Source organism: Carcharhinus amblyrhynchos, chromosome 6, assembly GCF_965287045.1.
Source record: "Carcharhinus amblyrhynchos chromosome 6, sCarAmb.v2.hapA, whole genome shotgun sequence".
Classification (NCBI taxonomy): Eukaryota; Metazoa; Chordata; class Chondrichthyes; order Carcharhiniformes; family Carcharhinidae; genus Carcharhinus; species Carcharhinus amblyrhynchos.
The window spans coordinates 123,351,686-123,468,620 of NC_137329.1; the positions used below are offsets into that span (position 1 = coordinate 123,351,686).

Here is a 116,935-nt window from a genome sequence, read left to right on the forward strand (position 1 = left end):
CCTGCCCCGCCATTCAATAAGATCATGGCTGATCTGAAGTGGATCAGTTCCACTTACCTGCCTGTTCCCCATAACCCTTAATTCCCTTGTCTATCAGAAACCTATCTACCCGTGACTTAAATATATTCAATGTGGTAGCCTCCACCACTTCAATGGGCAGAGAATTCCAGAGATTCACTACCCTCTGAGAGAAGAAGTTCCTCCTCAACTCTGTTCTAAACTGACCTCCCCTTATCTTGAGGCTGTGCCCTGTAGTTCTGGTTTCCTTTCTAAGTGGGAAGAATCTCTCTACCTCTACCCTATCCATCCCCTTCATTATCTTATACATCTCTATAAGATCCCCCCCTCATCCTTCTAAACTCCAACGAGTACAGACCCAGTCTATTTAACCTCTCCTCATAAGCTAGAGTCCAGATGACTCTTTGTTAAACCTACTTGTGATGCCTGAGTTTTTACTGATCACCAGGCGATGCTGTACAGGTCACTTATTCATTTAATTAAAATGATCTAATAAAGGATTTGTCCCAAGATGGTGACGGAGCAGGGCGACTTCCTGCAAGTTGTACCCAGCATCCCCTCCAATTTTATCTTTCATTCTTATTCTATACTTCTGAAACTTTATTCTAACTCTTTTACACTCTAGTTATGATTGTATTACTGCATTCTGCACTCTCTCCTTTCCTTCCCTTTATACGGTTCACTTTGTCTGAACAGCATGCAAGAAACAATACTTTTCACAGTATACTAGTACATGTGTCAGTGGTTAGTGGCACAGTGGTTAGCACTGCTACCTCACAGCGCTAGGGACCCGGGCTCCTGGGCAACACAGTAGCATAGTGGGTAGCACTGCTGCCTCTCAGCACCAGAGACCCAGTTCCATTCCGGCCTTGGGTGACAGTCTGCATGGAGTTTGCACGGTCTCCCTGTGTCTACGTGGGTTTTCTCCAGGTGCTCCATCTTCCTCCCACTGTCCAAGCATGTGCAGGTCAGGTGGATTGGCCATGGTAAATTGCCCTTGGTGTCCAAAGATGTGTAGCTTAAATGGACTGGCCATGCTTAATTTGGTGTCCAAAGAGGTTAGATGAATTAGCTACTCTAAATGCATGGGGTTACGGAGTTAGGGTAGGGGAAGGGTTCTGGGTAAGATATTCTGTCAGAGAGTCGGTACAGACTCAATGAGCCAAGTGGCCTCTTCTGCACTGTAGGGATTCTATGATTGCCCTGTACAGTTCTGGATTACCAGTGCGGTCACACCATCACTACAGGCCAACCCTCCCGAATCAAAACTCTGGCAAAGAGTTAACATACAGCCTGGAATGGGGCTCATATGTAACCCAACCCAAACAGGAGCAGCCTGAAGACAATTATTCAAACAATTGGGTCTTTCTGGCAATCCAGCAATTTTCACAGTTATTTCCCTGGCATTAACCCAGAAATGACCTGATTTATTCAAATTCATAACTTGGAATGGGAGGATTGGAGCTCTTTATTCTCTCAGTTGCCAACTCAGGTTGAACAGGGAGGTGGCACAGTAGCACAGGGGTCAGCATTTCTGCCTCACAGCACAAGGGTCCCGGGTTCGATTCCCGGCTTGGGTCACTGTCTGTGTGGAGATTGCACTTTCTCCCCGTGTCTGTGTGGGTTTCCTCTGGGTGCTCCTGTTTCCTCCCACAGTCCAAAGATGCGTGTGTGTTAAGTGGATTGGCCATGTTAAATTGCCCCTTAGTGTCAGGAGAGGGTCTAACTAGGGTAAATGCATGGGGTTATGGGGATAGGGCGTGGGTGGGGTTGTGATTGGTGCAGACTCGATGGGCCAAATGGCCTCCTTCTGCACTGTAGGATCCCATGAGTTGATGAGAATTGGAGGAAATTGCCATTTCTCTGGGATCACTGCACTGAGAGCTGCGAGGGTTGATCCATAGTCTTGGTGGCCTGTGATCCCAGGTTAATATTGTCTGCTGTGCTTGGCAGAGCGAGGGAGGATTGAGCTGGAGGGTGCTGTCTGGTTGCTCCAGCTGCATAGTGTGAGCAGCAGCAAGGTGTCAGTCAGACACTATCAGCGGACTGGGTGCCTGCCCTGTCCACTTAGTTTCTGTCCTTTGTTCCCATGGCATTTGCAGTGTTTATACAATGGGAGCGCTGATGAGACTGCTCAGAGACTGTCACTGAAGCAGCTGGATGAAGATGAGGAGAGGTGAACTCATTAACCCGGATGCTTCAGTGACTGTGCACTATCAGAGAAATTTCCTGCTGAATGCTCCAGTGACTCCTCCGAGCAAACTCACTAATTAGGATGTCAGTGCCTTGTGACTTAAGTGAAAATCAACAGAAATGGGGCAGGAAAATCTTACTCAGGAGGGAGGTTAACCTAAACTCGCCGTCAAATGTTGATTTATGAATAGGACAATAACGGGGGAAAGATTTTACACTGTCAACAGCGCCTCACTCAGTGACAGCGTCTCACTCAGTGACAGCGTCTCACTCAGCGACAGCGTCTCACTCAGCGACAGCGTCTCACTCAGCGACAGCGTCTCACTAAGTGACAGCGTCTCACTCATTGACAGCGTCTCACTCAGCGACAGCGTCTCACTCAGTGACAGCGTCTCACTCAGTGACAGCGTCTCACTCAGTGACAGCGCCTCACTCAGTGTCAGCATCTCACTCAGTGACAGCGCCTCACTCAGTGTCAGCGTCTCACTCAGCGACAGCTTCTCACTCAGTGACAGCGCCTCACTCAGCGACAGCGCCTCACTCAGTGTCAGCGTCTCACTCAGTGTCAGCATCTCACTCAGTGACAGCGCCTCACTCAGCGACAGCGCCTCACTCAGCGACAGCGTCTCACTCAGCGACAGTGTCTCGCTCAGTGACAGCGCCTCACTCAGTGACAGCGCCTCACTCAGCGAAAGCGTCTCACTCAGCGACAGAGCCTCACTCAGCGAAAGCGCCTCACTCAGTGACAGTGTCTCATTCAGTGACAGCGCCTCACTCAGCGAAAGCGTCTCACTCAGCGACAGCGCCTCACTCAGCGAAAGCTTCTCACTCAGTGACAGCGTCTCACTCAGTGTCAGCGTCTCACTCAGTGACAGTGTCTCACTCAGTGACAGCGCCTCACTCAGTGTCAGCGTCTCACTCAGTGACAGTGTCTCACTCAGTGACAGCGCCTCACTCAGTGACAGCGCCTCACTCAGTGACAGCGCCTCACTCAGCAACAGCGCCTCTCTCAGTGACAGCGTCTCTCTCAGTGACAGCGCCTCACTCAGTGACAGCGTCTCACTCAGTGACAGCGTCTCACTCAGTGACAGTGTCTCACTCAGTGACAGCGCCTCACTCAGTGTCAGCGTCTCACTCAGCGACAGCGCCTCACTCAGTGACAGTGTCTCACTCAGTGACAGCGCCTCTCTCAGTGACAGTGTCTCTCTCAGTGACAGCGCCTCACTCAGTGACAGTGTCTCACTCAGTGACAGTGTCTCACTCAGTGACAGTGTCTCACTCAGTGACAGCGCCTCACTCAGCAACAGCGCCTCACTCAGTGACAGTGTCTCACTCAGTGACAGCGTCTCACTCAGCGACAGCGTCTCACTCAGCGACAGCGCCTCACTCCGTGACAGTGTCTCACTCAGCGACAGCGCCTCACTCAGCGACAGTGTCTCACTCAGTGACAGTGTCTCACTCAGCGACAGTGCCTCACTCAGCGACAGTGTCTCACTCAGCGACAGTGTCTCACTCAGCGACAGCGTCTCACTCAGCGACAGCGCCTCACTCCGTGACAGTGTCTCACTCAGTGACAGCGCCTCACTCAGCGACAGTGTCTCACTCAGTGACAGTGTCTCACTCAGTGACAGCGTCTCACTCAGCGACAGCGCCTCACTCAGCGACAGTGTCTCACTCAGCGACAGTGTCTCACTCAGTGACAGCGCCTCACTCAGCGACAGCGTCTCACTCAGCGACAGTGTCTCACTCAGCGACAGTGTCTCACTCAGTGACAGCGCCTCACTCAGTGACAGTGTCTCACTCAGTGACAGCGCCTCACTCAGTGACAGTGTCTCACTCAGTGACAGCGCCTCACTCAGTGACAGCGCCTCACTCAGTGACAGTGTCTCACTCAGTGACAGCGTCTCACTCAGTGACAGTGCCTCACTCAGTGCCAGCGTCTCACTCAGTGTCAGCGTCTCACTCAGTGACAGTGTCTCACTCAGTGACAGCGCCTCACTCAGTGACAGCGTCTCACTCAGTGACAGTGTCTCACTCAGCGACAGCGCCTCACTCAGCGACAGTGTCTCACTCAGTGACAGCGCCTCACTCAGTGTCAGCGTCTCACTCAGTGACAGTGTCTCACTCAGTGACAGCGCCTCACTCAGTGTCAGCGTCTCACTCAGTGACAGCGCCTCACTCAGCGACAGCGTCTCACTCAGCGACAGTGTTTCACTCAGCGACAGCGTCTCACTCAGCGACAGTGTTTCACTCAGCGACAGCGCCTCACTCCGTGACAGTGTCTCACTCAGTGACAGCGTCTCACTCAGTGACAGTGTCTCACTCAGTGACAGTGTCTCACTCAGTGACAGCACCTCACTCAGCGACAGCGCCTCACTCAGTGACTGTGTCTCACTTACCGACAGCGCCTCTCTCAGTGACAGCGCCTCACTCAGTGACAGCGCCTCACTCAGTGACTGTGTCTCACTTACCGACAGCGCCTCTCTCAGTGACAGCGCCTCACTCCGTGACAGTGTCTCACTCAGTGACAGCGCCTCACTCAGTGACAGCGTCTCACTCAGTGACAGCGTCTCACTCAGTGACAGCACCTCTCTCAGTGACAGCGTCTCACTCAGCGACAGCGCCTCTCTCAGTGACAGCGCCTCACTCAGTGACTGTGTCTCACTTACCGACAGCGCCTCACTCAGTGACAGCGTCTCACTCAGTGACAGCGTCTCACTCAGCGACAGCGCCTCACTCAGCGACAGTGTCTCACTCAGCGACAGTGTCTCACTCAGTGACAGTGTCTCACTCAGTGACAGCGCCTCACTCAGTGACAGTGTCTCACTCAGTGACAGCGCCTCACTCAGTGACAGTGTCTCACTCAGTGACAGCGCCTCACTCAGTGACAGCGCCTCACTCAGTGACAGTGTCTCACTCAGTGACAGCGTCTCACTCAGTGACAGTGCCTCACTCAGTGCCAGCGTCTCACTCAGTGACAGTGTCTCACTCAGTGACAGTGTCTCACTCAGTGACAGCGCCTCACTCAGTGTCAGCGTCTCACTCAGTGACAGCGTCTCACTCAGTGACAGTGTCTCACTCAGTGACAGCGCCTCACTCAGTGTCAGCGTCTCACTCAGTGACAGCGCCTCACTCAGCGACAGCGCCTCACTCAGCGACAGTGTCTCACTCAGTGACAGCGCCTCACTCAGCGACAGCGTCTCACTCAGCGACAGTGTTTCACTCAGCGACAGCGCCTCACTCTGTGACAGTGTCTCACTCAGTGACAGCGCCTCACTCAGTGACAGCGTCTCACTCAGTGACAGCGTCTCACTCAGTGACAGCGTCTCACTCAGTGACAGTGTCTCACTCAGTGACAGCGCCTCACTCCGTGACAGTGTCTCACTCAGTGACAGCGCCTCACTCAGTGACTGTGTCTCACTTACCGACAGCGCCTCTCTCAGTGACAGCGCCTCACTCAGTGACAGCGCCTCACTCCGTGACAGTGTCTCACTCAGTGACAGCGCCTCACTCAGTGACAGCGTCTCACTCAGTGACAGCGTCTCACTCAGTGACAGCACCTCTCTCAGTGACAGCGTCTCACTCAGCGACAGCGCCTCTCTCAGTGACAGCGCCTCATTCAGTGACAGCGCCTCATTCAGTGACAGCGCCTCATTCAGTGACAGCGCCTCATTCAGTGACAGCGCCTCACTCAGTGACAGCGCCTCACTCAGTTGCAGTGCACAGTATAGACCATTCAATGCTGAAGGATATTGACCAGTATTTGTTGGAAATTTAAGCTGATGCTCGGTAATTTTACTATTTCAGTTGCTTAGCAACTTCTGCTGAGGGAGAGATAACCCATCTCCGCGCCACCGGTGTAAATGCTATTGGGGCGGCATGGTGGCACAGTGGTTAGCACTGCTGCCTCACAACATCAGGGACCCGGGTTCAATTCCCAGCTTGGGCCGCTGTCTTTGTGGAGTCTGCATGTTCTCCCCGTGTCTGCGTGGGTTTCCTCCACTGCTCCTGTTTCCTCCCACAGTCTGAAAGATGTGCTGATCAGGTGCATTGACCCAAACAGACGCCAGAGTGTGGCGACTAGGGGAATTACACCGCAACTTCATTGCAGTGTTAATGTAAGCCTTACTCGTGATTAATAAATAAAGGGACTTGCTCTCAACCCCCAGGTGAGTTTTGTAAAATTGCCGCATGTGAGCAATTATTACCCACTGAACACTTTAGTGTGGCACGGTGGCACAGTGGTTAGCACTGCTGCCTCACAGCGCCAGGGACGCGGGTTCGATTCCCAGCTTGGATAACTAACTGTGTAGAGTTTGCATGCTCTCCCTGTGTCTGCATGGGTTTCCTCCGGGTGCTCTGGTTTCCTCCCACAGTCCAAAGATGTCCAGGTTAGGTGGATTGGCCGTGCTAAATTGCCCCTTACTGTAAGGGGGATTAACGGGGTAAATGCGTGGGGCTATGGGGATGGAGGCTAGGTAGGATTGTGGTCAGTGCAGACTCAATGGGCCGAATAGCCTCCTTCTGCACTGTAGGGACCCTACAGTGTTAATAAACTCACCACAGGAAGTTAGGGCTGGTACTTAGCATCATAAAGACCCTTTTGAGGAGGGGGTTTGTGTTACTGCGATTGTACCCAGCCTCTGAGTCCCGGAATCTCTCCAGCTAACAAACTGAATCTTCCTGAATCTTCACGCACGTTGAATTTGGCCAACTCAAGCTTGCCTGACCTTTGACACTATCTGAATGAGTGTCTGGAGCGAGCTGCCAGAGGTGGTAGTAGAGGCGGGTACAATTTCGTCTTCTAAAAAGCATTTAGACAGTTACATGGGTACAACGGGTATAGAGAGGTATGGGCCAAATGTGGGCAGTTGGGACTAGCTTTGGGTTTCAAAGAAAGGATGGCATGGAGAAGTTGGGCCAAAGGGCCTGTTTCCATGCTGGAAACCCCTATGACCGTTTAAGTCATCCCGATGGAAGCTGGTCTCACTCACAGGTCTGGCCAGGCGCCCAGGATAAATTAATCGTGTTACAACTGTACAAAACTCTGGTGCGGCCGCACTTGTTGCGTACAGTTCTGGTCGCCGCATTATAAGAAAGATGTGGAGGCATTGGAAAGGGTGCAGAGGAGGTTTACCAGGATGTTGCCTGGTATGGAGGGGAGGTCCTATGAGGAAAGGCTGAGGGACTTGAGGTTATTTTCATTGGAGAGAAGAAGGTTAAGAGGTGACCTAATTGAGGCATACAAGATGATCAGAGGGTGAGATAGGGTGGACAGTGAGAGCCTTTTTCCTCGGATGGTGATGGCTAACACGAGGGGACATAGCTTTAAATTAAGGGGTGGTAATTATAGGACGGATGTCAGAGGAAGGTTCTTTACTCAGAGGGTAGTCAGGTTGTGGAATGCCCTGCCTGAGTTGTGGACTCGCCAACTTTAAGGGTGTTCAAATGGTCAGTGGATAGGTATATGGATAACATTGGAATAGTTTAGGTTAGAGGGTCATTAGATTGGTTCCACTGGTCGGTGCAACATCGAGGGCCGAAGGGCCTGTACTGCGCTGGAATGTTCTATGTTCTAATCACCTATAGGGGATTCTGCAAATTGTGCACATTCACAGACCTTTGGAAAGGTTCTGAAAACCACCCTGGGCTTTGGTGCAAGGACACTGATAGGTGGAAAGGATTTAAATGCTTAAAGGCATGAAGACAGATCCTGGCTCCTTCTCTCCCCCCCTGCACATCCCCGTATGCCCAAACCTGATGGAAGAACCAAAGAGCCAAGAATTAGGAGCAGGAGTTGACCAGACAACCCCTGGTGTCTGCTCCATAAGTCAATATGATCATGGCTAATCTGCCACAGCTAGCGACATGGCAGCACAGTATTTGGCACAGCGGGTTAGCACTGCTGCTTCACAGCACCAGGGACCCGGGTTCAATTCTAGCCTCGGGTGACTGTCTGGAGTTTGAATGTTCTCCCCACGTCTGCGTGGGTTTCCTTCAGGCGGGTGGATTGGCCGTGTTGAATTAGGGTCGGGGGGTTAGCAGACTAGGGGCATGGGGTTGTGGGGATAGGGCTTGGGCGGGATTGCTGTCGGTGCAGCTAGATGGGCCAAATGGCCTCAGTCTGCACTGCAGGGAGTCTGTTATTGTATGAATTCCATTTTCCCTCCTGTTCTCCGCACCCCCCGATTCTCTGAGTGGCCAGAAATCTGTCTATCTCAGGAAATTGGGAATTAACCACAGTCCGCGAAGGATCATTGGCATCTGTCTTTTTGGTCATTCACTGGATGTGGGCATCGTTGGCTGGACTGGTATTTATTGTCCATATCTAATTGCCCCTTGAGAAGGTGGTGGTGAGCCCCCTCCTTGAACCATTGCTGTTGGTGGGGGTGGAATTTGAGGATTTTGATCCAGTGATAGTGAAGGAATGGCGATGTATTTCCAAGTCAGCCTGGTGAGTGACTTGGAGAGGAATCTGTAGGTGGTGGTGTTCCCATGTGCCTGCCAGCCCGATCCTTCTAGGTGGTAGAGGTTATGGTTTTGGAAGGTTCTGTAGAAGTTGATCTCCGTCAGAGGAAGACTTGTGTTTATATACAGTTTGAGGGATACTAAGTGTGGACCAAGGTATGAAGACAGGGCTTCCTTGAACTACCACAGTCAGTACTGCGGTTGAAACTGTGCCATTGGTGTCTTTCTGCATCTATACCTATCTCATCTTTAAACGTATTTAATGATAGAGTATATCCAGCCTCTCTGTGGTAGAGTATTCCAAAAATTCACAACCTTTTGAGTGAAGAATTTCTCCATATCTCAGTTCTAAGTGATTGGCTTTTATCCTGAGACTGCGCTTCCGCATTCTAGATCCCCTGAGCTGAGGAAACAATCTCTCAATCTCTACTTCACCAAATCCCTTCACATTCTGCCTTTTATTCTGCTCAGTTCCAGAGAGCACAGGCTCAATGTATTCAGCTGTGCATCAAAGGACAACACTCTCACCTTTAGCATACTTGACATGCCATTTCGGAACTGATATTTGCTAAAGTACAATTGTGTGGTGCAGCATTATCATGTGTGATATTCCCTGGCAGTTCTTTATCTTCTGTATCTTGTTAATTTGAAAGGGGGACAGGAAGGAGCATTTAATGGTTTGTTCTCACTGGAACGATGGAAGTTGAAGGGGCGACATGATAGAAATCTACAAGATTATGAGGGGCATGGACAGAGTGGACAGTCAGAAGCATTTTCCCAGGGTGGAAGAGTCAATTACTAGGGGGCACAGGTTTAAGGTGCGAGGGGCAAGGTTTAAAGGAGATGTACAGGACTAGTTTCTTTTACATAGAAGGTGGTGGATGGTTGGAACACGCTGCTGGCGAAATAGAGGAAGCAGATACGATAGTTACTTTTAAGGGACGTCTTGACAAATACATTAGATGAAAATAGAGGGATATGGTCCCGGAAGGGTCGGGGGTTTTAGTTCAGTCGGGCAGCATGGTTGGTGCAGGCTTGGAGGGCCGAAGGGCCTGTTCCTGTGTGTAATTTTCTTTGTTTTTTGGGAGAAAGGGGGGGGGAGAGAGGGAGGGAGGGAGATAGGGAGAGAGATAGGGAGAGAGAGAGGGAGGGAGAGAGGGAGGGAGACAATGCAAGTTACCTCTTCCTTTGTAGGATAACGACATCAATTGGGGCCACGCGAACATTCGCTGAAATGCTACATTTAGATGTGATTCCACGAAGGGATACGAAGGGTTAAGTCTCCGAATCACTCTAACCTTAACCTTACAACCCCGTTGTTTAGTTTCCACTCCTGATAATCAGATGCGGTTCATTAAATTGTACAGTTGAGTCATACAGGATCCGGGGAAGATCTGAAATCATATGGAGCGTCTTACACTGAAACGTCTGTCACACTCAAACATCACTTGGGGAACCTGGTGTTTCAATCTGACATTTCCATCTCCCACACCGTTCCGATCCTGAGTGATTCCTCAGTGGAAACGACAATTTCTACCAAATTATTGGCTGTGCGGCGAACTCAGGCTCACTTAAGCAGGGAGTATGAAAGTTGGCTTTGAAGCTATTTCTAGAGCGTTTCTGCTGATAGAATTGTAACCTTTCGCTCTGTAACTATTTTCGCGTAAAAACATTCTTCTTTGATGATGGGTCGGGGGAGAATTGCAAGATTTCAGGAAATTTATCCAATCAATTGTTCTTTTGGCTGGAGACAAACTTAACTTATGTTACTGGGGGGGAGGGTAGCGGGGTGTTATTGTCACTGGACTAGTAATCCAGAAACCAAGGGCAATGTTACGGGGACCCAGGTTCAAATCCCACCATGGTAGATGGTGAAATTTGAATTCAATAAAAATTAAAAGTCTACTGATGACCAAGAAACCATTGTTGATTGCTGCAAAAATCTATCTAGTTCACTCGTGTCCTTTAGGGAAGGAAATCTGCTGCCCTTATCTGGTCTGACTACACGTGACTCCAGACCCACAGTGGTTGACTCTTAGCTGTGCTCGGAACTGGAGGGTGGTTAAGGACGGGCAATAAATGCTGGCCCAGCCAGTGATGACCACACCCTGAAAATCCTCACCCTTGTGCACCTCAGGGAGGGATCCCTCCCACAAACAGCGCTGGCCTGCGCGCCCAGAGCCACAGCAATGTGGGTGACTCTGAAATGGCCGAGAGAGACACTCACTTCCAGGGTAACTAGGGCCGGGCGCTAAATGCTGGCCTTCCATGAATGAATTGACAAAAATGTGACTCCAGATCCATGGGATGTGGTTGACCGTTAACTGCCCTCTGAAATGGCCACTCAGTTGACGGGCAATAATTGCTGACCCAGCCAGCGATGCCCACGTCCCATGAATGAATAATAAAAGCGAAATAATCAAAAATATATACAAGGACTTCACCACCAATTAAGTAATTTTAATGTGTACTTAATGCTAATGTTGTGTTATAGGAAATGTAGCAGCTAATTTACACACACAGCAGCCTCCCACAAACAGCACTCGTATAATAAGTAGATTATCTGTGGGAGTAGGCGGTACTGATGCCTCACAATGCCAGGGACCCGGCTTCAATCCCGACCTTGAGTGACTGTGCGGAGTTTGCATGTTCTCCCCGTGTCTGCGTGGGGTGCTCCGATTTCCTCCCACATTCCAAGGGTGTGCAGGCTAGAAGCATTGGCCAGATAAATTTCCCCTTAGTGTCCAAAGATGTGTGGGTTAGGTGGATTAACCGTACCAAACTTCCCCTTAGTATCCAAAGATGTGCAGGTTAGGAGGCTTGGCCATGTTAAATTGCCCCTCAGATGTGTAAGTTAGGGGGATTAGTGGGATAAATGTGTGGGGTTACAGAGATTGGGTGGGGAGATGGCCTGTCAGAGAGTTGCTGATGGGCTGAATGGCCTCTTCTGCATCTTCGGGATCCTATGACAAACATTAACCAAGGACATTGCGGGACTTCCCTCCAGCTCCTGGTCTAAATATTGCTGTGGAATCATTCATATGCATCCATGAAGACAAAGGGGGCTTTACCATCTCACCCTAAAGACAGTGCCACTGACAGTGCAGTGCCCCTGCAGCACTGCACTGGGTGCGGGGGTGGGGCTGTGCTCAGCCCTGTGGAGTGGGACTTATGGCCATGATATTCTGATTTAAAGATGAGTGCGCAACCAACTGAGGCCACCCTACATTTAATGCCCACGCTTAAGCATTGGCCAGGCTAAATTTTCCCTCAGTGTACCCAAACAGGTGCCGGAGTGTGGCGACTAGGGGATTTTCACAGTAACTTCACTGCAGTGTTAATGTAAGCCTACTTGTGACACTAATAAATAAACTTGGATAAATCCAAGCCTTTGTCTGTGTTGAAACATGTTGCCAGGCTCCCTGTAGTGCAGTTATACTGCTCACTGCGTGTCCTGGGGTGGTGAATGGCTCTGTATGACTATGAGTTCTTGCCACTAAATGGGTTTTGATTTTATGACCATTCCTTCAGGTCATTAGGTCTTGTCACTGGGCCTGATTAACGCTCTGTGGAGGCTCAAACCTCAATGTGGCGAGCGCCAGAGAATTTAAATCCATTGATTGAACCTGAGGTTTTTATTGGAGTTCTTTGAATGAAAAATATACCCAGGCTTGTTCCCTTTGACACCACAGCTCTGGCTAATCTCCTGTGGAAAGTGTATGACTCTGCATTCTCCTTCCACTAATGAGCTTTCCTTCTATTGTTTACTGACATGGATTTGCTGTTTGAAGTAAATGATGAGATTCAGTTAGCCGCTATCACATTCATTACGGGCGCTTGTTCTGGCTGCTTCCGAGCACTGCCGCTGGGGATCAGTTTTAACCCCCTCCAGCCCAAAATAACCCAGGCGTTGAGAAGAGTGATTACAGTGAGAACGATGCAGCAACTTACTCCCTCCCTACCAGCACCCATTCCCCTCCCTTCACCTGCCCCCCCAGGTCACACCCGTGATCCCCGCGGGCGGCACAGTGGTTGGTGCTGCTGCCTCACAGCGCCAGGGACCCCAGGTTCGATTCCCGGCTTGGGTCACCGTCTGTGCGGAATCTGCACGTTCTCCCCGTGTCTGCGTGGGTTTCTGCCGGGTGCTCCGGTTTCTTCCCACAGTCTGAAAACTTGTGCGGGTTAGGGTGCGTCAGTGGTGCTAAATTGCCTCTTAGCGTCCTGGGAGGCACAGGTTAGAGGCATTAGCAGGGTAAATGTGCGGGGTTGCAGGGTTAGGGCCTGGGTAGGATTGTTGTCAGTGCAGGTGCGATGGGCCGAGTGGCCTCCTTCTGCACTGGAGGGATTCCATATCTATATCTCACTGATTTACTGCAGATAGCTAGCAGTTAATTGTGTCTTGGGCTTCAAAATTTCCTACCTGGCTCTCTCAACCCTGATTACCTAGAGTCACATGTAGGCCAGACCAGGTAAGGACGGCAGATTTCCTTTTCTGAAGGACATTAGGGTGCCAGCTAGGTTTTTCCAACAATCGACAATGCTTTCGTGGTCATCAGTAGATTCTTAATTCCAGATCTTTTAAAATTGAATTCAAATTCCGCCATCTGCTGTGGCAGGATTCGAACCCAGGCCGCAGAGCTTCTGGGTTAGTACTCCAGCAATAATCCCACTGGGCCTCCTCCTAAGCCACAAAACTCTCACGAATGCATCACTGCAGCACCAGCTGCTGCTTAAGATTTGAAGACTGGAGCTTAAGCTGCTCCAATGGACAACGCTGCTGCACATGTGGTTATCTTCGATGTGGGAAACATTCTGGAGTTCCCACGTGGAACAGGATATGCATTCCAGAGGTCAGCGACGCCCTGCCATTGCTTCAGATCTTAGATAATAAAACTTATTACTTAAAAAAGAAAAATTCACCAGGTGTTTACTTGTGATGAAATCAGTTAAACATAGGAAAGTTAACTGAAATTTGTTATTTACATTAATATTAATTATATTAATTTATAAATTGTCATTTATATTAATGACTTGGATGAGAATTTGGAAGGCATGGTTAGTAAATTTGCCGATGACACCAAAGATTGGTGGCATAGTGGACAGTGAAGTAGGTTATTGAGGATTGTAATGGGACCTTGATCAATTGGGCCAGTGGGCAGACAGAGTTTAATTTAGATAAATGCGAGGTGATGCATTTTGGTAGATTGAACTAGGGCAGGACTTACTCAGTTAATGGTAGGGTGTTGGGGAGAGTTACAGAACAAAGAGATCTCGGGGTACATGTTCATAGCTCCTTGAAAGTGGAGTCTCAGGTGGACAGAGTGGTGAAGAAGGCATTTGGCATGCTTGGTTTCATTGGTCAGAACATTGAATACAGGAGTTGAGATGTCTTGCTGAAGTTGTACAAGACTTTGGTAAGGTCACACTTGGAATACTGTGTATAGTTCTGGTCACCCTATCATAGAAAGGGTATTCTTAAACTAGAAAAAGTGCAGAATAGATTTTCTAGGATGCTACCGGGATTTGATGGATTGAGTTATAAGGAGAGGCTGGATAGACTGGGACTTTTTTCTCTGGAGTGTAGGAGGCTGAGGGGTGATCTTATAGAAGTCTATAAAATAATGACAGGCACAGATCAGCTAGATATTTAATGTCTTTTCCCTAAGGTAGGGGAGTGTAAAACCTGAGGGCATAGGTTTAAGGTGGGAGGGGAGAGATACAAAAGGATCCAGAGGGGCAATTTTTCACACAGAGGGTGGTGAGTATCTGGAACAAGGTGCCAGAGATAGTAGTAGAGGTGGGTACAATTTTGATAGAACATAGAACATAGAACATAGAACATAGAACACTACAGCACAAACAGGCCCTTTGGCCCACGAGTTGCGCCGATCACATCAACACCTACCAACCTACAGACCTATCTATAACCCTCAATCTCATTAAACCCCATATACTCACCCAGAAGTCTTTTAAAAGACCCCAGCGAGTTCGCCTCCACCACCACTGACGGCAGCCGATTCCATTCACTCACCACCCTCTGAGTGAAAAACTTACCCCTAACATCACTTCTGAACTTCCCTCCCTGCACCTTAAATCTGTGTCCTCTCGTAGCGACCATTTCAACCCGGGGAAATAGCCTCTGAGAGTCCACCCTATCTATTCCTCTCAACATTTTGTAAACTTCTATCAGGTCGCCTCTCAATCTTCGTCTCTCCAGGGAAAAGAGTCCCAGTTCCCTCAACCTAACTTCATAAGGCATGCCTCCCAGTCCAGGCAACATCCTTGTAAATCTCCTCTGTACCCTCTCAATAGCTTCTACATCTTTCCTATAGTGAGGCGACCAGAACTGCGCACAGTACTCTAAATGAGGCCTGACAAGGGTCTTATAAAGTTGCAGCATTACCTTCCGACTCCTAAACTCAATCCCTCGATTAATGAAGGCCAGTACACCATACGCCTTCTTGACCACCTCCTCCACCTGCGAGGCTGATTTAAGAGTCCTGTGGACCCGGACCCCAAGATCCTTCTGCTCTTCAACACTACTCAGACTTCTGCCCTTGATAGTGTACTCGTTCATCCCGTTGGTTCTGCCAAAATGGACGACTACACATTTATCTGCGTTGAAGTCTTTGAAAAGCGTTTGGGTAGGATGGGTATAGAGAGATACAGGCCAAATGCGGGTAATTGGGACAAGCTTAGGGGTTTAAAAACAAAGAGGTTGCATGGACAAGTTGGGCCGAAGGGCCTGTTTCCATGCTGTAAACCTCTATGACTCTATGAAATGGTTTATTGACCCTTATTATTTAGGGTGGCACGGTGGCACAGTGGTTAGCACTGCAGCCTCACAGCATCAGGCACCCGGGTTCAATTCCCGGCTTTGGTCACTGTCTGTGTAGAGACTGCACATTCTCCCCGTGTCTGCGTGGGTTTCCTCTGCTTTTCTCCCACAGTCTGAAAGACATGCTGGTTAGGTGAATAGATAGGGTGGATAGTCAGGGGCTTTTTCCCAGGGTGGAAGTGTCAATTACAAGGTGACACAGGTTCAAGGTGAGAGGGGGAAAGTTTAAGGGAGATATGCGGTGTGGGGGGGGGGAGTTTTTTACGCAGGGAGTGGTGGGTGGCTGGAACATGCTGCCAGAGGAGGTGGTGGAAGTAGGCACGTTAGCAATATTTAAAAGGCATCTGGATGGGCACATGGATAGGGAGGGAATAGAGGGATACGGACTGAGTAAGGGCAGAAGGTTTTTTTTTTGGTTTAGTTAAGGCACCATGACCAGCACAGACTTGGGGGGCCGAAGGGCCTGTTCCTGTGATGTACTTCTCTTGGTTCTTTGTTCTCTCTAAATTTCTCAGCCTCTCTGCATCTTTCTCCTTTCTGACCAAGCTTTTGGCCATTTGTCCTCCAGCCTCTCTGTGTTGCTCCATTCTGTCCGTGGAAATATTTAGAGGTGCAACTTCAATCATATAAATGCGACTTGTTGTTTCGTTTTGTGGGTGGCGTGGCAGAGTGGTTAGCACTGCTGCCTCACGGCAGCAGGGAGCCAGGTTCGATTCCCAGCTTGGGTTACCATCTGTGTGCAGCCTGCACATTCTCCCCGTGTCTGCGTGGGTTTCCTCTGGCTGCTCTGGTTTTCTCCCACACTCCAAAGATGGATGCGTTAGGTGGATTGGTCGTGCTAATTGCCCCTTAGTGTCAGTGGGATTAGTGGGGTAAATACATGAGAGGTAGGGGCCTAGGTGAGATTATGGTTGGTGGTCTTTCTCAGAAGACTCAGGGAAATTTGGCATGTCCACTACGACTCTCACCAACTTTTACAAATGCACCATAGAAAGCATTCTTTCTGGTTGTATCACAGCTTGGTCTGGGCTCCTGCTTTGCCCAAAACCGCAAGGAACTACAAAAGGTTGTGAATGTAACCCAATCCATCGCACAAACCAGCCTCCCATCCATTGACTCTGTACACATTTCCCGCTGCCTTGGGAAAAGCAGCCAACATAATTAAGGACCCCACGTACCCAGACATTCTCTCTTCCACCTTCTCCCTTCGGGAAAAAGATACAAAACTCTGAGGTCACGTACCAACTGATTCAAGAACAGCTTCTTCCCTGCTGCTGTCAGACTTTTGAATGGACCTACCTGGTACTATGTTGATCTTCCTCTACACCCTCGCTATGACTGTAACACTACATTCTGCACTCCCTCGTTTCAAAGAACAAAGAAAATTACAGCCCAGAAACAGACCCTTCAGCCCTCCAATTCTGCACCGACCATGCTGCGTGACTTAACTAAAACCCTCGACCCTTCCGGGGACCATATCCCTCTACTCCCATCCTATTCATGTACTTGTCAAAATGCCCCTTAAAAGTCACTACCGTATCCGCTTCCACTGCCTCCCCCGGCAATGAGTTCCAGGCACCCACCACTCTCTGTGTAAAAAATCTGCCTCGTACATCTCCTTTAAACTTTGCCCCTCACACCTTAAACCTGTGCTCATGAGTAATTGACTCTTTCACCCTGGGAAAAGCTCACTCTGTCCATGCCCCTCATAATCTTGTAGACTTCTATCTCCTCAACCTCCGTCGCTCGAGTGAGAACAAATTTTCCTTCTCGGTACGCTTTGTCTGTACAGCGCGCAAATAACAGTACTTTTCACTGTATGTTCATACATGTGACCATAAGAAATCAAATCAAATCAGTTCAGACTTGATGGGCTGAATGGTCTCCTTCTGCACTGTAGGGGTCCTATGATTCCATGAATTTGATCTTCACGATACTATCTCTGTGGCATCAGTCGGGTTCTTAAGACAATCATCATTTGTAGCTTGATCGTGAGTGCCCAAACAGCGAACGTTATTCAGCAAATACTGGCTTTCTCTAACTTACAGAGCTGATCCTCTGTCAGGAGTGTGAGAGAGAGAGAAGGAGAGACAGAGGGAGAGGGAGAGAGAAAGGGAGAGAGAGAGAGAAGGAGAGACAGAGGGAGAGGGAGAGAGAAAGGGAGAGAGAGAGAGAAGGAGAGACAGAGGGAGAGGGACAGCAATGCCATTTCGAAACAACCCATCTGCTAATCTCTGTTTCAATGCACAGAAAAACCTTCTATGTTTGTTTCTTGCAGTCAATTTGCCTTGTCTCACAATACGCACTAAATTAATTATAATGTTCTTGGCGCTCCGCACCACATTATTATGATGAAGTACACTACTTGCGAACAGCTGGTCTCCCTGTTACACTCAGAATCTATAATTACACTGCTGGCTTAACGCGCAACGTGACAAACTATTGCAAGGTAATCAGCCTCCTACAATGCCGGGGAGCTAGCAGCAAAATAAATAGCAGGAATTACACAGAGGCATTTTAATATCACTTAACATTAACGTTTGAAAAGGAAAATTTTCGTAAGGCCATGGGGCAAAGCAGGGACAGCGGAAAAGATTAGGTGGCTCTGCCCAAGAGGGTGGGCATGGTAGCACAGTGGGTTAGCACTGCTGCCTCACAGCGCCAGGGACCCGGGTTCGATTCCTGACTCGGGTCACTGTCTGTGCGGAGACTGCACATTCTCCTCATGTCTGCGTGGGTTTCCTCTGGGTGCTCCAGTTTCCTCCCACACTCCAAAGATGTGCGAATCAGGTTGAGGTGTAGGTTAGATGGATTGGCCATGCTAAATTGCCCCTTAGTGTCAGGGGGATTAGCAAGGTAAATACTTGGGGCTGAGGAGATAGGGGCTCAGTGGGATTGTGGTTGGTGCAGACCTGATGGGCCTAATGGCCTACTTCTGCACTGTAGGTGTTCTATGATTCTAAGAAGACAAGATGATGGACCAAAAGGTCTCATTCTGAAGACCTTGTGGGCTACAAACTGGTTCACGCAAGCGCCAAGTAATGACTCTCTCCAACAAGAGGGAATCTCAGCATCGCTCCTTGATACTCACCTTCGCTGAATCCCCCACTGTAAAGACCCTGGGAGTTGCCATTGACAGAGGTAGTAGTAGAGGCTGGTACAATTTTGTCTTTTAGAAAGCATTTACATTTTTGAATGATAACATGGGTATAGAGAGACATGGGCCAAATGCAGGCAATTGGGATTAACTTAGGGGTTTTAAAAAAAATGGCAGCATGGACAAATTGGGCTGAAGGGCCTGTTTCCATGCTGTAAACCTTTATGATTCTCTGACTCTATCTGAGAAGGTGATTGAAGGTTGGTGACTCCCTGCTGTTGGCCATGGGGGCAAAGGCGCCCCTTTGGAGCAGTGGTGCTCTGCTCGTCAAGGTTGAAGAGCTGAAATTGTGCTTGTAAATTGGTGCTTGTGTGTACTCACAAATCCAAGAGGAAGAAACCTCAGAAGGAGAGATTCAGACCCTAGGAGGTAGATCATCACTGAAGCCCTCTGGGTAGGAGCAGATTCTGGCGTAAACACAAGGCAGAATCTTCGAAGATGAAGAAGGGAAACCCTCGTGAGAAAAACAAAGTCTCAATGGGATTAGTTGGCTTGCAGTGTTACTGACATGTGGGTGGGTTGTTCAGGAATCCATGGAATCTGTTTTGGTCGCTTGTGCCACGTTGTGTAGTGTGGTATGTTTGGCCATTATTGGCTTGTTAATTGACACACCTCAGAATGACTCTGAATGTTAGAGTGAAAGATAGATATTGCTTTCTCTTTCTTGTAAAGTGTATTCCTGTTTGAGTAACATTCTGGCTTTCCTTACTGAGTAAATGTTAGACCTCAAAATTTGTTTACTTTAAACAAAATGTTGTTAGTCCCTAATTGGATCTCATCAATAACTCGGGATCTGGCCAAGGATCATAATAAACCGAATGAGCTATTAGATTCAGGATGTCTGGTGTGCAACCATCTCCTTTGTAATTGCTAATCATAAAATTGCTATGTTAGAGTGAAATGCATTGCTAATCTGACAGTGCCAATAAAACAGAATCTCCCTCATCAAAACACCTTCATAGATTAATGGGCTATTCACAAAGTCAGAATGTTGAAGGATGTACAATCGGAAGCAGGAGGGATTTGTGTCAACCATTCTCACAGACTTTTTAAAAATTAATTTGTGGGATGTGGGCATCGCTGGCTGGGCCGGCATTTATTGCCCATCCCTAGTTGCCGGTAGAGAGTCACCCACATTGCTGTAGCTCTAGTGCCACATGTGGGCCAGACCAGGTAAGGACGGCAGATTTCCCTCCCTAAAGAACATTAGTGAACCAGATGGGATTTTCCTGACAATCGACAATGGTTTCATGGTCATCAGTAAATTCTTAATTCCAGATTTTTTACTGAATTCAGATTCCACCATCTGCCGTGGCGGGATTCGAACCCGGGTCCCCAGAACATGAGCTGAGTTTCAGGATTAATAGTCTAGCGATAACACCACTGGGCCATCACCTTCTCTGTGACAGGAAAGATGTGTACAGGGACAGGGGCAGCGGCATGCAAGTTGAACTTGTGGGAGGCACACGTGTGAACATGTTGCCCCGGGGTGATCACCATGGTGAGCGCAGTTTACCATTTATATAGATGATCTGGAGGAGGGAACCGAGTGTATGGTGTCGAAATTTGCTGATGACACCAAGATTGGTGGAAAGGCAAATTGTGCGGAGGGTGGGGAGAGTCTACAGAAGGATCTAGATAGGCTGGGCGAATGGGCCAGGAAATGGCAAATGGAATTTAATGTTGGCAAGTGTGAGGTGGTCCACTTTGGTAGGAATAATGGTAGGAAGGATTATTACTTACGTGGAGAAAAACTGCAGCAGGCGACGGTGCAGAGGGACCTCGGGGTCCTTGTGCATGAGTCGCAAAAACCCAGCTTGCAGGTGCAGCAGGTGGTCAGGAAGGCGAATGGGATGCTGGCCTTCATCGCGAGGGGGATTGAATATAAAAGTAGGGAGGTCTTGCTACGGCTGTATAGGGCATTGGTGAGGCCGCAGCTGGAGTACTGTGTGCAGTTTTGGGCGCCGTACTTACGCAAGGATATTTTGGCCTTGGAGGGAGTGCAGAGGAGGTTTACTAGGCTGATGCCGGAGTTGAGGGGGTTGAGCTATGAGGAGAGGCTGAATAAATTAGGCTTGTACTCGTTAGAGTTTAGAAGAATGAGGGGAGATCTCATTGAGACGTATAAGATGATGAATGGGATGGATAGGATAGAGGTGGAGAGACTCTTCCCACTCAGAAAGGATAGTAGGACTAGGGGGCACAGCCTCAAGATAAAGGGGGGGCGGTTTAGAACGGAGTTGAGGAGGAACTTCTTCACTCAAAGGGTGGTGAATCTCTGGAATTCTCTGCCCGTTGAAGTGGTGGAGGCTGCCTCGCTAAATATTTTTAAGACGCGGGTTGATGGGTTTTTGATAAGAGAGGGGATTAAGGGTTATGGGGAGAGGGCGGGAATGTGGAACTGAGCCACGACAGAGCAGCCATGATCTTATTGAATGGCGGGGCAGGCTCGAAGGGCTAGTTGGCCTACTCCTGCTCCTATTTCTTATGTTCTTATGTTCTTATGGTGGCACAGTGGTTCGCACTGCTGCTTCACAGCACCAGGGACCCGGGTTCGACTCCTGGTCTGTGTGGAGTCTGCACATTCTCTCCGTGTCTGCGTGGGCTTCCTCCGGGTGCTCCAGTTTCCTCCTACGTTCCAAAGATAAGCAGGTTAGGTGGACTGGCCATGACAAGTTGGCCCTTAGTGTTAGGGGGATTAGCAAAGTAAATAAGTAAGGTCTTGGGTGGGATTGTGTTCGGGGCAGGCTCAATGGGCCAATAAGCCTCCTTCTGCACTGTAGGAATTATATGATTCTATGAAATCAAATCAAATCAAATGATAAGGTGCTGCCTAAATAGCCTTGGTGAGTTGCTGCAATGCATCTTATAGATGGTACACACTCTAGCACAGAGAGTCAGTGGTAGATAGGTAGGGTGCCAATCAAACTGGCTGTTTTGCCTTGCATGGTCCTTGAGTGTTATCAGAGCTGCACTCATCAAGGCAAGTGGGGAATATTCCACCACATTCCTGACTTGTGTCTTGTAGATGGTGGACAGGCTTTGGAGAGTCAAGACATGAATTATTCACTGGAGAACTCCTAGCCTCTGATCTGCTCTGTAGCTGCAGTAGCCACAAAGATGGCGCCAAAATCTGGAGACTTCATGCAAGCTGTAACCAGCATACTCTCCAATTCTATATTTTGCTCTTGTTTAATGCTTCCAGAATTTTATTCTAACTCTATTACACCCTAGCTATGACAGTGACACTACATTCTGCACTCTCTCTCCTTTCCTTTTCTATGAACAGTCTGATTTGTCCGTATAGTGTGCAAGAAACAACACTTGTCACTGTATACCAATACATGTGACAATAAAATGGCAGCACAGTGAATTTTGACCCAGTGACAGTAAAGGAGCGGTGTTATTATGTTAGATTGGATGTGCCTTAGGTGCGGAACTTGCTGGTGGTAACGTCCCCACAGCTCTATGGACCCAGGTTTGATTCCCAGCTTGGCTCAGAATCTGTGTGGAGTTTGCACACTCTCCCCATGTCTGCGTGGGTTTCCTCCAGGTGCTCTGGTTTCCTGCCAAAGATGTGGAGATGCTGGCGTTGGACTGGGGTAAACACAGTAAGGAACCTGATGTTGTGAGCCTTCTTCCAGTCCAAAGATGTGCAGGTTAGGTGGATTGGCCGTGCTAAATTGTCCCCTTAGTATCAGGGGGAGTAGCAAGGATAAATGAATGGAGTAATGGGGATAAGGTCTGCGTGGGATTGTGGTTGGTGCAGACTTGATGAGCTGAATGGCTTCCTTCTGAACTGTATGGATTCTGTGTCTGGAGATATATCTAGATAGTTTACAATCAATGATTAACAGGTACACACTGTCCAAGTGTAGCTGAGAATTCATAGATAAAGCTGCTTAGAGCTCAAGAGTTAGACTGGAGTGTGTGCCAATGTTAGAGTTATCATTCAGAGAATTTGCGTAAATGTGCATAACCCATTAGTTTCCTTCCTTGGTCTATTGACAAAATTAAACCCTGCTTTAATAATGTCTCAGTTACATTTATTTACATTCCATGGCCATGGGCTGTAGCACTCTGACATTTAATTAGTCGAAAACTTCCTCAAACTGATTCATCATTAAGATGCAAAGAACCTTGCTGGAATTTCTACAATTTGTTAAACTGATTTGCACAATGAGGAAAGACAGCATCGGAAAGCTGGGGAGGTTTTACCCAATGCTGCAGGAAATTGACAAGCCTTGGTTTATAAATATTTGGGAGTGATTAGCCGTCGTCTATTTAATCTCATTCCTTACAGGGTATTCCAAAATTCAACAGGAGACACGTTCGTATTCAGTTTTCACATTTCCGATTCTCTCCATTCCGACAAAATCATCTTTTTGCAATAATCTGGCTGGAATGAAGGAATCGCTGGTCACTCTTCATTACATTTATATTTGCTCATGGACTCACGCTGGTCTTTGGCTGTGGAACTGTCCAATCTTTAGCAATCCAAACAGCAAACTGGAGAGGGGATAGGATCTCTCACAGTGCAAAAGGAGGCCATTCGGCCCATCAACTCTGTACTGATCCTCTGAAAGAACATCACATCTGAGCCCACTGCTGTCATGTAATCTTTTGATTTGATTTATTATTGGCACATTTATTAGCATATGGTGAAAAGTATTGTTTATTGCATGCTATACAGACAAAGCATACCGTTCATAGAGAGAGTGCAGAATGTAGTGTTACAGTCATAGCTAGGGTGTAGAAAAAAATCAACTTAATGCAAGGTAGGTCCATTCAAAAGTCTGACAGCAGCAGGGAAGAAGCTGTTCTTGAGTTGGTCGGTACGTGACCTCAAACTTTTGTATCTTTTTCCCGATGGAAGAACGTGGAAGAGAGAATGTCCGGGGTGCGTGGGGTCCTTAATTATGCTGGCTGCTTTGTTGAGGCAGCGGGAAATGTAGACAGAGTCAATGGATGGGAGGCTGGTTTGTGTGAGGGATGGGCTTTATTCATGACCTTTTGCAGTTTCTTGCGATCTTGGCCAGAGTAGGAGCCATACCAAGCTGTCCAAACCTTGCATATTTGACATGGTTAATCCTCCTAACCTACACTTCTTGGAACACGAAGGGGAAATTTAGCATGGCCAATCCACCTAACCCGCACATGTTTGCACAGTGGGAGGAAACTGGAGCACCCAGAGGAAACCCATGCAGACATGGGGAGAACATGCAAACTCCACACAATCACCCAACACTCAAGATCAGCTTCTTCCCTCCTGCCATGAGTCTTTTGAATGTTCCTACCATACACTAAGCAGATCTTTAAATGCATCATACTATATTCTGCACTCTATCCTTTCCTTCTCCCCTATGTGCTCTATGAACAGTATGCTTTGTCTGAATAGCTCACAATAAAACAATACTTTTCACTGTATCCCAATAAATGTGACAATAATAAATCAAGTCCAAGGCTGGAATTGAACCCATGTTACAGGCACTGTGAGGTAGCAGTGCTAACCACTGTCCTGGGTTCGATGTGAATGGGCAAGTAATCCATTCCCAATCAGACTGAAGAATCCTGACTGAGATGCATGGGATTGGATTTTCCCATTCAGGGCGAGAAGCAGGAGTCGCGCTGAGTCTGGGTCCTGAATCCCAACCCCTGGGGGGTTAACAGCAGCTCATGGCTGTCTTCACAGGGCTGTTCCTGAAGTTAGAGGGCCAATCAGAGGCTTTCCGTTTTGAGAGGGGCAGCAGACAATGAGTGAAGGAGCAGAGAGAGAGTGCGGCATCGCGAGGGGTTCCTTCTCACCAACCTTTATAAAATTGCCAGCTCTATGGGAAGTGCCCTGTGGCTGGTCATGCACCCAGGGAGTGTCAGGGAATGCCTCTAGCTTTGTCTGGGGTGGTGACACCCACCCCCTGGCCTGCTGCTGGCTGCCTGCTTCCAAGTGGTAAAACCTGCCAGGAATTTTCAGCTTCAATATCAAATATCATATCCTGCTCTGTCCAAGGCTGTAAGAAACTACAAAGGGTCATAAATGTAGCCCAGTCCATCACTCAAACCAGCCTCCCATCCATCTCCCGCTGCCTTGGAAAAGCAGCCAGCATAATTAAGGACCACACACACCCAGACATTCTCTCTTCCACCTTCTTCCGTCAGGAAAAGGATACAAAAGGCTAAGGACACGTCCCAACCAACTCAAGAACAGCTTCTTTCCTGCTGCTGTCAGACTTTTGGATGGATCTCCATCATATCAAGTTGATCTTTCTCTACACCCTAACTATTACTGTAATGTAATATTCCTTCTCTATGAATGGTTTTCTCTCTCTGTATAATGCCTCAGAAACAATACTTTTCACTGTATACTAATACATGTGCCAATAATAAATCAAATCAAATAAAATCCAGCAGCACTTGGTGTACAGAAGATAGAGAGAGAAGGAAGAAGGGGACTAAGAGAGTGAGGGAGTTAAAAGAGACAAAAGAAAAAGAAAATAATTTATTAAATGTTTCCAACAATGAATAAAATGTGAATGAATGAGACTCCACACTTTAAAAAGTACCTTTCTAGGGCCAGTGAGATTGTCCATCAGTGATTAAGGCACATCTCCCACTGTTAAAAACTCACTTCATTACACCAGCCCAACTCTTCCTCTTGCATTGAGTGGGTTTGTAGAGAGACTACGGGATAGATTCTCAAGAATGATTCCAGGGATGAGGAACTTCCATTAGGAGAATAGATTGGAGAAGTTGGGACTCTTTCCCTTGGTGAATGGAGGGCTGAGAGGGGATTTGATCGAGGTGTTCAAAATCATGAGGGGTCTGGACAGAGTCGATGGAGAAAAGCCATTCCCATTGGTGGCAGGATTGAAAATCGGAGACTACAGATTCAAGGTATCTGGAAAAGAAACCACGGGGACATGAGGAAAAGCATCTTCGCACAGCGAGTGGAATACGCTACCTGAGATTGTGGTGGAAACAGGTTCAATTGAGACTTTTAAGAGCAAGACAGACCATATTTACAGTGTAGAGGCTGGTTTCATCTACAAAACGCAGAAGGCAGTCAGAGAACAGAAAGCTCCTCCAAACAGATAATGACCGGATCACCTGTCAGTTTGGAGATTCATTTTGTAGAATATTTTGGCAGAATTGCCCCGTTTTTCTTCAAACTAGAAGGGGTTTGTCACAAATTAGTGGGACAGCTTCCAATGAGCAAGGTCCATAGAATCTCTACAATGCAGAAGGAGACCATTCAGCCCATCGGGTTTGTACCAACAACAATCCCAATCAGGCCATATCCAGCGATCCCGCATAATTACTGTGCTAATCCCTCTGACACTAAAGGGCAATTTAGCATAGCCAATCAACCAAACCAGCACATCTTTCACACTGTGAGAGGAAACTGGAGCAACCGGAGGAAACCCACACAGACACGGGGAGAATGTGCAAACTCCGCACAGACGGTGACTGGTGGCCGGATTTGAACCCATGTCACTGGCGCTGTGAGGAAGCAGTGCTAACCACAGTGCCACCGTGTTAACCCACACCATCCAGTACGACACGGACAGCCATTCCCCAGAAGTCCTTTGACAAAACAGCTGAAAGCTCCCTCCAGCCCGGTTATCTTCAGACGCCTGTGTAACGTTCTCCTCTCAATGTGTTGGAGTGAGCAAGTCTTTCTCCAGTTCAAGTGGGCCCTCTGGTGGAACAGACACAAAGTTCTTTAAGAACATAAGAACATAAGAAATAGGAGCAGGAGTAGGCCATCTAGCCCTTCGAGCCTGCCCCGCCATTCAATAAGATCATGGCTGATCTGTCGTGGCTCAGTTCCACTTTCCCGCTTTCTCCCCATAACCCTTAATCCCCTCTCTTATCAAAAACCCATCAACCCGCTTCTTAAAAATATTTAGTGAGGTAGCCTCCACCACTTCAACGGGCAGAGAATTCCAGAGATTCACCACCCTTTGAGTGAAGAAGTTCTTCCTCAACTCCGTTCTAAACCGCCCCCCTTTTATCTTGAGGCTGTGCCCCCTAGTCCGACTGTCCTTTCTGAGCAGGAAGAGTCTCTCCACCTCTATCCTATCCATCCCATTCATCATCTTATACGTCTCAATGAGATCTCCCCTCATTCTTCTAAACTCTAACGAGTACAAGCCTAGTTTATTCAGCCTCTCCTCATAGCTCAATCCCCTCAACTCCGGTATCAGCCTAGTAAACCTCCTCTGCACTCCCTCCAAGGCCAAAATATCCTTATTAAACACTCTTCATAATCCTGTTTTCACCAACTAGCCTCAAACTCCACCTCAACATTTCCAGTGACAAATTCCAAGGGGGTTTTGAGAATTTATATTCAATTTTGTAAAATTCCGGAAATAAACAGCTTGCATACACACACACATGGAGAGACACACACACATATACACACACATGGAGAGACACACACACATATACACACACATGGAGAGACACACACACATATACACACACATGGAGAGACACACACACATATACACACACATGGAGAGACACACACACATATACACACACATGGAGAGACACACACACATATACACACACATGGAGAGACACACACACATATACACACACATGGAGAGACACACACACATATACACACACATGGAGAGACACACACACATACACACACACATGGAGAGACACACACATACACACACACATGGAGAAACACACACATACACACACACATGGAGAAACATGCGCACACACACATACACACACATGGAGAGACACAGTCAGGAGCACAAACAAAAGGACACGCCCACAGGCATACAAAGTAACTCAACTTCTGGATTTGCCGATTTTGAACTCACCCAATTTTACAGTTTAATATGATGTGACATCGGGTGGCACGGTGTGTTAGCACCGCTGTCTCACAGCGCCAAGGACCTGGGTTCAATTCCCGGCTTGGGTCACTGTATCTGGAGTCTGCATGTTCTCCCTGTGTCTGCATGGGCTTCCTCTGGGTGCTCTGGTTTCCTCCCACAGTCTGAAAGACATGCAGGTTAGACGTATTGGCCAAGCTAAATTTTCCCTCATGTGCCTGACTGGGTGCCGCAGTGTGGCAACTAGGGGATTTTTACATAACTTCATTGTAATGTTAATGCCTGTGACACTACTAAACAGACTTTAACATACACACACAGACTCACAGGTACAGATACATAGGCACACATACAAGCAGAACACAGACACAAAATGGGGACACTCAGAGACGCACATACATGCGCAATCAGAGACACACAGACAGGGGTGCACACAGACACACAGAGACATGCACTGACACTTATGCAAAGACACACAGACAAAGATGTACACAGTTATACTGGCAGACACATGTGAATGTACACAGAAAAAACAGAAGACAGAGACGCACAGACAGAGAAATGTCAAGAGAAAGGTTCCATACATGCACACACACACACATACACACACACATGGAGAGACACACACACACACACACACACACACACATAGAGAGACACGCATACACACACACGGAGAGACACATGCACACACACACACACATGGAGAGACACACAGTCAGGAACACAAACAAAAGAACACATCCACAGACATACAAAGCAACTCAACTTCTGGATTTGCCGATTTTGAACTCACCCAACTTTACAGTTTAGTAATTCAGAGAAATGAAAACTGATTTAGATCCTAATCTCCACCCAAACTCTCCATCTGAGCAACTTTCACTTCCTGCTATCAAAATCCAACCAGTTCCCTAATATGTTCCCGTGGAAAAGGAAGTTTGCAGTCCTTAGCCAGCCTGGGTCGATATGTGACTCCGACCAGTGGAACCAATCGAATGACCCTCTAACCTAAACTATTCCAATGTTATCCATATGCCTATCCACTGACCATTTGAACACCCTTAAAGTTTCTTCATATCGCGTGGAGTGAATCGAATTGGCTGGAGACTGGCATCTGAGATGCTGGGGACCACTGGAGGAGGCCAAGGTGGGCCATTCACTCAGTACTTAGGCTGAAGATTGCTGTGAATGTCTCAGCCTTACCTTTTGCACTGATGTTCTGGACTCCTCCATCATTGAGGATGGGGATATTTGTGGAACCTCCTGCTGCAGTGAGGATGGACAGTAGAGTAGGCTTGAAGGCCTCCTCCTATTCCTATGTTTCTGGGCAATTTGGGTCTTAATGTTGTAACTCTTCAACTTCCAGCATAGTGCCCACTGGGAGTTGGGGAATGGTAAATTTTTTAATAGAAAAGCTTCTTAACCTTGCCTTCAGATTTTCTCAGAAGCTCTGGAGTTGTTCTGTCTACTATTTCCTTCCTGTGGTTTCTTTACAGAAAGCTGACAGTTCCTTCTCTGGGGTTTCATCAATAGAACACAATCTATTAATGAAGCAGTTCATCGTTCGCGAGGCCTGTTTCCTGTAACTCATCCAGCCATGGAGATGGAACGGAGTGGCCCTTGACATTAACTCAAATGACTGGCAATGCGCCAAAACCTCGGGGAGGGAGCAGCTCTTGCTCTCTGTCCATGCAACTGGCATTCCCCCCACCCCCCCAACCCCCACCCCCGCCCGCCTGAGTGGATCCTCGGAAACGGTGGGATGCCTGATCGGATTTTGGAATGCTTGGCCAACTGGCTTGTGTGTGCAAGTTGTTGTTGTCACAGGAGTTGGGTCGAAAATGTTACACAGCACACAACAGAAACAGGGGTATTCAGACCAAAGAGTTTTATTCTCCCTACAAGCCTCCTCACACTCTCTCTTCCCGTCACCCCATCATAACATCCTTCTCCCCCCTCCTTATATTCAGCCTCCCACTCAAATGCATCTACATAATTGTAATGACTTTAGTCAGGCAGCTGAGGTGGGCTTATTAGAATATGAACTCCCTCATTAAGGGAAATTGATGGGCCAATCAGGGACCCTCTTGCTTTGTACTTAACCAGGCGTGCCAGTTCCTCTGGGACTCCAAGTCGTGGACTGTTGACCGGAGTCCCAGAGTCCCTCTGGGACTCCAGGCGTGTCAGTTCCTCTGGGACTCCAAGTCGTGGACTGTTGACCGGAGTCCCAGAGTCCCTCTGGGACTCCAGGCGTGTCAGTTCCTCTGGGACTCCGAGTGTGGACAGTTGACCGGAAGCTCTCTGTATTCTGTTGTCAGATTTGTAAGTAAAGGGATTTTGGTGAAGGGATGAGTGCTTCCGAGCACTTATGACAATAACTCATCTCTGCCACTCGCTGTGCTAGTGAGATCCACATTCTCACTGCTCCCTGGGTACTCCTGAATTCCCAATTGGATTTGTTGCTGGCTATTTTCAACTGAAGTCTCCTATTCCAGTTCTCAGTCACGAGGGTAAACATCTCCACCTTATCGAACACTTCCATAATTCTCAAGGCCCCTAAACAAGTCTTCTCTTTTCGAGAGACAGGAGTTGCAGCTTGTTCATTCTTTTTAGATTGGTGAGACCTCTTGTTTCTGCTGTCATTCTAGCTTATCTGTTTTTGAAACTTCCCCACTGCTTCTATATTCCCAGGTACAAAGCTCTCCAAGTTCTTTTTATTTGTTCATGGGATATAGGTGTCGCTGGCTGGATCAGTATTCAGAGTTTGTTGCTTATTGCCCTCAGGGTGTTAAGGATCAGGCAAAATACTGCAGATGTTGGAATCTAAAACAAAAACACCACGGGCCGGCACGGTGGCACAGTGGTTAGCATTGCTGCCTCATAGCGCTAGGGACCTGGGTTCAATTCCCGGCTTGGATCACTGTCTGTGTGGAGTCTGCACGTTCTCCCCGTGTCTGCGTGGGTTTCCTCTGCGTACTCCGCTTTCCTCCCACAGAATGAAAGACGTGCTGGTTAGGTGCATTGACCGTGCTAAATTCTCCCCCAGTGTACCCGAACAGGAGTGTGGCAACTAGGGGATTTTCGTAGTAACTTCATTGCAGTGTTAATGTAAGCCTATTTGTGACACTAATAAATAAACTTTAAGAAAGCGCTGGAGAAACTCAGGAGGCATCTGTGGAGAGAGAATAGAGCCAATGTTTCAAAGTCTGGATGACTCTTTGTCAAAGCTGACAGCACTCTGATGAGGGGTATTCTGGATTTGAAACATTAGTTCTATTCTCTTAAGGAAATCTGTTGCCCTTACCCAGTCTGGCCTATATGTGAGTCTGGACCAGGTAAGCACAACAGATTTTCTTCCCTAAAGGACATTAGTGACCCAGACGGGGTTTTTACAACCAATATTTTGCAACCACTTTAATTCCAGACTTTTATTGAATTCAAATTTCACCACCTGCTATGGTGGGATTCGAACCCAGTTCCCCAGAGTGTTACCCTGGGTTTCTGGATTACTAGCTCAGGGATGAGCTCACTGTGCCATCGCTTTCCCTGAAATTGTGGTCCAATCGGTGTTCGATGCAGGTTGTGGGCAGTATCTAATTTATAACATGTGATTCCTGAGTGTGGAATGGGAAGTGGAGGCGTTTCCCTCTCATGGAGAGAAAGCCCACTTGACTCTCACTGAAATTTAAAGGACTGGGGGCATGCACAGAAATCCCGACAGAAATCCTAAAATCCCTACAGCACAGGAGGGGGCCATTTGACCTATCGAGCCTGCATCGACAACAATCCCACCCAGGCCTTATCGCTGTAGCCCCACGTATTTACATTGCACATCCCTCTGACATTAGGGGCAATTTAGCATGGCCAATCAACCTAATCCGCACATCTTTGGACTGTGGGAGGAAACAGGAGCACCCGGAGGAAACCCACGCAGACATGGGGAGAATGTGCAAACTCCACACAGGCGGTGGCCCAAGGCCAGAATTGAACCCAGATCCCTGGCATTGCGAGGCAGCAGTGCTAACCACTGTGCCACCGCGCCGCCTTTGTTACCAGACAGTGTTGTCCGGAGATATGTCCTGGTTGTAAAAGTCTCCCCGCCAATCATCATGATCCCAGCTTTCCTGCTCCAATCCGCTGCCTCAGAAACCTCATTATTCTTCCAGCTCGTGACCTCTGCCCCTGCTCAAATCCCTCCCACCTTTGCTCTCTACCTTGGTACTTGTGTGTCATTCACACGCAGGAACCTGGCCCTTCCCATTTCACTCCTCCAGGCCCCCCGGCTCCATCCTCTCCCTTGATTCCTTCCTCCATGCCCTCAATCCCACTCCACTCCCCACTCCCCTGTACCACTCCTGAGTGCCCCTGGTCAACCCCCGGGCCTCCATGCAAGCTGCCATTCTCCTGCTTTGCCTCCCCCGTGTTGTAGAGATCAACAAGGACAGCTCCTGAGCTCAGACACAGTGGCACATAGGTGCCTACCGCACGCCATCTTCAACCAGACCTCAACTGGGTGCGGTGAAATTCGCAATCACGTCAACACTTAATCTTGAAAATAGGAAGTGATTTCAAGAAGTTTGATTGTACAGTAATGAGTATTCATATTCCACAAACTTTCTCGACGAAGGAATTAGCCATGGGAGCTGCGTGTCTCGATCTGCCACTGACATAACCTCCACATCTCAGCCTACCATTGGGAAACCACAGTTTCTGCTCCTGTCTAATTGCATCACTCTGCTGCCACATTCCCCGCTCCTTCAGAGCCCAGAAGATACTGCCCAGAATCTCTGCCTCCTGTCCCTCGAGAAATGACCCCAGTGCTTTGTTTCCTTTTTGTTAATGAGTTTAATAACCTGTGTCCTGGCATCCAGTTGGAGGTCTTGTGGCACAGGGGGTTTGTGTCGCTACCTCTGAGCCACAAGCTGCGGGTTCGAGTCCCACTCCAGGACTCAATGGTCAAGGAAGGTGCATTCAAAATGCAGCCAAACAGGGTGAATGACCATCCTTCCAAATCGTTGAGTGAAAATCCTTCCAAACACGCCAATGGCTGGCAATAAAAGCAGGAGAGATTCCCCCTCACACTATGTTCACAGAATACTACAGCGCAGGGGAGCCCTTCAGCCCATCGAATCTGCACTGATGTGTGAAATGCCTTGACCTGTTCACCGAATCCTATTTGCCAGCACTTGGCTCACAAACTTGAATTTTATGGCATGCCAGGTACTTTTTAAAGGATGAGAGGCATCCCACCTCCACCCCCCTCCCAGGCAGCGCATTCCAGCCCCTCACCACCCTCTGGGTAAAAAGGATTTTCCTCACATCCCCCCTAACCCTCCCACTCCTCACTTTTAACATTTGTCCCCTCGTAACTGAGTCTTCAACTAAGGGTCAGCTGCTCCCTATCCACTCTGTCCATGCCCCTCAATCTTGTACCCCTCAATCAGGCCACCTCTCAGCCTTCTCTGTTCCAACAAAAACAACTCAAGCCTATCCAAAGTCTCTTCATAACTTAGATGTTCCATCGCAGGCAACATCCTCAGGCTACGGAAGCAGACCGAAGTCTGCCTTAATGTGCCAAACAGGTTGAATGGCCATCCTTCCAAATCCTTGAGTGAAAAACCTTCCAAACACACCAATGGCAGGCAATAAAAGCGGGAGAGAGTCCCCCTCACACTATATTCACAGGATACTACAGTGCAGAAGAGCCCCAGGGAAGAGAGTTCGAATTACATCCAGTGATTTGTCTGTTTTCCACCCATTATAACTGCCAATAGGCCAGAGGATTGGAACATGGGGACACTAATCAGAAGCTGTGAAAAAAAAACTCTTTGTTCTTGAAATTTCTGGGGTAACTCTCAGAAAAAGAGCCAACTCTGTGATCAGGTGACTTGTAGCAGTCATCTTTCCTTTGTTTGGCAGAGAAATCAAGTTTTGTTTCAAGAAATAGCAATAAGGATGAAGTTTTGTATGTGCAGTATTGGGTGTCATTTCAGAGTATTGATGAGCAGAGGGATCTGGGTGTACAGGTACACCGGTCACTGAAAGTGGCAATGCAGGTGGAGAAGTTAGTCAAGAAGGCATGCTTGCTTTCATTGGCCGGGGCATTGAGTTTAAAAATTGGCAAGTCATCATGGACCTTTATAGACCCTTTGTGGAGGCTTTGGAGAGGGTGCAGAGGAGGTTTACCAGGATGTTGCCTGGTATGGAGGGGAGGTCCTATGAGGAGAGACTGAGGGATTTGGGGTTGTTTTCGCTGGAAAGAAGGCGGCTAAGAGGGGATCTTATTGAAACATATAAGATGATTAGAGGTTTAGATAGGGTGGACAGTGATAGCCTTTTTCCTCGGATGGAAAGCTAGCACGAGGGGGCATGGCTTTAAATTAAGGGGGGGTAGTTATAGGACGGATGTCAGGGGTAGGTTCTTTACCCAGAGGGTGGTGAGGGATTGGAATGCCCTGCCTGCTGCGGTTGTAAATGCGCCTAGTTTGGGGGCGTTTAAGAGATCCGTGGATAGGTTTATGGACGAAAAGGGATTGGTTTAGGTTAGTGGGTCATTGTTTTTTTTAACTGGTCGGCGCAACATCGTGGGCCGAAGGGCCTGTTCTGCGCTGTAATGTTCTATGTTCTATGTTCTATGTTCAATTCTGGTCACCACACTACTAGAAGGATATGGAGGCTTTGGAGAGAGTACAGGAAAAATTTACCACAATGTTGCCAGTATGGAGGACACTAGCTATGAGGAGAGGTTGGAGAAACTTGGTTTGTTCTCACTGGAATGACTAAAATTGAGAACAACCTGATAGAAGTCTACAAGGTTATGAGAGGCATGGACAGAGTGGATAGTCAGAAGCTTTTTCCCAGGGTGGAAGAGTCAATTACTAGGGGGCACAGGTTTAAGGTGTGAGGGGCAAGGTTTAAAGGAGATGTATGAAGCACGTTTTTTACACAGAGGGTGGTGGTGCCTAGAATTTGCTGCCAGGGAAGGTGGTGGAAGCAGATACGATAGTGAGTTTTAAGGAGCGTCTTAACAAATACATGAATAGGATAGGAATAGAGGGATATGGTCCCCAGAAGAATAGGGGGTTTTAGCTCAGATGGGCAGCATGGTCGGTGCAGGCTTGGAGGGCCGAAGGGCCTGTTCCTGTGCTGTAATTTTCTTTGTGCCATATCATAGGAATCCAATAGTATCCCTGGATCTTTCTATTCCTCTATCTCAGTTCGACTCTTATTTTCCAAGGAGCATGTGGCATCCTCATTCTCCCTCCCAAGATATACTACCTCACATTTATCAACATTGGAGTTCATTTGCCAAAGACGTCCCCAATCTGTGTGTTTATTGATGTTTTCTTGTGTCACACTCCTCCTCTATGCTAAACACATCTGCCAATTTGGTCCAACCTTCATGTCTTGAAACTGTACCTTCCACAAGCCCAAACATTTCTGTAAATGCTGGAGGCCAGTGGTCCCAGCACCAATGCTTGTCGGGAAACCATCTTTTGTCAATCTGACAGACTACCTTTAAACCTTGCTCCGTTCCACAGCCAACCGTCCACCTGCGTCCCTGAATTTCCTGAAAATATCTGGTGTAACTGGACAAGGACTAGCTAACGTTGCAGAAAGACCACAGACTGTGCGAGGAAATCCACAAACCCCAAAGGTGATGTACATCTGCCATTGAGGTGCCCAGATGTTACGTTCTGGTGTTAGAAAGTTATTTATGAAACTCGACCACAAGCAGATGAATGGTGGACTGGAAACCAGGCGAGACTCTGTTCCGGCATCACGTTCTTGGCTGTTTACAGGGTCCAGTGTTGGGAATATTAATTTGTGAAATCTACCTACATTCAAAATGGAAAGTGTTCAGTGTGAGAGGTGGGAAAAGAGGCACCGGTGTATAAATCCACACCGCGCGCTCCTGAACAGGATACCTCAAATATCCCTCAAATACCACCTGTCCGATATCCAGAACCTTCAGTGGAACTCAATGGCTGGAATTTTATCGGCACGCCTGCTCCGGTTCCGGGTCAGGCTCGGAGAAAGACATTCTCCATTGGCTTCAGGCGGGATTGTATGAACCTCCGCCAACAATCAATGATCATACTGGTCAGGGGATGAATGAAAATCAGGAAAACTCTAATGATTTATTAAAAAAAGCATATCTAACACCATTCATGGTCTTTCCTTTTGCAAAGCTGAACTGGTGCTGTGTTTCCTGGAATTAAGGTTTGCGGTTCTCTCCTTATATTTTGGTGCCATAGCAGTTGGCATTCAATGGCATTACCATGGCTGAATTTCCCCAGCATTCCAGGAACTACCATAAGACCGGACTAGTCTCATAAATAATGTGGCTACAGAACAGATCCGAGGCTGGGAATTCTGCAGTCAGTAATTCATCCCCTGATTCTCCGAAGCCTGTCCAGCATTTACAAGGCACATGTCAGGAGTGTGATGGAATACTCTCCACTTGCTTAAAGGTAATTACCACTGCTGCCTCACAGCGCCAAAGAACCAGGTTCGATTCCCAGCTTGGGCCGCTGTCTGTGCAGAGTCCGCATGTCCCCTCCATGTCTGCGTGGGTTTCCTCCGGGTGCTCCGGTTTCTTCCCACAGTCTGAAAGACGTGCTGGTTAGTTGCATTGGCCGTGCTAAATTCTGCCTCAGTGAACCCAAAAAGGCGCTGGAGTATGGCAACAAAGGGATTTTCACAGTAACATCATTGCAGTGTTAATGTAAGTTTACTTGTGACACTAATAAATAAACTTAAAAGTAACTTAAACATAAAAAAGGACGGAGAGCCAGGGGGCACAGATTTTAAGCGATCGACAAGAGAAGGATTGACAGCATGAGGAAAAACTGTTTTCATGCAGCAAGAGTTGGGTCTGGAATGCACTGTCTGAGAGTGTGGAGGAGACAGATTCACACAGCGAGTGGTTAGGATCTGGAATGTACTGTCTGAGAGTGTGGAGGAGACAGATTCACACAGTGAGTGGTTAGGATCTGGAATGTACTGTCTGAGAGTGTGGAGGAGACAGATTCACACAGTGAGTGGTTAGGGTCTGAAATGCACTGTCTGAGAGTGTGGAGGAGACAGATTCACACAGCGAGTGGTTAGGATCTGGAATGTACTGTCTGAGAGTCTGGAGGAGACAGATTCACACAGCGAGTGGTTAGGATCTGGAATGTACTGTCTGAGAGTCTGGAGGAGACAGATTCACACAGCGAGTGGTTAGGATCTGGAATGTACTGTCTGAGAGTGTGGTGGAGACAGATTCACACAGTGAGTGGTTAGGGTCTAGAATGCACTGCCTGAGAGTGTGGTGGAGACAGATTCACACAGTGAGTGGTTAGGATCTGGAATGTACTGTCTGAGAGTGTGGAGGAGACAGATTCACACAGCGAGTGGTTAGGGTCTGAAATGTACTGCCTGAGAGTGTGGTGGAGACAGATTCACACAGCGAGTGGTTAGGATCTGGAATGTACTGTCTGAGAGTGTGGTGGAGACAGATTCACACAGTGAGCGGTTAGGATCTGGATTGTACTGTCTGAGAGTGTGGTGGAAACAGATTCACACAGTGAGCGGTTAGGATCTGGAATGTACTGTCTGAGAGTGTGGTGGAAACAGATTCACACAGTGAGCGGTTAGGATTGGAATGTACTGTCTGAGAGTGTGGTGGAGACAGATTCACACAGTGAGCGGTTAGGATTGGAATGTACTGTCTGAGAGTCTGGAGGAGACAGATTCACACAGCGAGTGGTTAGGATCTGGAATGTACTGTCTGAGAGTCTGGAGGAGACAGATTCACACAGCGAGTGGTTAGGATCTGGAATGTACTGTCTGAGAGTCTGGAGGAGACAGATTCACACAGCGAGTGGTTAGGATCTGGAATGTACTGTCTGAGAGTGTGGTGGAGACAGATTCACACAGTGAGTGGTTAGGATCTGGAATGTACTGTCTGAGAGTGTGGTGGAGACAGATTCACACAGTGAGTGGTTAGGATCTGGAATGTACTGTCTGAGAGTGTGGTGGAGACAGATTCACACAGTGAGTGGTTCGGATCTGGAATGTACTGTCTGAGATTGTGGAGGAGACAGATTCAATCATAGCTTTCAAACAGGAATTGGATCATTATTTGAAGCAAAAGGATTTGCAGGGCTGTGGGGAGAAGGCAGGAGACTGGGACAAGGTGAGGCGCTCTTGCAGAATGCAACCGGCCCCCTTCTGCACTGTAACCATTCTATCATTCTACACATCTAATCAGTTAAGATGCTGTTAGAAACCTTCCCCAAGGCTATATGAGAACTTCTCTCCCTGACTGCAACATTATCCTGTCATTATTTCCAATCCATTTAGTTTCATTCCTGCACAGATTTCCTCTCCTTCCCCCAGTTCAACTCCTCACTTTGACTGCCGTCCGTTAATGTAGATACAGACAAGCCGCCCATGGAAGTTCACACGTACCAAACCTCAGGAAGATTTGGCTCCAGTTCTCTGGATACCACTTCTACCAGACGAGTGAAAAAGATCTGTCCTGTGATGTAAAGTTCAGTTATTAGTCATAAGTAGGCTTGCATTAACACTGTGATGAAGTTACTGTGAAACCCCCCCCCCCCCCAGTTGTCTGTTCGGGTTACACTGAGGGAGAATTTAGCACAGTCAATGCACCCTAACCAGCACGTCTTTCAGAATGTGGGAGGAAACCGGGAGCACCCAGAGGAAACCCATGCAGACACGGGGAGAACGTGCAGACTCCACACAGACAGTGACCCAAGCTGGGAATTGAACCTGCGTCCCTGGCGCCGTGAGGCAGCAGTGCTAACCGCTGTGCCGCCCACGATATATCCTGACTTTAACATTTTCGATTGCGCAAGATTAAAATACGTCACACGTGTGTGATCTGTTGTTTCATTCTATGATGACTGCTGTTCGCACACCCTGTCACACATACCCTGTTTCAACCCCCATTCTGTGAATTCACCACAATGAATACAAATAAATATCCTTCCGTTTTCAACTTCACTCTTTCCTGCCTTCACTCGTTACTAAATCACTCATATGAACATTACTTCAAAGCTTAGGTTCAACGGTCCAACAGTTGCACGGTGCTGCTATTGCTTTCCAATCATCTAAGTCCAAACCAGGAGAATCATAGAACCCTACAGTGCAAAAAGAGGCCCTTCGGCCCATCGAGTCTGCAACGAACACAATCCCACCCAGGCCCTACCCCCATATCCCTACACATTATACCCACTAATCCCTCTAACCTACTCTTCCCTGGATACTAAGGGGCAATTTCTTAGCATGGCCAATCAACCTAACCCACACCTCTTTGGACTGTGGGAGGAAATCAGAGTGCCCGGAGGAAACCCACGCAGACACGAGGAGAATGTGCAACCTCCACACAGACAGTGACCCGAGCCGGGAATCAAACCCAGGTCCCTGGAGCTGTGAAGCAGCAGTGCTAACCATTGTGCCACCGTGCCGCCCAGTGGAACCTTGCACCAGAATCCCAGTGGAATTCTGGAGTTGGGGTTTGGGTTCAGTTTGTGATGGTTTAGGTGCAGCAGCCAGAATGCTAAATAGAAGCCTAAAGGTCGCGTGTGTGCTGCTTTATATTGGCTGGGTGGCTCAGTTGAATTTTCCTGCTGTGTCTCTGAGGAGGGGAAAGGTTCCCTGAAAGGGTTACATTATAATTTAACCCAAGGCAGCAAGCTCTGGGATAAAAATCCCAAATTTATTTGTACACTTTGTATATATAACCAGGGCTGCCTTGGTAAATATAAACTTGAACACAAAGGTGCTGGGTGAAGATGGAAAGGTACAAGATAGCTTAATCTCTCATTATCTTTTTATTGCTGAAGAAAGGTACACACTGTCAAAGCTTTTTGATTTGTACTAATCAGGCAGTTTGTAAGAATATATACAGTAAAGGGAGTAGCGAGTTACACCTCTCCATGGCAATAGTTCTACCAATCAGATCAATTGTTTGATAAGTGGCCTCTAATTGGCAAAGATGTTGCCATGAAGATGCACCAGGGAACAGTTAACTGCCAAGCTTTTGTTCTGATTCAGAAATACTCAGTATCTATACTATCAAATGGCCATTATCTGTTCTTTTTTTTCTCCTTACTATGGAATCCTGAAAATAGAGGCAAAAGTATCTCAGATGCTGGATATCTGAAACAAAAGCAAAGTTCTGGAAAAGTTCAGCAGGTCTGGTGGCATCTGTGGAGAGGGGATTATTTCTGCGGCCCACGGAAGAAGACTATTCACCCCATCAAGTCCTCCTGTACTTTTACGTTGTAAATCTTTTTGCTCAGTAAACCGGGGCGGGGTGGGTGGGGGGCGGGGGGGGAGGCGGGGAGGCGTCGTTGCACTTTTGGGATTCTCTATCCCGGAGATTAGCCCTTGAGTGTAGTCAAGACTGAGCTCGATGGTGTTTCAGGAGTAAAACAAGTACAGCAAATGGGAATAGTGAAGGAAAATGATCATGATCTCACTGAATAATGGAGCAGGCTCGAAGGGGGATATGACCCGCTCCAGCTCCGATGTACTTGATGCATTGTCAATAGGTCAAACCGGATTAGTGAAAGACATAACAATGTGGCTTTGTATGTTATTACATCTACAAAAGAGGAACTCATCTAGTGCAACATTCGCCCTGCTAGATTTTCTCATCCTGTGACCTAACAGAGCTAATTCCCACTTTGCAATCTTTCTCATGTTTCAGTGAACTCACACTCACTGGGGAAGTTACACAACTCACAACAAGTCCCAGGGCTAACAGGAAGATAACTCTGTTACATACTCTGGTCTCTGCTCAACACCAGCCGAACAGTCCAACAACTAAACGGGTTAGAGAGTAGGAATGGAGCTCCTAGGTCTGATTCCAACCTCTCTCTCTATTGAAAGACTGACTGGCAGGGGTCAGCGGTACATCCTCATTCAGCTCATACATTAGCTTGTCCCGCCTGTTGACCCTTGATTCTACACCTGTCAGCATGTTCTCCTATCTTTTCATCCAACTTCAACATAGACCATTCTAGAATCTAGGGAATTCTGAAACATCAAAATCAATGCAGCTGCTATCTCTGCAGCCACCCCTTCTAAATTCCCCGGATTCACCAGACTGCCTTCGGGGGATGAGGAACACCAGTTACCTGGCTAGACTGGAGGGGTGGGAGTGGGGGAAGTGCGGCAGGATAGAGTAGGTAGGAAGAAAGGATCAAGAATAAGAGATTTAAGATAATAATGCAAAGGAGGTGATACGAGAAAAACCTTTTCACGCAGTGTGTGGTTGAAGTGTGGAGTGCACTTCCTGAGAGTGTAGTGGTTCAATCGAGGCATTAAAGAAGCAATTAGAATGTAACTTGAAAAGGAACAATGTGTGGGGTTATGGGGTAAAGGCGGGAGAACAGTCCTAAGTGAATTACTCATTCAGAGGGCTGGTATAGACTCAATGGGCTGAATGGCTTCCTTCTCTTCTATAATTCTGTGATTTCTCCCTCCAGCAATGATATTAATGACTTCCTCACTCAGATTACACCCACTTCTTTGACCAAACTTAACTCTTAATAAGACCCAGTGTGACATGCTATCTGATTACAGATTCATAGACTCTCTACCGTGCAAAAAGAGGCCAGTCAGCCCAACAAGCCTGCACCTCCTCTCTGATGGATCATCTTTCCCAGCCCCACCCTATCCCTGTGACCAACATGCTTACTCCACTAATCCCCCTAACCAGCACATCTATGGATACTCAGGGACAATTTAGCATGGCCAATCTACCCTAGCCTGCATGTCTTTAGAGTGTGGGAGGAAACCGGAGCACCCGGAGGAAACCCACACAGATGCAGAGAGAACGTACAAACTCCACACAGACAGTGACCCAGGGCTGGAATTGAACGCAGGTTCCTGGCGATGTGAGGCAACAATGCTAACCACCATGCCCTAGTGAAATGCCTTGGGAAATTTTATCTCAATAAAGGTGCTATATAAATGCAAGTTGCATCATGATGCAGCTCACCAGTGCACTGTGGCAATAACAGTCAAAATCGCACACCAAGAAACGTGACAATTGTGTTGCATTAATGTAAAGCCCTGATTCCCTGTTACACTTTCCTATGCACATGTCTCCACACTGGAGGTTGTATCCCGCAAATCATTCTCCAAAAACATCTCAATTAGATTTACAAATCGGGAGACAGGCTCTCGGTGCGTGAGGCAGAGAATCAAATGGCTTCTGTACACACAGCTGAACAAGATCAACAAGTTCCCTTCAATAATTTATTAAAGAAAACCTGATCCAAACACTGCCTCACACAGTCTCAGTCAGATCGAGTAATCTAACCATGTACGCTGCCACAGAGTAATGAAGAAAAGCAACGAAACTGCATCTCCTCGATAAATAAGGATCTTCCATGAAACTGCAGCTGGTCTGCAGGTGTATTTTAATGAAGGAGAGCGTTAGATTTAACGTTACACCAGGACAAGTGACTTTTAAGTAACTTTTAAGTGATAATGACTTTGAAGTGGGGGGGGGGGGGAGCGTCGTGACAAATACATGAAGAGGAAGGGAATAGTATGGGTAACGTATAAGGATGGGGATGATACTAATGTTTTTCTCTTTTAATTCACAGGTGCTTCAGTCTGCCTTGTTGTCCAACGAGGGGCATACACGCGATGGGTCGTATGAGGGCTGCTCTTGGTTGTTTCGAGAGTAGCCTAGTACTTCATGTCGTTAGTGTGTGCTTAAACTGGACCAGATGCTGGGCAACACGACAGCTCAGTGACTATCACTGATTGCTGTGCAGACACATGGATTTGGGCCAGTGTCTGTGGGAGTTTGCGCATTCTCCCCGTGCTTGCGTGGGTTTTCTCCGGGTGCTCTGGTTTCCTCCCACACCCCAAAGATGTGCTGTTAGGCTGATTGGTGTAACAAATTGTCCCTAAATTAGTATTCCCTCAATGTGGAATGCCATAATCATAGACAAGGGTGGAGGGGGGACTTGTAATGTTAAAATGGCGGCGCGGGCTCGTTGGGCCGAAGGGCCTGTTTCCCGAGCTGTGTTGTTCTTTGTTTTTTATAGGGGGATATGGTCCCCAGAAGGGTAGGGGGTTGTAGTTCAGATGGGCAGCATGGTTGGTGCAGGCTTGGAGGGCTGAAGGGCCTGTTCCTGTGCCATAATTTTCTTTGTTCTTTGAATTGATGGGGAGGCGATGGTCTACTGGTGTTATCGTTAGATTCTTAATCCAGCAACTCAGCCAATGTTCTGGGGACCCGGGTTCGAATCCCGTCACAGCAGATGGTGGAATTTGAATTCAGTAAGAGATATCTGGAGTTAAGAATCTACTGATGACCATGAAACCGTTGTTGATTGTCGGAGAAAATCATTTAGTTCACTGACGCTCTTTAGGGAAGGAAATCTGCTGTCCTTACCCGGCCTGGCCTTCATGTGACTCCAGAGCCACAGCAATGTGGTTGACTCTTAACTGACCCCCAAGGGCATCTAGGGATGGGTAATAAATGCTGACCCAGCCAGCGATTCCCATCTCCCACGAATGAATTAAAAATAATTGAGACCGGAAGTTTTCAGTTCACTGTTCCCACAGTACACTAAAAAAAGGAGGAACACAGGAAACTGGCATTCCGATCGGACTCCTCACCCCCTGAAGGTTCAACAATGAGATATTCAGAAGTCTGCTCACTGCGACAATGCGGCACGATGTTTAGCATTGCTGCCTCATGGTGCCAGGGTCCCCGGGTTCAATTCCGGCCTCGGGTCACTGTCTGTGTGGAGTTTGCTCGTGCCTCTGAGGGTTTCCCCTGGGTGCTCCGGTTTCCTTTCCGGTGGGTTGGGTTGCTTGGCCATTCTAAGTTGATCTTAGTGTCAGAGGGATTAGCAGGGTAAATACGTGGGGTTACGGGAATGGGTGGGATTGTGTGGGCCGAATGGTCTCCTTCTGCATTGCAGGGCTGTATGAATTTGTGCACAGCAAGCTCCCACAAACAGCAAGGCGATAATGACCAGATAGTCTGCTCTGGTGATGTTAGTTGAAGGATACATGTCAGCCAGTACGCTGGGGCTAATTCCCCTGCCCTTCTTTTCAATAATACTACAGGATATTTATGTCCACTTGAGAGAGCGGTCAGGTCTAACATGGCCATGCTTTGAACTCTGCGGCACTCCTTCAGTATCGCGTTGAGGTGTTAGCATTGGTGTTGTGTCCAAGTCTCTGGAGTGTGGACTCGAATTCGCTCCTCTCTGACTCAGGTGAGGCTAAGGGGATATTGGAACATCGACTGTACTGGGATCACACTCCAGCATCGCACGGATCCACTGGTCTGCCAGAGCTCCCTCGATGAATTCCTGTTGGCTGATAACAGCTGAAAATATAAACAGACAAATTCAAATCCTCACATCATCATGCTGGCCCCAGTGCCCGCTCGCTGATAACCTGCTTGGATAATTGCTGCCTGGGTGGATGCAGCCCCAATAACACACATGAATCGCGACACCATCCGGGACAAAACACTAGCCTAATTTACTGAGACATATGTTATTGTTCCTTCATCAGCAGAGTACGGGGGTGGGGGTGGGGAGCAGGGATTTTTGTGATGAGCTGAAGTGTAGAGAAGGCTGAAGGTAGGAGGCCAATTGGAAGAGCATCAGAATAACTGAGTCTGGAGGTTTCAAAAACAGGACCGAGGATATTGGTGGGAGAACCTGAATTGCAACTGTTTTCAGAGATTAGTGTGAACAGAGCATTGGTTGTAGAGAGCTTCCTTCGACCTGTAACTCCCTGCCGAATGATATAAACAAGTCTCCAAACAACGGAGAGTGTCGCTAATTCATCATTGGCAAAGTCTGGAAAGCAGGTGGGGTGGGAAAGCAGTGTTGATCTACACACTCAGTGGCAAAACAATGTGGGTAACGTTGGAGATAGGGGAAGAGGCAGGGAGGTGGACTAACTTTGAAAGAGCCGGGGCGGTAGCGATGGGACGGACATCCTCCTCCTTTGCTGTATGGTTTCATGGTTCCTGGAGAGATAAAGGAACCCGATAAACTTTGTATACACCTGATTCTCTCACCGTCTCGGTCTTTATCCAGTCGAATGAAAATCCTGTTGGTGCATTCTTCCACTGTTCGTGGGTCAACTTCAGTCAGTGATGCGGCCAAGCCCATTTTATATATCGCCTGAATGGAGAGAAATTGACTTTATAAATAGTCTACGGATCAATGCAGCAATTCAGTTAGCTTACATGGAAAACCGAGGGGCAGCCTGATCGATATGCTGGTTAGGTGTGTTGGCCGTGCTAAGCTCCCCCTCAGTGTACCTGAACAGGCGATGGAGTGTGGTGACTAGAGGATTTTCACTGCAACTTCATTGCAGTGTTAATGTAAGTCTGCTTGTGACACTAATAAATAAACTTCAAAACTTCAAACTGTAACGGTTGAGATAACTGGCACCATCCTTTCTGACCTGCCCCAAATCAAAGATCTAACTTTGGAGAAGAGATTGTCAGATTAATTGGAGGTCCATCAGCAAAACACATCAGTCTTGAGCAGCGTAGATCAGCCACAGTACAGAAGACCATCAATGCCAATATAGCTCATTGAGCAATGGGATGGCAAAGATACTGCAGGTCAGGAGAGGGCAAATAAGGGTTGTAAATATGCTGATGAATAAGGGTGGCATGGTGGTACAGTGGTTAGCACTGCTGCCTCCCAGCACCAGGGACCAAGGTTCAATTCTGGTGTCTGTCTGTGTGGAGTTAGCATGTTCTCTCCGTGTCTGCGTGGATTTCCTCCGGGCGTTCCAGTTTCCTCCCACAGTCCAAAGATGTGTGGCTTAGATTGATTGGCCGTGCTAAATTGGCCTTCGGGTCATGAGGACTGGCAGGGTGAATGTGTGGTGTTATGGGGATAAGGCCTGGGTGGGACTGTGGCCAGGGCAGATTCAATGGGCCGAATGGCCTTCTGCTGCACTGTAGGGATTCTATGAATATGGTGAAAACACCCAGGAAGTTGCAGGTTTGGGCAGAGTGGATAGTCAGATGCCCTTTCCGAGGGTACAAACATTAAGTACTAGGGGACACAGGTTTAAGGTGCGTGGGGAAAAGTTTAGAGGAGATGTGCGAGGCAAGTTTTTTACACAGAGGGTAGTGAATGTCTGGAACATGCTGCCTGGGGAGGTAGTGGGAGCAGATACAATAGTGGCATTTAAGGGACAACTAGACAAATACATGGGAACAGATACAGGTTCCATAGTTTAGGCAGACAGAACGAACGGCGCAGGTTTGGAAGCCAAAGGGCCTGTTCCTGTGCTGTTCCTGTGCTGTTCTTTGTTGTTCTTTGTTTGAAGCCTCAGCTAAAGCACTGAGCTCCCCAAAATGCAGGGCTGACAGGCTGTGTACACACTAAGGGCCAAAAAAACCCATTACACCCCCTTTTTGAACTCTGAGTAACAGAGCAGATGCTCACCTGCATAATCTCGAGCATCTCCAAGCGGCTAATTGCTCCGTCTTTATCCTTGTCGTACAGCTTAAACGACCACTTCAGCTTTTCCTCAGGAGTGCCCTGTATGAGCAGGCTGACTGCAGTTACATACTCATGGTAATCCACAGCCCCATCCTTCCAACACAAACACAAAGCTCACTGCTGTTAGTCCAGGCAAATACTCTCAAACAACCCGCAGTGATCAGCGCTGCTGCCTCACAGCGCCAGGGACCCAGGTTCGATTCCCGGCTCGGGTCACTGTCTGTGTGGAGTTTGCACATTCTCCCCGTGTCTGTGTGGGTTTCCTCCGGGTGCTCCAGTTTTCTCCCACACTCCAAAGATGTGTTGGTTAGGTGGATTGGCCATGCTAAATTGCCCCTTAGTATTAGAGGGTTTAGCAGGGTAAATATATGGGGTTACGCGGATAGGACCTGGGTGGAATTGCGGTTGAAGCAGGCTCGATGGACAGAATGGCCTCCTTCTGCACTGTCGGGAACCTATGATTCTGTGTAAGGAGATAAAGCATTTTGTACTAATGTAGCACATTTCACTTCCCAAAGAGCATCCCAGCCAATGGAATAATGTCATCACTTTCTGTAGGAAATGTAGCAGCCAATTTGTGCACAGCAAGATCCCACAAACAGCAATAAAATGAATAACCAATCGACCTCTTGTTAATTGCGGGATAAATGTTGCCCAAAACACCAGAGAGAGCTCCCTGGCTCTGTTTTGGAACAATGAAGGGACTGAACGTGCAAACATGTGAGTGCACCAGCAATTGAGTTCCGAGGTTGCAATAGTTACAACAATAATCATTGCCTCCCGAGCGCACTCACAGTAAGGCGGCTGAATTGAGGGCACCAATAGCAGGGAGCAGGCATGACCTAGTTGCTACCACAGATACGTGGCTGCAGGGTGATCAAGCTGGGAACTGTAAGTCGAAGAGTGTTCAGAACTTAGGAAGCTTAGGCAAAATGAAAAGCAGGTGGTCGCGCTGTTAAAAGATGGAGATCAGTGCGAGAGGATCTTAGATCGGAAGGTGAAGATGTAGAACCAGTTTGAGTAGAGCTGGAAACAGCTGGAGGGGTGTAAATACCGGTAGGACATGTTTAGCAACCTCAAGCAGTGGTGGTAATGTAGGGCATGATGTAAATCATAGAATCCTACAGGGCAGAAGGAGGCCATTTGACCCATCGTATCAGTACTGACTTTCCGACGTAACGTCCCACCCAGACCCATCCCCTGTAACCCCGTGCATCTACCCTGGCCAATTCCTCCCCCCTGCCCAACCTACACATCTTGGGACACTAAGGGGCAATTTAGCACGGCCAATCAACCTAACCTGCACATCTTTGAACAGTGGGAGGAAACTGGAGCACCCGGAGGAAACCCACGCCGACATGGGGCAAATGTGCAAATTCCACGCAGACAGTGACCCAAAGCCGGAATCGAAATGGAACCTTGACGCTGCGAGGCAGCAGTGCTAACCATTGTGTCACCATGCCACCCATCAAGAAATCGAGAAATTAGAAGTGAACGTAACCAGGGTAACGCAATAATCATAGGGAACCAGAATTTACATATATGACGGGTAAACTTAATTACCAGTAATGATGCAGAGAATGGTAATTCCTGGAATGTGCACACAATGGTTTTCCAGAACGGTATGTTGAGGAACCAACCTGAGAACAGGCTATTTTAGACACGTGATGATTAGTAATGTCATTGTGAAGCAGCCTTTAGGGAAGAGTGACCATAATACGTGGAAATGTTTACACAAAGTTTGAAAGTGATGTAGATCTATCTGACACTAGGGTCTTGAGCCTAAATAAAGGCATTTATGAAAGTATGAGTGCAGGTTGGTTGTGGTGGATTAACAAACCAGATTACAAGGTATAGTGATAGGGAAGCAATGACTAGCATTAACTAGAATTAATACCTGGTTAACAAAAATGTACGTTCCTTTGAGACATAAAAACCCAAAGATGGTCCATGCCTGGCCAGCCATGACTGCATTAGATCAATCGAAGAGGCTTATAAAGTAGAACATAGAACATAGAACACTACAGCACAAACAGGCCCTTTGGCCCACAGGTTGCACCAATCATATCCCTACCTACCAGTCCTATCTATAACCCTCAATCCCATTAAATCCCATGTACTCATCCAGAAGTCTCTTAAAAGATCCCAACGAGTTCACCTCCACCACCACCGATGGCAGCCGATTCCACTCACTCACCACCCTCTGAGTGAAAAACGTACCCCTGGCATCTCCTCTGTACCTGCTCCCCAGCACCTTAAACCTGTGCCCTCTCGTAGCGACCATTTCAGTGTCTAAAATATAATAAGCCTGAGGATTGGGAATACATCAGAGTTCAGTAGAGGACCAAGTTAAAATAAAATGAAAGTAAATCAGTGAGAAACTTAAGAACGGACTATGAAAGTTCCTATAGATATATAAAAAGGAAAAGATTACGATCTTATTGCAGGTAGAGGATGGAGAATAGGGAAATCCCACTCCACTCAAATTCTATAAAATGCTCGGCGCGGTGGCACAGTGGTTAGCACTGCTGCCTCACAGCACCAGAGATCTGGGTTCGATTCCCGCCTTGGGTCACTCTCTGTGTGGAGTTTGCACATTCTCCCCGTGTCTGCGTGGGTTTGCTCTGGGTGCTCCAGTTTCCTCCCACAGTCCAAAGATGTGCAGGTTAGGTGGATTGGCCGTGCTAAATTGCCCCTTAGTGTCCAAAATTGTGCAGATTAGGGCTTACGGGGTTCAGGCAGGCAGTGGTTAGATATTGAGTCAGTGCAGACTTGATGGGCTGAACGGTCTCCTTCTGCATGGTAGGGGTTCTATGATTCTGAGCCTGAAATTGTGCCCAGAGATTAGAACATAACAAATGGGGCCCTGGTACTTAAAAAAGAAGAGAGAGAGAGAAAGCGGAGAGTTATAGACCTGTTAACCTGACATCAGTGATAGGGAAAATGCAAGAATCTATTCTAAAGGACAGGATAAATGGGCACATACGAAATAGTGGTAGGATTGGGCAGAGTTGATTTGGATTGATGAAATGGGAATCATGGTTTACAAAGCTGTTGGAGCTCTTTTAAGGGTGCATCTATCAGAAAGGGGAACCAGTAGGTGTGGTGCATTTGCAGTTTCAAAAGGCTCTCGGCAAGGATAGCAGGAGTCAAAATTAGAGGTCACGGGACTGGGGGTAATATCCTGGCATAGATTGAGGACTTTTAACAGGTAAAATACGGAGAACAGGCTATTTGGTACCGCAAAGATCAGTATTTGGGATCCAGCTGTTTGCAATCTGTTCTAATTACTTGGAGGTGGGGGCTAAATGTAATATTTCCAAGTTCACTAATGACAAAAATGAGATGGGAATATGAGTTGTTAGGAGGTTGGAAAGAGCCTTCAAGAAGCTGTAGTTGGACAATGGAATCCCTATAGCAAATCTTACCCAGACCCTCTCCCCCACCCTATCTCTGTAACCCCAAACATTTACCATGGCTAATCCATCTAACCTGCACATCTGTGGGCACTGAGGGGCAATTTAGCATTGCCAGTGCACCAAACCTGCACATCTTTGAACTGTGGGAGGAAACAGGAGCACCTAGGGGGGACCGCACAGACACGGGGAGAATGTACAAACTCCACACAGACAGTGACCCAAGCTGGGAATTGAACCTGGGTTCCTGGCTCTGTGAGGCAGCAGTGCTAACCACTGTGCCACTATGCATGCCTACACATGATGTAGAGATGCTGGTGTTGGACTGGGGTAAACACAGTAAGAAGTCTCACAACACTTCACAGCGCTCCGAAAACTAGTGGCATTTACTACCAGTAAACTTGTTGGACTTTAACCAGGTGTTGTGAGACTTCTTACCCTGTCTAGACATCCAAGATTCCCTTTGACATCATCATTTCCCAATCTCTCATCATTTAAAAAATGCATTGCATTTTCATTTTCACACATTTCCACAGGTGAGCATGTATATTACACAGCCTAAAAATACAGTACACAAACTAACATGTAGAATACACAATCTAAAAATACAGTACACAAACTAACATGTAGAGTACACAATCTAAAAATACAGTACACAAACTAACATGTAGAGTACACAATCTAAAAATACAGTACACAAACTAACATGTAGAGTACACAATCTAAAAATACAGTACACAAACTAACATGTAGAGTACACAATCTAAAAATACAGTACACAAACTAACATGTAGAATACACAGCCTAAAAATACAGTACACAAACTAACATACAGAATACACAATCTAAAAATACAGTACACAAACTAACATGTAGAATACACAATCTAAAAATACAGTACACAAACTAACATGTAGAGTACACAATCTAAAAATACAGTACACAAACTAACATGTAGAATACACAGCCTAAAAATACAGTACACAAACTAACATGTAGAATACACAATCTAAAAATACAGTACACAAACTAACATGTAGAGTACACAATCTAAAAATACAGTACACAAACTAACATGTAGAATACACAATCTAAAAATACAGTACACAAACTAACATGTAGAATACACAATCTAAAAATACAGTACACAAACTAACATATAGAACTCACAGCCTAACATGTACAGTTCAGAACATGTACAGCAAGAGGTTTGAAATGAGACCAGAGGAAGAAGATTTGTCTTACCCTGTTATCATCCAGCGTCCGGAAGATTTGCTCAGCATATTCAGAAGACTGGGGACCCACAGTCCCATCACAAAAGTGTCGCCTGAACTCATGAAGAGTGATCAGCCCACTGGGACATTCCTTGATGAATTTTCTGTGGAAGGTAATAGTTAGTAATGTTATCGGATGATTGAAATGTAATATTGAGGAGTGGAACAATGTAGGAGACACTACTGTTACTGATGGTTGCATATTCCCATTCTGATTCGCCTTAATTGGGGTTAACGTGGGTGGCACAGTGACATGGTGGTAAGCGTTGCTGCCTCACAGTGCCAGGGACCTGGGGTTTGATTCCCAGCTCGGGTCACTGTCTGTGTGGGGTCTGCACATTCTCCCCGTGCCTGCGTGGGTTTCTTCTGGGTGCTCCAGTTTCCAACCCCACACCAAAAATGTGCGAGTTAGGTTGATTGGCCATGCAAAATTGAACCTTAGTGTCAGGGTAAATATGTGGGGATATGGGGATAGGGCCTGGGTGGGATTGTGGTCAGTGCAGCCTTGATGGACCGAATGGCCTCCTTCTGCACTATCGGGATTCTATGATTCACTCCACTTGTTGTATTATCCATTTGTTGTTTAATTTGTGGCTCTCTAATTTCTGAGTCAGATTACTGTGACTTAACAACAAGAACATTAGCAATCTGTATCCACCTGACACCTTTAATGTAATAAAATTCCCCAGGTGTGTGACAGGGGGTTTATAAAGCAAGAGAATGAACTCTCTCCTCACCCTATTTCCATTTATTTCATTCCATTTTTTTCCGTCTCATTTATCCATTTTATTATCCTTCTTTTTCACCTCTATTTTTCCACTTCTCCATTCCAGCTCTCCTTCTGGTCCAGAACCAGGGGGTTACTGTCTGAGGATTCGGGGTAGACCATTTAGGACGGAGACGAGGAGACATTTCTTCATCCAGAGAGCGGTGAGCCTGTGGAATTCATTCCCACAGGAAGTAGCTGATGCCAAAACATTGAATGTATTCAAGAGGAGGCTGGATATCGCACTTGGGGTGAATGGGATCAAAGGTTATGGGGAGGAAACAGGATTAGGCTATTGAGTTGGATGATCAGCCATGATCGTGATGAATGGTGGAACAGGCTCGAAGGGCCAAATGGCCTCCTCCTGCTCCTGTCTTCTATGTTTCTTTCTACACCCTCCTCCCACACCACCTCCACCCCCCCAAACCTTTTCAGGGCAACTGCCACATTCCTCTGGTTGTCCTTTAACAATCTGTGCCTGTGCTCTGCCATTCTCGCTCTCTGATCACTTAGTGGACATTCTTAGCACCTTCTCAGCATTCTGTATCCTCAATTACTTTCTCTTTGTCCAATCCCACCCCTCCCAAACCCCCCTCACCCACATCACCAATAGTGTAAATCTCTGCTGATTCCCTTTGCCCTCAGCTCTGACGAAGGGTCATCCAGACCCGGAAACATCGGCTCTGTTCCCTCCCCACAGATGCTGTCAGACCCGCTGAGATTTTCCAGCATTTTCTGTTTTTGTTTACAAAGCCAGGTTTGTCACCCAGCGTTGCCAGATTGTTGGGGGTCAAAGTGGTCAGTTTTAAGGAGCGTCACGAATGAGGAATGCAAGTGAGAGGGAAGTGGGGAGGTTTGTGGGGGTTACGGTGATAGAAATAGGTGGTCTTAGTGATGATGTGGGCATGTAGTAGGAAACTCATCTCAGGGTCCGCTATGATACCAGGAATGGGGAGGCGATAGTCTAGTGGCTTTATCTATTAATCCAGAAACTCAGCTAATGCTCTGGGGACTTGGGTTCGAATCCAGCCATGGCAGAAGGTGAAATTTGAACTCAATGAAAAAAAATCTGGAATTAAGAATCTGCTGATGACCGTGAAACTATTGTCAATTGTCGGAAAAACCCAACTTGCTCGCTAATGCCCCTTTAGGGAAGGAAATCTGCCGTCCTTACCCGGTCTGGCCTACATGTGACTCCAGAGCCGCAGCAATGTGGTTGGCTCTCAACTGCCCTCTGAAATGGCCGATCCAGACACTCAGTTGTAGCAACAATTCAGGAAGGCAGCTCACCACCGCCTGCTCAAGGGCAATTAGGGACGGGCAATGAACACTAGCCTAGTCAGCAAGCCCATGTCCCATGAATGAATTTAAAATAAATCCAGCAACCTGAGCAGATAATGTAGACTGGCACACCTTCTGCAGTACTGAGGGAGCTCTGCACTGTTGGAGATGCTGCCCTTCGGGTCAGGTGTCAGGCTCAGGCTCCATTTGCCCAGTTTGTCTAAGACTCCCCGGCACTATTTCAATGAGGGGCAGGAGAATTATCCCAGGGTCTTCAAATCCACATCTTGATGCGAGTTAAAATATGGGCAGTCGAGATTTAGATTCAGTTGCGTCCAACCTCCAATGTGTGTCTGGTTTGATCAATGCCCAATCAAACGGAATCTTTAGCAGATTGCCAAGAGAATGGAGATGGGCCATTTTTTTGATCCGAGTTAACAAGTATAACCCACCGACGTGAACTTTGTTTGAACACAGTTGGTGGGTAAGAGCTTGTTAATCCATTGAGGAAGGGTTGATGGTTACCAGCTGTGACGCAGTGAGCAGCAGAACCTCTGATTCGGAAGATTCACTTTTCCAATTCCACTCTAATGGTTTAGAACAAAATCCGGCCTCCACTCCCAGTCTAGCACTAAGGGAATGCTATCTGTTTTTATTCTTTCACAGGGTGTGGGAATTGCTAGCTAGGCCAGCATTGCTTACCCATCCCTCATTGCCCTTAAGAAGGTGGTGGCCAGCTGCCTTCTTGAACGGCTGCAGTCCATGTGGTGTAGGTACACCCGCTGTGCTGTTAGGAAGGGAATTCCAGGATTTTGAGCCAGCGACAGTGAAGGAACGGCGATGTATTTCCAAATCAGAATGGCAAGTGACTTGGAGCGGACCTTCCAGCTGGTGCTGCTCCCATGTGTCTTTTATCCTTGTCCTTCCAGGTGGAGTTTGCTGCAGGTTTGGAAGGTGCTGTCTCAGGAGCCTGGGTGAGTTACTGTAGCGCATCTTGTGGATGGTACACATGTGCGTCGGTGATGGAGGAAATGAATGTTTGTGAATGGGGTAACAAACAAGTGGGATGCTTTGACCTGGATGGTGTCAAGTTTCTTGAGTATTATTGGATCTGCACCCATCCGATCAAGTGGGGAGTACTCCCTCACACTCCTGATTTGTGTCTTGTAGATGGTGGACAGGCTTTGGGGAGTCAGGAGGTGAGTTACTCGCCGCAGGATTCCCAGCCTCTGCTTGGAACCATAGTATTTATATGGCTAGCCCAGTTCAGTTTCTTGTCAATGGTACCACCTTGGGATGTTAATAAGACTCCAAACAAAATATTAAACAAAAGCCCCATCCAATCTCTCAAGTAAAGAAGCATAAGGTGCTACTTTGATGCAGAGCAGGGAGTTCATCTGGAAATCATAAAATCAGAGAATCCTTCAATGCAGAAGGAGGCCATTTGGCTCATTGAGTCTGCACCAACAACCCAGGTCCTATCCTCATAACCCCATGCATTTACCATAGCTAGTCCCCCTGTCACTAAGGGAGAATTCAGCATGGCCAATCCACCTAACCCGCACATCTTTGCCACTATGGAAGGAAACTGGAGCACCCGGAGGAAACCCATGTAGACACGGGGAGAATGTGCAAACTCTGCATAGACAGTGACCCAAGCTGGGAACTGAACGCGGGTCCCTGGAACTGTGACACAGCAGTGCTAACCACAGTACTGCTCTTAATCTGCTTTCTTGCAAAACAATTAACCTTCAACGAACATCATACAAATACTGTTCATTTTTCCATTATTATATGTGGGAGTTTGCTGAGCACAAATTGGTCATTTTGTGTTTCCTACATTGCAACAATGGCTACATTCAAAACTAATTAATTGGATGTGCAACATTTTGGGACATCCTGTGAATCTGAAAGGCTGTGTATAAATTCTTTCAGTGTGAGACCCTTTGTCTCCTGATTGCTGAGTTTGGAAATGTACACCCTTCAGTGTTGAGACTGTGTGTGACTTTACTCAAAACTGTAGCAAAAAAAAACATGCAACTAGAACCCTGAAAGCAGAACAGAAAGTGGTGGACTCATGCGACTGAACAGAGCTGACAGTATGGAGGCAACAGATGTGTTTTGGCGCCAACTGGACTAATTTATTAACAAATCATTTATCCCCACAGATGTGCGTATAAATCTGCTTCTGATATTTGCATTTTCTCTTTTAACATTTTGCCAATAAAAAGTCAACGGAAATTTACGTAAGTAAATTCTGTTTACGGAAAGTACTAATTTTGCACAGTTACCAATGCAGAATGATGATACTAAGATACTATACAAGAATAAACCACTACTGATACAGGAAAATGCTTAGAATGGATTGAAAATTGCATCGTGCCATTTTGTCTACTTGAGGTTACCACACGTACAAGTACCAGCAGAGGGAGTTTGATAGAGAGACTACAGTAAAGAAAGAAGAACCTACTTTTAACAACTTGTGCAGCCCTAACTCTAAATCCCTCTGGCTGAATATAGAACTGTTTCTGTTCCAAGAACTTCACAATTCTGGAAATACTCAGCAGGTCGGGCAGCATCTGTGGAGAGAGAGCCAGAGTTAACGTTAGAACTTGTCAACCCATCGGTTGGTAAGTCAGCCAACCAGCACCCTTTCTTAATGTAGTATGAATTGTTATGAGAGTTTGAAGTTTGACATTCTTCTACTTGCCCTGATTAGTAACTAGACCAAAATCTTCAGCCACATGTCCATCTTTTCAATGACACTCAAGTTCAACCAACCTCCTTTTGCCTTTTACCATGAACACTTCTGTCTGTTCTTCTTCCTGCCTTCCATCCAATCACAGACTTTTCCTGCCTGACTTAAAACCTGTGACATCTCTGAAAAAATAATATTCCGTTCTGACAAAGGTTCGCACATCGGAAACATTAAGCCTCTTTCTCTCTCCACCGATGCTGCCTGACCTGCTGAGTATTTCCAGCATTTTCTATTCCAATAACTGAGATATGGAATCACATTATTCAGCCAGAACTGCCCCGATTATAACTCACTATTCCACCAATTCCAACACCCTGCTAGTTATCTAATTTTCAGCTAATTTCTAAAAGTAATAGTGAATGGTTTCTGTCCATTGTCCCAACATATCGATTGGGATTCTGCTTTGATCAATCTCCAAGCAATAGCCTTATAGAATCCCCATAGTGCAGAAAAAGGCCATTCAGCCCATTGAGTCTGTACTGACTTTCCGATAGAGCATCGCTCCCAGCCCCATCCCCTCAGCCGTATCCCTGAAAACCTATCCATTTACCATGGCCAATCCACTTAACCGACACATTTTTTGGACACTAAGGGACAATTTAGCATGGCCAATCCCCCAACACATTTTTGGACTCTAATGTGCAATTTAGCATGGCCAATCCTCTTAACCCGCACATCTTTGGACTCTAAGGGGCAATTTAGCATGGCCAATCCCCCTAACCCACACATCTTTGGACTCTAAGGGGCAATTTAGCATGGCCAATTCTCCTAACAAATGATTCTATGAGCCTGCACATCTTTGGACTGTGGGAGAAAACCAGAGAGAAAGTGGAGGAAACCCAGGGAGAAAGTGTAAACTCCACACAGTCACCCAAGGCTGGAATCGAGCCCGGGTCCCTAACACTGCGAGGCAACAGTGCTAACCACTGTGCCACCATACCACTAAGGGTGTATGAGCAAATGCAGTTTGTCAGCAATGGCGGGAAAGGTTACCTGTACCACACGTGAAGTTCCAGGACATAAGTGTTCTTCCTCCTGGGAGGAAGCACTGCAGTTTGGCCCATATCTCACACGCACCAATACTTCAGACTGTACAATGACGCATAAGTGCCTTATCTTTATATACACAAGGGAGGATTAATGAGAATGTAGCTGGGAGCACTTTGCGAATTAACTCTAAAGAATATAATCCACTGTGACCTTCAGAAACACTTTATAATTAGTGGAATTTAACAAAGAATTGGACTCTGGCCATTTGGTCTGGAACAATCAGCACTGGCAATTGTCCGTTCTTAGTCAGGCAGTTATATGGGTATGATGGGTATAGAGGGATATGGGTCAAATGTGGGCAATTGGGACTAGGGGTTAAAAAAAAAGGGCAACGTGGAAAAGTTGGGCCAAAGGGCCTGTTTCCATGTTATAAACCTCAATGACTCTATAATTTCCGTGTACTTGCTTCCCTGTGTGACCCTACTGCCCCATGCTGCCTACCACAATGTTTCGAGTGTCATTTGCATCGTTTCAGTCTGATGCCTGCCTCAAAGTGGTTTTCAATTATTTACCTCTATATCTTAACTTTATCAGTGAGGCATTCTGATTGCTTCACCCCCTTTGCCCAGTACCTTTCTAAGCTACTTTAAGACATGCATTCACCCTTAATGTCAAGAGCAATGCAGGATTGAAACCGAGCTTAGTAAATGCTCAGCCAGTGGGTTGGATGTGGGGGAATGGAGATCTTATAGAAACATGTAAGATTATGAAGGGAATAGATAAGATAGAAGCAGGGAAGTTGTTTCCACTGGCGGGTGAAAATGGAACCAGGGGGCAAAATAAAGGGGAGAGATTTAGGACTGAGTTGAGGAGGAACTTCTTCACACAGAGGGTTGTGAATCTGTGGAATTCCCTGCCCAGTGAAGCAGTTGAGGTTCCCTCATTGACTGTTTTTAAGGCAAGGATAGATGAATTTTTGAACAGTAAAGGGATTAAGGGTTATGGTGAGCGGGAGGGTAAGTGGAGCTGAGTCCACGAAAAGATCAGCCATGATCTTATTGAACAGCGGAGCAGGCTCGAGGGGCCAGATGGCCCACTCCTGCTCCTAGTTCTTATGTTCTTATAGAGGCTGCCCAGGACCGTCGGTCCCACCTCCAGTGGGGGAGGGATTACAGAGGATCACCACTCTGAATTCCAGTGGGAGCGGGGAATCCCAAGGCCAACTGCTGGTAGGGGCACGTGGTGGGCATAGAACCATTGCTCTAACCTTGGTCCTGGGAGGCAATTTGGACAATATCTTTCCAAAGAAAACCCACTTCCTTGGAGTTCCAGGCTCCTTCATTGCATTTCAACCACAACTAACCCCCCCCCGGATACCTGAACTCACTGGGAAACCAGCGGGTACCCATATGCCAGGTCCTGAGTGTGCCAAACCTGCCATGGGGAGACATCACCCATGGCCCTATAGGGTTGCCCAGGACCACCAGCCCGACATCCAGTGGGCGAGGGGCTTGCCAGGTTGAGCAGTCTGACTTTTGGAACTGAGGAACGGCCAACTGAGCAGAGACCAGGCTCTGGCTGGTGTTACCAACCCCGTAGAGACTGATAATTTCAACAAAAATAAATCCTCATGGAAGCCAATGGAAAGGAAACCACCGGATAAGATTTCACTTTTTAAACCTGTTTATTGTAACTAACCAGCTACAGTCAACACAATTCAATTATTAATTAGCAGCTTAAGGATATCTCAAACAAAGAGATGCATTCCACTTTAAGTATTTGATCTGGGTCTAGTTTTGTGGATTAATCCTAATTGCAGAATTGTGAAGGTTTCAAATCTGGTTAAACAATTATTCAGGGACCAATTGCAATGACATCAGGTCAACAAAGCAATTTCCTTGTCATAAGAACATAAGAACATAAGAAATAGGAGCAGGAGTAGGCCATCCAGCTCTTCGAGCCTGCCCCGCCATTCAATAAGATCATGGCTGATCTGTTGTGGCTCAGTTCCACTTTCCCGCCCTCTCCCCATAACCCTTAATCCCCTCTCTTATCAAAAACCCATCAACCCGCTTCTTAAAAATATTTAGCGAGGCAGCCTCCACCACTTCAACGGGCAGAGAATTCCAGAGATTCACCACCCTTTGAGTGAAGAAGTTCCTCCTCAACTCCGTTCTAAACCGCCTCCCCTTTATCTTGAGGCTGTGCCCCCTAGTCCTAGTGTCTTTTTTGAGCGGGAAGAGTCTCTCCACCTCTATCCTATCCATCCCATTCATCATCTTATACGTCTCAATGAGATCTCCCCTCATTCTTCTAAACTCTAACGAGTACAAGCCTAGTTTATTCAGCCTCTCCTCATAGCTCAATCCCCTCAACTCCGGTATCAGCCTAGTAAACCTCCTCTGCACTCCCTCCAGGGCCAAAATATCCTTGCGCAGGTGCGGCGCCCAAAACTGCACACAGTACTCCAGCTGCGGCCTCACCAATGCCCTATACAGCTGCAGCAAGACCTCCCTACTTTTATATTCAATCCCCCTCGCTATGAAGGCCAGCATCCCATTCGCCTTCCTGACCACCTGCTGCACCTGCAAGCTGGGTTTTTGCGACTCATGCACAAGGATCTTAAAAAAAATACTTCAAAAGCCCGAGATTAACACAGTCACAACAGTTTTTTTCTGAGTGGCTTGTACGTAGAGATTTTTCAGCGTTCTATGCCTCACATAGTTACAAGCACTCACATTTTTCCCACTCAAATGTGGGAGAATGTGCAGTCTCTGTCTTTCCCACTCCATTTCCCAGGCTGGCCACACTGACCCCCGCCGACAAGGGCAAGGTCTGCAAGACATAACAGGCTACAAGACGAAGGCATGTAAAATCGCCGACTCCAATGCACCCCTCCCTGATGAGCTCAATGCATTCTCTGCCTGTTTTGAGCAAGAGGTCAGTGAGAGCATGCCCTCCACTCTGGAAGGCCCTGGATGAACCTATATCTGGGGGTCACCATTGCAGATATCAGAGCAGCTTTCTCATAGGTCAACCCACGGAAAGCCACTGGCCCGGATGGGGTACCCGGGCACGCACTCAGATCCTGCATGGATCAGCTGGCGGGGGTATTCACAGACACCTTCAACCTCTCTTTACAACAATCTGGGGTCCCTATCTGCTTCAAGAAGATGACCATCATCTGGGTACCTAAGCAAAACCAAGCAGCATGCCTTAATGACTATCGGCCGGTGACTCTGACATCCATCATTATGAAGTGCTTCGAAAGGTTAGTCATGGCACTAATCAATTCCCAGCCTCCCAGACTACCTGGATCCATTACAGTTTGCCTACCGCTGTAACAGGTCCACAGCAGACGCCATCTCCCTGGCCCTGCACTCAACCCTGGAACATCCAGATAACAAAAACACCTATTTATTGACCACAACTCAGCCTTCAACACCAGTATTCCTACAAAACTTACCTCCAAACTCTGTGGCCTGGGCCTGGGCACCTCCCTCTGCAACTGGATCCTGAACTAGTAAGGATAGGCAACAACACCTCCTCTACGATCATGTTCTTATGTGTGTCTTATTGCCTACATACTCAGGTATTACATAATGAACATATATCTATCTTTCTCAATTTGTGAGAAGATCCATACCTGATAATCAAAGCACTCATAAGAACATAAGAACATAAGAAATAGGAGCAGGAGTAGGCCATCTGGCCCTTCGAGCCTGCCCCGCCATTCAATAAGATCATGGCTGATCTGTCGTGGCTCAGTTCCACTTTCCCGCCCTCTCCCCATAACCCTTAATCCCCTCTCTTATCAAAAACCCATCAACCCGCTTCTTAAGAATATTTAGCGAGGCAGCCTCCACCACTTCAACGGGCAGAGAATTCCAGAGATTCACCACCCTTTGAGTGAAGAAGTTCCTCCTCAACTCCGTTCTGAACCGCCCCCCCTTTATCTTGAGGCTGTGCCCCCTAGTCCTACTGTCTTTTTTGAGCGGGAAGAGTCTTTCCACCTCTATCCTATCCATCCCATTCATCATCTTATACGTCTCAATGAGATCTCCCCTCATTCTTCTAAACTCTAACGAGTACAAGCCTAGTTTATTCAGCCTCTCCTCATAGCTCAACCCCCTCAACTCTGGTATCAGCCTAGTAAACCTCCTCTGCACTCCCTCCAGGGCCAAAATATCCTTGCGCAGGTGCGGCGCCCAAAACTGCACACAGTACTCCAGCTGCGGCCTCACCAATGCCCTATACAGCTGCAGCAAGACCTCCCTACTTTTATATTCAATCCCCCTCGCTATGAAGGCCAGCATCCCATTCGCCTTCCTGACCACCTGCTGCACTTGCAGGCTGGGTTTTTGCGACTCATGCACAAGGACCCCGAGGTCCCTCTGCACCGTCGCCTGCTGCAGTTTTTCGCCACGTAAGTAATAGTCCTTCCTACCATTCTTCCTACCAAAGTGGACCACCTCACACTTGCCAACATTAAATTCCATTTGCCATTTCCTGGCCCATTCGCCCAGCCTATCTAGATCCTTCTGCAGACTCTCCACACCCTCCGCACAATTTGCCTTTCCCCCAATCTTGGTGTCATCAGCAAATTTCGACACCCTACACTCGGTTCCCTCCTCCAGATCATCTATATAAATGGTAAATAACTCAGGGGTTAAAAGAAAAGAACTCCAGTCACTCAAAAGATAGGAAAATAGTGAACTGTCCCTCTCATAGAATAGAATCCCTACAATACAGAAGGAGGCCATTCAGCCCATTGAGTGTGCACCGACCACAATCCACCCAGGCCCTATTCCCACAACCCCACATTAACCTGTTAACCTCCCTGTAACATTAGGGTCAATTTAACACAGCCAGTGTACCTAAACTGCACATCTTTGGACTGTGGGAGGAGGCTGGAGCACCCGGAGGAGGCCCATGCAGACATGGGGAGGAGGTGCAAACTCTACACAGACAGTGACCCAGGGCTGGAATCGAACCCGGGTCCCAGTGTTGTGAGGCAGCAGTGTTAACCACTGTGCCACCATGCTGCCTCTCTGTGAGATGTCATCTTTGTCTGTATTATGGGAACATAGCAATTCAGAGCAGAAATAGGCTGTTCAGTCCTTTGATTTAATCAGGTCATGGCTGATCTGTAAGACAGGCAGATAGGAAGATAGGTATTACTACAGCTTTGTACACAATGGACGGGATTTTATGGCTTCGCTTGTTCCAAAACTGTAAAACCCTGCCCAAGGTTAATGGACCTTTCCAATGGTCTGTCCCTCCTCACTCTGATTCCTGTGGCAGGCAGGGAGATTCTGGCCATTAGGTTTGTTACCACAGCATTTGTACCCTGATTCCTCTGTGGTCCCTTGTGCTAACGGACAAACTCTGAACCTGCTCTGGCAACTCTATTCGCCACCTCACTGTCACTGCAGACATTTCTGGAGGCTGTGTTTCTGAGATTAGTAAAGTGATCGATCGCCTCAGAGTTCAGTTTAGACGGTCATTGTGCAAGATTTCATCAGGTGAGTCAGATATTCAGAATCGAAGATCCAGACCACAGAGAATTTTCATCAGAATAAAAGCGTAGATCTGGAAGGAGATAGGTCCTCGCTGATGTTTATACCGACACTGTTCACTATTTTAATAATGGCTCAGGAAGGACACTATTTGTCACAGACGTTGAGAATCTAGATCAGATGAATAGATTACAGGGTGATTTAGAATAGCTGAGGAAGATAGGTCAATTGTAAAGTTCTTTTTCAGCGTAGTTTATTGCAGTGTTGTGCATTTGGGCATGAAAAAATTCAGACAACTACATAAAATACAAGGGGTGCCTCGAAGGGGTGCAGTGTAAGAGAGAACAGCTCCTCAGCCGTGTTCAAGATTATTGGGGAAGTGCATAAATAAAATTTTTAGTAGAATTCAATAGAAAATTAAAAATGCTGCAATAGACTACACAGGGCATTGGGGCACTCACAATTGATGCCCCTGTGCCCAGTGTTAGTAAAAAGTCTGACAACACCAGGTTTTAGTCCAACCTGTTTATTTGATAATATACTCACAAGCTTTCGAGGTTTCCCTCTTCGTCAGGTGAATGGAGAGTTCTGGCCTCAGACAGAGCATATAAAGCACAGACAGTTTAGAGATTACTGATTAGAATGCGAATCCTTACACCTAACCTGCTGTTCAAGACCTGAAGTGGCCGATAATGTGAGTGGAAGGAGCACTGATCACAGTTTAAAGAGATGTGTATTGTCTCCAGACAGTACAGTAAGTGAGGTTTTGCAAACCCAGGCAAGTCACGGGGGTTACAGATAGTGCGACATGAACCCAAGATCCCTGTTGAGACCGTCCTCATGTGTGTGGAACTTGGCTATCAGTCTCTGCTCAGCGACTCTGCGCTGTCGTGTGTCGTGAAGGCCGCCTTGGAGAACGCCGGCGTACCCACATCATGCCCAGTGTTAGTCCCATTGAAGGCAGAGGGATATTGAGGATATGGAGAAGCTGCAGTGGAGGGGAATCCTGTCTAAAGGCTTTTATTTTTATGAAAGGTTCATTGTACCTGGAGGCAGGTGGGGCAGATGGGTGGGGGGAGGAGGGCTGGTTCCTAGTGGCAGAGGGGGTGGTTTCTCATTTCCATGGGGGATGGGTTCCCCTGTCCATGAGGGGGCTACGGTTCCCAATGGGAATGGGGGGTCTCCCCGTGTCAATGGGGTGGGTTCCCCACAGCGGTGGGGAGGATTGCCCATGTGCATGTAGGGAGGGGGTGGGGGTGGAATCAGTCCTTTTTTATTAACCAGAAATCGGGGCACCCTTTAAAATGGTGCCCTGCTCTCTGGAAAATCAGGCCTAACCCCACCAGTGTGACAGCATGGGACATGTCTCCAGGATCTATTCCTGCTCAGTGTTGGATAATCTGGTGGGAAAGTGTGCTGCGTGTTGACGTTCACCCCTGAACCAGCGCTTAGCGAAGGAAAGGAAAACTTCACCCATTAAGTGGAATCTAATTGGATTAAAGATAGGTAGACTTATGGGAGACATGGTTGAGGATCTCAAAATTGTAAAGGGAGATTATAAAAATAAAAATAAATGTAGATATAACTCTAAAGAGAAGTGCAATTGTACAAGGCATTAATGAAGCCACACCTGGAATAATGTGCGCAGTTTTGGTGTTCTTATCTGAGGAAGGATGTCCTTGCTATAGAGGGAGTCCAGCGAAGGTTTACCAGGCTGATTCCTGGGATGGCAGAACTGCCATATAAGGAGAGACGGAGTCGGTTAGGATTATATTCATTGGAATTTAGAAGAGTGAGAGGGAATCTCATAGAAACTTACAAAATTCTAACAGGGTTAGACAGGGTAGATTCAGAAAAAAATGTTCCTGATGGTGGGGCAGTCCAAAACTGAGGGCCATAGTTTGAGGATAAGGGATAACCTTTTAGCACTGAGATGAGGAGAAAGTTCTTCACCCAGAGGGTGGTGAATAGGTGAGGCCAAAATGCTTTGTGATTTCAAGAAGAAATTAGACATAGCTCTTGGAGTTAAAGGGATCAAGAGATACCATTGGACTGCACAGTGGATGGCACAGTGGCACAATGGTTAGCACTGCTGCCTCACAGTGCCAGGAACCCAGGTTCAATTCTGAGCTTGGGTCACTGTCTGGGCAGACTTTGCATGTTCTCCCTGTGTAGACTACCTCCGGTTTAGTGATTATTTTCCAAACCTCGCTGGATTCCGGGGAAGTGCCAGGAGATTGGAAAACAGCTAATGTTACGCCGCTGTTTAAAAAGGGCAGCAGGCAAAAGGCAGGGAATTATAGGCCGGTTAGTTTAACGCCTGTTGTAGGAAAAATGCTTGAATCCGTCATCAAAGAAGAAATTTTTTGAAGAGGTGACAAAAACGGTTGACGAAGGACAAGCCGTTGATGTCGTCTATATGGATTTCAGTAAGGCGTTTGACAAGGTCCCTCATGGTAGGCTGATAGAAAAGGTGAAGGCTCATGGGATACAAGGCCAGGTATGTAGATGGGTGGAGAACTGGCTTGGGAGGAGGAGACAGCGAGTAGTAGTGGAAGGCTCCTTTTCCAATTGGAGGTCTGTCACCAGTGGTGTGCCGCAGGGCTCGGTACTAGGACCTCTTCTATTTGTAGTATATATTAATGACTTGGAAGAGGGGGTAGGTGGTGTGATCAGCAAATTTGCTGATGACACTAAGATGGTTGGATTGGCGGGTACTGAGGAGCAGTGCCTGGCAATGCAACAGGACATAGACAGGCTGGTAGATTGGGCAGATAGATGGCAAATGGAATTTAATCCGGAGAAATGTGAGGTGATGCACTTTGGCCGGAATAATGTGGAGGGGAGTTATACGATAAAAGGTAGAACTATCCGGAGTATAGATACGCAGAGAGACCTGGGGGTGCAAGTGCACAAGTCCCTGAAGGTGTCGGTGCAGGTGCAGAATGTGATGAGGAAAGCGTATGGTATGTTAGCCTTCATAGGAAGAGGTATAGAATATAAGAGTAGGAGTCTGATGTTGCAGTTGTATAGAACGTTGGTTAGGCCTCACTTGGAGTACTGCGTCCAGTTCTGGTCGCCGTACTACCGGAAGGATGTAGAGATCCTGGAGAGAGTGCAGAGGAGATTTACCAGGATGCTGCCTGGTATGGAAGGGCTGTCTTACGAGGAAAGATTGAACGAACTTGGGCTGTTTTCCCTTGAGAGACGCCGGCTGAGGGGGGATCTAATAGAGGTTTATAAGATTATGAAGGGGATAGATAGAGTAAATGGTGGTAAGCTTTTTCCGCTATTAGAAATGGATAGAACGAGGGGTCACGGGCTTAGGGTGAGGGGGGCTAGGTATAAGACAAATATTAGAGGGCAGTTTTTCACGCAAAGGGTAGTGGGGGTGTGGAATGCACTGCCGAGTAAGGTGGTGGAAGCAGGCACGCTAGGGTTGTTTAAGAGTCACTTAGACAGCCACATGAGCGGTCTACATATAGGGGGATATAGCAGGCCTTACTAAACATTGTAGGCTTGGGATTCCGTTTTTGCTTCAGGGATGTTACAGTCTTTGCCTGTTTAATAATGAATTTTTTGTCTCCACAGGCATTTAAGTCCACCTTGTTGACCAGCAAGGGGCATGCATGCGGCAGGTTGTAGTGGGCTGCTCTTGGATGTTGCTTCGGGAGTTGCCTATTGCTTCATGTCGTTAGTGTGCTTAAACTGGACCATCTCGAGGGCAACATGACAGCTCAGAGACTATCTCTGTTGCTGTGCGGACACATGGATTTGGGCCTGTGTCTGTGGGAGTTTGCGCGTTCTCCCCGTGGTTGCGTGGGTTTCCTCCGGGTGCTCCGGTTTCCTCCCACATCCCAAAGATGCGCTTTTAGGCTGATTGATTGGGTAACAAATTGTCCCTATATTGGACCTCCCTGATCCTCGCACATTAGGCGTAGACTAAAATCATGAATAGGTCACTGAGACAATGGGACGGCGGCGCGGGCTCGTTGGGCCGAAGGGCCTGTTTCCCGTGCTGTGTTCTTCTTTGTTCTTTGTTAAATAGCAAGGCATCTTGAGAAGAATTGTTTGATAGAGCAGATGCAGCACAGTTTCGTTAAGGGGAAGTTGTGTCTGACGAATTTATTGGAATTCTATGAGGATGTGTCTAGTGCGGTGGATAGAGGGGAACCGGTGGATGTGGTGTTTCTCGATTTTCAGAAGGCGTTTGATAAGGTGATGTACAAGAGGTTATTATAGAAGGTCAGGGGGCATGGAGTTGGGGGTAGGGTGTTAGCGTGGATAGGGGATTGGCTGTCAAGTAGGAGGCAGAGAGTGGGGGTCAATGGGTGCTATTCGGATTGGCGGTTGGTGACTAGTGGAGTGCCCCAGTGGTTGGTGCTGGGGCCTCAGCTATTTACCATTTATATAGATGATCTGGAGGAGAGAACCGAGTGTGTGGTGTCGAAATTTGCTGATGACACAAAGATAAGTGGAACAGCAAATTGTGCGGAGGGTGTGGAAAGTCTGCAGAGGGATCTAGATAGGCTGAGCGAGTGGGCGAGGACCTGGCAGATGGAATACAATGTTGGCAAGTGTGAGGTTATCCACTTTGGTAGGAATAATAGTAGGAAGGACTACTACTTACAGGGCGAAAAGCTGCAGCATGCTACGGTGCAGAGGGACCTGGGGGTCCTTGTGCATGAGTCGCAAAAACCCAGCCTACAGGTGCAGCAGGTGGTCAGGAAGGCAAATGGGATGCTGGCCTTCATAGCGAGGGGGATTGAATATAAAAGCAAGGAGGTCTTGCTGCAACTGTACAGGGCACTGGTGAGGCCGCAGCTGGAGTACTGTGTGCAGTTTTGGTCGCCACACTTGCGCAAGGATATTTTGGCCTTGGAGGGAGTGCAGAGGAGGTTCACTAGGCTGATACCGGAGTTGAGGGGGTTGAGCTATGAAGAGAGGCTGAATAAACTAGGCTTGTACTTGTTAGAGTTTAGAAGGATGAGGAGGGATCTTATTGAGACACATAAGATGATGAAACGGATAGATAGGGTAGAGGTGGAGAGACTCTTCCTGCTCAGAAAGGACAGTAGGGCTAGAGGGCACAGCCTCAAGATAAGGGGGGGTGCAATTTAGATCAGAGTTGAGGAGGAACTTCTTCACTCAAAGGGTGGTGAATCCCTGGAATTCTCTGCCCGTTGAAGTGGTGGAGGCTGCCTCGCTAAATATTTTTAAGTCACAGGTAGATAGGTTTTTGACAGACAAGGGAATTAAGGGTTATGGGGAGAGGGCGGGAATGTGGAACTGAGCCACGACAGATCAGCCATGATCTTATTGAATGGCGGGGCAGGCTCGAAGGGCAAGATGGCCTACTCCTGCTCCTATTTCTTATGTTCTTATCCTCAACCCCGGTGCACCACAAGGCTGTGTTCTCAACCCCCGACTATACTCCTTATACACCAATGGCTGTGTGACCAAAATCCATTCACTTCAATTTTCAAGTTTGCTGATGACACCACCGCAGTGGGACGGATCTCAAATAATGATGAGACAGAGTACAGGAATGAGATAGAGAATCTGGTGAACTGGTGCAGCAACAATAATCTCTCCCTCAATATCAACAAAATGAAGGAGATTGTCTTCAACTTCAGGAAGCATAAAGGAGAACATGCCCCTGTTCACATCAATGGGGACAAAGTAGAAAGGATCGAGAGCTTCAAATCTTATGTGTCCAGATCACCAACAACCTGTCCTGGTTCCCCCATGGCAACACAATAATTAAGAAAGCACCAACACCTCTACTTTCTCAGAAGACTACGGAAATTTGGCATGTCAGCTACGACTCGCACCAATATTTACAGATGCACCATAGAAAGCATTCTTCCTGGTTGTATCACAGCTTGGTATGGGCTCCTGCTCTGCCCAAGACCGCAAGAAACTACAAAAGGTCATGAATGTAGCCCAATCCATCACACAAACCAGCCTCCCATCCATTGACTCTGTCTACACTTCCCGCTGCCTCGGTAAAGCAGCCGCCAGCATAATTAAGGGCCCCACACACCCCGGACATTCCCTCTTCCATCAGAAAAAAGATAAATCCCGCAGAGAGCTGGCACCAAGCTGATGGGCCAAATGGTGTGTGCTGTAACTGCTTTGCGATTTGATTTCAGTGTGAACAAGTGACAGAGAGTTCCAATGCATTTAGCGGTCAGTTACACAGACACTGTAATTCTCTTGCCGCCTCACTCCCAAGCTCACATCTCTGATTTTTTAATAAAACAAGCTGGAAGCCAAACGGCAGAAACAGGAAGTGTGCTATTTTTGAAACTGAGATGAGAAAACTTGCATCTGTTGAGATTGCCAATGGAGCTGACAGTTAGCTTTTAGGATTAGGTCAGAGAACGCATCTGGAGCAAAGTAAGTAGTCAGCTTAATTCAGATTTAAGAGGGGGTACTGATTACTTTTACCACTTAAGCAGCAGGCTAAACCAGGATCTTTTAAAAAGTGAGCATATTTACAAATGTAACAGGACCAAGAACGTTATGAGACAGGGAAAACAAAAAATAAATTATTGCTTTCACAGATTTAATCATCCACGAAGGAATTATGGGTGGCACGGTGGCACAGTGGTTAGCGCTGCTGCTTCACAGCGTCAGGGACCTGGGTTCGATTCCTGGCTTGGGTCACTGTCCGTGTGGAGTTTGCACATTCTCCCCGTGTCTGCGTGGGTTTCCTCTGGGTGCTCTGGTTTCCTCCCACAGTCTGAAAGACGCGCTGGGTAGGTTGATTGGGCATGTTAACAATTGCCCTTTCAGTGTCAGGGGGATTAGCAAGATAAATACGTTGAGTTGCAGGAATAGGGCCTGAGTGGGATTGTGGTCCAGTGCAGGCTCGATGGGCCGAATGATCTCCTTCTGTACTGTAGGGATTCTATGATGCTTCTATGAACATGTCAGGAATATATGTCAAAAGGATTGCAAAACATTTTGGTCTACCACTGAACATAAAGTTATCTGATCATTCTGATCTCTTTGTCTCTGGGTTCCAGTATACAGAGCTTTGCACAGTGGCCTTGTGTCCCTGTCTCTCAGCTACAAGTTCCAAGCTTGAGACTAGTCCCAAGACTGGGAGCCTAAAGAAGATGCATTCAGAACCCCGGCCAAACCAGGTCAAGCATCAAGGTGTAGATCCTTCGTACCGATGGCAGGCGGTAAAAGTGGGAGAGATTCCTGGCCAGTCACGTGACGGATAGGGCGTTGGAGTCTCCCCCATCACAGTCCGTAGCTTCAGATTGCAACAAACGTGTAAGAGCGTAGGTTGCCACAGCGACTTGAGCTGGCTGAGCAAATTGTAACACACCACCACCGAAAACATATAAACAGAAGTTCTGGGCTCAGGTCCCCCTCCAGGAGCAGTGTCCAATGGAGGCAAGGGGGGGGGGCATGTCAGAAAGATGGCGAAAAGCCAGAGTTGCCCCCTCTACAGAAAGTAAAAGGGGCAACACTGGGTGGAGGGACTAAATGCTTAAGGTGGTGGACGGGATGCTAATCAAATGGGCTGCTTTGTCCTGGGCGGTGTTGAGTTACTTGTTGGAGTTACACAGAGTTTTCCACCACGATGATTTATCTTTGTAACCGCGGCAGTTCAACTACAACCCAAACATATTCCCGTTAGTCAGTACAGAGGAAGGAAACACTTACTGTACAACAGATTATTGGCTGAATAACTACCCTGTTTCACGGTTTCAGTGAATGTTTCAGCGCAATGTCCCAATGTGTACCAGCGTTATTCCCCTGTAGGACGCTGGGTCACTGAGCCAATGATCTCCACCTTCATCAGCCATCAACTCACTTCAGAATATTGCTCAGAGAGAAGTATCCCAGACTAATTATTTCAATCATAAAAATAGTAGCGTTTAAGTTTATTTGTTAATGTCACAACTAGGCTTACATTAACACTGCAATGAACTTACTGTGAAAATCCCATAGTCGCCACATTCCAGCGCCTTTTTCGGGTACAATGAGGGAGAATTTGGCACGGCCGATGCTCCTAACCAGAAAGTCCTTCAGACTGTGGGAGGAAACCGGAGGAAACTCACGCAGACACTACACAGATAGTGACTCAAGCCGGGAATCGAACCCGGGTCCCTGGCACTGTGAGGCAGCGGGGCTAATCGCTGTGCCACCCTTCCGCCCTTTGAGATCGAGGGTCAGCCATGAGGCTCGAGGGGCCGAATGGCCTACTCCTGCTCCTAGTCGCTATGTGTCTATGTCAAAACACAACAGGGTTTATTTGCAAAAAAATGATCTCCCAATATTCTCAATTTGTCAGTTATGCTGAACTTGTCTCCAGGATTGTACTAAGATTCCTCCTTATCTGAATCGCAATTCAGAGGATCCCTATAGTACAGGAGGAGGCCATTTGGCCCATTGAGCCTGCACTGACCACAGCCCCACCCAGGCTTTATCTCTGTAACCAGACGCATTTACCCTCGCTCGACTCCCTGACACTACGGGGCAATTTGGCACAGCCAATACACCAGCACATCGTTGGAGGGTGGGAGAAAACTGGAGCACCCGGACGAAACCCACGCAGGCATGGGGAGAACGTGCAGTCTCCACACAGACAGTGACCCAAGGCCGGGATTGATCCCTGGCTCCGTGAGGCAGCAGGGCGAACCCACTCTGCTGCTGCGCCACCCTATTTTTTTTGAAGCTGTCCTTGACTTGAAATACTCAGTGTATTCAGTCAATCAACTTGAACTTATCTCGGTGTTCAGCTGCTGTGTAAACGAGGGCATGACCCTTGCATGGACAGGATATTGTGCAACTTCCCACCCATGATATTTGTCCCGTTTTTCTGGGGATATCGTTTGCAAGGGACTTGTTCCGGAAATGGTGATTTGCAGAAAAACAGGAAGTGCTTTCTATAAAATCAGATCTGTTGTCCAAATTTCATTGTCCTGACATCAATCTAACCTTAACCCTCAACGCAAGTTGATGCTCTGAGCTGCTTTTGCCCAATTTTTGTTTGAGTTGTTTCAGGAAATCCATAATTCCCAGGCAATCTTACAGCGCCAAAGAAGGAGCGGCACAGCAGCACAGTGGTTAGCACTGCTGCCTCACAGGAACCCGGGTTTGAATCCCAGCTCGGGTCGCTATCTGTGGGGAGTCTGCGCATTCACCCTGTGCCTGCGTGGGTTCCCTCCGGGTGCTCCAGTTTCCCTCCCACAATCTGAAAGATGTGCAGGTTAGGAGGGTTGACCGCGCTAAATTGTCCCTCAGTGTACCCGAACAGGCACTGGACTGTAGCAACGATAGGGGACTTTCATAGTAACATCATTCAGCGTTAATGTAAACCTCAGGGGCAATTTAGCCTGGCTAATCCACCTAACCTGCACATCTTTGGACTGTGGGAGAAAACTGGAGCACCCGGAGGAAACCCATGCAGACACAGGAGAAAGTGCAAACTCCACACAGATAGTGACTCCCGGCTGGGATTGAACTGGGGTCCCTGGGGCTGAGGGACTGCAGTGGCGAACCATTGTGCCACCGAGCTGCCCTGGTTTGGAAGTCTTCGATCACCAGCACCATACAACAAGGGGACAATTTCCATTGGAAGCCCAAATTGATGGCGCAATTATCACAAATGTTATTTGTTCTGTTTTTGAACTCTGGGATATGGGGGAGACGGTGATATAAGGGTAATGTCACCGGGCTCGTAATCCAGAGAGTCAGGCCAATGGTCCGGGGACACAGGCTCAGCTTTCACCACGGCAACAGGTAGAATTTAAATTCAATTAATAAATCTGGGAAAGCCAGTCTCCGTGACTGCGACCATGAAACTACCTTCCATTGTCGGGAAAACCCATCTGGGTCACTCATGTTCCTTTAGGGAAGGAAATCTGCCGTCCTTTCCTGGTCTGGCCTACATGTGACTCCAGAGCCACAGCAACGCAGGTGACTTCTATCCAGTCTCTGAAAGGATTTGGAATTGCTACTCAGTTCTGCGGCTATTAATGATGGACAGCAAATTCTCCCTTTGTCGGTGGCCTATGAAATAATTAACAATGGCTTCTGGAAACAGGCTCTCCCTGAAGGAATCGCTGCCACCAGGCGTGCCATCTCTGAGGGACCCTACATATCAGGCCCACGGAGGTCCTGGGCTCATCGTTCCCCACCGCCACTCTCCCACAGGCAGGCTGGGACAGCGCGATTAGGTAGAGTCTTCAGTTGGTTCACATATCTCCAGGATAATAAAAAAAATAACTTGCATTCCTATAGCGCCCCTCATAACCTGAAGACATCCTGAGGTGCTTTCCAGTGAATGGTGCATTTCTTGACACAGCGAACCTTGGCACCCAGGGGCTAAGTGCCAAGAGCCTTAACTTGTCCTCCCACACACCCGTCAACAAGGAAACCAAACTCGTGGTTTACGGTAACTTATATCTCTACACACAGAGCGGTGAGAATGTGGAAACCCCCTCCCACAGGGATTGGTTGAGATGAGTAGCACAGATCCATGTAATGGAAAACTGTAAAAACACATGAAAGTGAAAGAAATAGAGCGATATGCTGATAGGGTGAAGCTCGGGTTCGAATCCTGGGTTCGAACCTCGCCATGGCAGATGATGGAATTTGAATTCAATTTAAAAAAATCTTGAATTAGGAATCTGCTGATGACCATGTAACCAATTGGTTCACTGATGTCTTTTAGGGAAGGAAATCTGCTGTCGTCGCCTGGTCTGACCTTATAAAGGCTGATAGTCAACATTTTTTCCCAAAAGTTGAGGAGTTTAAGGTGGGGGGGGGATACAAAAGGGCAATTTTTTTCACTCAGAGGGTGATGCGTGCCTGGAATGACCGTCATAGAGGCGGGTACAATTTTTGTCTTTTAGAAAGCATTTAGACTGTTACATGGGGATATGGGCCCAACACGGGCAATTGGGACTAGTTTAGTGGTAAAAACCGGGCGGCACGGACATGTTGGTCCAAAGGGCCTGTTTCCGTTGCTGTAAACCTCTTGGCTCTATGGCCCCAGAGCCACAGCAATGTGGTTGACTCTCAACTGCCCTCAGGCAACGAGGGACGGGCAATAAATGCTGGCCCAGCCGGCGATGCCCATGTCCCACGAGTCAATAAAAAAAAATGAAGTGAAGAGAGGCGGGAGGAGGTGGAGCCGAGGAACTGAACCGTAAATACTTCGTAATTAGAACACAGAACATAGAACACCACAGCACAAACAGGCCCTTCAGCCCACAAGTTGCGCCGATCACATCCATACCTATCCTTTACAAAACACAGAGAAACATCTTTTTTTCCACTCTTTATTATTGGCATTTCCATTTATTTTGTATTTTCAAGAGCGCTAATTTATAATCAGTCATAATAAAGAGAAGCTGCGTTTTATTACGAGCAGAGTAAGTGTTGGAATCGAGCTGCGTCCACAGGTGAACCCAAAGCTGTTAAACTCAATCTGGTTTATAATTACCGAGGGGAGCCCAATCACATATTACCCAAGGGTGATCCTCCAGCTACAGTGGGCTGGAGTTACAGATCGTGGGGCCCGCTTCTCCCACTGTGACCCACAACTTTTACGGTGGGTTGGGAGATGGGGGTGCCGGCCATTTCGCAGGTTCCCCGCGAGTGTTTACAACCCGCGCGCGTTCTCCCAACCGGAATATAACGGCACTGCCGGGAATGTGCGGAGGTCCGGTGGGAGCTGAGGTAAGTAATTTGAATATGTTTTAAATGTAATTAAAACGTCATTTCAGTGTGATTATCCATTCCGTGCCACCTCTGATGGCATCTCCCGCCCTGTCTGGAGCACTTCATTCCAGTGGGGATTAGAGCAGCTCCCCACATTCGGGGAACAAGTGGGAGACCCCACCGGAGTGAAGGAGGGGGGGGGGGGGGGGTGCAATCGGGGCGAGTGGTGGGGATGGCAGGGAGGGAGGGTGGGTGTGGAATCCCTCTGCCACTCTGCACGGGGATCGGTCTGGGCTGGACGGAGGCCAGCGATTGGGGTGGGACTGGGGGCGGGAGCATTAGGGGTGGTCTGTCGGAGAGGGGGGCCTGTCTCCTGGTTGGGGGGGAGGAGAGGTTGACCCTTGGGGGGGGGCGTGGTCAGTGGGGGATGATCTGCCAGGGTGAGGGGGTTGGGGGATTGCCCACTGCTGTGGGGGGGGGGGGGGGGGGTGGGGCGGGGGCTGGACATTGCGGGCGATCCGGGATGGGAGAGGGGTCAGGGCTGGCCCAGGAATTGTTGTGGTGGATGTGATCGGGCCATTGTGGTGTGGGGGGCGGGGGGAGGGGGGAGGTGCTGGAGGGGCAGCACTGCGGGGGGTCCCGGGGGGTCTCGGGGGCTGGCCAGCAATTGGGCTGGTCAGAAAACAGGGAGTCTGACAGATTGGGGGCCATTGCGCACGTGCAGAGCTCTGGAGCTCTCAGACGCCAGCGCAAATAGGTGCAGACTCCCTGGGGCTTTTAATGAGACTCATGACGGGGATCTCTGCAGTGCACAGAGTGCGGTGAGAAGGCGAACTGACAAAACGGTCGCGATCTAGAACAGTTTTCCCACCAGTTCGGCACCTTTGGGAGAATTGCCCCCGCGATCGCTAAAATCTCACTTGCGCACCAACAACGGGAATTTCATGGATTGGGATAGATTTTTTAACTGGGTCAGCAATCGCGGGACGCTGGCCAGTGGCGAGTGTCGGAAAATTGGCCGCCTCCCACGGCGGGAGTGAGCCTCGGGCAGGACGGAGGGAAGAATCGTATCGGAATAGGATTCACTGCTGGGAAACCCTCCGCAAAGCGAGGAAAACATCCGGAGAACGTCACTAAAATTCGTCACCCGATAAAACCGGGGAGACAGCAACCCACTGGAAACTGGGAATGATCGTAGCCCGTTTGCAGGAATTCCATGGAGAGGGCAAAAGGGAAAAGTTTCTCTAGTTTAAAGTTGCCACCAAAACAAAAAATGTGGGGTGCGATTCTCTGGCCTCCCCTCAGCGTTTTTCTTGGCAGAGGGAAATGGCGCACGGTTCGCTGGCAAAGGGATCTTCCAGTCCCACCGCTGTCATTGGGAATTCCTACTGAATCTAACCATACCTCCAGGACAGCTGCAAGAGGGATACACCACCGGCAGGACTGGAAAATCCCACCCGCATGAGCGGGCCAGAGATTTCCGGCCATAGTTTTTTAGTCCATAGTGGGTTTTTAGCAATTTGTTGCAGTGGAAGGTTTACAAATGTCCAACCTTGTCCCTGTCGCCCTATCAGCTTGAACCTTTTGAGAACTTATTGGTCTCTGTGTAGTATTTCATAATGAAATCCGGAAGGGGACAGAAATGCAGAACCAAATCACTGCAATAAACGTTACTTTTAACCAAAAATAATTACAATTCGTACATGGAAATTAATAACTGGACTTTTTTAAGAAAGTTTTTTTTAAATAGCATTTGCGTTATAAAAGGGAAATGTATTTGGTTTCACAACGGCATTTTGCTGTCAGAGATTCTGATTGTTAGACTACACCAGAGGGTTTGATAGATCGTTGCAGCAGGATGGTGAATATAATCCCAACAACCTGAAATATAAAACACACGGAAGTCAGCCACACACAGGAAAGCCGGTGTAAAACCTGAATCAAAATACCGCAGGATCTCTCTTACTGTAATGAGGGCGATGCCAAAAGCAATTGCTGCAAAGATGTGGAGTTTGGAGTTGATTATTTCTTCAATGGTTTCTAGACAGTCCTGGTTCAAAGCATTGAATAGAAGAGTTAGCTCATTAATAATAGAGATTGAGAATCCTTACAGTGCACCCTTATAGGCAAAAACAGTGAGGTTCTCACCCATTGTGGGCATGAACCCCATGATGCCACCAGCGAGGGGCATGGAAAATCGGGAAACGTGATCTGGCTGGAATTCCCGGTTCTTGCCGGATTTTCCGCTGGTGCCACTGTTCCCTCTGATTGCGAACACAGGCTGAAAATCACCCCTAATATCTCCTTACGTGGCTCTACATAGTACTTTGTTTTATAACACTCTTGCGAAGGACCTCGGGATGCTTTACTGCCTCAAAACTGCGATGTAAGTACAATTTCAGAGAATCCCTCCAGTGCAGAAGGAGGCCTTTCGATCCATCGAGTCTGTACTGGCCACAATCCCACCCAGGCCCTATCCCTCTAACCCCACGTTTTTACTTTCCTAATTCCCCTGACGCTAATGGGCAATTTAGCATGGCCAATCCACTAAACCAGCACGTCTTTCGGGGTGTGGGAGGAAACCAGAGCACCCGGAAGAAACCCACTCAGACATGGGGAGAACGTGCAAACTCCACACAGACAGTGACCCAAGCTGGGAGTTGAACCCGGGTCCCTGGTGCTGTGAGGCAGTAGTGCTAACCAGTGTGCCACCGTGCCACCCATTGCGGGGAGGAAACCACACGTGGGAGGAAACCAGAACACTCGGAGGAAACCCATGCAGACATGGGGAGAATGTGCAAATTCCACACAGGCAGTGACCCAAGCTGGGAATTGAACCCGGGTCCCTGGCGCGGTGAGGCAGCAGTGCTAACCACTGCGCCACCGGGCTGCCCTTAAATTGTCCTATTATTCCTCATACACCAATCTCACCTTCTGCAAACACTATATTCCCGATTAAATGCTCACCTTATACTGGCCGGTACATCCTCGCACGACTCCTGCTCTATCTTTGTAACCGCAGCAGTTCAACTACAACCCAAAAATATTCCTGTTAGTCAGTACAGCAGAAGGAAACACTTACTGTACAACAGATTATTGGCTGAATAACCAACCCGTTTCACTGTTTCAGTGAATGTTTCAGCGCAATGTTCCGATGTAGTCCAGTGTTATTACCCTGTAGGAGGCTGAGCCAATGATCTGTGGATTTATCAGCCATAAACTCACTTCAGAATATTGCTGAGAGAGGTATCCCAGGCTGATTATTTCAGTAATATAAATAGTAGCGTTTAAGTTTATTTGTTAGTGTCACAAGTTGACTTACATTAACACTGCAATGAAGTTCCTGTGAAAATACCCTAGTTGCCACACTCCAGTACTTAATCGGGTACACTGAGGGAGAATTTAGCATGGACAATGCAGCTAACTAGCACATCTTTCAGACTGCGGGAGGAAACCAGAGCTCCTGGAGGAAACCCACGCAGACACGGGGGCAACATGCAGACTCCGCACAGACAGTGACCCAAGTTGGGAAGTGAACCCAGGTCCCTGGTGCTGTGAGGCAGCCGTGCTAACCACTGTGCCACCGTGGACTCAGTTTTCAAAGGTAAGGGTCAAAATTCTCCCGTCTCGTCATCGCTGCCACTGAGAACGGAGAATCTGACGCTCAGTCAAATCTCCGTTCACTGAAGTGGGATTGGAACATGCCAGATGCAGCTAAGGACTTGAAAATGAGACATTCCAAAGGGAGATAGATCCAACAAGATAATCTGTCATCCCGCACCAATTCCTCAATTGCAAAAGCATACATAGGATGCGGGTGTCACTGGCTGGGCCGGGATTTACTGTCCATTCCTAACTGCCCTTGAGAAGGTGGTAGTGAGCTGCCTTCTTGAGTTGCAGTCCCTGTGATGTAGGTACACCCACTGTGCTGTTTGAGAGGGAGTTCCAGGAATTTGACCCAGTGATGGTGAAGGAACTGCGACAGATCTCCAAATGAAGGTGGGGAGTGTCTTGGAGGGGAACTTGCAGGTAATGGTTTTCCCCTGCGTTTGCTACCCTTGTCCTCCCAGACGGTAGAGGTCATGGGTTTGAAAGGTGCTACCAAGAGAGCTTGGGTGAGTTGCTGCAGTGCATCTTGTAGATGGTACACACCGCTGCAACTGTGCGTCAGTGGTGAAGGGATTGGATGCTGAAGATTGTGGATGGAATGACAATCAAGTGGATTACTTTACCCTGGACGGTGCTGAGTTTCTGGAGTGTTGGTGCCGTACCCTTCCAGGCACATGGAGAGTGTTCCCTCACACTGGGTGACTCTGATATTGTGAAAGATGCTTTACAAACGGAAGCTCTGTCTCTCTTTTTAGAACATTCAAAGCTGGTGATAAACTCCTGGTCAAATCGTGGTCACTGCATCAGGAAAGGTGCCATGGTGATAATGGCACATGGAGTGAATGGCATAGTTAGGGTAGCTCCATATGGGGTGTTGCCGTCACACACCAGCTGTTCTACAGTCTTTACACTGTGGCCTTAACCAATAAACTCAACTTCAACTTTCCCCTAAAACCAACAGATTGCCACCAGGAATTCTTTGCGAAGTTCCTACTTTCCTCAATTTGTTCACTACGGTGTTAATGTCACTGGGTCAATAATCCAGGACAGGCTGGTGCTTACGGGATCATGGGTTCGGATCCCAGCCACAGCAGTTGGTGGAATTTAAATTCAATTAATAAATGATTGTTGTGAGAACCCATCTGGGTCACTACTGTCCCTTGAGGAAAGAAAACTCCCGTCCTTACCCGGTTGGGCCTACGTGTGATTCCAGAGCCACAGCAATGTGGCCGATTCTTAAAATTCCCTCTGAGCTGGGAAAGCAAGTCACTCAGTTTGATTCGGGATGGGTGGTAAGTGTTGGCTCAGCCAGCAGTGTCCACATCCCCTGAAAGAATTGTTTTTCTCGAAAGCAGGATGCTGACATTCCACCCTTCCCAGAGCTCTGTCCCACTTTATATTCGAGTGAAAACATTGCCTTATCTAAATCATTCACTCTCAGGAAGTGAGGCTTGTTGGCAGCTCCAGCAGACATCATTAACCCTTTAGTTGCCCTGAGACAATGGTGATGGGTGTTCTTCGAGAATTGTTTAATACAACCCAACAGTCGGCCAGGGCAATTCAGAGGCCAGTTAACGGCCAAACATATTGGTGTGAGCCTGGAGTCATGTAGAGGCCAGACGGGGTATGGACAGACAGAATCAATTAAGAAAGACAGAGGCCACTCAGTCCATCACATCTGTGCTAGCTCTTTGAACGTTGCTGCAAAAATATTTTCCCGCAGGGAGTTGCAAAGACATGGGATGCACAGCCTGAAAGGTTGCTGGGGTCAGGTTGCAGAGGAACTTTCAAAAGGCAACGGATCATGTAATGTGCAGGGTGATAGTGAGCACTCTGGGGTGTGGGCCCAAACTGGACACGACTGTCAATGAGCCAGCACAGACATGACAAGCCGAATGGCCTCCTCCTGGGTTTTAACATTGTTCGGCCAATCTTCAAACTCAGTTCATAAGAGCATAAGAAATAGGAGCAGGAGTAGGCCATCTAGCCCTTCGAGCCTGCCCCGCCATTCAATAAGATCATGGCTGATCTGTTGTGGCTCAGTTCCACTTTCCCGCTTTCTCCCCATGACCCTTAATTCCCCTGTCTATCAGAAACCTATCTACCTGTGACTTAAATATATTTAGCGAGGCAGCCTCCACCACTTCAACGGGCAGAGAATTCCAGAGATTCACCACCCTTTGAGTGAAGAAGTTCCTCCTCAACTCTGATCTAAACCGCCCCCCTCTTATCTTGAGGCTGTGCCCTCTAGTCCTGCTATCCTTTCTGAGCGGGAAGAATCTCTCTACCTCTACCCTATCCATCCCCTTCATTATATTATTCGTCCCTGTAAGATCCTCCCTCAGCCTTCTAAACTCCAACGAGTACAGGCCCAGTCTATTCAATCTCTCCTCATAGGCTAACCCCCTCATCTCCGGTATCAGCCTAGTGAACCTCCTCTGCACTCCCTCCAAGGCCAAAATATCCTTGCACAAGTGCGGTGGCCCAAAACTGCTCACAGTACTCCAGCTGCGGCCTCACCAGTGCCCTGTACAGTTGCAGCAAGACCTCCCTGCTTTTATATTCTATCCCCCTCGCTTTAAAGGCCAGCATCCCATTTGCCTTCCTGACCACCTGCTATACCTGCAGACTGGGTTTTTGCGACTCGTGCACAAGGACCCCCAGGTCCCTCTGCACCGTAGCATGCTGCAGCTTTTCGCCTTTTAAATAGTAATCCCTCCTACTGTTATTTCTGCCAAAGTGGATAACCTCACACTTGCTAACGTTATGCTCCATCAAATTCGCAAACTTTTTAAAATCAAATTACTGCGGAATCTGGAATCTGAAACCAGAAGAGAAAATGCTGGAAAATCTCAGCAGGTCTGGCAGCATCCGTAAGGACAGAACAGCGCTGACGTTTTGAGTCCAGATGAGCCTTTGTCAAAGCTGGCAAAGAGTGGATAGTCAGAAGTTTTTTCCAGGGTGGAAGGGTCAATTACTAGGGGGGTACAGGTTTAAGGTGTGAGGGGCAAGGTTTAAAGGAGATGTACGAGGCAGATCTTTTACACAGAGGGCGGTGGTTGCCTGGAACTCGCTGCCGGGGGAGGGAGTGGAAGTGGATACAGTAGTGAGTTTTAAGGGGCGTCTTGACAAATACATGAATAGGATGGGAATAGAGGGATATGGTCCCCGGAAGGGTAGGGGGTTTTAGTTCAATTGGGCAGCGTGGTCGGTCCAGGCTCGGAGGGCCGAAGGGCCTGTTCCTGTGCTGTAATTTTCTTTGTTCTTTGACATCTGGACTCGAAATGTCAGCCTGTTTCTCTCCTCACAGATCTGCCAGAGCTGCTGAGATTTTCTCTTTTGGTTTTAGACTGCCAAGCTGCCTGGTGTTTCCTAGATCGCTGCCCCAGAACTGCAGTCGCCCTACCCCACGCAGGGAGTTGCATATTTGAGAAAATACTCAACCTACGGTTTTGTGCAGGGCGTTGATCATGCATTTAAAGTCGATATCGTCTGGGCTGCTCAAATCGACGGTTCCAGCGTAGGCATCCTGCAACTGCTTAATGACCTGGACAGGATGCAAGGAAAAACACTCTCAGCTCGCTGCAAAGCACTCATTTCATCTGACGCAAGAGCTGGAGATGTACATTCGGATCACCCCCAGAACGGGCGAAGGAGAAATGAGGGGGACCGAGGCACTAATGTTGAACAGGGAGTTTGTAACCGGAGGACGGTTAGAGGAGATTTGAAGGGACAATGTTGTGTATTGGAAACATATGTGGAACAGACTTTGGTTAAAAATGACGGGACCTTTATTAATGGGAGAGGCTAAAAAGTTTGTAGAGAGACTAGAATCCAAGGACACAGTCTCAGAGTGAAGGGACAACCCTTTAGAACCAAGATGAGAAGGGATTTCTTCAGCCAGAGGGTAATGAATTGATGGAACTCTTTGCCATGGAAGGCTGTGGAGGCCAGGTATTTAACTCAGAGATAGATAGGTTCTTGATTGGTAAAGGAATAAAAGGGAATGGGGAAAAGAAAGGAGAATGGGGTTGACAAACTTATCAGCCATGACTGAATGATGGAGCAGACTCGATGGGCTGAATGGGCTAACTCTTCTCCTATATCTTATGGTTTTAAGGAATCTGACTTCAGGACTCCTCATGTCCACCATTTACATCAAAGGGTAATAGATTTTGTGGAGGAGTGCCGCTCCTTCTGCTATGGGTTATGGAACCCTCATCTGACTCAGAAGGTTGTGGGCTCGAGACTCACTCCAGAGACACGAGCAGTGAAATCCAGCTGGGCCTCTCCAGGCAGTACTGAGGGAGTGCAGCTCTGTCAGAGGTTCTGGTCTGGATTTCCATCTTGGGAAACACGCAGCAGGCCCATTCCCAATTCTTGAAACTCTATCCACCCTCTGTACACCACTCCCGCCATTTCTCTGACTCTGGGAGTGGAGTGTGGTTTGAAAGCTGTGATGTGTTGCGGGGCGGGGGGATGTGAGTGCGGTGGATGGCTGGTTAGAAAGCCCACCTTGGTTCCCGGGGGCAGCAAGGCGAGGACATTTGGCCCATGGAGCCTACTCCACCAATCAGAATGATGATGGTTGATGTATATATCTCATTTACCCCAGGTTTTCTCCATGATCTCTACATAATCTCCATAGGCACTTGCCTAGTATCCACAATAGGCAGCCCTTAGATTGTCACTGAAATAGGTATTTGAAAAATAAACTAATAACTTAATAGATCTGTCAAATACACTTCATACTGATTAGAACACTCACTTATTAAAGCCGTTCAAAAAATGTAAATCTTTCAGTGGTCAATCTGTTGTAAAAACAAACACTCATTTACTTGTCTCATCAAAGGCAGATGATCCTTTAATAGACCCCTAAAGCTTTCAGTCAAAATTTGAATTGGATCTTCCTGTTGCAAGAAGTCGCCTTCAAGCATTTGATATTCAGCCAAACATTCACAATAGATTCTTCTATCAAAAAATCTTTGCAGCTCATACATAATGAAACTGAAAGGTCAGGGACCAGGAGTTAGCTTTCTGACCAATATTCATCCCTCACCCAACATCACTGAAAATAAATATTCGGTTCTTTATCCAATTTCTCTTGGTTTAGGGGTGAAATTTCAATATTGCACCCCAGTGAGCAGAAGGTACGCCCACCAGTACTTGGAAGAAAAGGAATGGGTTGTGTAAGTGGTCCACGGTTGGAGGGATGGGGGTTTTGTGAGGGTTGTAGGGCTGGAGGGGTTAACAGCAATGGAGCAGAATGAAGCCAGGGAGATACTTAACACGTGGATGAGAATTTTAAATTGAAGGTGTTGAGAGAAAGTCACCAAGATGGAGAGTGATGGGTGAGAAACTTCTACAGTCAGTTGGTACCTCCAATCCCAGCACTGTGATCTAACAGATACCCTTTGGGACTATATCTCATTTCAATAAATATTACGCAGGAGGTGACATGTTCAGCTTGATGCATTGCCGTAAATAATATGTTTCGTTTACTGTGTGACAGTACGCAGGGATCCAGATCCGAGGCATGGATTCTTGGTAGAACTTTCAACAATTTTCTGAGCAAAACAAACTTGCAGGCAACCGATAGCCAGAAAATAAAACTGAGTTTGTGTCAAAAACAAACGTACCTCATCTTTCTGCACAAATGCCCAGATAGCGACAGCCATCTCAACCAGGAATAAAAGCACGATGATCGCTAGATACTGAGAGAGAAAGAGAGCAGCGAGTGAGGTACAAGGTGCTGAGGATTCACACAATGACCTGCGAAGGGGTCTTTGAAGTCTCAGACTGACAGCAGATGTCAGTTTCACTGGGGGGTTCCAGGGGGCGGTCCAGCTATGAAGCCCCCCCCCCCCCATCCTGGGGGAGAGCCCCCAGGTCAACACCTTCTCCCCCTCCCCACCTCCACCTCTTCATCACCTGAAAAAGCAGCACTTTGAAAGCTAGTGGCTTTTGTTATTAAATAAACTGGTTGGACTTTAACCCGGTGCTGTGAGATTTCTGACTGTGTTTACCCCAGTCCAACATCACAGCGATAAAGGGCCACGGCACTGACCCCCCTTGCACCCTGCCCCCCCAACACCTCCCCTCGGAGTCCACCAGGTCCACGTTTGTCAGGAGCGGCACCCCACCCCGCTCAGTGAGCTTCCTGTTGAGGGGCTGGGGGAAGCTCGAGTATCCAGCCTCAAACACGGCCGTTACATTCAAATGTCTATTTCTGGCTAGTGAGAAGCCTCACAAACACCAGGTTAAAGCCCAACAAGTTTATTAGGTAGCACAAACTTTCGGAGCACTGCTCCTTCACCAGTGAGTGGAGGGTTGGGTTCACAAACAGGGCATTTACAGACACAAAGGCAATTAGAAGACTATGGGTGGAATGGGGGTCTTCACAGGTAACCGAGTCTTTACAGATGCAGACAATGATAGCCAAGTTCTGCACACACGAGGACTGCCTTAACCTGGACCTTGGGTCCATGTCACACTATCTGTAACCCCCACGACTTGCCTGAGCTTGCAAAATCTCACTAGCTGTCCCAGCTGGAGACAGTACACATCTCTTTCACCTATGATTATCCCCCTCTCCACTCACATTGTCGGTCCTTGTTGATTACCTGTTAAGACTCGCATTCCAACCATTATTTTGTAATTTGTGTCTATATTTGCCCCGTTTGTGAACCCAACTCCCAGTCACCTGATGAAGGAGCAGCGCTCCGAAAGCTCGTGCCACCCAATAAACCCGCTGGCCGTTAACCTGGTGTTGTGAGATTTCTGACTGTGTCCCCCCCCCAGTCCAACGCCGGCATCTCCACATTATTTCTGAGTATCATTGCGGTTCCCACCCACTCTGGACAGGAATCTGATTGGAGCTGGCAGATTGCCCGGGAGAATCACAACGGCTCCAACACCCAACGCCATTCCCGTTCTAGCCCCGTCACCCCATTCACCGAGGTATCAGCATTCCCGCCAGGATCCGGGAGAATCCCAGACACTGACCTCCGCTCCCTTTTGTGTGAACAACTTTTCCTTCACATCATCCAAAACATTCTCGCTTTAATTTAAAGATTTTGACATCTTTACCTGGTCAGTGTCATCAGAGGGAATGGTTTTTCTCTCTCTTTTATCATCTTAAACACTGCAATTCAATCACTCCTTTTAATGGGACAGTTAGCCTGCTGTATACAAATTGCCCTCAGAATCCTTACAGCACAGAAAGAGGCCATTCAGCCCATTGAGTCTGCACTGACCACAATTCCAGCCAGGCCCTGTCCCTAATACCCCTACATCTTCACCCACTAATCCCTCTAATCTATGCATCTTAGGACACTAAAGGGGCAATTTTAGCATGGCCAATCAACCTAACCTACACGTCTTTGGACTGTGGGAGGAAACTGGAGTACCCGGATGAAACCCATGCAGACACAAGGAGAATGTGCAAACTCCACACAGACAGTGGCCCGAGCTAGGAATTGAACCCAGGACCCTGGAGCTGTGAAGCAGCAGTGCTAACCACTGTGCCACCGTGCCGCCCTGAATACTGTTAGTCCCAGTATCACTCTGGGCTATTATAACTACAGAGGTTTTAAACCCCATCGAAAACATCTCTTTAAATTATAGAAAGGGAACAGACTCCCTGAGGATTATCAGCCCCTTTATTGTGTGTGCGTGTGTGTGTATGTATGTATATCTGTGTTACTCTATATGTGTATGTGTGTGTGTGTGTTTGTGCGTCTGTATGTGTGCATGTGTGCGTCGTTATGTGTGTGTCTGTGTTTGTATGTGTGTGAACGTGTCTGTGTGTCTATATATGCGTATGTGAGTGTGAGTGTATATGTGCATGTCAGTAGGTGTGTGTGTGTATGTGTACATGTGTCTGTGTGTCTGTAAGTGTGTGTCAGTGTGATGTTTGTGTGTGTGTGTGTGTATGAGTGTATGTCTGCCTGTATGTGTGTGTATGTACATATGTGTGTGTGTGTGTGTGTGTGTGTGTGTGTGTGTGCGCTGTGTTACATATCCCATCATTTCCTGCTCAGTGATCTACGATAACTGATTAAGACATTTATAGAAATGTTTCAGGTTTTCTGCAGAAGAACAAGTTGTTTAAAAATCACTCACAGGGCAGAATTTTATTGACTTTCAAGGCTTTTTAGGGGCTGTGAACAAAAGTCAGTCTCAGCTCCACTGGGGGATACCAGGCCCCCAACTGCACATTAACCATATCCCTGTTCCTGCACTGTCGCTGGGTCCAAATCCTGGAACGCTCTCCCTAACAGCACTGTGGGTGTACCTACACCACAGGGACTGCAGAATTACAAGAATACAACTCATCAACACCTTCTCAAGGGGCAATTAGGGATTTTCAAGCCAGCGATGCCCACATCCTATGAAATAATTTTTAAAATGACCTCCTTTGTCCTTTGTGAAGGCAATGGTTGAACTCGAAAACCTTGTCAGAATCAAATGCTCAATTCTCGAGGGGTTGAATTGTTTTTTCAGGCATTGAGCTGATTGCAGTGACAGCTGTAGTCTGGGCTGAGAGGAGCGGGGATGCCCTCAGGAAAAGTGAGTCCAGTACATTAGTCACTAACCACATGTGGCTCATTGGGAACCCAAATGTGATTATAATGAGGGCAGCCCGGTGACACAGCAATTAGCACTGCTGCCTCACAGTGCCAAGAGCCCAGGTTCGATTCCCAGCTTGAGTCACAGTCTGTGTGGAGTTTGCACATTCTCCCCGTGTCTGCGTGGGTTTCCTCCAGGTGCTCCGGTTTCCTCCCACAGTCTGAAAGATGCGCTGGTTAGGGTGCATTGGCCGTACTAAATTCTCTGTCAGTGTATGCGAACAGGCGCTGGAGTGTGGCGACTAGGGGATTTTCACAGTAACTTCATTGCAGTGTTAATGTAACTTGTGACACTAATAAATAAACTTTCTATTTCTGATTAGCAAATAAAAAGATATATAAAATGCATTGTCTTGGTCATGTGATCCATGAGTGTGAACTTTAAGCTTTGTGTTGTTTGTTGGTAAATTAGTGATACAGAGAATAGAATGTGTGAGTGTTTATTTGACTGTTCGCTATTTTACTCCCTTAATACTGAATAAAGTGTAATGTTTCTTTAATAAATAAACATACCTGAATTCGCCTGGATTGTGTGACAGGCATTTTCTATCAGAATTAGTGCAAGTGGATGTCACCATAGCGTCACCTGAGAATTGTTACTGATTTCATTATTTGTTATTTATTTATTAGTGTAAGCTTACATTAACACTGCAATGAAGTTACTGTGGAAATCCAATTGGACTATATTGGCGCGGTGGTGTTGGCGCTGGATTAGTAAATCAGAGACCCAAGGGAATGCTCTGGGGAACTGCCTTCAAATCCCACCAGATCTTAAACTCAGCAAAGATCTGGAATGAAAAAGTCTATTGATGATCATGAGTTGGAAAAACCCATCTGGGTCATTACTGTCCTTTAGGGAAGGAAATCTGCCGTCCTTACCTGGTCTGGCCTACATGTGACTCCAGGCCAATGTGGTTGACTGTCAACTGCCCCCTGAAGTGGGCAGCCAGCATCGCTCATAACCCATCAACAAATGAAATAGATGAGTGAATGTAATTAGAACATAGAACATAGAACATAGAACATTACAGCGCAGAACAGGCCCTTCGGCCCACGATGTTGCGCCGACCAGTTAAAAAAAAACAACAACAGTGACCCACTAACCTAAACCAATCCCTTTTCGTCCATAAACCTATCCACAGACCTCTTAAACGCCCCCAAACTAGGCGCATTTACAACTGCAGCAGGCAGGGCATTCCAATCCCTCACCACCCTCTGGGTAAAGAACCTACCCCTGACATCTGTCCTATAACTACCCCCCCTTAGTTTAAAGCCATGCCCCCTCGTGCTAGATTTTTCCATCAGAAGAAAAAATTGGACGTGCAAAGCTGCTTTTCCAGAGGCTGGGGGAACACTGCAAGTAGAGGTTGGAGTTTCTGGCCTGGATCTCAGCTGGGCACAAGTCTCCTTCGCACTGGATCTCTTTGTGTTATTCATGTTTTGGGCGTCGCTGGCTGGACCCAGCATTAATTGCCCATCCCTAATTGCCCCTACAAAGGTGGTGGTGGTGAGCTGCATTCCTGTAACTCTGCAGTCCCTGTGGCGTAGGTACACCCACCGTGCTGTTAGGGAGGGAATTCCAGGGTTTTGACAGTGAAGGAACGGCCGATATATTTCCGAGTCAGGACAGTGAGTGACTTGGACGGGATCCTCCAAGTGGTGGCGTTCCCACGTATCTGCTGCCCTTGTCCTTCTAGATGTTAGTGGCCGTGAGTTTGGAAGGCGCTGTCTGAGGGATCTTGGTGAGTTCCGGCAGCGAGCCTCACGCGGTTTGGCTCAGGCCGGGATTTTCGGGTCCTGTCAGGTCGGGACTCCGGGACAGAGTCAAATAATCCCAGCAAAATCCCACCCTTAGATTGAAGGAGTTTTGTGTTGGTTTGAAACACATTGATGTTCCCTGGCAGTTCCGACTAGTTTGATGCAGGAAGATGTTACGTAACAATGCAGCGCGATAGTCAACACATAGCGTGGGTGTGCTGTAAAGTCAAATTTACTTACTGGTGTCACAAGTAGGCTTACATTAACACTGCAATGGAGTTACAGTGAAAATCCCCTAGTCGTCACATTCCGGTGCCTGTACGGGTACGCTGAGGGAGAATTTAGCACGGCCAATGCACCCTAACCGGCACGTCTTTCAGACTGTGGGGGGAAACCGGAGCACCCGGAGGAAACCCACGCAGACACGGGGAGAATGTGCAGACTCCACACAGACACTGACCCAAGCCAGGAATCGAACTGTGGTCCTTGGCACTGTGAGGCAGCAGCGCTAACCACAGTGCCACCGAGCCAGACACGGTAATAAAGGTGTTAGGGCTGGTGTTGTTGCTCATTCACTTTCCTTCTTCCTTTTCTTAGCACCTTCATTTTCGGAGCACCGAAAGTTTTCCTAGTTGAAAATATTCGACAGCTGCAGCTCCCGCCAGAGTGAGTGGCGGGGAATTAGCATCAGCGAGCTGAAACTAGAGTCGCGATGTTGATCGAGAGGAAGGACTGGGTGGGATTTTACCGTTTGCACAGAGGATGCAGATGTTAGTGGTGACTTATCATTGACAGCTCAGAAACTTACAGCTTTCCCCTTGACGGACGCACTGATTCATGGAAGGGGCTCCCCAGTGGACAGGGGAACAGTTAGTGCCAGCTGGCTGGTTAGAGACTTGGTTGATGGCTGACTGACTCCACACGCTGGGTGAAGTCTTGGGCGGATTTCTGGGGGACTTCACTTGGCCGCAGGCAAAAGGCCAGTGAGGCTGCCTTTATGTAGCGCCACAGCACTGTCACACCCTCTGCTCTCACGCCAAGGTTGCTGCAATTGGCCATTCTGTGAAGCCAGACCTCCCCCCACCCCCAACACACTCCCTACTGCCCTCCTCCTCCCTCCCCCCAACACACTCCCTACACTCCTCCTCCTCCCTCCCTCCCCCCAACACACTCCCTACACTCCTCCTCCTCCCTCCCTCCCCCCAACACACTCCCTACACTCCTCCTCCTCCCTCCCTCCCCCAACACACTCCCTACACTCCTCCTCCTCCCTCCCTCCCCCCAACACACTCCGTACACTCCTCCTCCTCCTCCTCCTCCTACCCCCCAATCCCCCGAACACACTCCCTACACTCCTCTTCCTCCCTCCCTTCCCCCCAACACACTCCCTACTGTCCTCCTCCTCCTCCCTCCCCCCCAACACACTCCCTACTGCCCTCCTCCTCCCTCCCCCCAACACACTCCCTACACTCCTCCTCCTCCCTCCTCCCAACACACTCCCTACACTCCTCCTCCTCCCTCCTCCCAACACACTCCCTACACTCCTCCTCCTCCTCCCTCCCTCCTCCAATACACTCCCTACACTCCTCCTCCTCCCTCCCTCCCCCCAACACACTCCCTACACTCCTCCTCCTCCTTCCTCCCAACACACTCCCTACACTCCTCCTCCTCCTTCCTCCCAACACACTCCCTACACTCCTCCTCCTCCCTCCCTCCCCCAAACACACTCCCTACACTCCTCCTCCTCCCTCCCTCCCCCCAACACACTCCCTACACTCCTCCTCCTCCCTCCCTCCCCCAAACACACTCCCTACACTCCTCCTCCTCCCTCCCTCCCCCAAACACACTCCCTACACTCCTCCTCCTCCCTCCCTCCCCCAACACACTCCCTACACTCCTCCTCCTCCCTCCCTCCCCCCAACACACTCCCTACACTCCTCCTCCTCCCTCCCTCCCCCAAACACACTCCCTACACTCCTCCTCCTCCCTCCCTCCCCCAAACACACTCCCTACACTCCTCCTCCTCCCTCCCTCGCCCAACACACTCCCTACACTCCTCCTCCTCCCTCCCTCTCCCAAACACACTCCCTACACTCCTCCGCCTCCCTCTCTCCCCCCCAACACACTCCCTACAGTCCTCCTCCTCCCTCCCTCCCCCAAACACACTCCCTACACTCCTCCTCCTCCCTCTCTCCCCCCAACACACTCCATACAGTCCTCCTCCTCCCTCCCTCCCCCCAACACACTCCCTACACTCCTCCTCCTCCCTCCCTCCCCCCAACACACTCCCTACACTCCTCCTCCTCCCTCCCTCCCCCAAACACACTCCCTACACTCCTCCTCCTCCCTCCCTCCCCCCAACACACTCCCTACACTCCTCCTCCTCCCTCTCTCCCCCCCAACACACTCCCTACACTCCTCCTCCTCCCTCCCTCCCCCCAACACACTCCCTACACTCCTCCTCCTCCCTCCCTCCCCCCAACACACTCCCTACACTCCTCCTCCTCCCTCCCTCCCCCCAACACACTCCCTACACTCCTCCTCCTCCCTCTCTCCCCCCCAACACACTCCCTACACTCCTCCTCCTCCCTCCCTCCCCCCCAACACACTCCCTACACTCCTCCTGCCCCCCCAATCCCCCCCACACACTCCTCCCTCCCTCCCTCCCCCTCAACACACTCCCTACACTCCTCCTCCTCCTCCTTCTCCCCCCCCCACCCCCACCCTGTTCCAGCAGCTCCGGACACGAATAATTTGAAACACTTTGTGGGTCTTCGGGGGCACCTTGAGTTGCCGTTGGTATTCTCCAGGTAGCTGGGGAATTCTGCGGACTCTCACACAGTGATTAGCACTGCTGCCTCACAGCGCCAGGGACCCGGGTTCAATTCCCGGTTTGGGTCCCTGTCTCTGTGGAGCCTGCACATTCTCCCCATGTCTGCGTGGGTTTCCTCCGGGTGCTCTGGTTTCCTCCCACAGTCTGAAAGACGTGCTGGTTAGGGTGCATTGGCCGTGCTAAATTCACCCTCAGTGTAACCCGAACAGGCGCCGGAGTGCGGCGACTGGGGGCTTTTAACAGTAATTTCATTGCAGTGTTAATGTAACCCTACTTGTGACACTAATAAATAAACTTCAAAGTTAAACATTGGCTCAGGTAAGTCTCTGTCTCGGTGCTTTGGCTTTAACTGACTCTCTCTGGTTCAGCGCGGTTCAGTTCATCGCAACCTCTGAAAATCTTTAAATGCAGTAAGATTTTACCCTGTGAGCAGTTTCTATTTTTAAACAAGTTGTTTTTTTGCATAAGATCTGTCACATTTCTCTAAATGTCTCAATCAGCTAATATAGACCCCTGAACAGGAAATGATGCGATATGTAGCATGGTACAGTAAACACACACTCATGCACACACATACACACACATACAGACACACGCTCACACACACACATACACACACATACAGACACACGCTCACACACACACATACACACACATACAGACACACAATCACACACACACATACACACACATACAGACACACGCTCACACACACACATACACACACATACAGACACACACTCGCACACACACATACACACACATACAGACACACACTCACACACACACATACACACACATACAGACACACACTCACACACACATACACACACATACAGACACACACTCACACACACATACACACACATACAGACACACACTCACACACACATACACACACATACACACACACGCTCACACACACACATACACACACATACAGACACACGCTCACACACACACATACACATACATACAGACACACGCTCACACACACACATACACACACATACAGACACACGCTCACACACACACATACACACACATACAGACACACAATCACACACACACACATACACACACATACAGACACACGCTCACACACACACATACACACACATACAGACACACAATCACACACACACATACACACACATACAGACACACGCTCACACACACACATACACACATACAGACACACACTCACACACACACATACACACACATACAGACACACACTCACACACACACATACACACACATACAGACACACACTCACACACACACATACACACACATACAGACACACGCTCACACACACACACATACACACACATACAGACACACGCTCACACACACACATACACACACATACAGACACATGCTCACACACACACATACACACACATACGGACACACACTCACACACACACATACACACACATACAGACACACGCTCATACACACACATACACACACATACAGATACACACTCACACACACTCACACATACACACACTCACACACACACATACACACACATACAGATACACACTCACACACACACATACACACATACACACACACACACACACGCTCACACACACACAGAAAAACACACACACATGCACTGACACATAGTCACAATACTTACACAGAGACACACACACACTGACACATACTCACACAGACGCATACGTACACATATACAGACACACACACACAAACACACACACACACAAACACACACACTTACTGACACATACTCACACATACTTACACAGAGACACACACACTGACACACACTCACACTCCCACAGACGCACACACACACAACACACACACCGACATGCACTCACACACACACACAGACACAAAGACACACACTCACACAGAGACACACACACTCATACACAGACACACACACATTCACATACACTCACACAGAGACGGACAGACACACTTACAGACACGTAGACATATACACAGACACATATACACATGCACACGCACTCACACATTCACATAGAAACACATGCATACAGACACACACACACACTCACACACACGCTCATACATTCACACAGAGGCAAACATACAAACAAGTTTTTAGGTGTCCAGATCACCAACAACCTGTCCCCATGCCAACACTTCAGTTAAGAAAACCCACAACGCCTCTACTTTCTCAGAAGTCCAAGGAAATTTGGTATGTCAGCTATGACTCTCACCAACTTTTACAGATGCCCCATAGAAAGCATTCTTTCTGGTTGTATCACAGCTTGGTCTGGGCTCCTGCTCTGCCCAAGACCACAAGGAACTACAAAACGTTGTGAATGAAGCCCAATCCATCACACAAACCAACCTCCCATCCATTGACTCTGTCTACACTCCCCACTGTCTTGGCAAAGCAGCCAGCATAATTAGGACACCATGCATCCCAGATATTCTGTCTTCCACCTTCTTCCTTTGGGAAAAAGATACAAAAGTCTGAGGTCACAAATCAACCGAAGCAAGAACAGCTTCTTCCCTGCTGCTGTCAGGCTTTTGAATGGATCTACCTTGCATTAAGTTGATCTTTCTCTGCACCCTAGCTGTGACTGTAACACTACATTCTGCACTCTCTCGTTTCCTTCTCTATGAACGGTATGTTTTGTCTGTGTAGCGTGCAAGAAACAATACTTTTCACTGTATGTTAACACGTGACAATAATAAATCAAATCAAATCAAGTAAGTAGTCTCACAGCACCAGGTTGAAGTCTAACAGGTTTATTTGGAATCACAAGCTTTTGGAGCGTTATTCGGAGCGAGACTCCGAAAGCTCATGATTCCAAATAAACCTTTTGGACTTTAAGTTGGTGCTGTGAGATTCCTTACTGTGCCCAACCCAGACCAACGCTGGCATCTCCACATCATAAAAGGCACAGGAAAGAAACAGGCCATTCGGCCCACTTCTGAGAATTTGAGTGATGTTTAAAGGAAAAGTAAAAAGTTACTCGGAGCTGCAAGTGAAATGAATTGACACAAGACTAAAACAGAAGGTTTTTACAGTTAGATAAAAGCAAAATACCGTGGATGCTGGAATCTGAAACCAAAACAAAAAATGCTGGAAAATCTCAGCAGGTCCAACAGCATCTGAGGAGAGAGAATAGACATGATGTGGAGATGCCGGCGTTGGACTGGGGTAAACACAGTAAGAAGTCTGACAACACCAGGTTAAAGTCCAACCAATTTATTTGATAGTAAATTCACAAGCTTTCGGGGTTAGCCCCTCTGTCAGGTGAATGGAGAGTTCTGGCCTCAGACAGAGCATATAAAGCACACACAGTTTACAGATTACTGATTAGAATGCGAGTCTTTACAACTAACCTGCTATTCAAGTCTTAAAGATGCAGACAATGTGAGTGGAAGGAGCATTAGGCATAATTGTCACATTGTCACCAAAGAGGCAATTGTGTGTTATTAAAAAGTGAAAACTTGGAAACAGCGGACGTGTAAAACATTGAGGCCAGAACTCTCCAATCTTGTAGGCCCTGCTACCGCTGCCAGCAAGAATGGAAAATTCAGCAGAGCGGGACTGGAGAATCCTAGCTGCAGGGGTGAGGTTGGAGAATCCCAGCCCCGGGGGCAAGGTGGGAGAATCCTGGCCTTAGAGTCCACGTACACAGATCATTAAAATGTTGTGTTGGGTCAGTGCAAAATAAAATCCAAATGGAATATTGGCTTTTATAACTAAGGGGTTAAAATATAAAAAGGAGGCTTTGCTATATCTATACAAACCTCTCATTCAACCACAACTGCGGTATAAGGTGCACAGCTCTGTACATCACACCTTAGAAAGGATGTATTGTTCTCGAGACGAGTGCAGTGTAGATTCACCAGAATATGATCACAGAATCCCTACAGTGCAGGAAGAGGCCATTCAGCCCATAGAGACTGCACTGGCTCACTGACAGAGTCTCTTACCCGGGCCCTGCCCGCCCCCCCCACCCCCACCCCCGCCCAATCCCAGTAACCCCACACATGATGAGTGATACTTACAACCCAGAGTAGACACTTTGACTCCCGGCTTACGGCGAAGTACCCTGTGAAGCCAGAAACCAGCAGCAAGCCTCCAGCTGCCCACATAGCATAAATACCTAGAGAGAAGGTGGGAATTGTCAATGTCAAACAGTGAAATACACTCTTCCCTGTGTTTGCTCGCACACCCCTTTCCCCTTCAGCCTGTCCATCCCACATCTATCTCTCCTTGCTCACCTGTCATGGTGTGGAGATGCCGGCATTGGGCTGGGGTGGGCTCAGTAAGAAGTCTCACAACACCAGGTTAAAGTCCAACAGGTTTATTTGGTAGCACAAGATTTCGGAGCGCTGCTCCTTCACCAGGTGAGTGCAATCGGTCATCGCTCACCTGATGAAGGAGCAACACTCAGAAAGCTCATGCTATCAAATCATTTGTTGGGCTTTAACCTGGTGTTCTGGGACTACTTACTATTCTGTTTACCATTTATATAGATAATCTGGAGGAGGGGGCTGAGTGCAGGGTGACAAAATTTGCTGATGGCACGAAGATGAGCGGAAAAACAAATTGCGTGGAGGGTGTGGAAAGTCTGCAGAGGGATCTGGATAGGCTGAGCGAGTGGGCGAGGACCTGGCAGATGGAGTATAATAGCAAGTGTGAGGTTATCCACTTTGGCAGGAATAATAGTCGGAGAGATTATTATTTCAAAGGTGAAAAGCTGCAGCAGGCGACGGTGCAGAGGGACCTCGGGGTCCTTGTGCATGAGTCGCAAAAACCCAGCTTGCAGGTGCAGCAGGTGATCAAGAAGGCGAATGGGATGCTGGCCTTCATAGCAAGGGGGATAGAATATAAAAGCAGGGAGGTCTTGCTGCAACTGTACAGGGCACTGGTGAGGCTGCAGCTGGAGTACTGTGCGCAGTTTTGGTCGCCGCACTTGCGCAAGGATATTTTGGCCTTGGAGGGAATGCAGAGGAGGTTTACTAGGCTGATACCGGAGATGAGGGGGTTGGACTATGAAGAGAGACTAAATAGACTGGGTCTGTACTCGTTGGAGTTTAGAAGGATGAGGGGGAATCTTACAGAGATGTATGAGATAATGAAGGGTTTGGATAGGGTAGAGGTAGAGAGATTCTTCCCGCTTAGAAAGGATAGTAGGACTAGAGGGCACAGCCTCAAGATAAGGGGGGGCAGTTTAGATCAGAGTTGAGGAGGAACTTCTTCACTCAAAGGGCAGTGAATCTCTGGAATTCTCTGCCCGTTGAAGTGGTGGAGGCTGCCTCGCTAAATATATTTAAGTCATGAGTGGATAGATTTCTGACAGACAAGGGAATTAAGGGTTATGGGGAGAAAGTGGTAAAGTGGAACTGATCCACTTCAGATCAGCCATGATCTTATTGAATGGCGGGGCAGGCTCGAGGGACTAGATGGCCGACTCCTGCTCCTATTTCTTATGTTCTTATGTTCTTATTTTAGCCCATCTCACTTCACTGAAGCAACTCCAGTCTATAATTATGCGCCTCTTGGTGTGTTGTTCCTCCATGATTCTACCCCGCCCCCATACCCGCAGTGTTTAGAATAGCTCGCTGTTCCATCTCTTCCCTCCAGTCCTCCTCTGTTGTCCAGCTTTGGGGCGGCCCTCGGCGGCCAGTGGCGATGCCAGTGAATATCCAGCTACGCTCTGTCTCCTGAACTGTCATCTCCAGCGAGGATCTCCCAGGCGGCACGGTGGCACAGCGAGTTAGCACTGCTACCTCACAGCGCCAGGGACCCAGGTTTGATTCCTGGCTTGGGTCACTGTCTGTGCGGAGTCTGCACGTTCTTCCCATGTCTGCGTGAGTTTCCTCCGGGTGCTCCGGTTTCCTCCCACAGTCCACAGATGTGTGTGTTTGGTGAATTGGCCGTGCTAAATTGTCCCTTAGTGTCAGTGAGATTAGCAGGGTAAATACATGGGGTTGCGGTGATAGTACTTGGGTGGGATTGTCGTAGGTTAATTCTCGATGGGCTGAATGGCTTCCTTCTGCATTGTAGGAATTCTATTCTACAAGGACACACCCTGGGTCATCTGTAATTCCTTCTACAGTTCCTTGGCAACATCAGCTGCAAACATGGACTGCATTCTGTCTGGATTCAGTCAGTTCTATCTCTGCACCGTTCCCTCAATCCCAGATTTGTGATCCCCCCTCTACCCGTAACCCCCTCACCCTGATCCCCGCACTCCCCCCCCCGCCAACATAAGTCCAACAGCCCAGGAATCTACCAATTGTGTCCCATCCGTCCGTCACAGTGTTACTGATCCAGGAGGACCTCCTCCCACCCTCCTCTCCATCTCACACCATCAGATAAAAAAAGAACAGAACGGTGGAAGAAAGGAACGAGTGAAAGGAGGAAAGAGAAACCGATGAAAGGCAGGAAGTAAGAGAGAAGGAGTGCAACAAAGAAAGAATGAAGAAGAAAGGAATGAGGAATAAGGGAGGGGGGAAAAGGAAGGAACAAAAGAACAAGGTAAGGACGAGAGAAAGGAAAGCAATGAGAAGACAGGAAGAATTTTTTTGAAGTTAAGTTTATTTATTAGTGTCATAAGTAGGCTTACATTAACACTGCAATGAAATTACTGTGCAATTCCCCTCGTCGCCACACTCCGGTGCCTGTTCGGGTACACTGAGGGAGAATCTAGCACGGCCAATGCACCCTAACCTGCACATCTTTCGGACTGTGGGAGGAAACCAGAGCACCCGGAGGAAACCCACCCAGATACGGGGAGAAGGTGCAAACTCCACACAGACAGTGACCCGAGCCGGGAATTGAACCCGGGTCCCTGATGCTGTGAGGTGGCACTGCTAACCACTGTGCCAATGTGCCACTGGGCAGTGAGAGGCAGAAGTAAGGAAGGTTGAGGATTGATAGTAGGATTGACATACTGCATTCAGTCGCCCTACTAAGGGCAAAGCAGTAATGAATCAATACAGATGGCTATTCTACAGCAACGTCTCTCCATCTGAGTTCTCAATGAGGACGGAGCTCAGTCTTACCCGGTTATTTCAGAATGTGTGTGGTTCTCTGAAAGCAGAACTTCAATGAGCAACAGCAGAGAGTTTCACAAGGATCGTAAATCATTTCACTCTCTTCCTGGACTGGGTTTAATGTATCTCTGTCATCATTATGGGCGGCACAAGGGCACAGTAGTTAGCGTTGGTGCCTCACTGCGTCAGGGATCCAGGTTCAATTCCCGGCTCGGGTCACTGTCTGTGCGGAGTCTGCACGTTCTCCCTGTGTCTGCGTGGGTTTCCTCTGACTGCTCCGATTTTCTCCCACAGTCCAAAAGAGGTGCAGGTTAGGTTGATTGGTCATGTTAAATTGCCCCTTAGTGTCACAAGGATCGCTGTGTAAATGTGCGGGGTTACGGGAACGGGGCCTGGGTGGGATTGTGGTTGGTGCAGACTCGATGGGCTGAATGGTCTCCTCCTACACTGCAGGAATTCGATGATTGCCATTAAACAAGGGAGGGATGCTACTTTGCAAGTCATCACATACCCTCCATTATTACCAACAGACTCACTAACAACTTGGAGCAATATTGTTCAGATATCTCTGGCGATGAAGTGATGGAGGGGCGAGTAGGGGTGTAATGGGATGGTTCATAGGGGCAGAAATAGGCCATTTGGCCCCTCTAGTTTGTTTTGCCATTCTATCCTGACTAATACCTTATTTCCATTTACCGATCTTTCCTCCGTAGCACTCCTGACTCCGGTGGGTCTCAGCTCACCTCCTGCTGAAACCGTTTGTTAACCCCTCCACTCGACTCATCCGAAGTGCACTTGGCAACCTCTCACTTCCCAGCCTCTGTAAACTCACAGCCGCCCACACTCCTGTTCCTCACGTCGGAACTATCATCACGGTCTGTTGACAGGTCAGGCCAGGCCATGGGGGGATTAGACAGGGGGAGGGTCGAGGCTTTGGAAAGGATCTGAAGACAAGGCTGAGAGTTTTAGAGTTGGGGAGTTGCTGGGGCGGGAGTCGATGGCGATGAACAAACAGCAGAGAGCCTGGGAGAAAAGCTCGCGTTTGGTAAAGACTAGATAGAGTTCCAAAGTTAACTGCAGTGTAAGTTTCTTCAGTAACTCACCGATGATGAATTTCTCCCCGTGTTGACCAACTTCGTAAAGACTCTTTGTCCTTTCATCGAAACGAAACCAAAACGCCAGGAGCAAAATGATGAGACCCAGCAACTGGAGAGCAAGAAATAAAAGGATTATCCTCAATGCTAAATGTTTATCAGGAAGAGTGGCGCATATTAATATCATTATTGTTACTAAACCATCCGGTTCACTAATGTCCTTTAGGGAAGGAAATCTGCCAATGTTCTTCTGATGAAATTAGGTATAGCTCTTGGGGCTAAGGGGATAAGGGGGAGGGGGGTGGGGGAAGTGGGGGGATCAGGATCTTGCATCAGCTATGGTCAGAATGAATGGCAGAGCAAGCTTGAAGGGCTGGATGGCCTACTCCTGCTTCCAGTTTCTATGGGCGGGATTTAACGACCTCGCTCGGGCGAGATTGGAAACTCGCGCCTGAGGTCAACAGACATTTCTGTCGTCCGCCTCTCGCCCCCTCCGAATCTGTGGTGGGTGGGGCAGTAGAATTCCGGCCTCTGTTTCTATGCCCTTACCTGCTCTGATCTACACATCCAGGCCTTCAGCCCCCTGAGTGGGCCACTCAGTTGTCTACATGGAGTACTCTGGTTCAAGATGCCGCCTAATCATTGCCTCCTCAAGGGCAATCAGTGCTGGGTAGACTCTCACAGTCCACTAATGACTGAATAAAAGGAAGAGTGGATGATCAGACAAGCCATTCTGGCAGAGGAATTGTCCTCTCCTCCCTCACCTCGATATTGTGGAAATGTTTTATCTAAGCACAGTTGTTGGAGAAGCTTCATTATAAGGTGCGGACTGAAATCTATCAGCTCAGGGAAGGAAGGAACATTGCTATTACACCTTCCCTGGATTTCCAACATGTTTTAATGCACTTTACAGCCATTCAGGGTGACATCACTACAGCAAATACAGGAACCAATTTGCACACTGCAAGATCCCACAGTGTGATAACAATCGGTTCATGGTTAATGATGGGCAGCACAATGGTACAGTGTTTAGCACTGCCACCTCACAACTCCGGGGACCTGGGTTCGATTCCCAGCTCAGGTCACTGCCTATGTGGAGTTTGCACAAATTCCCCTGTGTCTGCTTGGGTTTCCTCCGGGTGCTCCGGTTTCCTCCCAAAGCCCAAAGATCTGTGGGTTAGGCTGATTGGCAGTGCTAAACTGCCCCTTAGTGTCCTGGGATGCGTAGGTTAGAGGGATTAGTGGGGTAAATATGTGGGATTACAGGGATAGGGCCTGGTGTGGGATTGTTATCAGTGTAGATTTGATGGGCTGAGTGGCCTCCTTCTGCACTGTGGGAATTCCATGATTCTATGTTGGTTGAGGGATGAATATTGATATGAAGATCAGGAAAACTCCCCCTGCTGTTCAGGAAAATAGCACTGTGGGGATTTTCTTCATGTTACACTCTGAGGTGTTGGTACCTATGGCAATGCTGCACCCTCTTGGTGCTGCACTTCCCATGCCAGTCCACATTCTGCGGCTAAGTCTTTGGAAGGGGACTTGGACTCACAAATTTCTGACTCAGGGGTCAAACTGCTGGCCAAAGAGCTTTGACTGATGACTGTAAAACACCAGCCTGATAGGCTGAATGGAACCATAGAACCCCTACAGTGCAGAAGGGTGACACTCAGCCCATTGAGTTTGCGTGAACTTCCCTGCTCTGTCCCATAACCCCACACTTTTACCATGGCTAATCCCCCTAACCTACACACTTTTGAATACTAAGGGGTAATTTAGCATGGCCAATTCACTTAACCCGCACATCTTTGGATACGAAGGGGCAATTAACTTAACTTGCATATCTTTGGACACCAAGGGGCAATTTAGCTAACCTGCACATCGTTGAGCACTAAGGGGCAGTTTAGCATGGTCAATATCCCTAACCTACACATCTTTGGACACTGATGGCCAATTTAACATGGCCAATCCACCTAACCTGCACATGTTTGGACTAGGAGAGGAAACCAGAGCACTGGGGAGTGAATTATGTAGATTGTGGGAGATGGTTAAAATGGGAAACATGGTAAAACCCCTCACCCTCCACATGCTCCCCATGCCTTACCTATGGCAGCCCCTGTTTCCTCATATCCCACATGGACCCTCATACACTGCCTATGCCCATCCCTCATACCCTCCTATTGCCCTGTGAAGTCCTTACGCCAAAATAGTCCATCATTTGCCCTCACAACCAACTCACCCAATATTCACCATGAGCAGATGTCAGGACCATGCAGAGATTAAATAAAGTTATTAATTGATGAAATATTGATTAATTTATTCTTTCTAAAAAAAATCCATTCACTATATTTAAATCCCTTATAGAAATAAGCATTAGTACCAATATTAAAGCGTCTACAACCTCTTGGAGTTGTCAACAAACCACGAACTCGAGGCACCCTACTGCGAAAGTAAGAAGTTGTCAGTTCAGTCTTTCAGTACTAATCCTGTAATAATATCCTGCAAACTATCTCAACAGAGTGAAATAGCAAGCACTTTTCACACTGCAAACTGTTTTTTTTAACGCAAGGAGGAAGGCTGTCCTGATGCTCTCTGCGACTTTGACAAAGAGTTGTGGAAAACTTTGAATGGGCAGCATAATCAAGGCCATAAGGTTTCACCGAGATGGCCACAATTTGTCCTCTGAGTTCCTGGTAGGTAATCGGAAAGACCGAAGCTCAAATTCACATCCAAATTTCTTTTTAAAAATTAATTAATGGAATGATTGATGCAGTGCACCTACACAATGCAGCAATTCACCAAAGATCCTTAGGCAGCACCTTCCAAACCCATGACCACTTCCAGAAGGACAAGGGCAGCAGATACATGCGATCACCACCACCTGCAAGTCCCTCCTCCAAGCCATTCACCATCCTGCCCTGGAAATATATCGGCCGTTCCTTCACAATCGCTGGGTCAAAATCCTGGAAATCCCCCCCCAACGGCATTGTGGGTCAACCCACAGCACAGGGACTGCAATGATTCAAGAAGGCAGTTCACCCCCACCTTCTCAAGGGATATTTAGAGATGAGCAACAAATGCTGGCCAGCCTGCGACACCCATGTCCCACGAATGAATAAAAAAAAATGTGGGTGTTGCTGGCTTGGTCCTTGTCTTGAGAAGGTGGGGGTGAGCTGCCTCCTTGAATCGCTGCGGTCCACGCGCTGTGGGTTGACCCCCATGTCATTAGGGAGGGAATTCCAGGATTTTGACCCAGCGACTGCGAAGGAACGGTCGATGTATTTCCAAGTCAGGATGGTGAGTGGCTCAGATGGGAATTCCAGATGGTGGTGTTGCTGTGTGCCTGCTGCCCTAGTCCCTCTGGGTGGTTGTGGTCCTGGGTTTGGAAGGTGTTTTCTAAGGAGTCCTGGTGAGTTCCTGAGTAAATTGTGTTTATATTTTCTGGAGTTTAGAAGAATGAGAGACAACATGGAATTGTATAGGATTCTGAAGGGGCTTGGCAGGACGGATGCTGAAAGATTGTTTCCGCTATCAGGTAATCTAAAACACAGGGATACAGTCTTAGGATAACGGGCCAATCATTTAGGACTGAGGTCAGGAGAAATATCTTCACTCAAAGGGTTGTGAATATTTGGAATTCTCTACCCCAAAGCGTTGTGAAAGCTTCATCATTGAATATGTGTAAGGCTGTGGGGAGGTGATGGCATAGTGGTATTATCACCAGACTATAAATCCAGAAACTCAGCTAACATTCTGGGTTCGAATCCCACCACGGCAGATGGTGGAATTTGAATTCAATAAAAAATGTCTGGAATTAAGGATCTTCTGATGACCATGAAACCATTGTCAGGAAAAATCCATCTGGTTCACCAATGTCCTTTAGGGAGGGAAATCTGCTGTCCTCACCTGGTCTGGCCTACATGTGACTCCAGAGCCTCTCAACTGCCCCTGGGCAACTAGGGGTGGGCAATAAATGCTGGCCCAGCCAGTGAAGCCCATGTCCCACAAATGAATAAAAAATAGACAGATTCCAGGTCTCTGAGGGAAATAATCAATAGGAAGAGTGGGTGTGAAAGTGGAGTTGAAACCCAAGACCAGCCATGATTGTATTGAACTTGGCAGAGTGAGTTCGATGGGCCGAGTGGTCTTTTCTCTCTTAGGTTTTTTATCATGCAGGCTGGAGGATGGTTTGCAATATTCAGCTGTTGGTAGTGGTAGTCATGAGTTCTCTCTCAGCTGAGCGAGGCGTATGAAGGCCGTCTTCAGCCTGGATATGGAAACTCACACCCTACCCATCTCCCCCCTCAAACAGCAGACCCTCTAGACCATCCTGACTGCAGGAATGCTAAGCACATCCCGAAAAACGACTCTCTGCAGCAAAACTGTGTGACATGACTGCACTCTGACCCTCTTGGAGTGTCACTGGACCACACACACACACACACACACACACACACACACACACACACACACACACACACACACACACACACACACACACACACACACACACACACACTCTCACCAACCTCCCATATCCACCTGAAAGAGCAGCTGCCAGGGGCAAGACAAAAGTCGGCCTGCCTAGAAACTAGTGGGCAAATTCCTGGGAGCATCAGTATCCAGGAGATTGGATATCAGCGATGGTCCTTGTGTATTCTATAGGCCAGGACTGTGTACAGTGTAGCTACATTTGGGTTGTTAAAGTGTAACTGCACATTCGATGTGATGTTTCACAGGAACTCACAAATCGACCTCAACACTCCACCTGTGTCACACCTTTACCCATGAACCATGGTGCTGTAATCCTCTGAGGAGTCAGTGAATGAACATAAGAACATAAGAAGTAGGAGCAGGAGTCGGCCATCTAGCCCTTCGAGCCTGCCCCGCCATTCAATAAGATCATGGCTGATCTGAAGTGAATCAGTTCCACTTCCCCGCTTTCTCCCCATAACCCTTAATTCCCCTGTCTATCAGAAACCCATCTACCCGTGACTTAAATATATTTAGCGAGGTAGCCTCCACCACTTCAACGGGCAGAGAATTCCAGAGATTCACCACCCTTTGAGTGAAGAAGTTCCTCCTCAACTCTGATCTAAACTGCCCCCCCTTATCTTGAGGCTGTGTCCTCGAGTCCTGCTGTCCTTTCTAAGCGGGAAGAATCTCTCTACCTCTACCCTATCCATCCCCTTCATTATCTTATACGTCTCTATAAGATCCCCCATCATCCTTCTAAACTCCAATGAGTACAGACCCAGTCTATTTAGTCTCTCTTCATAGTCCAACCCCCTCATCTCCGGTATCAGCCTATTGAACCTCCTCTGCACTCCCTCCAAGGCCAAAATATCCTTGCGCAAGTGCGGCAACCAAAACTGCGCACGGTACTCCAGCTGCGGCCTCACCAGTGCCCTGTACAGTTGCAGCAAGACCTCCCTACTTTTATATTCTATCCCCCTCGCTATAAAGGCCAGCATCCCATTCGCCTTCTTGATCACCTGCTGCACCTGCAGACTGGGTTTTTGCGACTCGTGCACAAGGACCCCCAGGTCCCTCTGCACCGTAGCATGCTGCAGCTTTTCACCCTTTAAGTAGTAATCCCTCCTACTATTATTCCTGCCAAAGTGGATAACCTCACACTTGCTAACATTGTACTCCATCTGCCAGGTCCTCGCTCACTCGCTCAGCCTATCCAGATCCCTCTGCAGACTTTCCACACCCTCCGCACAATTTGCTTTTCCACTCATCTTCGTGTCATCAGAAAATTTTGTCACCCTACACTCAGCCCCCTCCTCCAGATCATCTATATAAATGGTAAATAGCTGAGGCCCCAGCACCGATCCCTGGGGCACTCCACTAGTTACCAACCGCCAATCCGAATAGCACCCATTGATACCAACTCTCTGCTTCCTATTAGACAGCCAATCCTCAATCCACGCTAACACCTTACCCCCAACTCCATGCCCCCTAACCTTCTGTAGCAACCTTTTATGAGGCACCATCTGAATGAAGCAAAGCCACCATCTCTCTACCCTCCATCAATGCTTTAATGGTGCCTTCAATGCCACTGGGTATCTCAGCAACTCTTTTTGAACTCGTCTCTTAAACTTTGGCCTTATGACCACAATCTTGAAGAATCTTGGAAAGTGACTGGAGTTCACAAAGCCTCACACAGAAAAATGAAACCTTTTCAAGGATCTGACACACTAGAGGTTTGATCTCCCACAAAACCCGTCCACACAAACCCATAACAGATGTGGGTACTTTTTTTTATTCATTTGTGGGACATGGGCTTCACTGGCTGGGCCAGCATTTATTGCCCATCCCTAGTTGCCCAGGGGCAATTGAGAGTCAACCACATTGCTGTGGCTCTGGAGTCACATGTAGGCCAGACCAGGTAAGGACGGCAGATTTCCTTCCCTAAAGGACATTGGTGAACCAGATGGATTTTTCCTGACAATAGTTTCATGGTCATCAGTAGATTCTTAATTCCAGATATTTTTTATTGAATTCAAATTCCACAATCTGCTGGGGCAGGATTCGAACCCGGGTCCCCAGAACATTGGTTGAGTTTCTGGATTAATAGTCCAGTGATAATATCGCTCGGTCGCTGCCTCCCCTTGTAGAAATGGGAAATGAGAACGTGCACCCAGAACAGATCAGACAACATGTACCAACTCCATATCCATTCACAAATACGAGAAAGTGACAGCACAGCGATACGCTACCACTGAGAAAATCATCTGCCTCAGTCAGCTGAATGTGAGAAGGGTTGCTGTTGTTCAAAGTTTACACCAGCCGTTAGAAAGGGAGACCTTACTGAGTACTGTTTTCATCCGCATTGTAAGATGCACAAAAAAAAAATCTGGGTTTCAGAAACATACATTTTTTTGACCGTTTTGGATTCCTTCCAAAAATGAGATGCCCCGTTGGAAATTTGATAAAAAAGAAATTGACCTCGATAAATTATTAACCGCACAATGGATAACACCAAAGAAAGAACCAACAGACTTAAAAACAGCCCGGGATCAACAATGATCTTATTGTGACCAATATTCAAGTCAGGAATGCTTGTAGAGTTGAAACTCAATTTGACAAACAGGCGCGCTCACACACTCAACCAGCAAAGCAGCAGAAAGTCCAACTTACTGAGAATAAGAGGTTGAGGACAATGAGGCAATATTTGATGCATCTTGCCTGAAACACCACCATTCTGGCGATCTTTTCCAGCAGGCTGTTCTCACTCTGTGTTGTTTTGATTCAGGACGTTATCAGCACAAAGTGAGTGGCACGCTGCTTTTTAAAATCAGCCGAGCGGACGACTTCCTGTCCACCCAGTGAGTCATTGCAAGACGCATGTACCTCCCCGCTCAGTGCTCACTACAATCCCGAAAGATCAGAAAACCACAACAGTGGAAAGCTAACAGAGACAACCTTCCACAAAATTAGCCCCTCTCCAGTAGATTATGTACAGGATTCCTTTCATAATTTTAGGCAGTTGATTAAGAGGGTTTTTCTTTAATCGGAGCAGAAAAAGTTTATGGTGTAGATGTAGAAGCGAGGGCAATGAGCCAAAGAGGGCAAAACTCAGTAACCACCGAGAATAGTTGCAGGGGTCACAACTGACAAGAAACCGACATCCTTTACTGCTAAATTAGACAGTATGCAAACTTCATTTCAATTTCACCCTCAACTTTCATGTGACGCCTTAGTGAATACCTTTTGTAAATCTGAATACACGACGTCTACTCGTTCCCTTTATCCACCCTGTACCCTCCAATAAGCGTGGCAAACACGATTTCCCTTTCACAAAACCATGTTGGCTCTGCCTGACCGCCACACGTGGCAGAGATAGTGGCTACCCCTCAACTTGCTTTGATTTATTATTGTCATATGTATTGGTATACAGTGAGCAGTATTGTCTCTCACACGCTATACAGGCAAAGCATGCAGTTCATAGAGAAGGAAAGGACGAGGTGCAGAATATTGATGTCCACTCGGAGTGGGGGTGTGGCTCTTGAGTTTTTGCCATGGGACTTTGTGTGACTGAACGGACTCAATCGCAAACCCCAGATCTGTGGGCACTTGGAGCAGAACTTCCTGTGAGCTGGAGGGAGCCAGAGTGTAGGATTCCCTTCCTTTTCTCTCCTTCTCTGCCACCGTTCTGCCCCATCATTTAGGTGTTGTGATTGGAAGCCTGATGCTGCTTGATGGACAAGTTGAAACTTTGACCGCCAGCCCCTCCCAGTCATTAAAGTTTTTAAAGTAAAAGATTGTCTTTAAAGTTTATTTATTCTTTCGCAAGCAAGACTTACGTTAACGCTGCAATGAAGTTACTGTGAAATTCCCCTAGTCGCCGCACTCCGGCGCCTATCCAGGTCAATGCACTTAACCAGCAGGTCTTTCAGATTGTAGGAGGAAACGGGAGCACCTGGAGGAAACCCATGCAGACACGGGGACAATGTGCAGACTCAACACAAACAGTAACCCAAGCTGGGAATCGAACCCGGGTCCCTGGTACTGTGAGGCAAGCAGTGCTAATCACTGTGCCACCCCAGTCATTAATCATTAGTTCACTCTCGTACTCAATTTTTCTCCTCTTGCTCAATCTCTTTGTCCTCCTTTGCCGATCAGTGAACCTCTCTCAATCCTCACCCTGGCTGTTATTTCTGGCGTGCTTTCACAACTTATAACAAACATCCCAAAGCACTAGGGAAACACCATGAGCAGTGACTTCACAGATCAAGTGGCAAGAAAAACAGTCCAGCAGCAGCTTTCTCTCACAAGCCAACTTGGGTGGCACAGCGGTTAGCACTGCTGCCCCCGCAGTACCAGGGACCCGGGTTCGATTCCCAGCTTGGGTCACTGTCTGTGCAGAGCCCACATGTTCTCACCATGTCTGCGTGGGTTTCCTCCGGTTTTCTCCCACAGTCCAAAAAACGTGCTTGTTAGGTGCAATGGCCGTGCTAAATTCTCCCCCCGTGTACCTAAACAGTCGCTGGAGTGTGGCAACTAGGGGATTTCTACAGTAATTTCATTGCAGTGTTAATGTAAGCCCCTACTTGTAACACTAATAAATAAACTTTAAATCATTGAGGCAGTAATCGCTCCAAAGCAGTAATGCTGGGCAGAATGTAAACTTTATTTATTACTTATTAGTCACAAGTAAGGCTCACATTAACACAGCAATGAAGTTACTGTGAAATTCCCCTAGTCGCCACATTCTGATGCCTGTTTGAGTCAATGCACCCTAACCAACACATCTTTCAGACTGTGGGAGGAAACCGGAGCACCCGGAGGAAACCCACACAGACATGGGGAGAATGTGCAGACTCCATACAGACAGTGATCCAAGCCGGGAATTGAACCCAGGTCCCCGGCGCTGTGAGGCAGCAGTGCTAACCACTGTGCCACCCATACGTGTCGCTCATATACCCGACATCAGGTTCCCAGAGCAACTTCTCTATTCAGGCTTTGATCGTGGCAAGAGATTTCCAGGAGGACAACAGGAATGCTTCAGGATGTCCTCAAACATCCCTGACGATGGAAAACAGCCCTGCTGCCTCTGGATTGTGACCAAAATAGAGCAGCCTCATTCAGGAAGGTAGCAAACTCATTGAGAACCTTCATCAGGCGCACACAGAGGTGACAATAAGGTACCAGAGGCAGCGCACAAATCTACAAATAACTCATGCACCCAACCCTACCAGGAGCACTGACCAACATGTGGCAGAGCATGTGGATCCGCATTGGATTTACCAGACATTTCTGGAGTGGAATCGGATTATTCCCAATCCCAAGGGATGGCCTAAGAAGAAAAACAACAAATAGCCCTTGTTTCACACTCGCCACCCTCCTTTGATTTCTCCCCTTCCCCGCAATTCCCGTCTCCCCCAATATCAACTGGGGTCAACATCCTGGAGCTCCCTCCCTAACAGCACATTGGTGGACCTACACCACACTGGATTGTAACAGTTCAAGAAGACAGCTCACCACCAGCATCTCAAAGGCACTTAAGGGAGGGCAATAAATGCCGGTCTAGCCAGTGATGCCCACATACTGTGAAAGAATTAAAAAAAGTTGAGCCCCCCCGCCTCCATCCCCCACTAATCACTCCCCCTTTCTTTGGATCCCTTCCCTCTTTCATAATCGCTGCACCCACTATCACGATCGTCCGTCGTCCCATAACCACTTCCCATTCTCCCAGCATTAGCAGGTGAGATGGGGTCGGAACTGATGCCACAGGGACGAAGCAGCCTGTGTTAGTGATGGAGATGATGGGGAACGGACTCGGAGATTCAGCCTGGGATCAAACAGGACACCGGGATTATGGTTTAACCCTGTACGGTGGCCAAGGAAAGGGATGGAATTGGTGGTGACGGATATCATTCACAGGGAGGGTCAAGTCATTAGCCTTGGTTTCATGAGTGGTTTTGTCACTGCAGCAACAATAATCTCTCCCTCGTTGTCAACAAAATGAAAGAGATTGACATCGACTTCAGGGAGTGTAAAGGAGAACATGGTCCTGTCTACGTCCATGGAGATAAAGTAGAAATGGTCGAGAGCTTCAGGTTTTTATGTGTCCAGATCACCAACAATTTGTCCTGGTCCCTCCATGTGAACACCATTGTTAAGAAAGCCCACCAATATCTCTACTTTCTCAGAAAACTAAGGAAATTTGGTATATCCACTACAACTCTCACCAATATTTACAGATGTACCATAGAAAGCATTCTTTCTGGGTGTATCACAGCTTGGTATGGGCTCCTGCTCTGCCCAAGACCGCAAGGAACTACAAAAGGTTGTGAATGTAGCCCAATCCATCACACAAACCAGCCTCCCATTCATTGACTCTGTCTACACTTCCTGCTGCCTCAGTAAAGCAGCCAGCATAATCAAGGACCCACGCACCCGTAACATACTCACTTCCACCTTCTTCCATCGGGAAAAAGGAACTAAAGTCTGAGGTCACAAACCAACCAACTCAAGAACAGTTTCTTCCCTGCTGCTGTCAGACTTTTGAATGGATCTACCTCGCATTAAGTTGATCTTTCTCTGCACCCTAGCTATGACTGTAACACTACATTGTGCACCCTCTCCTTTCCTTCTCTAAGAAAGGTATGCTTTGACTGTATAGCGTGCGAGAAACAATGCTTTTCACTGTATGTTAATACTTGTGACAATAAAAAATCAAGTCGAAACTGAGAGTTCAAACCCCAGTCCAGAAACCTGATGAAAAACTCCAGGCTGAAATTCCTACATCAGCACTGTGGGAGTGCTGCAGTGTTGGAGGTGCCACTTTTCTGGACACATGGTTAACTGTCTGGATGGATGTATTTTGAGGAAGAGCAGAGGGGGAATTCTCTTCAGTGTCCTGCCCAATACTTATCCCTCAACCAACATCTCCAAAATAATGGTCAGGAGCACATTGCTGTTTGTGGGATCTTGCTGTGCAGAAATTGGCTGTCCTGTTTCCTGCATTACAACCGTGACTATTTATCAACAAACTGCTGCATCGACTGGAAAGTGCTTCCAGATATCCAGAGGTTGTGGAAAGCGCGGTTAAAATCCTTCTGCTGTTTTTGGGGATTGCTGAATCGGTCCCCGCAGTGTTGATTTGGAGGAAACATAACTCAATTTGGTCTGGGCGCCAAGCAGGAAGACTAATAATGCAGACTGAGTGCAGAGGGTGCAGAGGTCGTTGAGGGGTAGGACAGAGTGTCGTTTGGAAACTAACATCCTGTCTCCAACTGGCTCCATTGAAATCAAATCACTGGAGTCCATTGGGGAGATAAGGATGAAGAGGCCAGAAGATAAAACCTTGGACGGAAACTTCGAAAGTAACAATGCCAAAAGTTTAACTCATTATATTTAACACAAACAATAATAAACAGAAAGTAAGGTGCAATAACTCCACGGAGGTGAAATTCCTGTCACCAAGTTACTTTATTTACACCATACATCTGTACACAGCCTGCTCTCCAGTTGCTCCCTGCTGAATGCAGGCAGGGAGTCTGACACACCTGCTTTAAAATAGGGAGCATGAGGCTCCCTGATTTAACTATCAATTAAGATTCATCAGGTAGCTTTTTTCGTTGTCCAATCAAATTAAACCAGATCACCTGGAAGTTTCCCTCCAAGTTACACACTATTCTGACTCGGACGCTGTTCCTTCACTGTCGCTGGGTCAAAATCCTGGAACTACCTCCAGGGTGTACCTACAGTTCACAGACTGCAGTGGCTCCAGATGGCAGCTCACCATCACCTTCTCAAGGGCAACTATGGGCAATAAATGCTGTTTTTGCCAGCGTTGTCGATATCCCATGAATGAGTCAAAAAATCTGGTGCCCCCCGAGGGCCGTGTACACCAATGGGGAGGATTTTTTACGGAACTGGCTCTGTGCAAACTGTAACTGGCGACCTCTTCCATATTATTAGAATCATAGAGGTTTACAGCATGGAAACAGGCCCTTCGGCCCAACTTGTCCATGCCACCCTTTTTTTTGAAACCCCTAAGCTAATCCCAATTGCCCACATTTGGCCCATATCCCTCTATACCCATCTTACCCATGTAATTGTCTAAATGCTTTTTAAAGGACAAAATTGTACCCACGTCTACTACGGTCTCTGGCAGCTTGTTCCAGACGCTCACCACCCTTTGTGTGAGAAAATTGCCCCTCTGGACACTTTCATTTCTCTCCATCTCACCTTAAACCTATGCCCTCTAGTTTTAGACTACCCTACCTTTGGGAAAAGATATTGACTATCTAGCTGATCTATGGCCCTCATTATTTTATAGACCTCTATAAGATCACCCCTCAGCCTCCTACGCTCCAGAGAAAAAAGCCCCAGTCTATCCAGCCTCTCCTTATAACTCAAATCATCAAGTCCTGGTAGCATCCTAGTAAATCTTTTCTGCGCTCTTTCTAGTTCATTCTGTCCACTGTTCTTTGGAGGGTCAGTCGCTAACACAAGGGTTTGATGCCCATCAACTGGTTTCTCCAGCGATTTCCCAGGGTTCAAGAGACTACTGACCATCTCCTGCTGCCTCATCCCATTCTCAAACCGAGAATTTCATTCTATCGGCGCTGGGCAGTGTCCTGAACTCGCTAAACATTCGGCCAGTTTGCAACTGCTGGCACCAAATCCTTCTTGTGACTTCCAGGCACACTGCCAACTCGCTGCTCAGAATTGCACTTTGCCAGTTCAACATTCCTGCTCATTCTCAAAACAATGCCTAAGTGTTGCACAGGGTCCTTGGAGACAAAGGCTGGCATTTTAAAGGTTTTGGGCGTAGCGTACACAAGTAGAAACAAAAAACATAGCAGCAATCTTTAATCATCTGATTGAAAAGAAGTTATGTTCTTCTCACGTCAAGTGGCGCAATTTGTTGGAATTGTTCCACTGTCTCATTCCACTATTAGCTGGCGATGTCTTTCTAAGAAAAAGTTTTGTACAATGCAGGGGAAAAGGAACTTTCACTCATCTGTCTGATCTGATGAGGAATGGTGTCTCTGTACAAAGATGAGCAAGCTAGATGGATTGGCCATGCCAGATTGCCTTTTAGTGTCCCAGGATGTATAGGTTAGGTGAATTGGCCATGCTAAATTGCATCTCGGTGTCCAAAAATATGCAGATTAGGTGAATTGGCCATGCTAAATTGCATCTCAGTGTCCAAAAATATGCAGATTAGGTGAATTGGCCATGCTAAATTGCCCCTTAATGCCCAAAGATATGCAGGTTAGGTGGATTGGCCATGTTAAATTGCCCCTTAGTGCCCAAAGATGTGCAGGTTAGGCAGATAAGAACATAAGAACATAAATAGGAGCAGGAGTAGGCCATCTAGCCCTTCGAACCTGCCCCACCATTCAATAAGATCATGGCTGATCTGAAGTGGATCAGTCCCACTTTCCTGCTTTCTCCCCATAACCCTGAATTCCCCTGTCTATCAGTAACCTATCTACCCGTGACTTAAATATATTCAGCGAGGTAGCCTCCACCACTTCAACGGGCGGAGAATTCCAGAGATTCACCATCCTTTGAGTGAAGAGTGAAGATTGGCCATGCTAAATTGCCTTTTAGTGTCCCACGATGTGTAGGTTAGGTTGGTTGGCCGCGCTAAGTGGAATCCTTACAGTGCAGAAAGAGGCCATTCAACCCATCAAGTCTACACTGACCTGCTGAGTTCCACAGTAAGAAGTCTCACAACACCAGGTTAAAGTTCAACAGGTTTATTTGGTAGCAAACACCACTGGCTTACAGAGCGCTGCTCCTTCGTCAGGTGAGTGGGAGATCTACCCAGGCTCTCTCCTCCTAACCCCTCCCACCTAATACACACCTTTGGACTGTGGGAGGAAACCGGAGCACCTGGAGGAAACCTATGCAGACACGGGGAGGATGTGCAGACTCCACACAAACAGTGACTGGAGGCTGGAATCGAACCCGGGTTCCTGGTGCGATGAGGCAGCAGTGCTAACCACTCTGCCAGTGTGCTACCCCACTGCCGATATTTTTCAGGCTAATAAATAAAAGTCTCTTTCTCTATGGATCTGTACTTTTTTATTTATTCGTTCAATTCCTTTGTGAAAGTTTTTATAGAATCTGTTTCCACCACCCCTTACAGGCACCCCACTCCAGATCACAACAATTCACTGCGTAAAAAAAATCATTTCTCCTTTCATTCCTGTGTGAAGAACTTAAAATCTGTTTCCTCCAGATATCAAACCTCTTGTTACTGGAAATACATTCTCATTATTTACTTCATTCAAACTCCACATTAATTTAATCTCCCCTTAACCCTGCCTGCTCCAGGGAAAGCAACCCCAGCTTCTCAAAGCTCTCGATACAACTCATGTCCCTCATCCATCCCGGGATTCTCTCAACCGGAATACCGTGTGCGCTTTTGGTCTGCCTACCTAAGAATGGGTATACTTGCTGTAGAGGGAGTGCAGTGGAGGTTCGCTAGGCTGTTGGCGGGACTGGCCTCTGAGGAAGGATTACAGAGAAAAAAGAATAACACAGCACAGGAACAAAGAACAAAGAACAAAAACAGCCCGGGAAACAGGCCCTTCGGCCCAACGAGCCCGCGCCGCCATCTTAACACCACCAGTACCCCCCTCCACCCATGACCCTTGTCTAATGTTTTATGGCCATCCACATTGAGGGAAACTAATTTAGGGACAATTTATTACTGCCAATCAGCCTAACAGCACATCTTTGGGGTGTGGGAGGCCCTTCAAGTCTGCACCTATAAGAACATAAGAACATAAGAAATAGGAGCAGGAGTAGGCCATCTAGCCCTTCGAGCCTGCCCCGCCATTCAATAAGATCATGGCTGATCTGTCGCTGCTCAGTTCCACTTTCCCGCTTTCTCCCCATAACCCTTAATCCCCTCTCTTATCAAAAACCCATCAACCCGCATCTTAAAAATATTTAGCGAGGCAGCCTCCACCACTTCAACGGGCAGAGAATTCCAAAGATTCACCACCCTTTGAGTGAAGAAGTTCCTCCTCAACCCCGTTCTAAACCGCCCCCCTTTTATCTTGAGGCTGTGCCCCCTAGTCCTACTGTCTTTTTTGAGCAGGAAGAGTCTCTCCACCTCTATCCTATCCATCCCATTCATCATCTTATACGTCTCAATGAGATCTCCCCTCATTCTTCTAAACTCTAACGAGTACAAGCCCAGTTTATTCAGCCTCTCCTCATAGCTCAACCCCCTCAACTCTGGCATCAGCCTAGTAAACCTCCTCTGCACTCCCTCCAAGGCCAAAATATCTTTGCGCAGGTGCGGCGCCCAAAACTGCACACAGTACTCCAGCTGCGGCCTCACCAATGCCCTATACAGCCGCAGCAAGACCTCCCTACTTTTATATTCAATCCCCCTCGCTATGAAGGCCAGCATCCCATTCGCCTTCCTGACCACCTGCTGCACCTGCAAGCTGGGTTTTTGCGACTCATGCACAAGGACCCCGAGATCCCTCTGCACCGTCGCCTGCTGCAGTTTTTCGCCCCGTAAGTAATAGTCCTTCCTACCATTCTTCCTACCAAAGTGGACCACCTCACACTTGCCAACATTAAATTCCATTTGCCATTTCCTGGCCCATTCGCCCAGCCTATCTAGATCCTTCTGCAGACTCTCCACACCCTCCGCGCAATTTGCCGTTCCCCCAATCTTGGTTGTCATGTTGTCCTATGTAGACCAACCACTAATATCCCTCTATTCCCCGTGTGTTCATGTGTCTATCCAGATAAGGTGTGAATGTCGCTAATGTAACTGCCTCAACCACCTCACTTGGCAGTGCATTCCAGACCCTCACCACCCTCCGTGTAAAAACCTTCCCTGCACATCTCCACTGAACCTCTCCCCCTCTTACCTTGAACTTGTGACCCTTGTAATTATCATTTCTGCCCTAAGAAAAACCTCCCAATTCTTCACCCTGTCCACACCCCTCATAATTTTATAAACTTCTATCAGGTCGCCCCTCAGCCTCCGTCTTTCCAGGGAGAACAATCCCAGTTTATTCAATCTCTCCTCATAGCTAATACCCCCCATACCCAGGCAACGTCCTGGTAAACCTTTTCTGCACCCTCTCCCAAGCCACCATGTCCTTCTGGTAGTGTGGCGACCAGAATTGGACACAGTATTCCAAATGTGGCCTAACCAACGTTTTATAGAATTGTAATATGAATTGGTTTGACTGGGCCTTAACTCATGAGAGTTTAGAAGATGAGAGGAGGTCTGATTGATCAGGGCGGTCATGATGTGGGTATGCCGGCGTTGGACTGGCGTAAACACAGTAAAAAGTCTGACAACACCAGGTTTTAGTCCAACCTATTTATTTGATAATATACTCACAAGCTTTCGAGGGGACTGCCTCTTCGTCAGGTGAATTCACCTGACGAAGAGGCAGTCCCCTCGAAAGCTTGTGAGTATATTATCAAATAAATAGGTTGGACTAAAACCTGGTGTTGTCAGACTTTTTACTGTGATCAGGGCGGGACAGACTAGATGCAGGGAGGATGTTTTCCCTGGTTGGGGAACCTAGAACCAGGGTCACAGTCTCAGGATACGGGATAGACCATTTAGGACTGAGATGCAGAAAAAAGTCTTCACTCAGAGGGTGGTGAACCTCTATCTTCTCTTGGAGGCCGCGTCACAATGTATTCAAGAAAACTTTTTAGGTTTTAATGACACTGAAGGATATGAGGAAAAAGCGGGAAAATGGCACTGAGATAGAGGATCAGCTATGGATGGTGGAGCAGGTTCCACAGGCATCCTCCTGCTCCTGGTTTCTATGCTTTCAATCTCTACACACTCTCCTTCCTTCATTACTCCAGGCAAATTGTTGCACAGACCCCAAATTGTTTGAATAGAATCATAGAATCCCTACAGCGGGAAAGGAGGCCATTTGGCCCATCAAGTCTGCACCAGCCACAATCCCATCCAGCCCCTAACCCTGTAACCCCATGTATTGACCCCAGCTAGCCCCCCCTGACACAAAGGGGCAATTTATCATGGCCAATCCACCTAACCCGCACATCTTTGGAGTGTGGGAGGAAACCAGAGCACCCGGAGGAAACACATGCAGACATGGGGAGAATGTGCAGACCCCACCCACACAGTCACCCAAGGCTGGAATTGAACCTGGGTCCCTGGCGCTGTGAGGCCTTAGTACTAACAATTGTGCCATCGTGCCACCTTATCTGAGCAGTTATGTTTAACGTGGGCAAATAATTTATTTCTTTTGAATACTAAAGCCACTTTATCCTTGATTTTATTGTATTTTTATCCTTAATCCTAGCTGGGGAGATGATGGTATAGCGGTAAGGTCACTGGGACTAATAATCCAGAGGCCCCAGGCTAATGGTCTGGGGACATGAGTTCAAATCCCACCACAGCAGCTGGTGGAATTCAAATTCAATTAAAAAATCTGGAATATAAATTTAGCCTCAGTAATGGAGACCATGAGATCTATCACTGACTGAGGGAACTGCCGTCCTTCCCCTGCAGAATCCACACGTAACACCAGACTCACAGCAACATGGTCAACTCTTAAGTGCCCTAAGTTAAAGGACATTCAGGGATGGGCAACAAATGCGGACCTTGTTAATAATGCCCACATCCCATAAAGGAGTGTACATGTTTGACGATACTGTGCCTTTAAGAATTGTATTTGTGTCATGTTTCTGGTGAAGGAGATGTTAAGATTC

At 47.7% G+C, this 116,935-nt stretch overlaps 2 protein-coding genes across 2 annotated transcripts; both read right to left on the reverse strand.

Moving 5' to 3' along the window:
* Positions 1-43,809: 43,809 nt before the first annotated feature.
* On the reverse strand, positions 43,810-56,630 carry LOC145344384 (guanylyl cyclase inhibitory protein). The gene is made up of 5 exons (XM_080191512.1): positions 56,560-56,630; positions 50,733-50,865; positions 46,015-46,164; positions 44,622-44,727; positions 43,810-43,916 (listed from the first exon to the last, which is right to left on the reverse strand). The coding sequence occupies exons 1-5, from the start codon at positions 56,628-56,630 to the stop codon at positions 43,810-43,812; spliced, it is 567 nt and encodes a 188-aa protein (XP_080047638.1).
* A 17,747-nt stretch (positions 56,631-74,377) lies between these two features.
* Positions 74,378-106,029, reverse strand: LOC145344573 (CD9 antigen-like). The gene is made up of 8 exons (XM_080191771.1): positions 105,875-106,029; positions 98,738-98,840; positions 94,638-94,735; positions 83,018-83,092; positions 80,827-80,925; positions 76,737-76,799; positions 75,736-75,819; positions 74,378-75,650 (listed from the first exon to the last, which is right to left on the reverse strand). The coding sequence occupies exons 1-8, from the start codon at positions 105,935-105,937 to the stop codon at positions 75,588-75,590; spliced, it is 648 nt and encodes a 215-aa protein (XP_080047897.1). The 5' UTR covers positions 105,938-106,029; the 3' UTR covers positions 74,378-75,587.
* Between the last annotated feature and the right edge of the window lie 10,906 nt (positions 106,030-116,935).

What these genes read in the sequence shown, in the direction of transcription:
- LOC145344384 (XM_080191512.1), bottom strand. Translation starts at nt 56,630, where the DNA reads ATGGGCCAAACTGCAGTGCTTCCTCCCAGGAGGAAGAACACTTATGTC. An exon ending in GAACTTCACGTGTGGTACAG is followed by an intron (nt 50,866 to 56,559) that starts GTAACCTTTCCC and finishes TACCTTCCACAG; the next exon opens with AAAATTCATCAAGGAATGTC. An exon ending in AGATGCTCGAGATTATGCAG is followed by an intron (nt 44,728 to 46,014) that starts GTGAGCATCTGC and finishes CTCTCCATTCAG; the next exon opens with GCGATATATAAAATGGGCTT.
- LOC145344573 (XM_080191771.1), bottom strand. Translation starts at nt 105,937, where the DNA reads ATGGTGGTGTTTCAGGCAAGATGCATCAAATATTGCCTCATTGTCCTC. An exon ending in CGGGGAGAAATTCATCATCG is followed by an intron (nt 94,736 to 98,737) that starts GTGAGTTACTGA and finishes CCTTCTCTCTAG; the next exon opens with GTATTTATGCTATGTGGGCA. An exon ending in TTGGCATCGCCCTCATTACA is followed by an intron (nt 75,651 to 75,735) that starts GTAAGAGAGATC and finishes TTTATATTTCAG; the next exon opens with GTTGTTGGGATTATATTCAC.